Below are 118,259 nucleotides of genomic sequence, written 5' to 3' on the forward strand. Positions count from 1 at the left end.
CTTTGACAGTTGATTCAGTTCAGCCTCAGATAATCCCGAAAGACTTTGTTGTATACTCCGGCGAATTTTCGAGGAAGTTGTCCTGCCTGAATCTTTTTTACTTCTTCGACAGCGTCCAAAAATAAAGCCAAGGATAAAATTACATGATCTCATTGCTGGTGTTGCTCATTATTTACCTACTAATTTCAAAATCCATCCTTCGAACTTCATTCGACAATCGATCTACGTGAATAATCGAGCCGATTACCAGCTAGGCGCGCAAATAACTATTTCGATCGTGATTTTCAAACGGTAAGTTGCCTTTGAAGATGTTCACTTTGTGAGGTTATCAAATTTGTGATTGTGTGTGCATCGATAACTGCTTCATTATGTAATTTTGAATTATGTGATTAATTTTCCAGTGTTTATCATTTGATGATTCGTCAAAATGCTGACAACTATTTGCTGCGATTTCGTCGATTGCTTAAAATCGAGACGGAGCGCCTCACTTTCATTCGGTTGAACCAAGCCAAACTGCGATCGGAGGAGTATATTCATTTTCGCGATGCAATCAGCACCGTAGGAGATGCAGCTAATGTTGGTCGATTGACTATTCTATCGGCGATGTACATTGGCAGCCCACGTCATATGCATGAATATGCGCAAGATGCAATGACATATTATGTTCGTCATTACGGTCGTCCAGATCTATTCATCACCTTTACATGAAATCCGAAATGAATAGAAATTGTTCAACTGCTACTCCCCGGACAAACATCAAGTGATCGGCACGACATCACCGCACGTGTCTTCAAACGAAAAATCCTGTCGCTGATGAACTACATTGTTAAGCATCGCGTCTTTGGGAAACTCGATGCTGGATGTATTCGATTGAATGACAAAAACGAAGCTTGCCGCATGCACACATTCTATTTGGTTAGTCGAAAGAATTCGACCAGACCAAAAAGATGACATCATATGTGCCGAGATTCCTCCAGACCTGCATGATGTTGTAATTACTTACATGATTCATGGACAGTGTGGCGCCATCAACCCCCAATCACCGTGCATGGTCGACGGCAAGTGTTCCAAGCGTTATCCATGAAGTTTAACGGCGGAGACTATCACTGCCAATGATGGTTATCCACTGTATCGGCGTCGATCACCCAATGATAACGGTAGAAATATCACAACGAAAATGAAGTGAAACGATATCGTGGTCGACAACACTTGGATTGTTCCGTATTCGCCACTTTTTTCCAAAATATTCAAGGCGCATTGCAACGTGGAGTTTTGCAATTCAGTGAAGTTTATCAAATACATCTGCAAATATGTCACCAAAGGCAGCGATATTGTAGTTTTTGGCGTTCAAACTCCCAATACCAACGATGAAATCACGCAATATCAAGTTGGTCGATATGTGAGCTGCAATGAAGCTGCGTATTCTCTCATTCCCCATTCATGAACGTCATCCCACTGCTGTACATTTGGCGGTGCATCTGGAGAATGGTCAACAAGTTCATTTCAACGCATCGAATGTTGCTCAATGTGCTGAAATATCTCCAGCGCCAACATTGACCAGTTTCTTTTCGATTTGCCAAAGCGATCCGTTTGCACGAACGTTGTTCTACTCTAAGATGCCACGTTATTACACTTGGAACGCTTCATCGAAGAAATTTCAACGTCGGAAGCAAGACGATGCGGTTTCTGATCATCCGGATGTGCATTCTACTGATGCTCTTGGTCGCACTTACACAGTTCATCCGAAGAATGGCGAATGATTCTACTTGCGGTTGTTGCTGGTAAATGTTCGTGGGCCGACATCATTTGAATCACTTTGAACTGTCAATCGTGTAGTGTGCCCAACATTTCGTGCTGCATGTCAAAAGCTCAATTTGCTTGAAAATGATACTCATTGGGACATGAAAAACGCTAAATCATTTGTTTTTGCATCTCCAAATCAGATACGCACATTATTTGCTATCATTATTTCGACATGCTTCCCATCGAATCCACCTGAACTGTAGAAAAACTACAAGGATGACATGTCAGAAGACATTTTACATCGAATTCGTGTTATTTCAGGGAATCCTGATCTCGAGGTGAATAAGGAGATACATAAACAGGTTTTCCTTTTGATCGAAGACATGTGTTACCTCATGTGCGGCACTTTGTTAGTCAAGTTAGGAATGCCAATGCCACATCGTGGAGTGAATTACGCTTTCAATCTAGAATTGGAACGTGAACGTGAAAATGATCGAGATGCATTGAACTAATTAGTTCGAACGAATGTACCAATGTTGAACCCCCAACAGAAGGTAGTGTACGATACGTTAATGAAGGCAATTGATGATGGAAATGGTGGCTTATTTTTCCTCGATGCGCCCAGTGGAACTTTTGGAGGCTCAATGATTCTACTATCTGGCGATTTCCGCCAAACACTAACAGTCATTCCAAGATCGACCGCTGCCGATGAAATAAATGCTTGCCTCAAATCATTGACTCTGTGGCGCTATGTGAAGAACCTTCAGCTGACGACAAACATGCGAGTTACATTGCTAAACGATCCATCTGCCGAAGATTTCTCTAAGGCTGCGAGCACACGGCAAAGCGAAGTTTCGGATTCATCCGCCAAACGACGTTTGCGTTTTATTTGCGTTTTATTTGCGAGCCGATTGCGTTTTAAATGCGTGTCAAATGCGTCAAAATTTCGACAATGCTGTCCAAGAGAAAACACGGTTTTCAAGGGGATTCATAAACGCCTTTTTTTGAAACTGCACCCTGCTGCGAGAGTATTTATCTTTCATTACAGTGGCGTACAAGGGTAAATAAATCAATATAAAATCAGTACGTAATATTGCATTATACCTACATTTATTTTCCCACTATTGCTTCTTTTGGAGCTGGACTGTTTTATATCGAAAGCGTTTTGAAAATTACCTATTGTTGAGCCTATTATATACCATCATCATCAATACTATCGACCGAGGGTACTTGATGGAGTTTGAATTTAAATTCTAATTGATTTAAGTTTTGTACTATTATTATTTATTAATACAATAAAAAAAGATTATAAGTTAATACACGAAGAAAGGGTAAAAACCTTATTACCTAGATACCTACTAAGTAAAGGATTAAGTACAAAAACATAATATTTTGAATAATTTGAATATTTGCAGTATTCTAAAAACCTGTTGTAAATACTATTAATACATTCGGTAGGTAAGCAGTTTTACAAAATATAATAAAAAGTTGTGACACAGCACAGCTATGAGAAGAAGTATTTCACGAGAAGAAAGGCTCGCCATATCTATACGGTAAACTAAACTATTATTATTTATTTTGTAGTATGTACTTATTTAATTAATTTTTTTATTAGTTGACACTGTCATCTTCTATAGATACACTAAAATGGAAACGGGTACTAATAATAATATATTGAAGTGAGAATAATGAATACCCACCTACTACTATTGATAGGTATGTGCTTGTGTACTTGTATCGGTACAAGTATATTTATATTAATTATTGTTTTTTTGTTATAATATATTAGTTGCGATTAATTGACAATAAAATTTTGATAATTTATCTATTTAGCCGCTACAGTACCATATTATTCAATTACATATTCAAAAAAAGTTGGTAGTTATGAATTCAAAACACCTTTCATAAAAAATAGATTGAAATATTAGGAGGTACACTAACACGAAATTACCTGATATAGTCTCATTACAATAGCTATCTTTTTAATATGTAGCTATTGAATTCTAAGCAATAATATTCTATTGGAAATATGAACAGATTTTAAGGGGAGATATTTCAAATATTTATGAATAATATGTTTTAAATGTTTATTTAATAAAAGATACAATAGGTATAATAATATATTACATTGTTCTAACAAATTATATACAAAAACCCTATAAAATATTTTAATTAAATTATATCTGTTTTCCCCATTGCATTAACGCCACTGTGAAATTCTTGATGACACTAAAGGAAGATTTTTTAAATTTTTTCGGACTAAAGTAATAAATTATGTCATACAATATGTGCCTTATTGTGTTCGCCAACTTATAGCTATTATGGATATTAGTACTTTTTGTTTTCACCGTTAGTGTTATTATGTAAGAATTTATTTATTGCACTATCCGAAGAATTAAAAAAAACCTTTTTTTTGTCGCCAGTGGCGAACTAAGATAAATAAAATATAAAAATATAATATGTAAACATTACCTACATAATTATTAAGTACTTATTTCTTTTTTACCATTTTACCTATATTTATTTTTTCCACTATTGCTTGATTTGGAATAGAATTCTGTTATATTATATCGAAAGCGTTTTTTAATTTGATGATATTTTCATAGTGTAGAAATTATTTTTAATGACTTTCATGCGGATTTTTGTTAGCTATACGCAAATGCAGACATAGTCCAAATAAGCATTAATCATTCAAGTGAATCTTTCTGGTTGCAAACAATTCATCATGACTTCGACAACAATAACAATACAGAACATGATAAAACAGAACAGCCAGGTTTTCTCCAGGTGTTCTGTTTTGTCATGTTCTGTTTTGTCACTGTCCTGTTTTGTCATGGAACCGACTGAGATTTAACATTCTTCATATTATTATATATGACAATGTGCTAGGTGCAGATTGCGTAGGCTTAAACCTTTACATTATACCCAAGTTTTTAATGAAAAATACCCACTCATCTGGTCATGAGTTTGTCATTGGTAAATAAAATTTATTAGGCCTTTCTGAACATAATTATGTGGTTAATCAGTAATATTTCTTAATACGCGCCCCCATAAATTTCAGCTTTCAAAAGTTCGGTCCTGGCCTAAATGGGAAGATTTAAAAGAACATGTGGTAGGTAGTATATTCATGGCACGTATTGCATGACATAATTAATTACTCCATTGCTTCAGTGGCGTTCATGCAATGTAGAGCAACAGATATAATTTAATTAAAATATTTTATAGATTTTACTGTAGCGGGTGAATAGATAAATTATCTAAATTTTGTTATCAATTAATCGCAAATAATATATTATAACACGAAAACAATAATTAATATAAATATACATGTACCTACACAAGTACACAGGAACATACCTATCGATAGTAGTAGGAAGGTATTCATTATTCTCACTTCAATATGTTATTATTGGCACCCGTTTCCATTTTAGTGTATCTATAGAAGATAAAAGTGTCAACTAATAAAAAAAATAATTAAAGAAGTACATACTTACTACAAAATAAATAATAATGGTTTAGTTTACCTTATAGTTATGGCGAGCCTTCACGCTTAAAAACAGATTTAATTTAATAAAAATATTTTATAGATTCGATACCTACATAAAGATTCTACTACTAAAACGGAGGCATGATTCTATTAAAGATACATACTTATTTAATATCGAATATAACCAAATGCATACCTACTTGTATTCTTCCCAAAAGAATGGTGTTATTTTAAATATGTATTTCATATAATATGAATAGGTAGGTGGGTAATTCAATACGTATCTATAGGTACTTATATAAATATTTTCGGTATAGGTATATAGGTATTCATCAAAAATTATTTAAATTTGCATATTACGAACTATACCTTAACATTGTTTATTCGTTTTTTTTTTATTTAGTGAGTAGTTACAGTTGGTGACATCTCTCATTAGTTAATATTATTAAACTCCCAACATATTGCACAACGAGAAAACTATTGTTTACGAGAAATGACATTTTAATACGCTTACCTACCGAATGTATTAATCGTATTTACAACGGGTTTTTTTAGAAACACTGCAAATATTCAAATTATTCAAAATATTATGTTTTTATACTTCATCATTTACTTAGTAGGTATCTAGGTAATAAGGTTTTTACCCTTTCTTCGTGTATTAACTTATAATCTTTTTTTATTGTATTAATAAATAATAATAGTACAAAACTTAAATCAATTAGAATTTAAATTCAAATTCCATCAAGTACCCTCGGTTGATAGTATTGATGATGGTATACCTACTAATATTTCAATCTATTTTTTATGAAAGGTGTTTTGAATTCATAACCACCAACTTTTTTTGAATATGTAATTGAATAATATGGTACTGTAGCGGCTAAATAGATAAATTATCAAAATTTTATTGTCAATTAATCGCAACTAATATATTATAACAAAAAAACAATAATTAATATAAATATACTTGTACCGATACAAGTACACAAGCACATACCTATCAATAGTAGTAGGTGGGTATTCATTATTCTCACTTCAATATATTATTATTAGTACCCGTTTCCATTTTAGTGTATCTATAGAAGATGACAGTGTCAACTAATAAAAAAATTAATTAAAGAAGTACATACTACAAAATAAATAATAATAGTTTAGTTTACCGTATAGATATGGCGAGCCTTTCTTCTCGTGAAATACTTCTTCTCATAGCTGTGCTGTGTCACAACTTTTTATTATATTTTGTAAAACTGCTTACCTACCGAATGTATTAATAGTATTTACAACAGGTTTTTAGAATACTGCAAATATTCAAATTATTCAAAATATTATGTTTTTGTACTTAATCCTTTACTTAGTAGGTATCTAGGTAATAAGGTTTTTACCCTTTCTTCGTGTATTAACTTATAATCTTTTTTTATTGTATTAATAAATAATAATAGTACAAAACTTAAATCAATTAGAATTTAAATTCAAACTCCATCAAGTACCCTCGGTCGATAGTATTGATGATGATGGTATATAATAGGCTCAACAATAGGTAATTTTCAAAACGCTTTCGATATAAAACAGTCCAGCTCCAAAAGAAGCAATAGTGGGAAAATAAATGTAGGTATAATGCAATATTACGTACTGATTTTATATTGATTTATTTACCCTTGTACGCCACTGTAATGAAAGATAAATACTCTCGCAGCAGGGTGCAGTTTCAAAAAAAGGCGTTTATGAATCCCCTTGAAAACCGTGTTTTCTCTTGGACAGCATTGTCGAAATTTTGACGCATTTGACACGCATTTAAAACGCAATCGGCTCGCAAATAAAACGCAAATAAAACGCAAACGTCGTTTGGCGGATGAATCCGAAACTTCGCTTTGCCGTGTGCTCGCAGCCTAAGCAATTTCTGACTATCGGTAACGGCCGTGTTCCTGTCGACGAATCGAACGGATTGATTTCGTTTCCGCTGAATTTTTGCAATTTCGTGTCAACAATTGGTTGAGTGAACGAGCAATTCTTGCGGCAAAGATCAAAGATGTGGATCACTTAAACTTCACAATTCAAAATCAAATCCTTGGTCTACTGCATTCCTTCAAATCTATCGACTGTGTAAGTGCTCGGCCGTAGTAATTTGACGGGCGTGGTGCGGCGGCGTCTTGCGAAACTCAAACGTATAGCCATGTGTATTATTCCCGAAAAAAGACACTGTCTACGAACATTTTACTCACGGTTATACGTTTGAGTTTCGCACGATGCCGGCGCGCTACCCCCACGCGATCACTACGTTCTTGCACTAACAAACGAAGACGAAGCAACCAACTAGCCAACTGAATTTTTAAACTCATTGGATCTTCCTGGCTTGCCACCGCACAATTTACAACTGAAGGTTGGCTTGGTAGTCATCATGCTTCGAAATCTGAACCAACCAAAACTATGTAATCCATTTCATTTTGGTTTGATTTTTGCACATTTATTGAACTTAATTCATTTTGAATATTCATTTTTTTAACTTAATAAAAAAATGAATTTAATTCAGCTAATAAGTTAAAACAAGATTATTGATTCTGAGGCGGTACGAAGTTTGCCGGGTCAGCTATCTATATATATAAAAGAAAGTCGGGTTAGTTACACCATTTATAACTCAAGAACGGCTGGACCGATTTTTATGATCTTTGATTTGTTGGATTTGCTCCGCCCCGAATAGCAGAATAACTATTAAAAGATCGGATAAGTCACGGAAAAAATAAATTATGAAGAAAATTCATTTCCTCATATATTTTGTATGGAACAGCTTTTGACTGATATCGATGAAGCTCGCGCATTCGAAAATAAAAGAAAATCACAAAAAAAAAAATCCGTATACAACGCCATCTCTGATACATGACAGAAACAATAAACAAACAAACAAACAAAAGAAAGAATGATAGTCGAAATGTCTAACTGTCAATGGTGTAGTGTGCCCAACATTTCGTGCTTCATGTCAACAGCTCAATTTGCTTGAAAACGATACGAGTTACACAATTTATAACTCAAGAACGGCTGGACCGATTTTTATGATCATTGATTTGTTGGATTTGTCTCCGCCCCGAATAGCAGAATAACTATTAAAAAATCGAAAAAATCAAGGAAAAAAAATTGTGAAGAAAATTCATTTTCTCATACATTTCGTATGGACCGGCTTTTTTGATGATATCTCGAGAACGGATTGACTGATTTCGATGATTTTTTTTTCGTCATTTGTTGTTCGTTTTGTACGTCAAAATCGAGACGGAGCGCTTCACTTTCATTCGGTTGAGCCAAGCCAAACTGCGTTCGGAGGAGTATATTCATTTACGCGATGCAATCAGCACCAAAGGAGATGCAGCTAATGTTGGTCGATTGACTATTCTACTGGCGACGTACATTGGCAGCCCGCGTCATATGCATGAATATGCGCAATATGCAATGACATAATATTATGTTCGTCATTACTAAACACCGGCCAGCTCACGTTTTTAACCGTCAACCCATAAAAAAACACATTAAAATGGTGAACGAATCCAATATCCTAAGGAGACTTTTGCCCAAATGATTCTTAGTATGGATTTCTACAATTTGTCAGTTGTTTTTTCTGCCAGCTCAGGTGCGAAGGTACTTATCATAATTATCTTGCGAAAATAATTTTAGCTGAGCGGCTATTGCAAACAATTAATAATAATATGAACCAATTAAGATTCTCGAATTACCGCTTTTATTGTTCTTTTTATCGCAGCAAATTTATTGTAAGCAATAGTGAACCATTTTATACAATGCGTATAAAAATACATGTTTTAATAATTATATTTCTAAGAACTTTTTCGTAGGTACGTACAACTACTATGCATACAAATACCAATTAATTGATACCTACAAATATTGAAAGTTTTTGTGCGTGGACCTTGAAATATTCTAAAAGTATCATATTGATACCATTACCAAGTATGTGTATAGTATCAAAACAATAGGTTTTCTGGAAATATTCGTTTGAATAATTATTATATAAGTAATTATAATATATTATGTTATTATATATTGTGTATTGCGTCAGCCGTAATTGCATTCTTTTAAAGGTTTTGCACTTATGTTCATTATAAATATTACGTTAATACATTTAGATTTAGAATATTACAGAGCTACTAATCCGCAATGCCACACATTTTACTACTTACCGTGATTAAATTAGTTATAAAACCTTAAGTAGATAAAATGTAGGTTACCGTTAATTTAAAAAAAAGTCACCGCCCGTCCCATTTAAGGTTACATGTAAATTGTACGTAATGCATTTCACCGTGGCACAGTTTGCGCTGAGCTTTCTATCGGAAAGAGATGACCGTATACTATAAGATAAGGTATCCAATTTTATTAGATTCAATATGAATATTAATTCAATTATCATAGCCGATTGTGGCAAAATTCATAAATTCAATAATGAAAACCTAACCTAACAAAAAATTATCCAGTAATCGGCTATTTCCAAAATTTGTTTGCCACTGGCTTCCTGTAAACCGACAAGAACCGTGTTTTATTTGGACATGAATTTTATCTCAGTACTATACGACCTAAAGAGGTTGAACAGTCTTTAATATACGACCATATATTATTACCCATACAATATTTCGGATACGGCGAACTGTGTATGTACCTACAGATTTCCAGACACGCCCATTTATTCATGTATTTAGGTATTATTATTTGATTTAAATGCACATAAAGAGTAAAAAAAACTATTCATGATATAAAACGACAGGTACCTAGACACATATTACTTTAATAAACACTTAATATGAAAGTTTTAATTTTTTTCAACTTTTGTAATTTTGATATACTTACAACATATTTTATCGTAACAGACATTTTCAATTGAATAACACAATAATAACGAAATATATGTGCATATTGTTGCGTACATAAAAATTAACTTTAATAAAAAACTAACTGGTTGGTGATATTTGTACTTTTTTATTAAATGACTGATTTATATAGATAAGTACGTTATGAGATGGGTAACTTTATCACTGAAAAATTTGCTATGTTTAAAATTCATCAACTGTAGGTGTCAAAAAAGGTTCTCTATCGATGACAAATTTTGAATTGCTTGTGATCGCTTCATAAATGAAGGAAGTGAACAACTTTAAAATGAATTATTTTCAATACAATATTATTTATCAACATCAGCTGTGGTATACACCAATATAGTATATATTTTTTATCGAAATACAAGATTTTGTACACACGGCGGCTGATGTAGCGTAGCCATCTATGAAACTGTGGGTTGCGGTTCAATCCGGCAGATGGGAAAAATAATGCATATTGTTTTTTTAGCGTGTACCTACTCGATCTACTGAATGAAGTTAGTGGGTTGGGCGAATGACTAAATAATAATTATTCCTCGTAAAGAATGGTACGTTAATAGGTGGGTATAACTTGCACTTCGTAGAGATATATGTTTTCAAATTAGGACTGAAAATTGTATCCATCTAACTATCATTATTTTATGTATGCGTATTGTTCTTAAATCAGTTGTTTAAGACAATTCAGTGGCGTAACAGAATATAGAAAGCTCCATAAAGACAATGTTTTACTTAACTCCCTTTTTATTTAAAGGATATTGTGTACATATAGAATTATTAATCCACGACGTTCACAAATGATATGTTATTTAAATAAGGGTAAGTGAAGCAATTTATAAGAATACCTAATAAAAAGCAACATGTATACGTCTCTAGTCAGAGTATTGATAAGTCGCGCAGCCATTGTTATCGGTAGGTACTTGAAGTGATATAATATACCAGGGTGGGTCAATAATTCCTTAGAAAAAAGCATTAAAACAGTTTTTATTTTTGTATTTTTTTTTTATTTCTCAACATAATCTCCTTGGAGCTCAATACACTTGGTTAGACGTTTCTCAATTTTTTTAAACCGTCAGAAAAATAAGTTTTCGGAAGGTCCTCAAAATAAGCATTTGTCCGATCGATGACTTCTTCATTTGAAAAAAAACGTTGTCCACTTAGCCATTTTTTTAAGTTTGGGAAAAGGAAAAAGTCACTGGGGGCTAAATCTGGCGAATACGGTGGGTGGTCGACCAATTCGAACTTCAATTCTTCAATTTTAGCCATTGATCGTAAACATGTGTGAACACGGGCATTGTCCTGATGAAAGAGGATTTTTTTCCTGTTTAAATGAGGCCGTTTTTCTTCAATTTTGTTTTTTAGCTGGTCCAATAAAGATGCATAATAATCCCCTGTTATTGTTTTTCCTTTTTCCAAATAGTCAACGAAAATAATTTCACGTGCATCCCAAAATACAGTAGCCATAACCTTACCAGCTGATTTTACGGTTTTCGCCTTCTTTGGACATAGTTTGCCTTCGCAATCCACTGCTTTGACTGTTCTTTCGTCTCGGGAGTATAGTGGTGTATCCATGTTTCATCTACAGTCACAAAGCGACGAAAAAATTCATCCGGATTGCGTTGCATGAGCGACAACAGGGCTTTAGAGGCCACCACCCTATTGCGTTTATTGTCGACTGTGAGCAAACGCGGCACCCATCTTGCAGAAATATTTTTCATGCCCAATTTGTCATGTAAAATAAAAATGACGCTACCTTTTGAGATCCCTGTAACCTCAATTATCTCACTCAACTTTAATCTTCGGTCACTTAACACCATATCGTGGATTTTATTGATCATTTCTGGTGTAGTCACCTCTACAGGACGTCCTGAGCGTGGTTCATCCTTTGTTGATGTACGACCACGTTTAAATTCATTTAACCAGTTATAAATAGTTGCAAGTGAAGGAGCAGATATGCCGTGAACTAAATCCAACTCATTTTTTATTTCGTTTGCTGTTAACCCTTTTATATTAAAATGTTTAATAACAGCTCTAAGCTCAATTTTCTCCATTTTCCATTTTTCCATTTTCCACAAGCATTTTTTTTTTTAAATGTACGAGAAACACACAACAACCCGACCAATCTGATTGAAACTTCGCAGCATACTGAATCGGTAGTGCCGCTGCATGAAAACAAACCGCTTACAGTACTAGTCGCGCCACCTGTCGGCTTTTCTAAGGACTTATTGACCCACCCTCGTATATTATAAGTATGAGTATTTCATGCATTATTGTTATTTTTAAGTTAATAAGTAAGGAATTCAAAGATATAATATTACACACCTATGTATAAGTAAGTAGATATTTAATATACAACAAATAAATATACGAAATGTACAATAAGAGCTTTAGAAAATTATAAATCATCCAAATAACTATTTTTTTAGTCAACGAATAATTCACAAGATTTGACAATGTAACATTTTTAATTGAAGATAGCTACATAGTTTGAAAGCACATCAAAGAAAACTGAAAAGATCTTATTAAAAAATAATACGATGCCCAGCAGGATACAAACCTGCGCCCACTGGATTCGCGCCAATGTGCTCTGCCAACTAAGCTACCTGCGTTATATTCAATTGCGATGTAAATCATTCATCACAAATATATTCAGCTAAGCTGAAATTTAAGAGATACATCCCTCCACAGCTATTATATATTTTCATATGATACATTTATTTTAAATATGTTAACATATTATTATTAATATTATTAGCTACCGCAATGGGAAATTTTGTTGAATAAATTCATATGAATAGTCTGTAGGTAGATACAAGTTTGACATACTGTCCACGCATTATGATGACGAAGAGTTTTGATTCTTGGAGTAAAACATGCAGAGTTGTTCGAGGTAGATTGTAGATTTACCCAAGGGCCAAAACATCCTCCATGCAAATAACATCATATTAAATAATAGTAATTTGGTTTGCAAAATTACTTAGTGTTTTATCAAAATCTATTGTGATATTTCAGCCAAAATACATAGTACAGTGCACAAAATGTAGAATCGAGTGCGATGATGGCATCGCATGCACAAGTAAAATCACTGCCATTTGAATTCACACATTCAGTTCGGATGCGATGATCTCTGGAAGTTCTCACATACTTGTTATTTTTTTGTCCGCCATAGATCACATTAAATAGTTAATGAACTACTGCGACTGTATTCTTCAATAATTTGTCCAAATAAGTAGGTACTAAGCTATAATACTAATACCATCGCTTCTAGATAATGAAAATTCCTCGGTATTCATAAAGATACTATAACAATAATATTTATTTCATAATAATTCAATGTACCTACTACATCGTACACCTTATTTTTCTGAAAAACATAGGTTCCATAAATTATTAACGCATTTTTTAATTAAAAAATGTTGTAATATTAGAGTCCGTCCCCAAAAAAAAAGAATTCCGGCTGGCCGGAGTCTAGTCATTACGGTCGTCCAGATCTATTCATCACCTTTACGTGCAATCCGAAATGGATAGAAATTGTTCAATTACTGCCCCCGGACCCGGATCAAATGATCAGCACGACATCACCGCACGTGTCTTCAATCAAAATATCCTGTTGCTGATGAACTACATTGTTAATCATCGCGTCTTTGGGGATACTCGATGCTGGATGTATTCGATTGAATGGCAAAAACGATGCTTACCGCATGCACACATTCTTATTTGGTTAGTTGAAAGAATTCGACCAGACCAAATAGATGACATCATATGTGACGAGATTCCTGATCCCGAAACCGATCCAGACCTGCATGATGTTGTAATTACTGACATGATTCACGGACCGTGTGGCGCCATCAACCCCCAATCACCGTGCATGGTCGACGGCAAGTGTTACAAGCAAAGAGATTGCGGAGACTATCACTGCGAACGATGGTTATCCACTATATCGGCGTCGATCACCCGATGATAACGGTAGAACTATCACAACGAAAGTAAAAGGAAACGATATCGTGGTCGACAACACTTAGATTGTTCCGTATTTGCCACTTCTTTCCAAAACATTCAAGGCGCATTGCAACGTGGAGTATTGCAATCCAGTGAAGTCCATCAAATACATCTGCAAATATGTCACCAAAGGCAGCGATATGGCGGTTTTTGGTGTTCAAACTCCCAATACCAACGATAAAATCACGCACTATCAAGTTAGTCGATATGTGAGCTGCAATGAAGCCATTTGGCGTATCTTCTCATTCCCCATTCATGAACGTCATCACACCGTTGTACATTTGGCGGTGCATCTGGAGAATGGTCAACGAATTTATTTCAACGCATAGAATGTTGTTGAACGTGCTGAAACACCTCCAGCGACAACATTGACCAGTTTCTTTTTGATTTGCCAAAGCGATCCGTTTGCACAAACGTTGCTCTACTCTAAGATGCCACGTTATTACACTTGGAACGCTTCATCGAAGAAATTTCAATGTCGGAAGCAAGGCGATGCAGTTCCTGATCATACGGATGTGCGTTTTGCTGATGCTCTTGGTCGCATTTACACAGTTCATCCGAAGAATGACGAATGCTTCTACTAGCGGTTGTTGCCGGTGAATGTTCGTGGGCCGACATCATTTGAATCACTTCAAACTGTCAATGGTATAGTGTGCCCAATATTTCGTGCTGCATGTCAATGGCTCAATTTACTTGAAAACGATACTCATTGGGACATGACAATCGCTGAAGTAATTATTGTTTCTGCATCTCCAAGTCAGACACGCACATTATTTGCTATCATTATTTCGACATGCTTCCCATCGAATCCACCTGAACTGCGAAACAAGTACAAGGATGACATGTCAGAAGACATTTTACATTGAATTCGTTCGACCTCATGTGCGGCAGTTTTTTAGTCAAGTTAGGAATGCCAACGCCACATCGTGGAATAAACGACTCTTTCAATCTAGAATTGGAACGTGAACGTGAATATGATTGAGATGCATTGAACCAATCAGTTCGAACGAATGTACCACTGTTGAACCCCCAACAGAAGGAAGTGTACGATACATTAATGAAGGCAATTGATGATGAAAATGGTGGCTTATTTTTCCTCGATGCTCCCGGTAGAACTGGGAAGACATTCCTCATGTTCATGATTTCGCCACTGTTTGTGCGAGATCCGAAATTGATGTAGCAGTTGCTTCTTCCGGGATAGCGGCCACGTTGCTAGGAGGATGCTGAACGGCTCATTCAGCGTTGAAATTGCCGTTAAACTTTCAAACGACTCAAAAACCGACATGCAACATTGCGAAACACTCAGCAATGGCCAGAGGTTTGGAAGCAAGTAAAATCATCACCTGGTATGAATGTACAATGCCGCACAAACGCGAATTGGAAGCACTCAATTTAACTATGAAAGATCTGCGATCAAGATGTTTTAGAGGCGCAATGATTCTACTATCTGGCGATTTCCGCCAAACACTAACAGTAATTCCAAGATCGACCGCTGCCGATGAAATAAACCCTTGCCTCAAATCATTGACTCTGTGGCGCTATGTGAAGAAACTTCAGCTGATGACAAACATGCGTTGCATTGCTAAACGATCCATCTGCCGAAGATTTCTCCAAGCAATTGCTGACTATCGGTAACGGCCGTGTTCCTGTCGACGAATCGAATGGATTGATTTCGTTTCCGCTGAATTTTTGCAATTTCGTCTCAACGAAGGACGACCTCATGAACAAAGTGTTCCCGAACATCACTGCTAACCACGATCAACAAATCACAAGGCCAATCCTTGAGTGTTTGTGGCCTAAATTTAGAAAATTAATGTTTCTCTCACGGTCAATTGTACGTAGCATGATCACGTGTCGGCAAACCATCCACTTTGTTCGTTCTCGCACTTGACAACAAAACGAAAAATGTCGTATAGCACAAGTTACTTCAATGAAGGGAATCGACCCGAGTGCAACCCATCCACCAAATAGTTTAACAGAAAGTAGTGCAACAATGTTACGCGAATCATATCTATTCGCTTCAATAAAGCATATGCCTTGCTGCCACGTGAATTACATTCATTTCAATGTAATTAAAATACTTTTCATGTTGATTTGATTTTTGCACATTTATTGAACTTAATTAATTTTGAGTATTCATAAAAACTGAATTAAATTCAGCTAATAAGTTAACACAAGATTTCTTGATTCAGAGGCGGTATGAAGTTCGCCGGGTCAGCTAGTTATAGATAAAGGAAGAAAATTTGAAGACAAAACCATTTGTTTCAGGGATAATAAAAAAGTATATAGTAAGTAAAGCATTTTTGTGTTTAAATATTTTTTATAAATTGTGCTAATTTGATCATTTGAAAACGCTTCGCATTATAATATTTTATAAATTAAATAAGTACCAACATGTATTATAATATTTTCAGGTATCTGGAGAAAAAATGGAGTTCATGTTCGAGGTCAGTCTTTTGTTATTTTACTGATCGTATTCTCGAATTTAATATGATTGCATATCATATTAAGTCAACAATAGAGCAATAAGCAAAGACAACTAAACATTTTATTAAATTTTCAGGGGTTGTTGAACAGCTGATCAATGATATTAGTTTTATATCCAAAAATACATCGCCAAACGTAAGTATTAATAATATTTAACTATTTTTATTTGAATATTCTTTAGTTTCTCCCGTTAGCAGTTGCGGCCAGTGGTCTCTAAAACATATTTTGAGTTTGATTGGTAAACATCGCGGCAAAACATTATGTTGCTACTAATTTTTAATAAATTGTTGTACATACAGATATTTCTCTTATAATTTAACATAATTATGTGTTAACAAGAACGTTATTAGTTGAACATAATTATCGTGAAATAATATATTGTGCGATAATTTTATCTTCAGGAGAACGCTACACTGAAACCTATTAACCATGCGTTAATTCGGGACAGTATTCCTCGCCGGATAAGACGTGTTTTCCCCCAAAAGGAAGACGAGTATACGCCTGAATTCTCACCTTCAAATTTAATTTAAGTATGATTGTTTAACTCATTTTTGCCCAAATCTACCAAAAACAGTGGCGGGCCTGGTTTCAAAATTTTTTTTCGCTGTGAGTTCACCGAAAATATGTCAACTTTATAAATTTAATATAATAATATAATCAGCGCTCGAAATGAACAGTTTTACGAACCGGAGCGCACGATATTTTCTCGAAAATATTAACACGTTACTTAATTATTCTGTATATTGTATAAAAATAAGTGTGTTCGATTTTAGGTTAGGTAGGTATATGGCCTATCTGGCTCAAATGGTCAAAATATTTTTTACATGAAACAGAGTGATAGTTTTGGGGATTTCATGAACCGGAATGGCACTCCGGTCCATTTCGAGCCCTGAATATACCTATTCGGAATTATTTTTGATTGGCAAAAATATTAGGTTGTTGATACTTATATTGCAATAATTGTTGTATTTATAAATAACCAAACGCGTTGATATAACTTATCTTATTTTTTATGCAAAATAAGTGGTTCGTCTCTATTTTTCAGAAGCCATGCGTCGTGGGCATACCGCGACCTTCAAAAAGGATTCGCCTATCGCCATCCGAACGCCCGGATGACCAGATGGAGTTGCCTGCTGGTTTTGTAAGTATTTCACGTTGCATAAGATTGGTTTAATTTTCATAACCCCTACTGCTTAATACTTTGGACGCTGAAGACGCACCTGGCGCGTAATGACCAGGCGGCCGATCGATGAAATTAACGTGCATTTTAAAGGTGGTAATTAAAAAATCATTATCTAGTCATCAGCGACTGCATTAAAGTTATTGCCATTTAGACTTGACTACTCTTTGGAGTGAAATTTATTTTGATGGAAGTTGACACTGATGCAATATGCAAAAATGTCCTCATCTGGACTATTACTATTTATTGTAACATTAATTTCAGGCGACGCATGAGGCAGAATCGAAGGATGGCTCACCTGACGATGAGCCTCGAATTAACAGGAGGCTCTTTCGACGAAGAAGACGAATACGTCGTATTGCAAAAACCTTCAACCTCAACTGTAAGAATCATTATTTGGCTCAGTTTTGCAAATTTCACCACAAACTTCGGTGGGCCAGCTATCAAACATTTTATTTTGCCGTCAGTTCACTGAAAAAATTTCAACTAAAAGTATTATGCAAAAATATTATGTTGATCTTTATTTTGCAATTGCTGTGTATAAAATTTATTTATAATTAACCAAACGCGTTGGTTTTGTAAAAAATAATACTGATATAATCAATTTTAAGTTGTTGTCACTTATTATTGTCATACAGATAGTTGATTTATAATTAATCAAAAGCTATTAAAATAAACATTAAGTTCTTATTTTGTAAAAAAAAAATATTCCACCAGAGTATAAAGTTACTGACTACATCAAATTAATTCTATTAGAATAATTAATGAACATTATACAGGGAAAAAAATGAATATTTCTTTTGAAGAGGTAAGGGCGTGGAGTAGAACGAATTTCTACATTCACACCCCTAAAGACATAAGTAATAAATTATGTATAGTTATTATAGTATAGTTAAAGTGGCTCTAGGATGTAGAATATTTCCGAGCCACCGATCGTGGTATTAATGGCTCACTAATCTCTTTGGGTTTGACTATGTATACCTATATTGATTGTGCTATTAGTGATTTTTACAAACATGTCTTCAACTATTCATAATTTGTTGGTTATATATTTTATTTATTGTGATCCTTGACATAATATTAAAGTATTAATTTATTATATAAGTTAGAATTAATTTTAATGTTCATAGTTATTTTTACCACCATAATTTATTATAGTTTTTATAAAATAAAACTTATAAAGTCTATCTATAAACTGTTCTTTCGATTATAATATAATCCCAATAAAACTTCCAAAAAGTTTTACAATGTTCACACTTAATTCGAGGAATGTACACAATAGTTCGATATATATTTTATTTCTTAAAATATTTCCATACAAAAGTTATAATTGATTCGTATTCACATAATGTTAAGTTTCTAAAATTTATTTTGTATTATAAATTTAAGTTTCAAAATTTATTTCATATTACAAACTTTAAGTTTCAAAAGTTTCTTTTATATTCATAAATTTAATTTCTAAAATTTATTTTATTTTACAAACTTTAAGTTTCAAAAGTTTATTTTCTATTCATAAATTTAATTTCTAAAATTTATTTTATTTTACAAACTTAAAGTTTCAAAAGATTATTTTTTATTTACAAACTTAGTTTCTAAAATTTATTTTATATTACAAACTTTAGTTTTTAAAATTTATTTTATAAACGGATTTGTTTGTTTTAAAACAAATCTTCACATAAATCTATAGTGATTACGTCACCCCGGAAAAACTGAAAACCGAGCGCGTACTTTTGGATACGTATCGCGGAGTAATAATTCGAGTGACATCACGTATTTTGCGTCGACCGGAAAAATCTATCGTTTACTATCGGAGAAATACTTTTTCCGGTTCGAATTCGCCTCTAGGATGAGGTCCATGAAACGCAACTTTTTACGACCATGCTCTGAATTCGAGGACTTGCTGCGAGTTGTAGATGGGTAGAACTGATTTTCTATAGGAAAAGCGTCGCCTTTTATATCCTCCTGTCTGAGGATCTATGGAAAATAGTCCATAAGGGACAGCGAATCTATCTCTTTCGCACAAAAGACAAACTTGTATATTATATCTTCTACCTGAGTCACTTTTCCTATGAGGAATACTTCGGATATAATCGAAGTTATTTTCTATTAAACGATTTTCACAAAATTGTATATGTACCAATGTTATCTCGGGTAGCTCCCGGAACATAGTTCGTAACTACGCAGTTTACGTAATGAATTTGAATCGGCTGATTTTGTGCATTTTTAGGTTTATAAATGGAAGAGAAAGTTTTTACCTTTCCAATAAGTTATTGCAGTAGGTATTTGTGTGTGAATTAAGAAAGTGCTTACCACCTCCCTAGGGAATTTGAGCAACAATTTTACCACCACCCTGGATTATTTCAAACCAATGAAATGTACCTAGTTTTAACAAAGAAACGTCCCGTGACATCATTTCTATGTTTAATATTCATATTAAAGCGCTTTCGTTTTTTAGCGACCTACTAATTACCGTAGGTCTTAAAGATATTACATTCAAGGGCATCACATTCCGCCGAACCTATATTATATCATCTCTTGATAATGGCCTATGCAACGAGCCCGAAACGTCGAGGAAAGAAGGGAGAAGGACACATGGTGGAAGCCCCAAAATCTACTACTGCTACTATTTTCTTCGCCATTTTACAGTTTATGGGCTCTGGGATAAATTTTGAAGCAACTCAATACCTAAAAAATGATTCTTGGAATATAGGTACCTATTCTTCATACAAAATTTCATGCTTTTTTAGCTATGCCACCGGACTAGTAATTAATTGTTGTGACTGTTTTTTATTGGAAAGAATTTGAATATTTGCTTAATTTTATGATTAAAATAAAAATAATAAACATTAATAAAAATAAAAGGATTTCTTCCCCAAAATTTGGGTCAAGGATGCAGGTTCTCCACCCCCGGTTGTGTAAAATAAAATGTGAGGAAGTTATTTGTTTAATAAAAGAGTAATTTTTATTTTAAATGATTTATTTTGTACAATTGATTAGAATTTTTTCGTCTCTGGAATTTTTTATTCAAATTGTACATATTATTAAAATTTTGGTAATACATATCATATTTTTAAATGATTTTATTCCATACAAAAACACAAGATTTAAGAATGCTAGATTATAGGAAATACATTATTTTGAAAAACCTCAGATTTTCAAGAAATTAGTAATATCATTTAACTTAATTTATTGAAAAAGTCGATCGCCTTTCAATTGGCAGAACTTGAAGAACCTTCAATAAAAATAATGTAGTTATTAGAAATAATTCAAATGGATCGATAGCTTAAAAACTAGAGCACTCACCCAGAAAGTGAAAGATGTGAGTTCGAATGGCATTTGGTTCAACTTTTTGTTTAAGATATTTTCTAATAGGTATTTTACAGAGATTTTTCAAAATTATATCTTACCTATTTTCTATATTAGGTACATAATTATTATATTATTATGAAGTAACATCTAGGTTTTAAAGTTAAAAAATATTTTAATCAACACAAACATGATGGCTCAGTTATTTCATCGGGCGTGGTGATCTTGAAACTGCGGTGATCCAAATTTTGTAGATCAAATTTGGAAATATTCGATTGTAACAACTCGGCGGCTATATCAGTGAACATTTCTTCAATACCTGCACCGGATTTACAGGATGTCTTATACGTATGGCTGATGAGATTATGACATTGTTCGCTGAAACAACATTTAAAATTCGACGTTAATTTTTAATAACGCTGAGGTGAAGCGTCATAATAAAACAACATGCACCGCAATGAGCATCGATTTATCAAATAAAATTGGTCCCTTAAACCAGTACTTCTTAAATTGGGGGGCACGATCCGCAGTGCTCCGCAACCTTTTCTCACCCACGGCACACTAAAGGTCTTCCCAGAATTCTGCGGCATACCACACGTAAATCAATTTATACACCAAAACATGGACCCCACATCCTGAAGGAGGACCCCAGGCCAGGATCTTCGGCGCCCCCCTCCACCTATTGTTAAGATTAAAGACAGTGTGATAGAAGATAAAAGAGCGTTTATCAAATAGAGTTCGAGGTAAAATTAATGGTATTGATTGTACGTTTGTTATTTTTTGTATTTATTAATCAATGACATTAATATGGACGAAGCATCTGGAAAATAAAATGACACTCACTTTGTGTCAGGTCTGCCGAATGGCGAAATTCATATTTTAATATCGGTATCCTTCGCTCAAGTGAACACTCTGCTTGAAAGCGGTCTGGCTACACCGCTGGGTCTGCCCATACAAAATTTCGGACTGTCAGGTTTCGACTCCGCCGTTATTATTGTGTTACAAAATGCCAATGTGCCTAGTTAAAAATTGTAAAAAAATTCTACTTAACACTCCAAGAAAGATGGGATAACTTTTCATGTGTAAGTATTATTTATTATTGATAAAATGTCATTTTAAGATATTGATGCAATGCAATTCAATGACAGAAACCATTGGACAGAAATGGTCGAATCTTTTTTTACGCATGGCAGCGATGATTTCTCCGCTCCTATAAGGGCTCAACTCAAGAACGGTGATTTATAAATTTGGTCCCTATTGTAATGAAAGTAAGACATATATTCGTTCAGATTCTTCAAATATGGTAGCATTGTTTGCACCTTACTTAAGCTAATATGATTAGCAGGAACGAACTGGTAATATTATTTTAAATTTATTATATCGTCAGCGTTCAGGCAAAAGTCACCAACCCTAAAAACATAGTTTTGAGATATCGCAATTTGAAAGTTTGAAAATGCAGGAAAAATCAGATTTTAATGTTTTTAAGGTTTTATCTACATTAAATTATTTTCTCATGTCTTCTTAATAATTTCTTTAAGGTACTTTTACTTTTTGATGCTAATTAAAACATCTGGAAGGTTTTAAAGGAGGCAAGGTAGCTCAAATTATGGTTTGGTGACTTTTGCTTGTTAATAATCTGAACAATGTTAGCCAAAAGAAGCATCAGTAAAACTCACCATCCATGGTATAGTGACTTTTGCTTGTATATTTATAACGAAGGATTTTTTTTTTATAGAGTCAATAATGTCTATTCACCTATAATGACTTTTGCTTGTTAAGATTTTATCGAAAGTCATTTAGTGAAAAACAAATAATTCGGATTTAAGCAAAATTTTACTAACTAATGTACCGAGGTGAGTTTTGCATCTTAAAGAACATAATTTTACGCTTCGGGTGACATACTCAACTCAAAACTGCCATTTTCAGGGTTGGTGACTTTTGCCTGAATGGTGACGATATGTACTTAATTAAACATATTTTGTGACATCTTTGTTTAATTTAAATTACCTTTTGTCGCGAAATCGATAAATGTATTGGGAAGTATATATTTTATAATTGAATCTCTGCAAATTAAAAAAATGAAGAAGGGAGAATAGTAGTATTATCTCAATGGATTTAGCGTTTTTATTATCATTATTATCAAAATATTCGTATTAAACGCCGCTTCAAATACACCAAATTATTATATTGCAATTGAATAACTATCATATTTTATTGTTTAATCTCAGACACCTTAAGCAAAGCAATATGATCAAAACGTGAAAATTAAATTACACATTCGTTGATATTTATTTGTACACTGTATGGTTTGTTAGCGCCACAGCAAAGAATATTTTGTTTAGACAAACAACTTCTCTCAAAACTACGTAATATTCGTATTTCTTCCATAATTTTCCGCCCCTCATAATGTGACGCTCCTAAGCAATGTTTGGTCTGCTTATCTCCACGGGACGTCACTGCCTATAATGTCAATCGTGTATTTTTTATAACTTGTTTCTTCATATTTTTTGTTGTCATCGTTTTGTCATAATTAAATTAACAATACCATTGTTATCATTTCCATGATTTGATAATATACTGTTATAACATTTTCCACGGATCAACTTTCAGTTGAAAATCTCGTAATGATGAAACTGGTATCGCCTGTTTGAAAATAAATGTGGGAAGGTACATACGTCAAACATACAAAATAACATATTTTTATAACTTGTTTTTATCTCGAATAAATGGCGTTCAATGATAATTTAATAATTGTGTTTGAATTGTTTTTGTTATATTTATCGTTCTCTTAATCATAGGTACCTACTTACTTTTGTATTCATACTTCGAAACTGTGTTATTAATTGATAAAAGGCATGTATTTATTATACACTGCGCAACAAAAAGAATAATAATATAAATAACGAGTTAAAAATAAAAGAGACAAAAATATTTGAAGTTATTAGGCGAAATTTCCAGTCTGCGCCTGTGACGCGCTGGGCTCACTTGCGTCTAATCTCCGTGAAGTTGTAAGTAACCGAGAAACTGTTTCTAACGCAATGACATTAATACGCCATTACAATAAAGGTTATATTACTATAAATTCTCGATTTTTGATATCACATAATGGAAATGGATACATCATATGGTCACGTGACGTCTACCTATAGGTACATCTGTGAATGGCTTCATGCACTATTTCTCGTGTGCGCCGATATGAAATGAGTTGTCCATTTAATGTCATTGTTATTAATACATTTACTTGAATAATTATGGTTAGTTGTCAGGTTAAAAATAATTATTTGTCGAGTATGGGCACAATAATAATAAATTGTATCCCATGATTTAAAATATTAATGTCAGCGAAGTAAAATAGCAATGCAGGCAACTTTTTTTACTATTAGAGCAAATTTGTAATTTGTGTTTATCTCACTTATGACGCCGCCGCCCCCCTGAGCCTGGGCCCCCAGGCTAGAGCCCTGTCAGTCGCCCACCTTATGGGGGCCATACACCAGAATTACATTACTTTATATTTTTTATTTGATAAATAATTAAATATACATAACACACGACGATGAACCAAATGTATATATCGTCTATTCAATTCTAAACTATCCTAACCGCCATATCATAAAATGTGCAGGAAAGTGAAATTTAGAAATTATGAACCTATACTTAATTCAATTTAGTTCTGTAATATCGAAATATTAAAAAATCATTTGTGTTTCAAATTAAAATAAATTTTGGGGAATTTTTTCCAATTTCAAATTTATGAAAAATTCAATACATTGACAAATAATGTCACTTAGGATACTTAAGAAGTGGCATGAAAATAATTGTTTCCTAAATTCAATATAATCCTATGCATTTAGGTTTATACAGACATATTGGAAATTTCATAGAGAATTGATTGATGTAAAAAAACGTATTTCGAAAAATTGGTGTTTATGATAGTTTAGAATTGAATAGACGATATTTCCATTTATTTGTATTATCAATAAAATAACTAATTAAAGTGATACCTGAGCTTGTTTCAATGAACGTAAAGTTTTATATATTTTGACTTGATATTTGAAAGAGCAACCCGAAGTTCTTGGTCAAGACCCTTCAAGCAAGATTGTTTATTGTTTTTAATTATAACTTGAGTTGAAAAACTTTGCTCACTTAGATATGTCATAGAATATGGAAGCTGATTGCGATAGCCTTGTTGGAAATGTGAGGATATTCTTTATTAACCGAAATCCAGAAAATAGCCAATGGAACATCGGCAAAGTTCAGTTTTAGCGTCCCGTTGTTTCTCAATTCAACAAATTCCTCTCGAATTTATAGGGAAAGCGCTTCTATAGAATTTTCGGCATTGGTTGCAAAATGGTTTTGAATCCAGTCGTATTGATTGTATGAAAGTAATGATGAAATTTCTTTTGAAGCATAGTTAAATGTTTTTGAGACGAATCCAAAACTATTTGCTTGTTTTCAATGGTGGTCTGGTTGGTCCTTTGGTACATTAGTAGAGATACTTGTCTTAACTCCTTCTAATTTATAAGAGCACGTCAATATATTTTCATTCTGACCTTGCATTGTTTCATTAAAGGTGCTCAAATATAATATTACCAGCCATGTACGCAAATTTGGCTATTAAGTAAGTATTTTTTTGTAAGTTAGTATAATTTTGGGGAGGGGGACGTGGATTTTTTTTCTGATTTTGGGGGCCGTGGTGTAAAAAAGTTTGAGAAGCACTGCCTTAAACGACTGATAAGATTTGCATTTCTGAGACTGAATGGTAATAATGCAAATTTATTTAGTGCACCTTACAAAATACAAATTCAAGAGGTTTACAACATGACATGAAAAAACAAAGAAATAAGTAACAGTATTAGAAAAACATAATTGTGTTATAAAGAGAAAATATAAAAAGTACATGGAACTACACCAAATGAGCTAGTAGAAGTAGACCATACTTTAAGAATTTATAAAACAACATCCACCTAAACTAAACTAATCCTCACGCAGGTGGAATATCAGGTTAGTTCTGCACATCGGAAGAATAAATAACTGATGTCCCCGATTTTTAAGATATACGGGTCAACACTACCAAGAATATTATCATGTACATCACGTACAAGTCAGATAACACATTTAACCAAATATACTCGTAGATCTCAACTAACTTTTAGTCTACAGAATATAAACATGAACCGCCTAGTTTCAAAACACTCTAAATAGTTTTCATACAATTATATATTTAGAAATTTAGATCATTGATTGATCATTGTTCCACAAAGTAATGGGATCTCGCGAGCTGAGAATTCGTAAAAGCTTGCAAAAGAGGTAAATTTTACACCATTTTGTTTATAGAAAAAAGAAATCTTTAATGTTGCCTATTTTTAATCAATGTAGCATTTTGAAAGTATAGTTTGGTTAGATACTGTGTCATAAATATAATTGCAGTTTTTAGTAAGGGGAGTTTTACTTGTGAGAGGAACTTTTATAGCAGCAAAGAATGAAGGAATTCAGTTTTCAGTAATGCAAATGCCGCCGCCTACCACACACTGTCAACATCTACAGAATAGATTAATCTGGCACAGAATAGATTTTTTGACTATTTATTGATGTGTGCTATATTTCCTGCTCATTAATTTTGGACAAAAAATATGTTAAGTTAATTAGTGTTAAGTGCGTGATTGTGGATGTTCTTACTTATACATAACAATTTTATATTTTTATCTGTTATGGTTGGATTAGGCAGGGTGGTTTAATTAGATTTAAGAAACTATCCCAACACCAACTGCAATTTATTTTCTTAGTTCAATGAAAACAAAATATAAGTATGACTGACAAAATTTAGGTTGCACTATTTATATTGGATCTCCACAGCCTACCTCCACCATTCATCACTGGTAGAAAATAAAATTACTCGATTTCATGATTGTTGAATATTGACATTATATTTTTCTAGGTAGCTATGTAATATTTTATTAATGATCAAAATCTATTTCGCTATAATACTATCGACCGTGGAAATTGCTTTCATTCTTATGTGCCCATCAGTTTTTAATTCTTCCAGAAATGTACAAAAACATTGGGGTGGGATTTTTGAGCTATTCGGTGGAGAAGGACTTGTTAAAGAAAAAAAGGATGTATGTATCTTTCAACAACTTTTTCATGTATCTCTTGTCTTTGGTTTTCCACTTTCTGGTCAGAGACCAATTGACAGTGCATAAGAGGCCTAACGTGTAAAAACAGTATTCATTAATAATACCCACCAAAATGCTTCCATGTCAGAGTCGGTTACTTGAGGTGAAGACGTTTCTAAATCAGACTTATTTCCGCACAAGAAAATTTTTGCATTCTCTGCATAAGTGACAATTTCCAAGAGATGCTGAGACAAGACATGAAATGAGGCAGCATTATCAAGGGAAAAGACTAGAATTGCAGCCTCTGCAAACTTATAGTAGCTGGACGTTATGGATGCCACCCTTTCCATTCCTCCTGTGTCCCACAATTGGAGCTGAAAAAAATGGAGATCCACATTACATGAAATTATATTTGAAAGTATTTTGCAATTTAGAATAGTCTATCAAACACGAGAAATAAAGCATTCAAATGTCAACGTGAATTCCGTTTGTCTATTATTTTACACGACAGCGTGGAGCACCACACGCATATGAACAGATAAAACTCTACCGCCGAATGATAATAATTTTATTTATGGAAGTGGACAAAGTAAACAAATATATTTATGACTCTTATTGTTGACGGTTCAATTTGATTGGGAGGTGCATGGCGTGCGGACACTCAAATTTATTACTTTAAATTATTATTAGTTTAAATGTAAACTGTGACCTGTGGGTTGCCAATTTTCATTCAATATACCTACAGAGTTCCATAATAATTCTATAAACACTGGGTATCTATTTCATCTGCCTAACTACTCATCTAAATATCAAAATACTTGTAATGGTTACAGTAGGTAACCTTGAATGAGTTTGAATTTAGAAGTATCAAAGTGGCCACCGCCCACTTGAAACAGAAATAAATGTTTGACATTTAATTTTGTATTATTTACCTTTACATCCTTATTGCTCAACTTAAATATCCTATCAAAATGGTCAAGGCCTAATGTAGATTTTCTATCGGTGGCAGTCACGAAGGTATTGTTGGTAAACCTTCGAAAAAGTGATGTTTTACCAGCGCCGTACTCCCCGCATAATATCACTTTTTGTTCTGGTATTCTAATTGATGCCATTTTAAATTATGGAAAGTTTACACGCCGCAGAAAGAGGGATGTTCCATAGTCTACACTCTACAGCTACACGCACACCACTTCATGTCCAAGAGCAAGCGAAATAGTCATATTTATGAATTTTTAATTTCATGTTATCAATGCAACATCAATCGGATGACAATAATCATTATTACTTTGACAGTTGACATTTAATCCATAGATAATAAACGTCATGTTCCATAGACAATTAATCAGAAAATTTGCAATTGTTGCCACTTTTTAAACATAAATTTTAATTAAAGCGAAATTAAAGTGACTAATTAAGTAAAATTTAAAAAATATTTTACCTCCCTTCACAATGGGACAAGAAAAGCGAATGTTGGCACCCTTTGACGCATGCGCAAACATCGACACTGCCGACTGCGTCGAAATAAGGCAAACCTTTTTCCCCATAGACCACACAATTAACCTTTTCCTTACCATCGTAAAAGAAATTATGCGCGTTCCCACGGTGTCGACTCAGTGAACTGTTTAGATATTAGTCATTTTAAGCAGTGGCGGCCGGTGATAATAAAATTAGGAAGTGCAAATAAAGACATGCATTTTCCTTTTCGTGGTATTGAAAAAAAATCGGCAATAGCCTTCGTGGCGCAGGTAGGCTTTTACTTAAATATAGAATACATCTTGGGGATTGATAAATGAAACGACGCTTACTTTCACGGACAGCATTAATTTTTTGCCAAAGTTACAAAGTTCAAACCTCTGGTATGATAAGTATGATGCAAAAGGCATAGGTCCACACTCTTTTCGATTTTTATTGTACCTACCTAATTCTATTTTATATTATGTGCTGACATAGTTGCCACCTTTGAAACTCCTAACTTCCATAAATCGTAACTGATGTAAGTATTTTAGACATGTCGCGAGTGGAGAACTACAAGGTTCTAAGTGTTAGTCCTTGTAGTAGAACCTTGTAGTATTAGGCTCACGATGTGTCATTGAAAAAAATCCGCACACTCCTGATTTGTGTAACCCCGATAGGTGGTAGGTACGCGAGTCATGGCCATTACATTACCCTTTCGCTCTTTTCATTACACATTCTTTTAATATACGCTGATACCAGATGGTGGTATGACACAGGGTACCACCACAAAATAGTCGACATAACCATCGCCTGTCCCACCAAACCACAACCAGCCATGACCTACTTCCACTTAATTGCGTAAGTTGCACCACAGCCTACTTTTATGCCAAGCCAAAAATACCCACAGCCTACTTCCGCCCACCATGCCACGTAGCCGTTCTCAAACCATCGGAGCCTTTCTCCACCCATTCAGTAACAATTCCTTAGCTTCCTTTCAGCCTTGCTCTTAATAATTAATGACAGCCTTACATTTTTTACAATTGCCAGATAACTAAATGTATATTCATTGCCATGTTTAACGTAACGTCAGAAGCCACATTTCGTAGCCGTTTTTTTATTCTAATTTAACTTTTTCACGTCATAATAATTAAATATAGAATCATTGACCATAAATAAAATACATTTAATAATAATATTCACACCAAATAACAGCATAATTAATTTAGCACGCCTGCATGCAGTTGCATACAAATCTTCGTTTCACCGACCAAGCGCAGTTGAATATTCCACATAGCATTTTTTTTCATTATTTTTCAAGTAACTTTATTCCAGCAAAGGCCTGAGTTTGCGTGCGAGGGAGACAAATGCATATCCGAATCAGAAACGCCGCTCTCATAGAGGTACTGTTTTTTTTCCATAAGAAATCAAATCTTTCACTTTAACCCTTAAGATTATAAAAAATACAGCGGATAGGTAGCCTTGTCAGTTAAATCGCCTATTATTTTGTTTAATTAAATTCCGAAAATCTTTTCACTAATTTAATTAAAAACCCGCCGCCTAATACAAATTTGTTAAGTCTCATGTGAACAGTATATGGTTTGAGACGGCTTCGCGTCGGTATCCAGAGGGTATTAAAAGAGACACATCTTGCGATACAAGATCGGTAGCGCTACGCTCTTCATACGAACCACAACTCTGCCTGTTCACTACTACAAGTTTATAAGACAACTTCAAGCCAACAATTAATCAAGAAACTCTGCTGCCTATCCATCAATCATCAAGCCTGATCGCAGCTTCGTCTGGGTGGCAATTCTCCCGAATCCCCAGCAGAAGCCTTCAGTCCAGCCGATAGGCAACCAAGCTACCTTGCCGGTACCTACTTTGACCGTTAACCCAATGCCGCCGACGTACTGATTCTCGCCTATACCTGATCCAATCACCCAGATTTTATCGTTGGCTGTGTGGTTGGTGAAAGTATTTGGTTGGATACTGGAGAATCACACTGACACACCGATTCTGACGAATGTGCGATTCAGCCCCACAAATATCGTTAGCTGTGTGGTCGGAGACCGCATTTGGTGGATACCGGAGGTCGAACGGGTGTGCGCCCTTTGTCGTCTACCTGACCACTGCGACGACACCATACCTGCCATTCCTGCGTCCAGGGTTCTACACCCCGCGCACCAGCCAGACAACTTTAGAAAATAACTGTATAATTCGCAAAATAAAGAGTATACTGTATCAGACATCCGTGTTTCTGTACCACTTTCACTTCTTGGCTCCTGTCAATATCATGGCCCGCATAGTTCGCCTTGACAGCGAAAGGCCGATGACAACGCGCTGTATCATTTTGATAAATACTATGGATCATTTCTATTCCAACGGGAGATCGGGAGATCACTTGTTACAATCTGTTAAAAATTTGCTACTACTTTTGTACACCTCAACTTCAGAATTGCACTCCAAATGGGACTGATTTGAAAGACATTCAGCATCAAAAATAATAGTATAGGTAGGTACTTATGTAAAAAGTTGTAGTACCTACCTACATATTATTTTGCAAAAGTTAACAGTATAATATATTATGTTACTTAAATTCAAACGTTTACTTTGCTGTAGGTATATTAAAATTATTTAGTCTTCAATTTTGAAGTGTAAAATAATTATAAAATTGGTATTTGAAAATCAACGCGAAGAAAATCAACGTCTTGTGTAATAGCACCTGTCCTGATCCAGATTTCCCTCTGATTTGCGATGGACAAAACATCGAGAGCGTCGACAGCTTCAAGTACCTGGGGGTACACATCACGGGAGATGGCATTTTGCAGAAAGAGCTCGTTATCCGAATGGGAATGGCTGGAGCAACATTCAACTCGATGCGGAATGTCTGGGACTCACGATTGTACTCAGTCAAAAGCAAATGCCGCCTATTCGACGCTTGCATTCTGACGGTGCTGCTTTACGGTAGCAAATCATGGCACCTTACGAAGGCTCAGAGCAACCGTATACTGAGCTTCGAAAACAGATGTTCGCAACGAATACTGGGTGTGACTTTAGGAGCAACGAGGAGATAAGAGAACGCACCAAGCAGCCTCTCATCAAGCTAAAAGTGAAGAGGCGACTTTGGACCTGGCTCGGCCACGTGCTGTGGATACCAGAAGAGAACTTCAACCTGGCTTGCCTGTGCTTCAAGCCGATCGGATTCCGGCGTCCTGGAAGGCCACTAAATACTATCTACAGAGTGTATACGGCAGAACTACGGAATGATGGTTTGATCTGGAACGAAACAAGAAGACTGGCGAGCGACAGGGACTCTTGGAAGCGTCGCGTGGTGTCCATATGCTCCAATTAAGGGGCGGATATGGCCAAAGAAGAAGAAGAAGAAGAATAAGAAGATTTGTATGTCGAGATTGCTATACCTAACTTAATGATCACAATATTACTCTAATCGATATTTTGATAGATTCAATATTATATGGAATCATACAATGGAGCATTTACCTCATATAACGTATGAATAATATAATTGTATTTTGAAATACTGCGCGGGAAACTTATGCCTGCTTCATAGGCACGTGAACGTTATTATTATAATATGTGCCCAGTCAAACGCGTCATCTGTCGGTTAAGATGGGAAGCTCTCAGGGAACACTGCACCAACCGATGTAAAATTATTGTACATTCACTGAGCTCACATCTGCAGAGTGCAAAAAAACGTCTACGGGTAGGGGGAGACAGCACCTTCTACAAATACTATGAAAGATATACATGTATAGTGTAAGTCGTAGGATACACACAGCTTAGCGGCCAGTCAAAAATACGCCAGAAATTACTATATATATATAAAGTACATGCGCGTAGAGGACGGGCGACAAATTATAAATATTTTACAATAATTAATTAATACATAATGTAGGTATTATTACATATTATTATATTATATTATTAAAACACATACATATTATTACATAATAATTTGGGAGATCAGTGCACCCTTTGCTCCTATACAAGAGCCGTCCGTGATTTTAAAAGACTTCAAAAGGTTCAGTGTGTTTTTAAATACTTACTATTCATCGTTTTCCACTATATTTTGTGTATATAACATGCAATTAACATGTAATCATATAAAATAATCAACAGGGCGAAGTCGAATATCAAAGGGGCGCGGTGGTCGCCTAAAAACGAGCATATGGTTTTTGCGTACGTACGTTCACCGTATCAAATAATATCACATTCAATGTAATTATTGAATAAACAACCAAAGTAGTATTACTTACGTAGTTCAATATTGTTATAATTTTTTTATACACTCACAATAGCGGATCAATCGGAAAGTCAAAACTCAGATGCCGAGTCGGATGTGAATCGCGGTACAGAGTGTAACACAGGCGATGTACAGCGGTGAGTGCAGAAGGAAAGAAATTGTCGAAGGAAGCTACGGTGGCAGGGAACGGTCAAGACATAATCACGTCGAGTGGTTTATGTTTTATATTAAAATTTATTATTCATACACACATAACTTACATTAATTTTATTTGTTCAATAATTATTATAGTCATGATATAAAATGTCACTTTAAAAGATAAGAACACATCTTTTTCATAAAAATATCACATTCCTCTTAATATGAATCCTCAGTGATCACAATAATATTACTACGTCTTACTAGATATTACTAGGTCTTACTAGATATTGTAACTTTCGAATCTTCTCAGTCATAATGTACAAAAATTATTATTTAAAAAAAAATTAAATATGAAAATAAAAAAAAAGTTGTAGGTTTTCACAATAGATAATTAAAATTATATGATACTCGTAGAAAATAATTAGGGCAGTGTCATCTGCAGAACCTACTCAAAGATTCCTTTTTTAATTTAAAGTCACATTTTGAGAGTTAAAAATTTTTCTAAAATCATTGATATCTTCCTTGGAAAGTGACTTGACTCGCTCTCGGTTGGATGCGGGAGGAATTGTTGTCGTCGTCTCCGAGGGCCGCTTCGTATCCTCGGTTGAGTTGACCGCCGCCTGGATCCGAGAAGACATCTTTTGCAGATATTCCCGCATTCGACGTTCTCATACTTCGCACGGGGACTCCGATATTATTATTCAACTGGAAATTTTAAAAGAAAATTATGAACGACATTATTGACTGATAACCGTCGGTCCCCGTCAACGGTTTCACTGTAACATGACAACGACTTAAAACATTGATACTATTGATAATATTGAATACTCAAATCAGTCACAGTCAGACCTATTTTAGATTTACCTATTAGCTGGGGATAGAATTTTGACAGAGGCGCCGAAAGACATGAAATTTCTAATCGTCATAATGATTTCATACATTTAGCTAATTATTATGAAAACTCAATTTAAATACAGTTTGAATTTATCAAACGAAAGGATAAATATTACAATATTATTAGGTATTCTTTCTATTTAGGGACCACCAATACCTAAGCGGAGGAAGCCCTCCCTTCTTCCTCTCCTTTCACATACGATCCACTGTTTCACAAACAATGCTATTATAATAATATTATTGACCATCACAATTCAGTGATTCCCATTGGTGGGTCGCAGAAATAATAATTATTCTGGATCATAACTGATCATGTTTAATACATAATATATTTATCGTTTTAATATTATTAATAATCATGTTCTTGCTTTTTCGTACAAGGTGGTGTTACACCGCCGAATGGTCCCCATTTGGGGATGTCTCCTCTGTGGATCTAAAGAGGCCCGAACCATTATCAAGCCGACGCATAGTAATGGTTGATTGCGAGAATAAATGAATAATAAAACCGGCAATTCGGTACTTTGTCAAAAATAAAAGTTACTGGGAACATTTCATTTTGTAGACCGCTGGCAGCACTAAATTATTACAAAAAGCAGTGTCGACAGCGCAAATGCGCGCAACACGCAGAAGAGAGGAACGGTTGGTCAGCCATTTTGAAAAACACAAAGAGAATCGTTTTTATCATCGTAACAGTAAAGAGTGTAATTGACGCGCGCGTGTAATTGAATAAAAAATTATATAAAAATGTAATCGTAACACTGTAATATTTAAAATAAATATCGCCGTTTTCGACCATCATTCCGGTGTTTAATTTGTTCATCCCTGAAGTCCCTACACAGGCGATAATAACCATACTGAGCGAGGAGTAGAATGCACTCCTTGCTCGCGCTTTGGACGAGATGTCAGTGGTTGTTAGTAATTATGAACAATCAAAAACACCCAGGTTTTGAGAATTTCACATAAATATATTGTGTCCTGCCCGGGATCGAACCCAGAGCACCCGGATAGAAGGCCAGTGCCTTACGCACTGCACCACGAGAGCCGCCTAATACATGATATTATATGATATAAATAATAGTTTTATATACCGAAAAGCAATATTCAGTTCAATGAAAACAATATCATTTTTTCATATAATTAATTTCTATCAAGAATATCTCCATCAGGCCTTTAAACTGTGATGACTGATGTATTGTTGCATTGTTATTTCTGAGATACAAATAATAATTAATTCTGTTTTTAAAGATTCACCTTACTTATTGGATACCTATGAATACCTTAAAAATTTGTTGATTAGTAAAACGCCTAACTCGGATTAAAGCATAGCATATAATTAATTTGTATTAAAAAAAAAAACGTGTGAGGTTTTCCCACAAAGAATAATTTTCTGTTAAGTAAATACACTAAATTAATAGGAAAGAGTTAAAATAACTTCATTCCGGCTTGCGGAATGTTGGCCGTGGGTTTTTAGATCCTATTTGAAAAACTTGTTAGATTGGTTTGCGTCAACAATAAAACTAATGACTCAAATAGCATAATGGTTGCATGCGGACTTGTTAATCGGAAAGTCTCGAGTTCAAGATCGCCGGCTGCATGAAATTTTTATTTCATTTGTCAAGTAAACCGTGAATATATAAATATATATTATTTTTAAAATATCCAAAGATAGTATAGAATATAAAGATGCTCAACCGATATTTGAACCTGGAGTGCCGCAATGGTGTTAAAGTGCAAAGTCCAAAATTCTAACTATCACAGCATCACTTATGAGAGTTTTTTCATCACAGGATGTTGACAGGATTTAAAAAACGTTTCACTTAAAAAAAATATCTCAATGGCTCCGGAAGTATTCTGACAGTTATTTGCGGTAGGGTTTGAAGAACGATGATAACGATGATCGGTTCGGTAAGGTTAGGTTATGTCTTGTGTCTTGTAATTAAAGATTATCCAAAAAACCTTTGAATTTGAAATGCCTACTCGTGTGAACTGATTTATTTATAAATTTTCAACTAAGAATTTTGATTTTTGGACACATGTAAAGTAAAATCGATACATAATGTGGTAAATAAGTAGGTAAACAACCATCTGTAAAAATCATATGTTGAAAAATTTCTATAGGTAGGCTTACATACCGGTTGTGACTATGTTAAGTTTGGGAAACACGGCGTGCGAAAAGAAGAGTTCATGTAAGCGCGTAAAATAAATAATATCACTCATTCAATTGAATGTCAATATGTAATTATGAATAGTGGCAGTGGCAGTGGCAGTGGCAGGAGAGTAATAGTTTCACCTATTAAATACTATCTCTGGTTTACTTTTCCCTATTGAATAATATCAGCTATTGTGATACAGAAGAATCAAAATGTTATGTACCCCCGTCATTCCGTATTCGTTATTGGCGCCCAGCGTTTGCATTTGCGATTTCCTCTTCTCGGCCATGACGGAGTTCCGGCGAGTCTCGAGCGCCCTCATCGTCTCTCGCCTCATCGTCATCTTCCGATTCAAAACTGGAGTACCTTTAAATAACAAAATAATAAAATATTATCAGAGGTGCCACACTTTCTCTCAAAAAATATTAGCTTCAATAAGACAGCCGCATAGTGATTAATGGATGATTAATTTTATCAATACGATTGTAATAATTTTGGTAAACGTAAGATATTATTCACCTGGTTCATCGTTTGCGTTCATGCTGAAAAATCTCTTTTTGAAGGCCACGTCAAGAGTTCCAATGTGCCGTTTCTTCTGACGAGCTTTCTCCAAATTGTGGACGGTCCTTCGCCGCCCCACTCTGTCGGGACCCGAACCCGAGTCATTTTCGTAATCGTCGTCGATGCCGTTCAACTTTTGCAAATGCTTCACGATGGCCACTGCGTTTTTATCGATCAACGCGTCTTGAGATAAATCTTCGGCCTGAAAAGGTTTATCCAATTTTAGAGATGATGTTACCCATAATATTATAAAACATGCAAATTTCTAAGCTCTGAAGACCGAGGATTTCAATTCATCAAATTTCTACTGCAATTTATGATTAGAAGTTCAATTCAATTTATTATTATTTATTAGTGGAAATTCGAGAGTCACGGCTCGTATTCCGCTATACACGTGAAATTTACATGTCATTTGATCGACATGTGAATCTGAATCTAGAACAATGATTCTCATCTGCAGCCACCAGAGAATTTTGCTACGGGGCCATCAGCGCTATACAGAATAATATTTCATAATTTTTAAAAAAAATTATGAAATTGGTTGAATACACTTGACTTGAAAAATTTAGCTTTAATTTTTTCAATCACAACAAAAGTGAAATTTGGTGCAGCCACCAGACGTATCCATAGAACTGTCTATGTCAATTGTGTGGCCACATTTCACGTGAGAACCACTGATCTAGAATAATATTCTCTTTTCCCTCCTCTCGTCGATGTACGAGTCGAGCTATCTTCATATTAGAGTTATAAAGTTCTCCCGCATTCTGGCGTTCATGCAAATATGTTATTTCATCAGAAGCGGACACAATACTATCTAAATGAGGTGACGAGTAAATTTAATGAATTGTTTGTACCTTCTTTGAACAATACCAGTTTAGTTCCGTGGAGGCTAATATGTGCGAAAGGGTGCCGAATCGATGGAACAGCATGGCGGTGAATTGAATGACCAAAATCAAAGCGAAGAAGACGACGAACACCAACCCGATAGGTTCCAACTGCAGAAACTCTTTCGATACGTTCACCTGAAATCCACAAATCGTTTAATGCAAAGTCCTCCGGCCTCCCTCTTCTATTATATCATTTATTTTTATTTAAATGGTAAAATTAATTGAAAAATAATATAAAATATTGTGCTGTGTGTATGATACATAATACACATTGGTATCGGTATGTGACAAGTTTATCTCCACCACTGAAGAATATCCGTCACCATATTAATTATCAAAACGGTAGACGGTGGACTGTCTCCGTTCAATCATAAACATTTCGGAGGAAACTTTTAGAGGCAAGTAGACTTTTAACTGTGTCTCTTGAACACATCACTCTGCTAAAGAAGTATACCCCACCCCGTAAGGTATAATTACATTATAAATATTTTTAATTGTGTTTACTCCCATACAAATGATATACAAATATTTTAGGATTAAGCAGAGTTAAAATATTACTCTATATTTATTTGAATACGGCACGCGATTCACAAAATGATCTCTCTTTCAGATTTCAGATACATATTACGGTACAATAATGGGAAGTGAAATATGTCGAGTCCATCAAATAATATAAAAAAGTCTCCCATTAAAACACATTTATAGAAATGTGGTTTGTATAAAAAGTATTCTCCGAATTCCTGAAGGGTCAGAATGTTTTACAGTTGCAAAAGGAATCTTTAGTGTAATATTTGGTAGTGAAAAAGATATTAAACACAACCCAAAATTGATCCCTGAACCAATATTTTGATTATTCTAAAAAGACAGTAATGATAAATCATAAATTACATAATATAGGTATATAATAAATATATTGTGTATTATTTATAAAAATAATGCTTTTTCTGTGAAAGACTTGAAAGAAATGAAAACAAAAACATTTAATACCTAACTATAACTATAACTAATGCGCTGTAAGTACCTACATAGATCTAAATAAATATATTGCACAGACTGCGGCAGGCTTTAGAATACCACACATGTTTGGCTTTGACTTTGACTCCGGTCCATGAAGACTTTATTCCACAGTCGGCAGTCATCAGTGAATAATTGTGTGAAACGTTTATGTCGAACGAACCCAACCGGACACATCGGAGAGTGATTTTTTTTGTAATGTTGCAAGTAAAGTTGTCAATTCGTGTAATAAAAAGTCGTACATTAGTGGCTTTTGCGATCAACTGGTGGAGTGGGGAGGAGCAAAGTTGAAACTCTGGCTCATACGTATTGATCTCATATTAGAGTGATACGATATAATGCAGGATAACGATGTGAATGTTGGGAGGTTTGACAATAATCAATGCCAAAATAAGGATGACATAGTGCCATAAAAAAACATAAGGATATGAAATGATATGAAATGAGGTATTCGACAAGTCTCACTTCTAACATGTAATCCCACAGTTAAACAAGAATATCGAGACTGCTTATATAAAGGAATATGAATACCTAAGCTATTGCAATATCGCAAGCAATATACAATTAATGTATATTTATGAGTGACTGATGACTTTACATAGTGGGTATTACTATCTATCTATATGTATTATTATTTATTATAAAAGTCAAAGTACTGTGTTTGCTCGATTTACTTTTCTTGCTCAGCCCCGACCCGATATCGATATATTATGATTATGTATAAAAAACACAAAGTTTATTTGTTTGATTTACTTTTCCTGTCCGACCTCAACCTAAATAATACCTACTTAAACACTAAATCACAAAGTATCGCTTCGCATAAGTGTAAGGAAGTGCCAAATGCATTTATTTCTAATGTTCTATATTAGAATAATAATAGTAATAGTTTTTTATTTCTCGGGAAACAATTTACCTCCGGGATATTTTATATTTTAGCAGCGGATACATTCACACTAAATAAAAGAGTATCCGGCCAATATGATATGCGAGGAGATATTTGATTCGATTGAAATGCGGTGATATGATATCACTGTAGGCAATACTTATATGTATTTGTTTTTCATGTACCTACATTTAATTAACACCTTGATATTTTTGTCCACCTGACACATTGACTCTAAATCGAAGTGTATCAAAGCATCAAAGCATTATGATAATCGAGGAGATGTTAGATTCGAATTTGAATTTTGAATTATAGAGTAGATAGATAAATTATTATGTAGCAAGACAATGACTATCAATAATTATCATCTTATAAAATTGAATACATTAAAATAAATATCAAATTAGGTAATGAAAATATAATATTATGATTCTATAATTTTAGTTATTTTTATGTAGGATTAAATTATAACATTCTACAGCCATTTTCTTTTTTTTAAGAATATGTCGGGTAAAATTTTTTATTATTCTAAATTCGCATAGTGAAAACAAGTGACAGACCGCAGACAGAAAAAATGCCTGCAATTGTTTAACTTTCTTTCTAGATCCTGCTGATTAAATAAGTCATTTTGAGAATAATAATCACTATATTATTATAATATAATAATTAGTTTGGTACATTGCCAAAAAAATACATTTTTCAACACAGAAGAAAAAATCTCGACAACACCCTATTGCAGGGATTCCCAACCCTGTGCCCGCGAGCACTTTTTCATGTGACCACAGACTCATTTGTACAATTTATAATTTAAAAACACCAAAAAAATAATTCTTGTTTTAGAATTTTAAATCGATGAATAAAAATAATTTCAATTGATCTTTTGTGTTTGTCGATTGGATATTATATGAAATTTATCATCAATGTATGGTTGAACAAGCAACTTAATCTGTTTTATTATGTTCAATAATGCTTACAACATCATTAGATGGTAATTGAATAGGGATTATTAAAAAAATCTTACTAATATTTATTTTTATAATTAGAACCTATTCTCTATCTACGTTATGTAAGTTTCACTGCAAAAAAATTGTGCCAGCCATTACACTTTTGCCTATAAATGTGCTCCTGACATAAACAAGGTTGGGAACCTCTGCCCTATTGTATTGATATTGAACATTTCATTTAGGATACCTACTTATTATGCCTAATTCGAAAACACCTCAGAAATATATCTATTAGATAGAATCTTGAAAAAAATATGGTGCGGAAATATGGGGCTTAACCCCACATCCATTGGAATCCGGTCAATGTGCCTTACCAATTTAGTCACCTGCACCCTGCGTAATAACGACAGTATTAATTAATAGTCATACGACTGAAGTCTTTATCAAATTTCATTAATATTGCTGAATGGCTTGAATTAAACATCTCCCAATATATTCAATAAAGCCCTGATGATTACTGATCCATCAACAAAGACAGACTGGGTGATCGATTGAAGGAATTAAATTTTTTTTGTTTGCTATATTATTTTTATATTGGATAATGGCAATTTAGCCTTGAGCATATTTTATGTTATATCTAAGTATCTAAAAAACAATTGAGATGGATTAATCACAGTCGTGTAGGTATTATTAGTTGGTACAAAGCGAAAACGGTTTCACCTCATCTATCATGTTTGACGATTTGCCGAGGTGCCATTTAAATTTTCCCAACTGATCATTCATTTGGGCTTCATTTTTAGCGACCTTATAATTTTGAAGTATGTATGTAAATTAGCTATTCGATGGACTATTAAATTGGATTATTAAACAACATATAAAGTATTATATACCACACGGATGCATAAGAATAAGAATAAAAATAAAATTAATATAACAATAACCAAACGGGAAGAGCCTCCGCTATACCGTGAGGTAGATGGGGGTGAGTGATTTATTTATAAAACAGGACATGACATAGAGAGAAGGAAGAGGAAGAGGGGAGATGCGCGGGAAGTGGGACCGGGTCCCGTTAGTCCAGTCGAGTCAAGTCAGGATGCACAAATAATAAATATTATAGAAACCAGTCCCAGTTGTTATCGACAGTTGCATTGGCATGCGACCGTGCCGGAAGGATGCAGGTCTTGTCTTTAGAGACTCGTTAGAGTTAAATCGTTAGGTAAGAAGAGGATAAAACAGTGAGATATTTGAGTCAGCCGCGAACGACTGTACCTCGCCGGGTTCCTCCATGTAAGTAATATTGATCTTTATTCCCAGAGGCCAATCCACGTGGAGTTGGTCTTTATTCAGTTGCAGTAAAAATACGATCAAAACGAACAATGCATTGAACATGAAGAATGCGAAAACAGACTTATTCCGAAGTTCCTTCAAGTCTGCCGCAATACGAGCCTGGAAGACGGCACAAAAAAACACAAGTTATTAAAACACACGAAAAGTCAGGATTCAAGAACGACCAGGATTTGGGTGACAATGTGACTCGCAACTCGAGATCTTAGCTCTGTATCCGTCCAGGGTCTTTTTTGAATGCCGACCCCTCACGCTGTTATAAACTGACTTTACCTCTTGGGAGCTATCGTCGTACGTAATATTAGTTTTGACTCCGAAAGGCCACTTGATGTGAAGGAGGTCCTTGTTGAGCTGCAGTAGGAATACGATAAGCACGAAGAGCGCGTTCAGCATAAAGAAGCCGAATACGGATCTGTCACGCAAGTCTTTCAAATCTTTAGCAATACGTTTCTAAAATCAGGAGCAATATGCGGGTTAAATATTATAACACATAATACAACAGTATGAATAATATTATGAATATTAGCTGCCTTCTTAGCTGCGACAAATCCATCAGTCGTAACGATTGTTGCGCACCTCTGCCTGTCGTGGATATATAACTCAAACTAGTAGATTTCATAATGGCAAACATATTGTAATAGGTATCCAATCAGATCAAAGATGTTAAAGAAAACTTTTTTGTATAGAGATGGAGCCTAAACGTATCACGGTGATGGCAAAAAAGAGACAAGGACAACTAATTTTCATACAAAGTCTAAAAAAGACCTTTACTTTTGAATAGTTTTGCATATAAAAGTGGCTCATACGTCAAACTGAAATTGCCTTTAGCGATTTTTATCGAAAAATCACAGAAGGCTCCACCTGGAAGACGATTTAACATCTTTTGGATAGAGGTCACATTGCCAGTGAGTAAAGGAAACATTTTTTTGTTATAGACAATATAAACATGTACCTAATAGTATTTTACTGTTGAACAAGTGGGCAAATGCCAACAAGTACGTAAATAAATCACTAACATTCAATAGGTGGCTTCGACTAGTAACACTGACTGATAGCTCAGCTCACCCATTTTAATGTGTGCTCAGGCCCAGAGCATCGACATACTAGGTTGAGCAAGTGGCACTTAATATTTTACTTGTAGAATGTAAGCCCGTTAAATAGTCCAGGTAATCCCAAAAAGGTTGGATGTTACTTGAATCAATAGCCCTAGCCTTGTTTCTGAGTTAGGCCTTAAAATTGCACCCAATTATTCAGCAACTGTTTTTTGTTGCTAAAGATTTAAATATTACAATATATTAATATTAAAAACAAAATATAATATTTTCGACATGTAATTTGGTGTTATTTTATCAACCATATCGAACAGAATTCTGTCGAAATATGCACTCAATAATGAGAGCAATCGAATGTATATTATGAAATCCACATATTATTTTTACTTACTCAATAGGTACTAAATAGTCTTTCGAATCTCTATTTTAAAGGGACTGAAGTAATAATTAGCATAAGTAAATGCTCTCAACAAGTAAGTATTCCCATTTATCTATCGGTGTTACCACCATGGCCATGGCCCCCACATCCCAAAGCAGGCCCCCAGGCCATAATCTTTGGCAGGTCTCCCAACCTATCACTAAGGTTAAGGGGAGTGTAATGTTCTACGATAGTGTTCCTCAAATGGTGTTCCGCGAGGTAAACTTAAGGGTAGTCTGTGTATTTTTAGCGTTTCTTTTATATTTATAAACAAATCCACTTTAATTATTGAAGTGATTAGCACTCACATCATATTATGAGCCAGAGCCACTGATTGTGACTCCTTTGTGCGGTAGCCTCATACAACCCTCATCATATTGGATAAATAGTCATTTTGTTATTCTGGAAATAGGTATACTAAAAATAATTATAAAATAAAATTCTACATGTGAATTAACATTAAATTATATCAATAATTATGATACAACATCAAATTGCATTGCAGTGCCACATTTTTAAAATGGTAATATTCTTCAAGTGAAAGACTTTTTTTGCTACTTGAGCAAATTCATCAGAATGTGTATATCTCACTTAACTGGTCTACCCGTCACACCGGGCCCCCAGGCTAGAGCCCTGTCAGTCCCCCCCCTTGTGGGGGCCATGTTACCAATATCTATATATATAGTATAGTAGCTAACTTATTCTACATAGGTAACTTTGACCAATATTTTGATCAATTCAATTTCACAATCGACACAAATAAGCTATAATAATTATAATTTTACCTGCTCGTCTTCATTTTCGTCTATGGGGTGCAAATACTTTTGAAGTAAGTCTTTCCAAAATTGTAATTCCGCATCTGAAAGGAAATCCACTTCTCCCTTCCTCAGTTCAGGATCTTCGATCCAGTAAGGGTTGGCCAGAGGATCGCGCTCTTCCTGTAAAGTTAAATTATATTGTAATGATACATACATATTGGAAGTACTGCTGCTACTGCATTCTGTGACGTTGTAAAGCGGTGACATTCGGCGGAGACATCCAATCGCATAGCTTAAAAGTCGAGACCTTTCGCTGAAGTCGAAGAAGCTATCGAAGCTCTCAAAGATAATTCCTCTCGCCGGACAAAATAATTATATAGACTGCATGTATGCAAATATGTGGGAACGCATAAAAAGATTTTTCCTCCGACAAAAAAAGAAATATATAAAATTTAATTTCCGTATTCGCCTTTCCACTGAAGAATTAAGCTGCAATCTAAATTCTCTGATACTCTACTGTTGTGTGCTGTGTGACAAAGAAAATACATAGATACTAAAATTATTCTTGTTAATGTCATACTGCTCTCGGTACCTCCGGCCTCATCGATAACATTTTCTCCCCCCCGCCCTCTTCACCCCGATTAATCCTTAATTTCCGCCAATGCGTAAATTTTCTTTCACTCACACCATAGTATGCAAGTATGCAAATGTGCGGATGAGCAGATGAACCAGGCATGCCCAACCCGCGGCCCAAGACCCAATTGAAGTTTTCAGTTTCTATATTTTGAATTTTGGTATTCATACAATAAAAAAAAACTCATAAATTTACCACATTTATATTATATTTTGTGAAATTAGAACTATCGTGTTGTGCTGCGTGCTAGTACCTGTTTTTATGCTTCTGCCGGCTCCACACACTCCGTACTTAACAGTGATGGTAAAGCTTTTTTTTAAATATTCTAATGAAGTCACAAAATTAATTAAAGAATTCAATACCAGATTCGCATTTATGCAAAAGTATGAGGAAATTTTCAAAATATACTTAACTCCATTTAACGTGGAGATAGAATCAACGCCTCCAAATTTACAAATGGAGCTAATTGAACTGCAATCGAGCATAGAGTTAAAGTGCATGTTCGAAGGGAATAAGCTTGAATTTTATCAGAAATATATCCTCGAAGATAAATTTCCAAAATTAAAAGACTGGCAATGTGCATTACAGCAGCATTTGGGACTACATATCGCTGCGAATCGTTCTTTTCGAAATTAAATGTAGAAAAAACGAAGTGTCACAGCAAGTTGCTCGATGAAAACATGACCAATCAACTGCGATGCCCGTTGGCTGAATTGCCAGTCAATATGAAAAAGACATCAAAAAATATACAAAAACAAGTGTCACATTAATTATAAGGTAATAAAATATTTCTTTGTTTCATTTTTTTTATGTGTGGCCTAGTAATATGGGCTTATTGCCAATGGGCTGGGCACCCCTGGGATAAATGATAAAATTGGAAGTGCAAGGAAATGTTTCAAATTGACAGTGGATCAGAAATTATATGAAAATAAATTTGTGACCTTAGGATTGGTGGAGACGGTTTCATTTTCGGACAAATCGTCATTTTCCTGTTCCTCGGTCACCTGGGCCATTCCGTGATGATGCGCATTGTTCACTCCGCCCATAGTCGACCGACGTCGGTTCGTCACCGGCACCATCCCGTTTGAGTCCAGACATCTGAAATGTCACCGTTCTCAATAATTTCGCATTGCTAAATGAATCTTGCAGATGACCTCGCTGATTTCTATATATGAGACATCAAAATCGACACCGACACTACGCTAACTGAAATCTTAACAAAATTTTAATTCAAATCATTTTTCAACATGAGCTAACATGACAAATTATAAGTTTGAGAAGTTCACAACATGACATTAAAAATATAAAGAAACAATGAAAACAGCGACTTAATATTATTTAATATAAATATATTATACTTACCCACATAAAAAACAGGGTGATAAAAAAATATATTATAATTATAATATAGTGTAGAAATACACAGAAAGAGCTAAATAGACCCTATCTTAGGAATTTATAAAAGTCACTGACCTAAACTCAACTTCATGCAAGTGGAAGTCGAACGCTGCTATTAGATGTACTAATTATTGGCATGGCAGTAAAATGTGCATGCAACGATATAATATGAGAATAGAACGCTGACCTTTCGACGCTGTCCAATTTCTTGGTGAGCTGACTGAGCGAATCAGAGATGTGAAGGAGGTGGGCGCGGTCCTCCCCTCCCGAACTGTGCGTGCAGAACATGCACTTAAAGAGTCCGGCAAAGGAGAACTCGAGAGAGCCCTTATCGTCAGAGTTGTCGCTCTGGCCTGCCTGCAGGAAGCTCAGCAATGATTTGTTCTTGGCCTTTTTCTTGGCCTGCTCCACATCCACCTTTTCTTTTTCCATTTCCTGCCAAATTTCAATTGCCATTTTTATAGTTCTGTCTATTAGCATTATTATAAGGCTATATTTTAATTGTCGATTTTTGTAAAGACCATCACATCCGTCAGTTTATAAAGTTTTTACTGCATTGTTTAGATTAATGTGAATATTATAACTACTGTAACTGAACCAAAGAATTACCTATGGCTTGGTTAGTCGCAGGTCAATTTCAGAACTTTTCTAACAGGGTAGAATGCTCTGATGACCCCAATGGCCCCAATGATGCTTTTAATGATATCGTTTTACTCCTGAACTATTTAGTTTAAAAACTATTTTTTTCTTAATAATTTTGCATGTTAAAAAGAAAATTATTCATTATGAGAAATCCGAGGTTGGAAAAACATATTATACAGTACACTCCGAGTAATCCGCTGCTTGATTATCCGACAACTACTATAATCCGCTATTTTACTAGCTGAAACCACAAAATCAAGCTCTATAATTCAGTAATGTACCAGGGAAAAAAGTGCCCAAAGAAGCTTTTAGACATAGGGAAAGCCAGGAATCCTAACTGGTTGTGTCAACTGATTTGTTAACCTGATCTGTGCCGGGAGGTTTTGTATGGCGGTAGGTGAGAGGCCGCGAATTTTTTAGCAATAATAAAACTTTATTCATTTTTTTTTTAAATGAGTATACTGAAAGTTTATCTTTATACAGTTACCAATCATATGCATTCGTGTTCGTGTTTTTTGTATGGCCGGCCCTGTACGCCTCGCCATATCTGCGAACATATTTGCTTTGGCACAGAATCGGATTTATTAATAAACTTAGTTTATAAATATGTATAATTTAGTAAATACTTGTTTCTGATTATAAATAAAACCGTAATTTGCTAGTACAAATTTCTCAAAAAAACTATTTTTACGAAATACTTAATTTTGACCATAATTTAGTATGTAGGTATGCAGTATAATCGGCCGCTTTCACTAATCGGACACTCGTCTGGTTTTTGGGGTGGCGGATTACTGAGAAATTACTGTACCTATTAAAACAGTATGAAAAGTTTATTTCAACAGCAAAGATGCCGTTCACAGTGAATTAGATTGAAATTTAAAAAGAAAAGCAATTAATAACATATTTTTTAGAGATAATATTATTGTATTTGTATTTAAGTAAGTGTATTTAATAAACACAAATTAATTATAAACTCAGTTTTAATCTGAGTTAACTAACTACTTATGGAAACAATTTATAAACTGACATATTTTTCCGACCATGTCCGATCCTAATAGGATCATATGGGCCTCCACAGAGTAGAGGTTTGTATTAACAGATTTTTGTTTTTACGAGAAATGGATGTCAGCCACTTGCTCAGCCTATTAGGTCCATACCCTGACTCACACACAAATCTTTATAATTTGTCGGCTGGTACATCCTCGAAACGTCGAGTATAGAATTAGGAAGAACACACAGTGACAACCCAAACATCTATTACGATGTACCATATTTTATCATTAGGTATTAAATTATTGATATAATAGTATGTAGGTAAGTACTATTTCGTTTTAATATTAATTTGATTGTCATACTCATTCATTATCAATAAAAATAAATGCTCTTGAAAACATTTCTATCTAAAAACAAAACATGTTTTATATGCATGATGTTTTCATGCTGTATAATTTAATTGTTGTTTTCTAATATTGAAAAAATGCTCTTTCATCTTCACTGTACTTCATTCAAAATCATTTTTGGTCAAATTTGAAAACAGGACTGTTTGTCATCTATTATAAAAATGATGAGCTATAAATTTTAAATGTAATGTAAAAATACGCAAAAGAGTAGGTACCATTTACATATTTTTAAGTTCTATAGAAAATAAAGTGGTCAATAGATTTGTAATACTTGATGCCTGGAAGATACATGGTGTTGCTAAGACAGTGAAGAATGACCCTTTAAATTTAGTGTTGGTCATCAGTGGCGAAGGGTGGAGGTAAGCCGTCAAGATCTGACATAAATAGTGCACACTAAACTTTGTCAGTCAAACGTATTTGTTTTCATTGAAAAAATATTTGTTTATCTATAAAATGTCTAAAATTATGCCATTAAACCATACTATAATTTTAGATATTTTGTAGATGGAAGAAAATTGTTTATCGATTATGGTTTGATTAGGCAGAGCTTAATGAATTTAAAATAACCAACCGATACCATCTGTCATATTATTACATATTCTTAATTAAACAAAAATAAATAAGTATGTCTGAAAAAGGGTGTGCTATTTTTGTTGGATCGCCGATAGCATACCTAAACTATAATGGTTTGGATTAGGCATAGTTTGATTGAATTTTAAAAACTAACCACCACCATCTGCAAATTGTATTCTTAGTTCAATGCAAACAAATAAGTATAACTGTCAAAGTTTAGTGTGCACTATTTATGTAGAATCTTAACAGCCTACCTCCACCCCTCGGCACTGTTAGACATAAAGGTTAATATGGGTTAATCGGTTAATGTATATTAATTTTGGATATTAATCCATCCCTGCCAATAAGCGGTTAAATAATGTACAAAATTATCATGAATCGCCGGCGCTAACCGAACATCGATCGGACCTCGTACGCCTAACATGGGAAGGGAAGGGTGAGGCTCCCGAATTTAATATTTACACACTGCAGTTAGTAACAGTCGGACGATACGTACTTTGGGTTCCTCCACTTTCTTAGCTCTGACTTTTGCAATGGTCTCCCTCGTGCCCCACGTGACGTTGTTCATGTTAAAGAGCGAAAAGATGATCAAGAGGAGGTACATGCTGGGAATGGTTATGTAGTACACCAAGATGGCCGGGAGGCAGTACAGCTCCTGGGGGTGCATGAACGCCGCTATCACCATCTCCAGGATGACTATGAAAAGGAAAAGAGAGGAGGGGGCGAGCGGGCCGTCCGTCCAGATCTGGATGGTCAGGGCCACCAGCACGGCCACCATCACCAGTCCGTACATGGCCGATATCAGGCGGGCGAAGAACAGCTGCCGAACGAGAAAACAATTTTTCAAAATATCTAAAGACAGATTTGCCCTGAGAGTGCCTCACCGGGTTTGTCAATATTCTATTGACTCTCCACAGTACACTCGTCGAGCGGTCAATGTCAAATGTGGTCGACGGCCATTCCGCCTTCAGCAATTTCGGTAGAAAACTAATTAACATGACCCCGATCTCCGCAGCAGGCCAGTTTGACTTGAATTGACGTTGACCTGAATTCCGGTCGGCTATGATTCTTTGATAACTAATTGAGGTATGACTTTGCTTACATGATTTGTGCACTTAAAACATAATCCTATTGGATGCGTACATTCAAATGCGACCGTTTATGCTCGGGCACAATCGAAGCAGGTGGAAAATGTCCATTCGCAATTAGTATGTGATTTACGCATAAGCTATAAATCATACCTTTATTGTTTAACTTGTTTCACAGATATTATGATAATATTATTTAAACATGCACCCTCACCTGAAATATACTAAGCGATAAATTGATTATGAGACAGCAACGGGGAATAATGAATATAAAAATAATAAAAAATCATTCCACCACCGTAGGTAATATAAATAATCGTTGGAGGCACCACAGGAGAGTGACATTCACCTTTTTAGTCTTCTTGGCGGCCACTTCGCGCGTGCCCCACGACACAATATTCAGGTTGATGATGGAGTACAGGATAAGCAGCAAATACATGGAGGGGATGGAGAGGAGGTATATGATTCCGGGGACGATGCACCAGAACTCCTGAGGATGCAGGCAGGCTGCTATGAGGAAAGAGCCCGTCAGCGCGATAAGGAAGATGGCTGACGGGGAGCCGATACCGTCCTCGCCTAGCTGCAGAGCCGTACCCACGATCACGGCCATCATTATCATGGCATAACCGGTCGACAGGATCTGCGCGATCAAAAGCTGCGGACAGACAATGGATATGCACGCTCACAATATGGACACGGACAAAAACACAGACAAAACACTGACACAAAAGCAACAGATAGTTTCATTTTCATGATCATCCCGTCGGATCTGTCACCGCGTCCAAAACCGATTTTTCTCATTCTCAAGGTTTTGAGCACTGACTGAAGTAGTAAGAAGATTTTTCCAAGCGTAAGTTAAATATAAAGCCCTACAATATGCAATAAAACAAATGACAGTTTTGACAGACATCAATTTATAACACAGTAAAGTTATACATCAAAGACTTATATAAAGTAAAGCGATGACAGTCAATGTTTCCTTTAATTTAAAGCTCTGCAAAAATAAATTGTATGATAATATAGATAGTCATGAAAAGAGCCATTATCGTTAATAATAGTTGATAGAGTAGCTAGATCAGTGGTCTCCAAACTTTTCAAAAATATACCCCAAAGGCAGAAAAAATATATAGCGCATACCCCCCCAACATATTATATTATAATATAATATGTATAGTCGTTTAGATGTAAAGTCCACAGTCAATAATAAGTGTGATACTTGCAATTTCAAGTTTACAGGTCTTTTATAATATATTGTATATTATTTAGGCATAGAATACAATATTTTTTAATAATTAATGTGAGAAGTTAATATTTTTTATTGTTCAGTAAGTTAATTTCTTATATTTGACTTGTCAATATAAATGGGCCACTTTGAACTCTGCATAAATTTTCTAAACACAATCCTTCATAACTATACTTTTACAAATAGATCTTTATACTGGAAAAAATAACACGTGCCAATTTATTTTTCAATTCATAAATAATATTTAGGTTTTTAACTCCATTGATCCATGTGCAGCAATCAATTCATTGGGCGATCTCTTCAAATGCATCTCTAAGGAAACACTGAATACAAGAACAAAAGAGGCGTTCATTAAAAACAGTAGAGCTGTGAAAATAATGCTTTCCTAGTTGCAAAAGAGAATATTATACCTGTATGTTGGATTTGCATGTGAAACAAACCAACATGAAGAACAATATAGGGATAATGTTGTATTCGAAAGAAGTCCAGTTGTCGATTTTGAAGGCAGCTACGAACGCCCCCACCAACATAAGGAATATAGTTCCGGGACCCAGAATCGTACCACCCATCAACATCATCTGTGAAAATAACATTTTATTCATTATTTATTTTGTTCATAAATTCAAATGATCGCATTTCAATTATCTACCTACTCCTACACTGTACCAAAATAACCTAAGAAATGACCAAAGGATTAGTTGCTAAAGCATACAAGAGCATAGTCGATTTATGTTTACACAGAAATAACGTCAGCCAACTGATCGAATCAGGTGGAGGAGATATTTTTGATTATTATTGCCATAATTTTGAGGATTTTACTGCAATTTCTCAGGTACTTTTAAAGCTACTTTATTACTAGCATAATATCTGAAACATCTCGGTGAATAACACCGAATGACTTATATTGTATCTTATTCTTTAGCAAAAAGTGCCCGAATGACATTGGCTATGATAAAAAATTAACACTCACCAAGTAGGATATGTAAGGCATGGATATGTTGTCGTTGATCTGAACGGTCTTCTTGTAATCGGTGAGCAGGTCAAAGATGTTGGCCATGGTGGATGGCACCCACCGACGCCTCTGGTTGTAGAACTCGTTGAAGCCCTCGGGACAGTGCGTGTAGGCGTCCGACGCTGCCGAGTATTCTACTCGATAGCCTCTCTGCAGAATCAGGGTGCAAAGCCAACGGTCTTCTCCTGCCATCGCAACAAAACACGGGGAATATTAATTTAAAATGTGACAGAGCACCGATGAGCTTCTTCTTCTTTTTCGAATGACTTTGAAATGCGGTCGTCTGTCATGTTAATCTCGTATGTTTCTAATTCGTGTCAGCATCGAGCGATGATAAATTTTCAAAAAGAATAACTAGGATATTTTTCGGAGTTGTCCAATTTTTTACAATTTATTTGTACACATAAATATAAAACAATTAATTTTCAGTGGAATGCAGAGATGATTGACCTCAACCGAGACGTTCTAATAATAATAAATACAATACTTGTTTTTCTCACTCTCACTATCACATCATTATGATGGCGGCATAAGGTAAAGTGTTGCTTAAAGCTACTCAATCACTTAATCACTTAAGTTGAATTGAGAGCATTATGCAGAATCATACTTAGAAGCGTAGTCGAAATAGTGGTCATAGTGGAATAAATATATTATAATTATATTGGTACACCTTAGTGGAAGTGAGAAAGGATATATGAATTAGTGACATGTTTATTAGTAGGTATTATTTTATACATAATACCTCAAAAACATATCTAAGTATTAGAAAAATAATTTTGAAAAAATATTGGTATGGAGCGGGATTTAAACCAAATCTATTGGATTGTTGTTTTTATTTAATAAAATGCAATTTTTTGTTGTACTTATTCCACTTTTAATTAAGAGATTAGGACCGGTTTCGTCCGCCTCAGAGGGACATTTTCAACTGTTGAAAATGTCCCTCTGAGGCGGACGAAACCGGTCCTAATCTCTTAATTAAAAGTGGAATAAGTACAACAAAAAATTGCATTTTATTAAATAAAAACAACAATACAATGCAGTTCCACCATGAATTGACAGTTAACAAAATAAAAGAAATCAAATCTATTGGATTCCACGTAATAACAGTTCAGTCACACAGCTATTAGTTAGTTTCACCATAATTAAGTATGAGACGTCTGGCTTAATTGGTAAAGCACGTTGACCAGAATCCAATGGATGTTGGTTCGAGTTCCACTAAAAAAATTAAATTTGTGGTGATTATTTAACACGTCATATAGGTAGGTACCTCCATAGGTATAATAAAATTATCAAATTAATCAAAAAGATTTTCTAGTGATAATAATGATTCACAATATGATGGAGGCCGAACCTTGATCGTACTGCACGTAATGACGGGCTTCATCGGAGCGTGTGGTGTACTTCTTCATGACGTTGTCGTCCATGAGCGCCTTGCCTCGGAAGAGGGAGAAGCATCCCGGACTACACAGTACGCAGCCGATCATGTGCTCCGTGGCCTTCTGCAGCCAATGGCCGATGGCGTACTCGAACATCTGGTACCACACCATGGGACCTTTCAAAACAAACATCTCACATTAGCCGGCCTCACTATGGATATTTTCAATGACGGATGATGATTTTCGTATTAAACAGTATCAGATGAAAGAACGGGAGAGTAAAGGGAACTGGTACCTGAGCCGATGGGATGGATGCGGCCGCAGGCGGCGCCCAGGTTTTTATTCTTCTTCATGAGATCCACGAGTAGCTGCACGGCGTTGGGCTGGAAGTCAATGTCCCCGTCGAGAGTGAGCAAGAAAGTGTTTTCCGCCATCACCTCTTTGCGGTCCACTGAAATGGGCAGCTCCATCAACCGGTGTCCCAGCAGATAGTACATATACATCACCTGCCCCAAACACATTATTATTATTTTCAGTGATGCGTTCGATCTCAGTAATATTTAATCAAACTTTTTAGGGCAATTCACAGCTTATTTTTTTAACGGGTGTTTGGATCCGAGGTCTAATAATTTGAGCGTAAGGATAAAAATCATTTATTGCTTAATCTTTTAAGAAACCTCTTTTGGGAGGTGGCTAAGGTCAGCAACGGATTGCGTGACCAAGGCCAATGCCGCTCACATACCAAGCTATATAGATATTCTTCATAAATGCAATGACAGACAAAATAAGATATCGACCAAAATTAAAAATTTTCCCATAGTTATCATCTGGTTTGAATGATTTTCAGTTTAGACATGTATTTTATGATGCTGAAAACTAATTTGAAATTAAACTATTTATATATTTGGCAAATACCAAGATGGCGGCCAAAATTTTAAATTTCCATAATAATTATCATCTACTTTGATTGATATTCAGTTTAGGCGTAGGTATATTTTATGGCCCGATTGGAACCCCATAAAATACCAAGGTGGTGAACAATTTTATTATTATTGGATTATATCTAACTAATATTTCAGAATCATAATATATAACAATAAATTCAGATATGCCTAATGATTTGCCAAAATATTTAGTTGGTACGCCCACGACTTTGTTCACATGGAATATGGAAAGAACAAGAGAAACTTATAATACACAACGGACACAATATAATATAGACTGAGTTGTATTTATTAGGTACCTACTATTACTTTATCTGCGACTCATATCATATTATTGTTGCAATAATTGTATTATTAAGCATCGAGATAAAAGGCCACAAAAAGCCAACTAAATTGGTACCAATAATGTAGGCAGTCGAAAAGCTTCATCAACATCGGTTAAGTAGTTTTGAGTTATCACATAGCAAACAAACAGACACCCCAGTTTTATTATTGATATAATAATATATTGTTTTCGCACACCTTCAGATGGGATTTCCACCTAAGGACAGTCCGAATTTGTTATTACAAGCGAACGGAAGTCGAATGCGGCAAAAAATACTGAAGAACGGAAAAAGTCCGAGAACACACCTGTGACCACCGCTTCCTATGCCTGATCTTGTCCTTGTCCTTAAGGTGACAAATCATCTTGGTCTTTCCGGGCAAGATCCAATCGAGTCGACCGCCATAAGGCGTGGCGAACTTCTTGGGCGGACGGATGCGGATGTTGGTCTGGTGCACCTCAGAGGCGGCCTCGTCAATAGTATTGATCAGCTTCCTTACAAAATTGTTCACCTGCGAGTCGTCATCGCTGTGATCCGAGATCTCGAACGCGTCATCCAGAAATATGTGAGCTGTAACACGTACGGTATGCATTCGGTTCAATTTGATCAAATTATAGCAATATCACCATCAACCTTGATGCAGTCATACCACGGAAACATCTCGACTCTATTTTGTGTGGCCATCTAATTCTACTATTTTGCTTGAGCAATTTTATTCTGCCAATATATTTTTTTTTCTTGTTCACAAAATGCACTAAATACAGTAGAAAATGTAAATAATCGACAGTAACCTAAAATGTTATATAATGGTAAAAGATTGAGCAACGCCCACTGAATTTTTTGATTTTGAAAAAGCATTCTCATCTCGGCACTCACTTTCGAATTCGTAATAATCGGGGTCCACAACTCTGAGGTACTTCTGCGCAACGCGTCTAGCGCACTGGTCTTCATCCAGTCTGAAGATGGACTTTAAGAACTCGATCATCTCTTCTTTCGTCTCATGCCACATAGTACAGCATGCAAAGATTCTGAAAAAAAAAATTACTATCATCGTCATGCCAGGAGGAGGGGTGACAGAGCTCAAACCTGAGGGGGGGGCATGGCGGGTCGTCCAACTAATTGAGATAAATACACATCGCAAATTTGCTCCAATAGTCAAAATATGCATATTTTACTTCAAGAGCGTTACTTCTTTATACCTACTTACATGATAATTCATGCGTAGAATTTGGGAAACACTACTGTAGGACATCATTCATACTACCCTTAACTTTAGAGATTTTTAGGTGGGTTCGCACAAAGATCCTGGCCTGGGGGGGCCGTTTCATTGATGAGGGAGCCATGTTTACCGTGGGTACTTGTGCTTTGCCCACAGAAATGGCGTAGATAATTTAAGATAAGTAGGTAGGTATACTCCTCTAGTAATTATCAAATAATAAAGTATGCACATAGACGCCGGCAGATACCTGGTGATGTGGTCAGATGACTTGACAGTCCTGGGGGTAGAGTTGGAACCGTCAGTGTGAACGGAAATCGTTTCGTAATACTCGTCGACCCTTTCCTTTTCAATCTCAGCTAAATCCTGAAATAACATCATCAATCTTGTAAACTTTGCTAAAAGATACATAATATATTGATGGGAGTGACTTTCAACATGGCGATCGTCCAACGGCAGAGACTGAAACTCCATAAAATGTGTTTACGGATTGGATTTTAAAAGACCTGCAGAATTAAGACCGGGTGACTTGTAACCATCCTGCACAGCATTTCAGCGGTTCTAGCAGTAGGATACTATGCGGCAAAGTGTCAAACTAAATAAATAAATATATAAGTTGGAAAGGATATAGCGGTTTCATTTTATTCTCATCGCAGACTGTTTGAGATCGCACTGGCCTCATGGGAACGTCAGTATCATCCTCAAATTTTGCAGAGGATACGTCTGTGGCTTTTCAATTGCGACGCTTTAAATGTTTACCTCTGTTTTGACATCAGTCTGATCATCGCACCGTCTGTTCAATCCCATGGACTGATCTATCAACAGGGAGTTGTACATGGGAATGACGAATAGTTTCTCAGTTGAGGCGAGGCGCTCGCACTTTGGCGTCCAGATGTGTAGCGTGATCCACGTCTGCGACAGGAGCCAAAGCAGCCACACCCACGCCATCTGCCCCGAGATGAAGTCATTCAAGAAGTAAACTGAAACAGAAAATTGTCTCCTTTTTATTTTTTCGCACAGCGGCCTTTGCGACCGCATAAATAAATATTTCTTTTATTTTGTTAGCTGTCAATTCATGGTGGAATAGTTACATAGGATTTAAAATTTAAAAAAAATAAACGATCAGTCACCTGGAGGGCTCTCGTAGAACAGATAATCCGGAATAGTTCCGTGAAAAAAGCAGGGGTCTCCATTTCTGATCCCGCAGGCTGCGATCAGAAGCGATATGGACACGGGAATGGTGAGATTCACGGGAAAAGCGTAACTGAAGCCCTGGATCAATATTTTGCAAGCAAACTTTCCGAACACGTAGCAGAGATAGGCGGCACCGATCTGGATGAGCAGGACATACACGGCGGCATTGTGCCATGCCGGGATCTCCGTCGAGTCACCCGTCTTCGTCACGTCCGAGAGGTCCGGCAGCACCGTCCCCGACAGCACGGGTTTTATCTGCAACACGGACGATAATCGGTTCAGTCGCAGAACTTCACCCGTCAAAAACGAAAGATTAAAAATCAAGCGTCCGAACCTCATCGATGGTGATGATGTGGGGTCCGAACCCGGACTTGAAGAGTCCGAAGAAATCGCTGACGCTGTCGCCTTGAATCCACAGGATGAGAAGCAGCGACCCCAGGAACACCATCACTTTCCACACTGACACGAACATGTAAGTGAAATACCTCGTGTACCTCAATTCCTCCTTCACGCGGCCCAGGGCTTTCATGAAACCTGCAAGGTGAAAACGCACGTTGACGCTATTAATTTATTATTCTTAAGAATCGACGATGTACCAGTGCTTCTCAAACTGGGCACACTGAAGCTTTTTTCAGGGAGCCGCTAATTATTCCAGTATCTGTATGACAAATAATCCACTAATATTTTTCAATTTTAAACAATAATTTTATTATTGTCTCATATGTACCTAAATTTGTTCTATATATTGTAAAAAAGTGATCATTAATGGCGCAGTTAGTGCTAACTACCAATAAAAGAGGATGAGGAAGAATACCCACACCATGTTGAAGATCATTTTGTTGGCATTATTTAATTAAATCGTTGTGAAATCAGACTGCATTTTTCTCTGTCCTACCCAGTGACATTTCTGAGCAAAGTGCCGCCCTTCCTCTTTCATTTTACCACGTTTTTCTTAGCTCGTATTCTTGTTTGTCCGGTGGTTGTTTATCCAGTACAAATCTTGCGATCGATTTTTAACTAACTTCCCGACTAGCTAGACATTTGAAACTTTTATAATAAATCAGAACACGATGCCAATGCATTCTTTTAATACTTTTAGCCATCTTTAAGCAGAATTGAATTCATTTTCAGTTAATTCTGTTTTGTATGAAAAGTTATTTCGGAAGAAATCCGTAATCCAATCCACTATTATTGGTTGCTAAGGAGGTAGTTCCAGCAACTAAATTATTAATATATACGTGCTTTACTATCAGGGCTCGAAATGGATCGGAACGCACCGGAGCGCCGTTCCGGTTCATAAAATCCACAAAATTATCTCTCCGTCTCGTGGAAATATTAATTTGACCGTCTGAGCTAGATATTTCATATAATAAAAAAAATAACGCTTATTTTTATAAATCACATTTACAATTAATGTAGTATAGTACAATATAGTTGATATTTTCGTAAAATTATCGAGCGCTCCGGTTCGTAAAATTTTCCATTTCGAGCGCTGGTTACTATGGAAATCAAAATGACATTTCAGTATTCTATATTTGTTTGTTTGTTGCAAAATAGTAAAAAAAATGATTTATTTTATTTATATATTATTTGTCCTTATTTGTCCTAAATTATTAATACGTAGAATTGTCAAGTTTATATGATTCAACAGAAAATTTAAAAACGTGGTATATAAATGGTTCTTTTTATCTTGTAATTATTTATTATTTAGTATCAAGTTATCTGCAAAATCGTTTTAGGTTAGGTTAGGTTACACACTCACATATTTTATTATTTATTTTCGGCACTTACACAATCAAATACAACCAAAAATCATTAAATTGGCATAGGTACCTACACTCTATTAGGGCATTTCCATAAAATCTACTCTGCGCGGAGGTATGTGACGCTGACAGGTTTGGAGGCACTCTGTCGAAAAGTTTCCCCCGCAACCGCCATTACAATATGTATTACAATACGATAATAGTTAGGTACCTATTTTGTCAGGATTTTTTATGCTTCGACATTTTTTTAAACTAAGACGTCAATACTTTCTAATGAATTGACAGCATCGTCTACTTCGTGGATAACCGCAACTGCTCTGATAAGTTGTCATCTTTTTATACGTTCCTTCATTCGCCGTCCTTTATAGCATGCCGCCCCTGTGCAACGTATGACCTGCATACCTCTTCGGGACGTCACTGTAAGTAGGTACTTAAATAATGCCCGTGTCAATATCAAATGGAAAAAAACATGTTTGTCATTGATATTGAGAGGACATTTTGTAATAAAAAACCTATAATTAAGATTCTTTCCGGCTTAAAATAGTTAATATTCATAAATATATCTGAAAGAACGCGTGCTGCATTTGACTTGCAAGCGGTGATTTTCCAACTCTTGGCTTAATATGCGATACTACTACTATTTTCACTTTATAGTGCGAAAACATCTTCTTGGCTACGTGTTAAAACTGTGAACTAAAATGCTCCGCCCATTTTTAACCGCACTTCCATTCAAGCTCCTCCCATTTAGTAAACAACAGCGCCTAGAAGCGTAGCCAAAAAGACGTTTTCGCACAGTACACATATTACCTAGATTCATGGAATGAAGAGGCTTTAAATTTTGGATTCATGATTTTATTCAAATAACACACGATTTGAAAGGGCAATCTTCTTTTTTGAACATACATAATTTGAAACAATTTCAGGAACATACCTATTGGAAAAATCGTAGTTTTGTGTATCGAATAAGACTTGAACCCACATCCAATTCATTCCACAAGTGGTTACATAGTTTAGGTAAGTAGAAAATTCGGTAAGATTGGAAACGGTATTAGTAACTGACACGGTAAAACTCACCGCCCGGATTGCTATTGTGTGTGTTCTTGAAGTTATTCATAATATTACTTCTTTCCAGCAGTCGGCAATTAAATACCATGCCACTGTTCCAGTATAGGTATATTCATTGAAATCTGCATAGTGTAATAAGTAGTAAGTAATAGGAAAGTAAATATATATGTACCTAGGGGACTCTGCTTTGAGACGTAATTTTCCCACCATCCGAGTGAAACGCAGAACGACGCCACGGGAATGAGCCACAGCGAAGCTTTGCCTTCGAGCAGTGGCCACACCACGAAGCCCGTGACCTGCGCCGCGATGGCCACTAGATCCACGATCACTTTGGCGAATCTCTTCGACTCCTTGGAGTTCCTGGAGAGCAAACCCAGCAAGCCGGGGACGAAGCACATGCAGTTGGTCAGCATGGCCCCTTTCACCACGTCCAGCTCGGGGAGGATCACGTAGAACAGGATCGCCAGCCCCGCCGTGTGGAGGGTTTCCGTGAAAAACACCTGATAGGCATAGACCACATTTCATTAGGCGTCGTCTATTTTATTTCGATGACGTCGTTAAAATATAAATAAATTATTGTATTGGTACTGAGAAACTTACGATGATGCACTGATCGTAGGTGGGCTTTTTCCAACTTTTGAAGAAACATATTCTAATAGATCTTATCAATGTTCCGATTTCTGGCACCAGGAACGCAAAAAATATGCACCACATCCAAGCTATCCTCTCCACGTCCGGGAGAGACGTGATGAATTGTTTGTCCCGACCTGTCAAACATAACGTTCATTATTTTATTAGTATCGGTTCATTTGAGAATGAGAAGACGTTGTTACGACCACCGGCCGGTGACCGGATACAATTGGAGCAAAGGGGAGTTAAGATATACATGTGAAAGCCAGTCACCGCGGATAAAGGTTTTTAAACAGAATTCGTTTTTTTTTCGACTATGTCCGATCCTAATAGGATCATATGGGCCTCCACAGAGTAGAGGTTTGTATTAACAGATTTTGTTTTTACGAGAAATGGATGTCAGCCACTTGCTCAACCTATTAGGTCCATACCCTAACTCACACACAAATTGAAAAACAATATGTGTACTTGCCAGACCCAGGATTCGAACCTGAGACCCACGGCGTGATAGTCCAACGCTTAAGCCGCGCTGTCACCTTGGGTGTATTATTATTTATTACTTTGCGCTTTCTTACTTTAGGTTTATTGCAAAGGCCAGCGATGGAAAACCTATGGCGCGCGCGGTAATATTGCTGGCAAGCGAAAGTGTTTTTATGGCGGATTTAATTTTAACTAAATTTTATTTAAAAATAAATTTGCATTTTTATAAGAGAATTTAGAATATTCTTCATCACACTTGCAATATTGCGCTTGAGTCGGCATTGTAATAATATGAACAAGCATTTATTTTTCTAAAAATATCGTAACTATGCGACGCGCGTATTGTGCAAATGACGCGTGCCGAACGAAACCTAAGTTGTCATAAAAATTCAACATGCGTTCATTTAGTGTTATGTTTATTGTTATATTAGTAATAATAATAACATATTCATTGACATGTTTTCTTTTTCGAGTACATGCATAACGTTTTTTAATCATCTTTACACGATATAAGAATATATTCCTCCAACGCCATCACAAAACAAATTGACGTGACCTCGACTGCCGCTCGCCGATTGGCGACGAGTGCGAAATTTCGTCCCACCTATTGTTGAAAATTATTTGCCGTTTCACTTATGTATGCTCTTAACGGGTTGTCATCAGTAAATGTTTTTGGGTTCTAATTGTAAATGTATGACAGTCGCATTTAAACAGATTTTCACCGGAGCGTTTTTAAGTTGTTATAGGTATTTCTAATAAAACAATTAATTATCTGATGTAAACCGCTTGTTATCTGTTTTCTCACCAACGTGGACCGAGTTGTTTTGGGTGGTTATACCATCTACTTGTAAATTCAGATAGGTATATCGTATTTTTTTCGGTTTTTCCTCGGTTTTTTAATGAATAGTTTTTGTGTTATAAAAGTATTGTTGATATTCTAGATTTTTATGTAAGACTAAACTAATTATCCTAATTTCATCATTTGTGTTAATTGCCCCACGCCAATGGCCACATATTATAATAATATGGTGATTTTGTCCACGATAACCGAGCGGCTTAGGCGTCGGCTTATAACGTAGTGGGTCCCAGGTTCGAATCTTGGGTCTGGCAAATGCACATATTGTTTTTCAATTCGTGTTTGAGTCATATCATAGACCTAATAGGTCGAGCAAGTGGTGAAGGCCCATATTATGATTTTATTCGATGGGACATGGTAAAAAAATGAGTATGTAAGATAATATTAAATAATTATTCATAGCGTAGCTTCCAGTCTGTCCAGTTCATTATCCCTGTCACTGCATCAATGATAATGTACCTGCAATACAACTAACTACAGATAGATTATTAATTAATAACGTGTTACCCAAGTCTTGGTTGCAAAACGTTATCTGCCTATCTTTCCTGATCTGAGAGGTCATGAAGAGCAGAGTTCCTTTGGAGACGACGCCCGACCCCAGCACGATGATGAAGGTGAGCATGTAAGCTAGCACTTTGCACACCCTGACGGTGAACTCCAGGCACTGCTGGTCGGCCATGGAGCCGCTGTCCGCCTTGTTGGGCAGATCGCGGAACACGTCCCATCCTTTCGTCTCTTGCACCGTTCTTTGGCTGAAAAAATACATCAAAATTCGAAATTTAGTCCATTGTGATGCAGTGCTTATAAATGAAGACATCTAAAATCGACTTCGTTACTAAACTTTTTCCCGCACCAGTGTTATTACGCTTGTGACTCTATTCGAGTTCAACCGTACAAAAATGTAATTATATTACATGATAATCTAACTTCATATTAAATATTCATCAAATTCATTAAAATAAAGCAAGTATCTTAATTATCTATTGAGATCTGATTCTCCATATCCATTATCGTTTCCCTGACTGTCGCTGCCTCTGATCTCTGAGATTCTCGGGCCGCGACATTCATCTTCGACCGGGGCCTCGCTGAATGATAAGATATAGAAGTTGACATCTCTCAGGATACCGTATGGCGTGACTAGAGTATGCCAACTTTCTAGTTTTTACTTGTCCAATTATTTATTTGGTCACTATTGTCTTTTCAGCTGATACAGAACACGCGGCTGAAATACCACATTCAAAAGCTTGAATGAGTATTTGAAGATCTTTCCGACTGTCTGCAATGATTTGTGTGTCGTCCATATAACTATCGCAAGTCATTACAAGGACTCCGATTACTTCGATAGGTACCCTCGTATTATGATCCTGTCAGAGCAGTGACGTCCCTAGACAAAATGCCGCCCCTAGGCAGTGCCAAAATGCCGCCACATTTTTTTTATATACAATACTTTTTATCCTCCTTTCATGACTCCAATATCTAAGAAATTTGTTGTATGGATACATTACTAACAAGATATTATATACCACTAAATCTAATTTAAATGCCAACTCTGCTTTTAGACAATTTATTGCGAGTCTACGGTTTCAGATAGGTACCTACATTTAAAAATACACTTGACAACTTCCATAACTCGCGAGTGACTGGTAAACATATTTGGTTACATTTTAAATTAGGTATGCACGTGTCATTGCTGTTCACCAAGAACGTGACATCCAAGGACAACGGAAGTAAACTAGACATCGCGAACCCGACAAAAATCCTGTTAAAACTTTTATAGTACCTAATTAATAAAAATATTTTGTTTCCAACCAGTGAGCTTAATTTTTACTGGAAAGATATTTCCGTTATTACTGAGTTTAGGTAACTATTTCTACATATACCTAGTGATTCTTCTCGATTTGCCGCCCTTTGGGTAACTGTCGCCCCCAAGCGACGCTCAATCTACCTACCCCCACCGGACGTCACTGCGTCAGAGCTTCGTCAAAAATCATTTTCTAAATATACCTAATGACATTAATAACTATCTTTGGGCATTAAGAATGCAATGCAATGCAATGCACCGTCTATATGTATCTATAGTCTATGAATGCACCCCATTCTCACCTTTCTTTGTAACTCAATACATTCGGTCATTTTGTTGCTAACTTTAACAGTGGTGTTTTGTTGAGTGTATCGATTAATTGCAACTAGTCTATCGTCTTATCGTCATTTCCCGTTCATTTCAATACTTCAACCATTTTACCCTATCGAATGCTTTTTCAAAATATATTCAAGTTAACATTTCGGCAACGTTGTATTGCTAAAAAGTGCTATTCTGGTCCTTAGGCCAAATTGTATTGCACTTATAGGTATGTTGCCCTAGTTTTCTATACATTCGGTTGTGCAGTATGCGGAATGCGTAGTAATATTTTCAGTACCTACACGTACACCTCGTCATACTGATTATTTAACTGATATAAGTAAGAAAAAAAAACAATTATTTTGAAAAATCGCAGAAACATGCATAATAGAAAAAAATCTAAAAAAACGTTGGACTTAGGGCTCGAACTCACGTCTTTCACTTTCCGGGTGAGCGCTTTGGCCTCGTGTATGTATGCATGCATATATACATAAGATGTAGAGACCTATGTTTATGTGGTACTTATTTCAAAATCGTGTTATTTCTATAATAAAGGATCTAACATTCTGAAAACCTTAACCAAACTTAGTATTGAATAAAACAAAATAAGTTGGACATAATAGGAAAATAGGCTTTATCGTCGGTATTTATTTTCATGGGTAGGTACAGCGAAAAAGTGGGTTATGGGAAAATAGAACGTCCCTAAATGACATCATATTTATTTACTTAGAAAGTCCTGTAAATTCTGAATTTTATATAAATGCGGTTCGATGAAAAGGGTGAATTACGTAGCATTTTTTCTTGTTTCTTATTATTATTCAAAAACTATGTTTATTGGATCAAAAATAAAATAGGTAGGTGCATAATGTAGATATTATTGATCCATCTACATATTTTTTTGATCTTTCTATGCCTCCCCTCGATCTACTTCATACCTTTTGGATGTCATCAACTGGTACTTAAAAATGAACTGCGACTAAAATGTGCCAGACGTAAATTCTACACAATTCTACAACGACATCAGGCATCCAATAAATAAGTAAAATTACCTAAGGCATATTATGTGCGATACATGGGTTTGCAAAAACCGTACTAATCGTTATGAGTGGGTAGTTAAGCAAAACATCAAAAATGTCCACCACTATAATGTAGGTATATTGAAGGAATGCCGGTAAAGAGGGCTATGGGATACGGAGAGTATTGTACGACAACATCTTCTTGGTTACGTAAAGGAAGGCGCTGTTGTCGACTAAATGGGAGGAACTTGCCAGTTGATAATGGAAGTGCGGTTAAAAATGGGAGGAGCATGTTAGTTCACAGTTTTAACATGTAGCCAAGAATATGTTGTCATAGAGTAGGTACGTCGATAGAATAGAATTCAGCGTTCAGCGCACACATCAGTTGTTGTCAGTTTACGATGTGGATTCTCCGGGCTAAACACAATAACAATGAGGACTAAACCATCATAATTCGGGGGGGGGGAGAGGACAGCAGACCGATCGGCAAAATGACACTATCTTGGCTTTTTAAACTTTTGCAACTTTCATAACCCTCCTTTCACACTATAAGGTTTTGGCCGTATGGCAAAAAAACGAAAGGCGACATTCTTTTAGTGGCGTGAATAACTTGTCGCCGATTCGATTTTTGACCTTTCGGTTTTTTGCCGTACGGTGAAAACCGTATTAATGTGAAGCGAGCGCCCAGCTTTGGCGAGCGGATACGACTGGATAAGGAGTTGTCTTGCAATTTGGTCGCCAACCTTCGATAGAAGACATTACCAAGTAAAGAAGTAGGCTACTAAATTAGTGTGTCTCAGTGGTGATTCTGCCCAAGTGCTAGACGTGGTAAACACTACTGCGTATGTCTATACTATAGATAGGCAAGTTACTTTCAGCGGCGTGCGATGAAGGGAGTCCATGTACATAATCTATTATGAGCACCATTTTAGTCAAACCCTAAATTATATAATATATATATATTTTTTATATACTTAATTTGGAATTCGTGAGAACTGTGTACATGAGTGAAGAATGAAAGAATCGAAAAAATCTTTAAGGGCCGGTTATCTAGATGCTAGGCCAATTATATGGCAATAAACACTTCCAAAGGGACCACTTCGTCGCTTGCTTGTATTATGAGATGACAATTAATGACTGTGGGTAGGTATATAAAAATAAGCAGCTTTTTAATGCAAATTGAAAAAACGATATTGATAAAATTGATGTAACTTACTTATCCTCAATGTAATATATGGCTCAATGTCATTGCTGATTTCGTTCAGACCTATTTACCTAGTGTTGAATATCTAAGTAACTTCATAATTATTGTTCTTTTAATTTGAGAGCAGCTATGAGTGATTTAAACGGTTTGAGAGCTTAACTCATTACGTGCGTCCAACGCAACTATTGCGTTGACCATTACCTGGCCATTATATATAATTAGCATGTTATTTAAATGTGGTTTTAATGAGTAATTAACAGGTCCGCAGTGAATGCGTTAAGTTCAAAAACAGTACGTACAACATTTGCGGTACAGTACATAACAGCACAGTAGCAGTACATGTAACAAGCGCGGCGGTGACACATCACGCTGAGTATTTTGCGAACTATTAGTTTTCCGAACCGCCGCACCTCAGGTTATAGTTGCTGGTATCTAGTTCAATAAGCAATGTGTAATTTTGGAAAAAAAATCATTATGCGGAATGAACCTATTCATTGTGTCCTATTGAAAATTTTCACCCTGCCGATCGGAATTCACTAGCACGCCAATTCCTTTATATGGATTACAGAAAAATAAAATCAGGTACCTACCTACATAGTACATATAATATTATTATATTGAGTTGTTTGTTTTTTACTTATTTTATCAAATATCTATGCTATATTTCCATCGTTATCTTTTATAATTCTTAATCTAATAGATTGATAATTTACTTAATGCAGGTAAGCAGATACTATTAATTGACATATACGCAATTAAATTTAGTCTATTCAATGAAAAGTAATGACTACGTATTAAAATAAAACTAGGCTTATGTATGAAGGTAGGTACACTTATTAGGTAGGCAATACCTGTTAATTATTATAAAATATTTCATCGCAATAAATAGGTCTTATCAGGTTTATAGTTTAATACTTAGAACATATTTTTTTGAAATAAAGATATTGGATTTCAATTAATATGATGTACCTACATAAGTTTATCTTAACACAAAGGAGTTCGATGTGAATATCATGTAATAATTATTATTGTATTGTGGGAAACGTCGTTTATTAACTTTTAATGGACTAGGACTAGAACTGTGTCTAAGCAAATTTAATCGTTTTGGATATTGATGATAAAGATTTTTATTTCCTCATAGAAGAAAATATGAGATTCAAATATACCGAAAAAATTGCGTTTTGGTCGGTATTAGACTATAAAAGATCTTTGACAATTATATCAGAATTCTATACATACTTACTTAAAAATATTTTTTTAAATTACGCGGTATAATAGCTTGCCTGGAAAATGATCTTAACGCTAAGTGTTACCTTCGCAAATATCTTTCTTGATGATATTTTGAGTTGCAAACATAAAAAACATCCTAATAATGAAGTTAATGGACTAGTACCTACTGGTCATCCTGTCACTCCTAAAATTATGTAATAATATAAATTTATTTATTGGGAGATGCTGTTTATTTATTATTTTCCTGACGAGTTTTTGTTTTCAATTAGTAATGATTTTTTAGGAAACCTCAATATGGCAATAATAATATATGCAGTTGTGAATATTTTTGGGGTACTGAGGCTTCAGCGGAGCTACGGAATACCGGTACGACCTCAGGGCGTATAGTACAAAAACATCTTCTTGGCTACGCTTCCAGGCGCTGTTGTTTACTAAATGGGAGGAGCTTATAATGGAAGTGCGGTTAAAAATGGGCGGAGCATGTTAGTTCACAGTTTTAACACGTATCCAAGAAGATGTTTTCGTACAGTAGGAGCGGAGCTCGGAGCAGGAGCACGGAGCACTGGAGTAATGGGATTTTAACCGGAGCACCGAAAATTTGTAGTGCTCCACTGCTCCGGATGTTTTTTTTTATTATTAGATTTTCGTCCTAAAATCTAACGAAAATAGTATATTTGGACACTTTGCAACACTGGAATTATTTGAAATATGGCAAATATGGAAACACTGCCGAGTGATAAATAACCTCACCTTTTTTAAAGAAGAGGTAAATAATTAGAGACGATTTGCTGGCGACAAAATTTTGTTTACTAGAATTAATAATGAAAATGGCGATTATGTATTTTAAAACTACTCATTTTTTTATTTTTTTAACATTTGTATACATATAATACTGTACATATGCAGACCCCGGAATTTTACCCGGAGCGGAGCATACCCTGGAGTGGAGCCGGAGCAAGTATTAGGTCCCGGAGCGGAGCAACTCAATAAAGGGTCCGCTCCAACGCTATGGTTAAGATACAAGGCTAGTGAGCAATAGGGATTGTTGGAAGTGCTGCGTGGTCAATATGCTCTGACTGATATGATGACATGGAAGAAGAAGAAATCGGAAGAAATGAGGTTTATCTACCTTGAACACGACTCTACATTCCAGTGACCACTGACAGCAACATTAAATTTAATTATCTACCGCGATTCGCGAGAATAACTCAAATAAAGCTGTCCGATACGAAGAAGGTTTCACTTCGCCCATCACACTAACTATATTACATTGTATTTTTTCGCCAAAACCAGAATTAAAATTCACGGCATGCCTTCAGACATATTTCCATGGGAAAATACCATCACCGCGTCGCCGAGTCACTACATATCGCCACATTTGTATGTTCATCTCAGTGACGTTCCGTGAAGGTTGGTAGGTCAAGCGCTGCTTAAGTGCACCACCTTCTAGATTAGCTTTAAACGAGGAAGGAATTCGAATACCTACTACTACAACTTTTAATGTCATGTTTCACGGAGATAGAGCTTTTTTAGGCAGCGGCGTTAGAATAATGACCAAGCGCCAGACGTCAGCGGTACCTAGGTACGAGTATGTCATAATTTGAGAGATTTTCATTTTCATATGTCTGTTTAAAATGGCCGAGAATATTCCCATCTGGCTGCTGAACAAGAAATACTTTTGAGTTCGACCGTCGGTTGGAACAGTAAGTTGCCCGTCTCAGTTTGGTTTTTACGAGGGACAATCTATCAGCTTTCAGAAAGCTTTCGGCTTTTTGCATTGAGCGAGAATGAGTCTTCAATCAGAATAGGACTCAAGCACACTCTAGTGCGTGCCGGCAAAAGGGCGTTCCCTAAAAAACATAGAAGTACCTACCCACCTGTGTAATGTGTAATGGCTGAAAAGAACGGTTGTCTACGAATATATTTTCGTGTCTTTGCAAGACAGTAGAGATTACTTTAACTACATTCTACAATCTATAACAGTAATTCCGAAACAGTATCGCAAAACTTTTTCGAAAACTTTATTTAATCCAAAATGAGTTATTATTTCAAGCGAAACTTTTAAATTTAATAATTTTGGTGTGTCACGAAAAACGTCACTCACTCAAAAAGGTTGATAAACACCGTTCTATAGAAATAAATCAAGTAGGTAGGTACCAAGTTATTGTTATTGTACCACCACATTGTAATCGTTTATTGGCTCGAATTGAATGTAAACTGTAAAGATTGGTCAATAAATTAATGTCCGAGTCGTTTGTGGCGAAACAAAGGCAGTTCAGCGCGAATACCTCGAAGGCAAAATATAATATAGGTATCTAGTGGACAAATAAAAAATCTCGACGAAAGTACAAGTCGTTCGAGGCTGTCTCCACTCCGCTTCCTCGTTACTTATGATTTTATACATAAGCCAACAATGATAATATTATATGTATATATGTATAAGTACGTCAGTGTACTCGAGTCCATGCATAGTACATTGTGTGGACACAAGAAGTCAGGGACCCGACACGATGGAAATGCATTCCGTTTCATTCCGACGCGTTGTTCGCAGGCCTACTCACACTCGTTCGCTTTACGGCTAGATCCAAACCCAAATCGATCGAATACCGGTTTGAGTTTGTGACGCGAATATTATATAAAAATAATACATTGTAGTAGGATGTGACGAATAAGACGACTTCCATGATAACCTGATAATGTCCAATAATAGCTTTATAATAATAAAATAATTATTAATCAACCGATGGAAGAACATTATTAATTATTCTCCGCGAGTGTCGTTTCTCGATATCTACCTAACGAAAGATATTGATAAGCGCCGAATTGATAAATCGATAACAATGATAATAAATTGATAATACAATGAAATATCATTGAAGTATTGTGAATCATTAAGATTCCATAAATTATGACAACATCAAAATCACCTACACAATTCTGGTTTATCGCATGTACCTACCACCAAAATTAGATTAAACTATAGCGTGTAATGAGAGCTAGACAAAAGTCAATTAAGTTGTAAACATTCAAAAGTATGTTGGCTTCATCAAAAAAGTTAGCTACGTTTATAATTTTGAGCTCTTCCCGGTTAATATTGGAAAAGTTTATTTTTCGGACCGTATAGTTCATCGGTGGCCAAACCGTGGCGCATTGCATCTTTGCGCCAACTGAATCCATCTTCATATTTTCAACACCTGAGTACTGATTAAAAGTAAAAGAAGGTCTCGAATAACAGATTCAAATTTGAAGAATTCTCTGCTGCTCTCGGTAACAAATTCAATACCAAACATTGAAAGACTAGCGAAATCCAAAAGCTCTCAGTGCTCCATCCCGCCCAGAGCTCTCTCTCTCTCTCTCTCATCACATACATCAACTCTGTGGTCCAGAGTTATCTTCACCAAACGAGACTCTCCGGCAGCTGTAGCACCATCAGCGGGGTCCACGACAGCGATCACCCTCTCATTCAAGAAGTAATTTCTGACTATTGTAGATTGGTGCTAAAATAAACGTGTGTTTTTTGAACTGGCATAAATTAATTAATTTAATTGCGTGATTGAGTTATTCCTTTTCCTCCCCTAAGCGAAGCAGATCCTACCCCTATCACTATTTTCCAACCCCAACCGTGAACGTAAGAAGGTAGAAAAGGTGCTTGAGTTGTATGGCGCATCTGAAGTCGTCTGTGAAAAAAATTGGTGCATGGTATGCAAAAGGTCGAACCTTCTCCGCAAACTATCACCGCATTCTCGTGTGAGTTAAATCTTGTTAGAATGTCGTCCATCTCTAACGATTTCAATATACCTACTTAATCACTAATCAGATATTAGGTAGGTATGTAGTGTAGTGTAATACCATAAATTTGTCAAAGTCAACGATTTTCGGGGGTTTATGAAATTCCGAGAGATTATACTCAATGCAGTGACTTGGCAGTGACTATAATAATTATTACATACCTATTCAGTGAATGAATGAGAATATTATGGGATAGACTAGCACTCCTCTAATGCTGTGCTCCGCGACCTTTTCTCACCCATGGCACACCATAGGCATTCCCAGAATTCCGCGGCACACCACAGGTAAAACAATTTATACATCAAAATATGGACCCCATATGCTGAAGCGGGCCCCTACCTATCGCTAAGGTTAAAGACGGTGTGATACTCTAAAGTAGGTAGTGTTTTTCAAATGGTGTTCGAGGTAAAATTAATGGTATTCATTGTATGTTTAGCTATTTTTTGTATTTATTAATACAAACACTCCCCAATCGCATATTTAAAAATATTAGTATCAGCGTAGCAATATAGCGCCCCAAGCGACTTTTTTTTAACCATTAGAGAAAAATTGTAATTTTTGTTTATCTCACTTATCTGGTTGATCTGCCACGCCCCCCCCCCCTGAAAAAGAAACCCCAAGTTCTCATCACCCGTCAAGTATGACTGCTTATCATTTTTAATTATAGCTTGAGTTGAAAAAAGTTGCTCATATAGGTATATATATGTCGTATAAAATGGGAGCTGAACTGCGATAGCTTTGTCGGAAATCCGAGGATATTCTTTATTAACCGAAATCCAGAAAATACCCAATAGAACGAAATTCATTTTTAGCGTCATGTCGTTCCTCAATTCAACAAAATTCCTCACGAATATAATTATTATAGTGCTTTTATAGAATTTCGCCCATTGGTTGCGAAAGGGTTTCGAATCCAGTCGTATTGTTTGTATGAAAGTAATGATGAAATTTCTTTTGCAGCAAAGTTATAAGTTTTTGGGCCGGACCCAAAATTCATTGCTTGTTTTCAATGGTAGTGAATTTATTTAATATCCCTATGGTAGTGAAGCATATCAATATATTTTCATTCTGACCTAGAATTTTTTTTTAATAATTTTATTCAGGTGCTCAAATATATTACCAGCCATGCACGCAAATTTGGCCATTAAGTAAGTATTGTATAATATACAAAATTATTTTCATTTTTTGACACAATGCGCCGCGGCACACCTAGCATCGTCTCACGGCACACCGGTTGCGGAGCACTGCTCTAATGCAATGTTTCTTAATTTTCTTACATCCGCGGGCCACAAAAAAAAATTCCGGACCGTCAACATTGGAATAAAATAATAAATATTTATATTATTTACACTATTTTCGAAACAATTGTCGAAATATAATACAACCCCAGTTCAAATGTTGGGTTTCTAGGTACTTAACTATTTTTGAACTGCAGAAATTTTTTGCGGCCCACCCAAAAATACTGTAATAAAAAAACTGTGCTCTAATGAACGTTAATTTTATGAGTTTAATTATTATGATATTGTGATGATTTGAATAGAATAAATTGGCCAACGGTGAAATAACTTGTTCCGTGCAATAAAAGAGCGGCCGCCATACCAGCCGACTAAACTAATGAATACGAGAAGTTCATTTCGAAAGGGAAAGTTTTTATTGAAATCGACATTGTACTCGTAATACGAGTATTATTATCAAGTAGTTATACATAACTCGGCTCGTTATTTGATAATCCCTCATTACAGGCCAGTAATACTACGAGTAGCTTCTCGTAGATTTTCGACACCCGCGGTAGCAATAATAATTTGTTATGTATGTTCATTATCACACCGCGGAAAACTGCATCGGCCCGATATGTTTTCACATGAATTTACGCGTAATGTGTGTCCGCCTTTATGTCGCTATTTTTGTAAATGTTATAAGGTCGGGATTCGAGATCTAAAACATCACATAATAACCGACCATTTAAAAAAAAATCCATTGCTGATTACCGAATTTGCAATCCGAATGCAGTGGCATAGCAGGGCAGGGCAGGGCCATTCTAAAAATGTGAACAATGTCTAGCTGAGTGGAGTCGTTCGAAGGTGCCGGTGAAAGGCGGAATCGACGACGCGGCGCGACCGCCGGCAGGAACATGTCGCGGGCGACCTTCGACAACTTTTCGCCGCATACTTTTTGCCACCTCACTAGGTAGAATAGATAGGTATATGTATGTAAAACCTTAGTAGGTATGTTTTGCTTTTTAAAAAAAACGGTATCAATCAAATAATAACTATGTTATCAAATGACAAAGGTCATATCGAGCACTTTGTTAATACATAATTGTATGACCTCATCGAAATATAAAAGTTGCTCTTTGTGATAGGTAGGTATTAGGCATTTTATAATCACCGCAAGATTAAATATGGAGGAGGTATCAGCTGTATCCATAATTACGGTGATTATAAATTTCCTTGATGATAGTAGACTAAACGGGTTTAGCTTTTAGTATTTAACATCCCGAGAAAAATATCCATCCAGTAGCAGTATGTAGTGAAAACACTATTATTTATTATTGCAACAATATGGTCTTGGCCATTTTAGAGATATGTGCAAAAAAAAAAACATTTTTCCGGACCATTTTTCAAAGTAGGCAGGTACCTACTCTAGTAGGTATAATACTGCAGTAGTATCTATGTGGTGATATCGTCAAAACTCATGAAGACGTTGATTGGATACCTATGGAGACCTACATGATTTTACTTTCTTTGTCGATATGATTTATCACCTTAATACTTACTATAAGTACCTAAATATATAAAATATGGAATTGCAGGAGGAAACTCAGTTCATATAGGTGCATACAATGTAAGTATATGCGAATAATTTTATTATATTTTAGTAAAAACTACAGTTTGTTATGGGAAAGAGACATAAAATGATCATTCCCTCCAATTTCCGGCCTACTCTACTCACTTGTGGTGAATTGTATTATTGGTTTATTTCGAAATGAAATCATTTACCGAGTTTAAAGTCAACTGAAAGTTTCGCACATTTCAAACAAGAAGAGTAAATTTTAAACATCTTACTTTTCCATTCGACGTTCGCGTGAAAATGTACATTAACAGTCAAAGGCGGAATTAATTTAGATCGGGAATAACATAGACATCTATCGCAACAAGACATAATAATATATTATAATCGATCGGTACTCGAGTTTAATTAAAGTTTTACAAGGAAAATTTTATCTAGCATGTTTAATTTTTGGAAAAAAATGTCATCATCTAGAAACACGTAGTGACATAGGCACCAGAGCAAACAGCTATCTCATCGAGTAAAAAACAAAACAATCGCTCGTGTCATCTTGATTCAAGATTCAGAAAATAATGTCAGACTATTCAAATTTGTCAATACGAAACAAACACAAAATGTCAGATTCAAGAACATTTTCACAAATGAAGTTTGTGTAAATAAATACCTACCTATATTTAACAAATAAGTATAATTAAGGCAACAAACCATAAGACTCAAGTTTTATTTAATTTTTTCATACGTTAACCAATCAGAGGGTAGAATTAGAGGATCGGAAAATCTAAACTGCTACGGATGCAGCTGTTGGGCCCATCGGACCGTCCGACCTGGTCGCCAAAAAGGCCAATTTTATTGCATTTAAAAAATTTGTGGCGTCATACAGCCAAGCTAAAGATCTCTTCACGTAGAATGTCCGGCAGTTTTGTATTAGCTTTAATTTGTTATTTTTACTAAAATTATTTTTAATATTGCCTCTATATTAGATATAATTAACATGCTATTTAAATGTGGTAATTAAATATTAATTAACAGGTCAGCAGTGATTGTGTTAACTTAAAGTCATGTAAATTCAGTCAAAGCACATTTGAGAGCATGGCGACCTTAGTCTTTGGTGACTGCTCCGGAGACACTCCCAGTCATAAAAATGAAAATGATGCTTCACATCAAAATCAAAACGCAGGGTTCCGTGATACACCCGATTAAAACCGGGTGTGGTTTGGTGGGGCCATTAACCTCAATGTGTAGACTGTAGAGTGTAGACTATAGAACGACACACAGCATCTCTGGCGGCGAAAGGAGTTTGCAACAAAACAGACAGAGGGAAGTGGATACGTTTCCTGGAGACGCCTGTAGCGCACATTTGGTTTTAGTGCCGATAACATTAATTATTATCAATTAAATAATAATATGAACTTAGTAATTCTGATATTGTAAGATTAGTGAAAAGTGTGCGAGTGCGCGGACACACGTCAATCGTCAGTGTCACGTAGAATTGATTGTTAAATGGTTAGTTACCTGCCGCCGTAGATGTCGTGGCCATAAGGAGCGCCTTCGTCGTCGGTGTTGTCGTCGCTGCCCTCCTCCCGCTCCTTCGGGCGCAGCCCCGCCGCAGCCATCGCGTGCGCCTCACTGCAAACAAACAATTTAATAAAATACCTTTATTTATCTACTATCTAAAACCAACTCAAACCAAAAAAATGATATACTCAAATTGACATATGTCATTCAAAGTCAGTGAATACGAATCAAAATAATAATAAATGAATCAAAATATAAATAAGTAAGGCATATGACGTACATACCCTACTGATTATATTGCATGGGTTTCTTTTTTATTTACTTATCCATATAATTATGACAAATCTCACTACTGATCATGTATGAAAACATATTGTCGAATAATTATTATAAACTGTAGCTGACGCTACGCCGCCCCCTTGCCAACCCAATTTTGTACAAATATAAAATATATTATATATATAGGTATTAGGGAGTGGCGAAGGGTGAAGGGTGAAGGTAAGCTGTTAAGATCCGCCATAAATAATGCACACTGAAGTTTGTCAGTAATACGTATTTGTTTTCATTGAAATAAGCCTACAATTTACAGATGCTGTTGGTCAGTTTACAAAATTCAATTAAACCCTGCGAAAACCAAGCCATAATAGATAATAGTCAAAAAATACTCATCTATTAATTATAAAATACATAAAATTATGCAATTAAATCAAATATAACTTTGGATATTTTATATATAGAATAATATTTTTTATCTATTATAGTTTGGTTTAGGCAGGGTTTAATGAATTTAAATAAATAAACAACAATATGTGTAATATGTATTCTTAGTCCAACAAAAACAAATAAATATTAATGAAAAAATGTGCACAATTTTGTCGTATCGCCAATAGTAGGTATACCAAAACTATTATGATTTGGTTTAGGCAGGGTTTGATTGCTTTTTAAAAACTAACCAACACCATCTGTAAATTGTAGTCAGTTCAATAAAAACAAATACGTATGACTACAAGTTTAATGCGCACTAATTAGGTATGGCGGATCTTAACAGCCTACCTCCACCCTTCGCCACTGGTATTAGGTAATCTGGATCAAATCCTTTACATAGTAGGTAGGTAATACAATTTGTACCTCCTTTTATTATAATAATTTACTATTTAAGCGAGAATTAAGGCTATACTTCAGTTGAGGCATGGTCTAAAAAGATTGTGGCTTTGCGATGCGCGGATTGTGCAAACAAAAAAATAAAAAATCCAACATGCGTTCATTATGTTATGTTTATTGTTATATTACTAATAATAATAGTAAGTATATTCATTGACATGTTTTCTTTTTTAAGTAGGTACATACGTAAAGTTTTTTAGTCATCTTTACACGATTTAAGAATATTTTCATCCGACGCCATGAAAAACAAATCGACGTGCGAACACCTCGACTGTCTGTCTCCGATTGATGAGTAGTGAGAAATTTCGTCGCACCTACTGTTGAAATTTATTTGCCGTTTCACTGAAGTACGCTCTTAACTGTACTCGGACAGTCTTCATTTACCATTGGTGAGTGCGCATAGTGTCTGAAGATGCCAAAATACGAAACCCGGTTTCAAAAAACGTTAAGATGGAATAGGCAGTACAAAACGTAAATCAATTTTAACTAAAATTATCGTAATCATTATTCACTTTTGCCATAATAATGTGGCTGGAAGCTTAAAGTTTATCAGAAAGCTCAGTCATTGATATTGAATCGTGATTATATTGTGAGAATTACGGGACCGGAATAATATATCAAAGCTCGTTATTAAACGTCGACTATAGTTAGGTATTAGCAAGACTTTCAAGTTAATGTTAAAAATAGCGAAAAATTAGTTTTGGACCAAATGTCATGATGTCACCGACCCCGGGTCCGGGAAAGGAATTACTTAATAATTGTCTTAATTCCAAAATATCAAGACAGACAATAATTCGGTCTATAAAGTTGGTAGGCTGCTTTAAGAAATTTGATATACCTACGTGGAGTAGAACTAATTTATCGTCCCGCATCCAGTTTTGGGAGTGCTCAGCATCTCTGATCGGAAGGATACTGGGAGCGACAAAATACCCCAATAATATTTTTAATACATAATAATGTTTAAAATTTATAGGTATATAAGTAAATTACATAACCTCAATCTTATCTTGAAGTATTTGATGTAACTAGGTTGGATACCGTCAGGGTGGCATTTACCAACGATCGGAAAATCGATCAATGAACGTAAGCTACGTAGGTATATTTAATAAAATATGTCATCGTTTCTTTTTTTACCATGTCCGATGTGGGCCTCCACAGAGAGAGTGGAAGTTTGTATTAACAGATTTTTGTTTTTACGAGAAATTGATGCTAGCCACTTTCTCTACCTATTAGATCCATACTCCAGACGTACAGACGTTATAGGCCGATACTTAAGCCACTTGGCCACCGACAGAACTTGAGAGAAGAGAACTTGACGACAGAAAAATTTTGACAGGTCTATTTTTCGAAATCAACTTATCGCCAAATTTTGAGTTCGATGGTCGCAGTCGCAGCAGGGTGCGCAGTGGCATACTATTGAAACCACATCTCATCGGAATCAATGTTATCCATATTAAAAAAAAAAAAAACATTGAGCCGCCCTCAATTTTAAAGATATAAGGTCTGATGATGCCACCAGCGTGTAAACCACACCAAACGGTGCATTTTTATGGATCCAATGGGGCAGTATGAACTCTTCTGGATTGATCTCACTCCATATTATGCGTATTAATACAAACCCGTTAAGCCAAAAAATGAGCCTCATCGCTGAACAACATCAGCTATTAGTTGCGCGAATCGACAACTGATTTTCAAATTAAATTTGGATAATTTAGTGACATTGTTCAAGCGTCCCTCTATTCATGATGATTTGCCAGACTACTGACACGAACAAAAACGCCGACCTTCAGTTAGTGTTTATGACAGAGTATGGTTTAACGACATAACTATACAAATCTAGCCTTGTAGTCAATTCTACTTCTCAAATAGCCGTGCGACAACCTCACGACAAGGTACAAACAGAATATATAAGTCCCATGGTCCTAAACTATGGAAGAAGCAGGGAAGAAATGGTCGAAAAAGACCATGAACAGGTAACCAGTAGCGTAATCGTTTAGTATTAGGAAGTAAAATGTATGTTGTTAACCTTTTCTTTGTAAATGTAATAAAATTTTACGTAAAAAATTTCGCCTCCAAGAATCGAGACTGCTCAAGTGTAATTGGAACGCTGTGACCACAGGCCTCGAGATGACACGTCGCGTAGATTTGGGCGCGATCTAATTTGGAAATAATTTCCGGGAAATCTCCATTAAACTTAGAAAATAAGTTATGGGAGAGATTGTTTACGTAAAATTTAGCAAGTACATGCTTCAATAACTTTTATAGCAATAATGGAAGTGTATGAAAATTGAAAAAGAAAATTGAATATTTATAAATTTATATACTGTATAATTGTAAATAAAGAATTTTAATACTAATTTTATCAATACAAGATAGAAGTTAACTACCGTTATAAAAATATTTTAAACGCGTATCTATATCTATAGACGCGTAGTTATAATTATAGATTTTGTTAATGCTATAACTCGCTAACTATAATGAATATTGTAAAAGTAACAATTGGAAAAACTTAAGATTCTGGTATAGATGGGTTTCTACCCATAAACAATAATAAATCTTAATCGCGTCTTGGATAAATAAAAGAATCAAATACTGCGACTAAAAATACAAATTGACGCGTGACCTTGAACCTTAACTGAATTCTGTCCGACTAGAATTTACGGCCCAGCTGTGCTGGCTCGCGAGGTAAAAATAGATTCAAGGTTACGTTTAGATTACTATGGAAAAGCCACTATTAAAGACTAAATAAATTTGTAGTCGCTTGTAAATAACATCTTGTTAGGATTAAGCATTTATATATTTAAGTTGAAATGTTAAGTATAATATTATAGTATTTTCACGTAATAATGTTCGTCCGAAAGGTAAATATCGAATGAAACGTTTTCTGCGGCTCCAAATAGTTTTATTAAAACTTAGTAAAATTCTATTGGCCTAAAAAGGCCAAGAGTGGTGGAAAGGACTAGTACGTGGGTGTCAACCTTTCGTTTTGACATTTTAAATTTAAAGACTGCCATTCCCTTATTTAGTACCCGAATACTTATTCCGATACCTCGATGGAAAGCTAGAAACTTTCCCCTTCGTTTGGACACGAAAAATCATATAAAATCAACTACTTTGCTTACGTCATCGCCACCGCGTATTTAAGGGACTTGTTCTAGAGGGTGCTTGAAACACCCCTATTGAAACTTTATTTTGTGAAAATAAGGTAGAGTAATTTTAACCCGATTTAATTAGAAGATATCTCTATTAGAAAGTTGCCAGGAACGGGAGATATACGTAAATTTATCCCGTGAGAGAAAGATATACATCTGCTATCCCTTACGGACTGTTTCCTGTTAAACCTCTATCCGAAGGGTATAAAAGGCGACCACTTTTCCCGTAAAATCATTAGTTTCTACACTTCTCACCAGCGATCTCCTACTAAGCAGCAGTCCTTCCGCGGATACGAGATACGGTTCTCAGTAACATTCGTGAAATTTACCTACAATAAGTCCCCATCGACGGGCAAAAAGTAACGCGAATATCTCGTATCTGCCGGTCGTGACGTGTGCCGCAAAACGTAGCGCGAATAACACGTATCTGTCGGTAGTGACGTCGGCCGCTAAAACGTAGCTCGAATACCACGTATCTGTCGATAGTGACGCGCTCGCGGATTAATTATATTTTTCATTACTCATCATACGAGGTGACGTAATCGAGATAAATTACGCGATCGGATTTGTTTTATAAAAACAAATTAATAAACTCAGTCTGTAATAATAAATTTTACAAATCTTTTCGGGATTATAAAATAAATTTTTGAAACTTTATTAAGTAAACATAATTATAAAATAAATTTTAGTAAACAAATTCATAAACATAAAAACAAATTTTAGTAAATAAATTTGTAAACATTAAGCAAACCTTTTGTAAACAAGTCTGTAAACACAAATAAATATTTGTAACTACACTGTGAACATAAATAAACTTTATAAACAACAATAAAATAATTCTATTCTTTTATAAACCTAATACTGTGTGACCAAAGAATAATTTATATTTTCTTTCTTATGGGAAAATATTTCTCGAATTAAAAATATCCAAAGAATATCGGCGTATACATTCTCTGAATTAGGTGTGACTTTTTGGGAATTTGTGAAAGATTTCACAGAGATCCTATAGTGAACAAATAAATAGTTTACTGATACTTTAATGAGATTTAATTACGGGAACATTGACAGTTAACCTTATTGTGTGACCGTGAACTCTAGTACCTGAATAAATTCGGCACCACACCAGCTGAGAGTTTTATTCGGGAATTCAAAAGTTGTGATACTACAAAGGAGATCCACCTCTCCTAGTTCATCACTAGTCTCCTCAGTGACGGCCCGGTAGCATTATTGAGCTAGCCGTGAGCCGGGTCATGTCACTACACTGATCATAAATATCAAAAATTGCGCGCAGTATCACAGCTCGGTTTGACAGTGAGACCCTTAAGACTATATATTAGATACATCGTGAGACCCTTTCGTAAGTAGCCCATAAGCAAAAGAAAACTCACGTTACATCACCATTGCGCAAAAATATTATTATTTACGAATAAGAGGTAAAAGACGAGACTGACGCTTTTAAATGGCATTATTTCTCATATGAATTTGTTCTACGCATTTTTTATTCGAGTTCATAAACATTTTTAATTATTGTACTTGATTGTTTACGATTATACCTAATATCCAAATAAATGTTAATTGATGGTAGTGTAAATAAATTTATAGAAATTCAATATACCTACTTACAGCAATTCTGTGATTTGTGGGGTTAACCTAATTCTTATCTACTAACCTAACCCAGCTGTTTAGGCACGTTTTTCAGCACGTTTCGCTTGCTACTTTACTCAGTTAGCGCCATCTTCAGGTTAGCACGGGTAAGTTCAAATAAAATAGGTAACCACAATATACATAGGTATACGTATAAGTCGGTAGCTATAATTACACAAATCTGTTGATTTTATAAAGAACCGGAACCAAATCTACGCAACCAGCGTTCGGATTTAATTTTTTTGGAACTGAACGTCAATCAATTTTCCGACTAGAACCGAACACAGAAGACAGAACTGACCCTTTAAAAAAGTGAAGCTCTCACAGCATTGGTATCTATAATAATGACAGGTACGTACACAGTGACGTTCTGTGGGGATAGGCAGTTTATGCGTTGCTCAGAAGCGGCATATTAATATAAAAGAACGAATAAGTATAACAACATTTGCAACATCAGAGTTAAAAAAATAACGGAAGTATAAAAAAATCTTGCAACATAATATTCTATTTTATATTATATTACCCTATGGCGGTTTATCACATAGACAAAATTTTGATAGGGAGGATAGCAACCAATTTGAGTCTGCCTAAGGGCTGCACTTTGCCCAGGGACGTCACTGTAGATACATACAAAAATCACATAAAAATTAAATAACTTAATATCTTTAGTAAACGGTATGACATATATATTATATTTTTTTGTAAAATACTAGTTAGTGTCGCATCTGCATGCCGGACAATTTTTGGAATGCTGCCGTAATAATATGTAGATACAAACAGACAATTTATCAGAGAATTATTTAATATAGATGATAACGATGACAATAACTGAACAATGGGTCCAAAATTAGAAAAATTGCTATAAGCCATAAGCCTACCTCAAACTTGGCCTTAGGCTTAGACAAATCATCATAAACATTGTTGTTTTTTTTTAATTATTGAGAGGTGGACAGTTATTGTAGGAGTAACTTACAATTAAATTGAATATACTTAGTACCTACTTAATCCACATAATTTAATAACGACCAAACCGGTTTCATATGATTAGAGAGAACAATGTCCCTGAAACAAGCGCTCGAAATAAACAATGATTTTACGAACCGGAGCGCTCGATCATTTTAGGAAACTGTTAGTATTCGATTTTTTGTTGTATAGTATAGGTACCTACCTAAAATGGACGGACACCGGGAGTAACAGTCTTTAAAATTATGATATGCGTAATTAATAGTATCCATTGGTGATTTGAACAGGCAAAATTTCTCAGCGCCGAAAGAAAAAAATCTCATTTCTATATTCTATCGTTGGGGGCCTCGATCCGTAAGTGGCTTCTGTATTCGCAAGAAAAACACGAAAATAATGAAACAAGAGAAAGGTTAATTTTAAAATTGTATAAGAAGTATATGTACAATACAGTATAAGAAGTACCTAAGTAACTATACAGAAAACGAGAAACCTTCGGTGTGTTTAGACATATTAAAAATATTCAGGAAAACATAGTATCGTACATAATTTCCAAAAAATATACTTTCGTTTTATTTTGATACCTATTTGTATTACCAATGTATAGAAAGTAATAATTACTTTTAATACATATACCTTTTCATCAAAAATTGAGTGTTAAAGTGACGAGGAAAAGACAAGACAAGACAAGTGTCATTCATAGAAATTTATTAATCGGCTGAGAAAGAGGTCAGTTTGAATTTTTGGACAGAAGCAGTCTTTTTCTCAAAATATTTAGCTAATATTACTATCCTGGATTCATGATATGTTAGGTATGTATTTTGAAGAACAGGAGCTCCGAATACATCGTACACAGTGTACAGAGAGCAGAACTCTTCGTGAGCTCGGTGGTGGGGATGAGGTGGTAGCTCAGCGGCGCGGTGGTGGCATGCTGAGGTAACTGCAAGACGGCCTCGCTCAAGCGACCTCGCACACTTTCGCGTGTGACGTAGCACCTCACCTCACCTTGCCGCTCTTAGCCGTGTCTCAACACTGCGTCTTGCTCTCGTTCTTGTCGGCGACTGCTTTGCCCGTTGCCGAGCAAACGCAATCCGCTCGCGGCCGCGCATACCTTTCTAGTTACTCGGCCGAGACAAAGCCGCGCGATTCAAAGAATACGGCAATGCGTTGTTACTTTGGCATTTATAAACTCGATAAAACATAACTCTAAAATAGTATCGATAGATGACTTATATACCTATCTATTTACGACCAGCTGAATTACCCGGCATCGCTCGAGGTCGCTTCGTTGATGCTCTACTGTTGTTCGAGTACCTATAATGATAATATCATGTTTGAGTAAGCCACGCTTTTGACACGTCATGTCCGTAAGTATATCTTTCTACTTACCGTACTTTACCGTTTCTATCTACTATTCTACCGTACCTATATGAAGTTTGCCAAAATCGACTATGACGCGGTTGCCGCCTGGCTTCCCTATAACCGACTTACACCCCTTTATTCTTTGGCATAGGTAGAGTTGGGTTTCGGGAATTCTCGAAAAATTTTCGAGATTTTCCATCCCGAATCTCGAGAATCGAAATTTTTAACATTTCGGGAAATCCCGGATCTCGAGAATCTTTTCTCGGGATTCGGGATTTCTTTATTATCACATATTAATTGAAAAAACGATTATCTAATGAAAAAAGTGGACAGAAAACACAAAACGTTCAAGGACTGGTCGGGGCATTTAACACAATTATGCCAACGTTGACTCAAAATGAACATCAGGGAATTTTGTGTCTCAAAAGCGTACGCGATTGTCAGACGCAGCGATTGACAGTCTTGTGTTTTTTGAAATCCTATTTGAATTATTTTTGTTTTCCTACTTCTATTTTGTTTGTCTCCTTACAGAAATAAAAAAAAATCATATTTTTTTGGAATATGTCTGTTTTACAGGTTTATTTTAAATTTCCCGATTTCTCGAGAATTTTCTGGAAATCCCGAATCTCGAGAATTCAAAATTTCATCATTTCGGGAAATCCCGAATCTCGAGATTGAGATTTTCTCGGGAAATACCCAACTCTAAGCATAGGTACTACAGTAGATGGTTTTCAGATCTGTGAAAGAAATTGACACACGGACTGCGTGCAGTAATAATCTGAGGTAGGTACCTACACAATAGCATTCGTCGTTGTTTGGATGAACTGCATAGGCCAGGGATGGCGAACCTATGGCACGCGAGATGATTTTGCATGGCACGCGAATGTTTCATTTTGAAAAGAAAAGAAATTACTAATTTATATATTATATTTTTTTTTTTTCAAATATATAAAAAAGATTTACAAATAAATATATAGGCACTTACTTAAATATGTACTTACTTATATATAATATTAAAAAATATTGACGACATAGCCATGCGTATTTTCTTCGGTTTTTCATATTATGTTTACCAATCGATGCGCAAATTGAAACGACGAAATTCATGCATAAATTACAAATCGCATTGTATAAAAAATAGCAGGCAAATCCTTTTCAAGATAATCATTACGTTTAATTTAAATATACAATTGCAAAGGTCGGTCATTAGGATGGGGCTACTAAAAATAAAAATATTCAATCAACAAACCTTATGCAATTAATTATCGGCAGTCATTCAAATACAATAACTACTTGTTATTTTGACTCAAACATAACCCCTAAAAATGGAAAACCGTTCAGCGATGGAGAACATAATATGAAAGAAGAATGGTTCAAATGCTTCCACGATCTCTTTGAGAATTTTGAAAACAAGACAAAAATATTCAAAGAATAATGTCTATATATATATATATAGAAATACGATGAAAGATAGAATATCAAGTATTCAATTGTAATTTTTAAAATTTTTTGGTGGAATTCTTAAAAACTATTTCTTTAACTTTTTCATACGAAAAACTGCTTGGCACGTCAGACAGTCGAGAAATATTATTTGGGAAATTTTGGCACGCGTTCGTAAAAAGGTTCGCCATCCCTGGCATAAGTCATAGGTATATACCTCACCCGATAAAGCTCTTGTACAATAATTTTATATCCTGAAATTCGGGAACCATCTTTTCTCTTGCAGGCAGGTTTCTTGATATACCTATTACCTACATACATTGCGTCCCTAGGCAAAGTGCCGCACAAGCACACTTAGAATACCACCCCATTTCAATTTAATTTCAAATTATCTGAAAATTGGCAGGTGCCTACTTATCTATGTTATTATTTTTTTTATCTCTCTATATATTTATATATTTTAGCTATCTTAAACAGACACATACTTCCACCTAAAAACTTTAAATTGATATACACAGCATCTACTGAGAATTAGAGCATTAGGTACCATGAAATCTACTGTCAAGCCGTGATGGTTTAGTTACGTGGAGGTCAGTGGCACTGACAGGTCTGGAGACTCCCTTGTGACAAATTCTCCTTCAATTAACATTAAACACCTGTAATTATATTGTCAGTATTTGTATGCTTCGGTTATTCAACTAATATATCGCTACTGTCTAATGAAGCGACCAAATCGTCTACTTCATTGAAATCCATCGCTGCTCTCAAAATGTGTACATATGTTTACCGTTTATGTTACCTATTTTGTTCCTTCATTCGCCGCCCTTATGTAACGCATGACCTGTCTACCCCACGGAACCAGCACTCGTAATGGAAAATTTTACTAACCGGAGCGCTCGATAATTTTACGAAAATATATACTTCTCTATATATATAAAAATCTCGTGTCACGATGTTTGTGGTCGAACTCCTCCGAAATGGCTCGACCGATTTTTATGAAATTTTTTATGTATATTTGTTAGGTATGAGAATAAGTCAACAAGTATATTTCATACCGCTAGGTGATTAGGGTATCTCTATCCAGAAAATTTTTCTTTTATTTTTTTGACAATTTTTTTTTTGTATTTTTTTTATTATTTGGCATAAAAAAATACCTATAACCTCAAATTTTCACTTTCCTACCCCCATCCTCCCATTTTTTAATCGCGATTTTATTATTTTTGTATGAACAAATTTAACCGTCGTTCGTATTTCAAACAGAACGAAATTATTTATGTTGTTGAATGACAGATGGCACTACGTCCGAGAAGAATTCAAGAGAAGCGTCGCGTCATTTTGATATTTTATTCGGCAAATCACAACGCAGTGCGTGCAAAATTTTGTACGATTTATTTTAATTTATCTATTTTTATGTGCGTGTATTATAGTGCACAATGCCAGCAAGACGCAAGGGGGGCCATTTGGGCCGTCGAACGAATAAAGCAACAAACATGCAAAATAGTAGAGTAGAAAGAATAGACGAACAAATCCAACAAGATAACAAAAACGTGCGTGTAAGCATGTCGCAATTGCGTGCATCTCAATCACAAGAGGCACGAGCTGAACGAAATCAACAACGACAATTGGAACGGAGCCAAGCGCGCCGGTTCGTAGTTAACACACGCAGAGCAAATGACCGACAACGCCAACAAGTACATCGAACATTTACATCCGCTTCGTTTCTTCGTCTCGCATTCGAGTACGAGCCAGATATTGAATATTCCGCTCATCCAAAAGTGCTGATTGGTGCTATGGATAAAGAATGTCCCCATTGTCATGCGCTCAAATTCAAACATGAGTCAGCCGGGATGTGTTGCGCATCAGGAAAAGTGCAACTACCAGAAATTGAGATACCACCAGAACCATTGAACAGCTTGCTCATTGGCACGGTTCCAGATACAAACCTGTTCCTGAAGTCCATTCGCACATTCAATTTATGCTTCCAAATGACTTCGTCCGGAGCAACAGAAATAGTTCACAATACTGCGGCAAATGGTCAACAATTCCATTCTACGTTCAAAATCAAAGGTCAAGTATACCACAAAGTAGACTCATTGCTGCTAATGCCAAACGAACCACATTCATTTTTACAAATCTACTTCATGGGCGCGGCGGTGAGGACATCAATCATGTGGATGCACGTTGCGGCTACAATAGCCTCAATTCGCCTAATGCCAGGCGCATCGTCGGCGAACTGGACGCCCTGTTGAATGAGCACAATGAATTACTGAAATTATTCAAAGCACACATGCACGAATTGCAAAGTGACAATCACGCTATTGTCATCAATCCTGATAAAACACCAGCTGGAGAGCACGTACGTCGATTCAATGCGACTGTTGTTGACGACATTGCTGGAATCATGGTTGGCGACCGCACATCGACGCGAGAAATCGTGATTCGAAGAAGAAACAATAATCTGGAGTTCATCGCTGACACACACCGTTCATACGACGCTCTCCAATATCCGCTAATTTTCTGGAAGGGACAAGACGGATATTGCATAAACATTAAACAACGAGATCCTGTCACAGGTAATTCATTCATTATGAACATCATTACTCATTTTGAATTGAGAAAATTAATGGTTGATGTTTTTTTGTTTTTATCGGCGGTCATCGTCTACAGTGCTCTATTCCTCTTTCTGTCATAGATCCCATCCCCACACACTTACGATACATTCGTTACTTTTTATTTAACAACCAAAATATTCACTAGAAATAATTTATATGGCAGAACAACGTTTGCCTGGTCAGCTAGTAATTACATAGTTTTCTAATTTTATGTGTATTTAATTAAATAAGTTAGATTCTTTGTTACCTATATGGCTTGTCTACCTCAGTCGGTCAAATTAATTTTTCCATAAAACAGAACGATAATTTTTGGAATTTTATGAACCGAACGGCGCTCCGGTGCGTTCCGGTCCATTTCGAGCCCTACACGAGACATCACTGATTACATGCATAGATATTATTTAATGGGTCTAGGACGATTTGGCGCCGGGACAATTGGATGCCACGCAATTCGAAAATAAATAGACGTTAGATACTTATAGGTATTTAAAAAAAAAAAAAAAAAATATTATTATTAATTGTATTAACGTATTATATTATGATTTAATAGTTGGTGAGAATTTATATGTGCACACGTAAATAATGATTTAATCATGCATGTTTAAGTTCCAACGAAATAGAGTTTTTTATTTTATATAATGCATGGTAATTTTAATTAAAAAAACATTATGTTAAGAGTAAAATGAATTAAAACAACTGAATAGTAGATAGAAACTGATTAAAATTCCTCGTCTACGTTCTGTATACGTGTCTACGACAGTGCGGTGTCCAATTGTCCTGGCGTCCAGTTGTCCCATTCTCTTATTTAATAACTACTGCCATATTAATATATTTGCTATTATCACTATCATCGGTATAAGTTATAACAACTACTGTATAATTATTTAGTGACTGGCATCTGGAAATCGTCTCCGACGCAGTAGTCATCAAAAAATTCATGCCATTATCATCATCATTCATGGAGATATAATTGCCAACAACTCTTTATTTGATAATGCGTGCATTCTTAACATTGTTTAAAAAATACATTCACCGTCGATATAAAATTTAAAAAAAAATAACCTGAATAGGTATCCGAGTATCAACAACTAATTGGCCCTATAAGGCCTCGTGTCCTGGGTGACTTTGGCTATTGAACAATTCAAATAATAATGAAATTAAATAAAATGTTAATTTTTCATTTAATCAAATATTATTTATTTATATTTTTTAAACGCGACTTCCGCGGGGCCCTTGTCCAGTAGATTATTCTTGGGAAAATTTGATCAAATTATTCAAGTAGGTACATCTACGTTGTATTTTTAATAATGATCCAGGAAAACATATTATTCAAAAATAGCTCTTGGAATCATGGGAGATGCAGTACAAAACAATATTGTTAGGCTAATTAATAAAGCGGCCAATATTTTTTCTTGAAATTAATTATTGTTACCGAAGAACCTTGGTATATACTACCTAAAAAAAAGCTTTTGAATCAAACAATTCGCAATCCTCCCCCAACCTCTATATTAACCGTTTTTGGAAGCGAATATGACTGCGATATATTATAGCATACCTAATCGGGCCTCGCATATTTTAATAGAACCAACGCTAATATAATATAATTATCATTTAATACAATAAACCATGGATTTAGGGATTATGACGTTAAATCTTGATAAAATCTTGGATCAGCCAGTACTGAGTACCGCATTGTTAAGACATGGTATCACACACCAATCATGTATCCGTTGACATAAGTACCTAATGCTTATTCACGGCTATAATATAATGAAAATTATTTCGATACAATTTAATGAACACAAATTTTGAAACCAAAGGTCTGCACTTTACCTAGTGACGTCACTGATGAACAGCTCATAACATAAATGACGTGTAAATAATTGTTTAGAGTTATAGTGACGAAGAAAGCTTGTAGACATACTAGACTGTGCATAGTCCCCACCAGTGGCGAAGACTCCATACTAGGCGATTATTTAAAGCCTACCTTCTTAAGAAAAATATTTATAAATGTTATATTGACATATTAAATAATATAATCACATAATAATATTATATTCAATATGCCCAACGACATCTATCGTATAATTGTCATAATAATTTTACGATATTTTCCCCTATTTCAATAAGCACCATTTATTTATGGCATGTCTCGAACGTTTAAAAAAATAAGCGACATCTCGTTTCGCTTCACATATTCAATGGTTTATGTTCGCGTGAATCGAACGTTTTTTTTATATGAAGTTTGTTTCTCATAATTTCAAGACGTCTGGGGCGGCACATAGAAATCGGTAAGCTATTTAAGTAGCGCTTAAAAAATTCTATGGGATTCAATCACATATAAATATTGATTGTTGTTAAAAATATAAAAAAAATTATCTCGTGATTTTTATTTATCAGTTATAGTTAGTTCATTCATAGACTAAGATGATTTTTTCAGCCAATGTGGGTACCTAAGTCTGTGTTTTAAATATAGAAGTATTTTAAAACGTCTAGTTTTACGGGTTAAATTAAAAATTGTTATGGAACAGATACATAACAATGGATTTTTTTAAAGATGACAATATATTTTGAGCGTATCTTTTAGCGTTTTTAAATGTTTAGGAAAATACATACTTAATTCAAATTAATTGCTTATTTTTATACCATGTCATGTTATTTTATAACATAACACACTAAGTCGAGGAAGTCTTTACGAGGGCAACACTACGCAAAAGTACGACCGGATCGCGCCTGCGCACGGGATAGTTTGTACGGAGTTCGTGACACTATTTCCGGCGCTATCGGAGCTAGCGGGCTTTTTACACAAAGGCGAAGCAGGAGTCGCCCTCTCAGTCCTGATCGTTCGAAGGAAGCAGACGTCTTGGCCAGTTCCGCGCCTCGGACCCTGGGCACAGGGCTTTCGATTTCCTGACGTTTTGGAGACGTGGACGATGGCCATCTGAAGGACGTCCCCCCCACGCCAGGAGATCGGAGGAACTCCACGTTCCCCACACGTTTGAAGACGCACTCCTCGATTCCGTCCTGGAAGGAATCGAGGGCAGCGAAAAGGCTGGAGAGCCTTTTGTGTAATCGGTATTTATTGTCATTTTATGTTACGGTCCACCGACCGAATTAGCTTTTGGGTTTTTGTTCTAATTTATCTAAATATTGTATCGCTTTAGGTGCTCGTGATTCACTTAAGTAATTATACATTTTTATACACTGTAGCCCGCAAGTTATCTTATTTATTAATATACAATTGTTGCAATTTCTCTACTTGCTTTTCATTTAATTATCCTTCACTATTGTCTCTATGCATCATCATAGAGTGGCGCTCAAACCGAGATATTTATATTTATTCCATCATTATGTAATTTATTATTATACAGGAACATCCAACGAATGAGTGTAGTGACCGGACAGGTAACTGAGGTCTTAGAGGCAATAAGTCAAACCACCCACGACCCTGCATCCCATTTCCCCGAGTCTCATGCTTATTCCTATATCCCCAAACCTATCCCTATCCTATATCCCGTTCCTGATCCCATCCTTCCTTAACCCCCATGTCAAACCTTTTCCATGACATTGGCACCCAACAAGCATCGTGTTTCTTTTTGAATATTTCTTTTCCAAAACACGATGACTTACCTCTTAAAGACTCGCAGTTATTTGTTTCGGATTATGAACTCGTTCGTTATTTTGTCCTAATTTGCTAAATTTTATTTGTTCCGATTATAAAACTTTAAATTTTGCTAGTCACGATTTCATACAATAATTGTTACCGTAACGGTATTTTGTTTTCAGAGTCATTAGTTCTAATTATACCGATTTTTGCCGGCTCACTTTTAAATTTTTTGGTTTACCGTCGTGGAGTTGCAAGCGAATCCGCACGGCGTGATTTTAGACGCATTTTGATATTTTTTTTTATCAATAGTACTTATTAAACTTATAAATTAATTAATGACAAATTAAAACGTATTATTTGCGTAATATTTTTCTTAAAATTTTCTGGTTCGGTGGTCGTAACTATGTGTGTTATATTTTTCATATATTTATATAGTCTTTTATTGACTTACGCGGTACTTGCAAGAGACGTCGGACTAGTCTATGCGGTATGCGCAGGATGGCGATCTAAATGATAGAGATCAATACGTCAATTTTATCATTGTCCTTGTGGAATTTATTTAATTTTGTGTTGTAAGTTACAATTATTCCTTCGCAAATTAATATTAAGAGTGTTATATATGGTTTACACCTAATTTTGAAATACAATTTGCACATTTATCATCAATACATATTTCTTCTATAATTTATGTGATACCCACATTATTGGTATGGAAATGTCAATATTTGGGCATCGGAATTTGTGTTAACCATTGATTGTTTCAGCAAAAAGTTTGTTTAATGTTTAGTATGGTGCTATAAGTGATTTAATAAAGTTCCAAAGGAGAAGGAAGGATGTTAAACTAGGACGATATCGACATGAACATTTATATACCTACTGGATGACAAGAATTATTAACCTCAAATTTGACAGAACCATTGGATTGAAACATACTATGTGGATGTAACACCAAATCAATTGGACAGCTGGATGAACCTTATTATGGAATGGAGTTTACAAAAGGTCCTTTCGTTCCATTTCTATATTGTGAATAATTAATAATTTCTATATCTCGAATAAAATCATTATCGGGTCTTTCATTTTAGTCGGCAGTCGCGCTGTCATCGATTATTTGAGTGATATATTTTCATTCTTGTTAAAATTTGACACTAAATTATTCTGAATTCATTTCTTCTTAATTATTAACCTTCTATTCATTTTATTTTGCTATTACAATTAATTATTTGCGACGGTAGAATACATTTATTTCGGATAATATGTTTTTACATTGTTTTTTCTTACTTGTTTGACAGTTCGATATTAGTTTTTTCAAATCTGTTCTTTTTATAATGTAGACAATTGAAATTATTAATTTCGCGTCCATTATTGATAAAATTGAAATAACCTTTCGTTCATTGAAATAAATTTAGTCATTTTTAATTCCTATTCAATTATTCATATTCCAAATTGATTTCTGGGTAAAACTTTAAACGTCAAGCGCGCTTACATTTGCAGTCGATAGATGACACCTTCATAGAATTTATTTGAAATATTTAATTTCAAGATTCTGTTCTTTCGTAAGAATGATTATTTATTATACATAAATAATTATTTTTACAGGTGAATATTTTTAATAAAATTTTCCTTCTTAATTCCTATATAAAAACTTCCGTCTACATATTTTTTTTGAATCAATTTAATTTTTTCTCTCCTGTCAATCCTTTCTAATTTAAAGACATATTTTTTTTAAAGCTTTTTGATTTCATTCTAGATGCTTTCACTCAACTATATGCAACTTTCCGTCCTCTCCTAATTTTTTAAAAAAGCATATAAGCTAACATTAATTAATATCTTTAAATTCTTTTTTTCTCTTTTCAAATCCTAGCAATCAGCTATTTATTATTCATAAACATTCAATTTACTTTCACTTAAATTATTAATTACATTCTTTTTGATTTTGCAATTTTTTTTGGATAAATAAAAAAAAAAATTACTATTTAAAAATTTTCTATATACGTGTTGCATACATGTTAATTTTGAATTTGGTAAAATATTTCCATTCATGTATAGTTGTTAAATGATATAATTAAATTTTTCTTTGAGTATTAAAATATTTTTCTTTCAAATACAATCTTGAATGGATATTTAATTACATTTACATTTGAACTAACTAAATTATTTTTTCTTTCAATTTAACTTGAATTTAATAATTGATTATTTTTTTTTTGCTTGTTCACCATGCTTATTTCAATGGGCAAATTTTTCTTTAAAAATGCTGATATTTTAATTTATTATCAACTATGTTTGAAACCTTTAGGAGTTGTCAAACCTTCATTCATTATGACACACACTCTGTCAAATATCTTTTCTTTTATTATTATGGAAAGGTGTGTTTCCGTGCTAATGACACTCAACAAATTATTTTGAATTTTGTCAGGGCCGCATTTTAATAATGCCTATTTATTAATATTCAATTTTTTCGTGAAGGAATTTTGTACTGTTTGGTCTTTTGTCTATTACACACCTCAGATATTTATAAATTATAATTATTATTTTTGCTCTTTTACAAGCTTCTTTTTTGGATTGATTTTTTATCGAATTAATTATCGCAAATTTTATACATATATTATGTCATTGAGTAATATTTTCTATTATAAAATTCTATATTTCTTTATTTCAATTTCTTTGTGAATTTTTACTCACCTATGGTAAACTATTTCAGTTACTGACTTCTTTCCTGCACATGGCAATACACCCTTGTTCCGGTGAACGTCCATCGCAAAGGTGGTGGTTGCAGACCTTTCGGGAAGGAGGCCTACTCAACTAATACCACACATTCAGCATCTGGACCAACTTTTGGTAAACAAGCATAGTTCTAAATACTACCATAGTGCCAGGATGAGAGTTATGGTGTTCCCGGAAGACGCAACCGCTGTCTTAGCGTTTGGAAGGGCCTGTCAGTTTAGTTACCTAGTGATATAATATCTATATTTAAAATTACCTACAATTGTCTAATTAAGTACATCGCGCTGGTGATCGTGTGATCTTTATTTATACCAGTTGCCTTTGTACTTGTTTTTGCGTGACGGTTTTGTTTGCTATTTTTATAATATATTTTTTTTATTGATTGTAGTGATTGGTTATACTTGTTCTGTTCAATGTATCTTTGTCGGTACAGGTTGCGGGGAGATTTTATTATTATTTGTTGGCTGCTAGCTCCTTGGAAGTCGTGGGAACTGAAGGTGTCTCACTACTGTCCGGTTTGTTTTAGTGATCCGGGGTGCCGAAGATGTTCCTCGGACGCGTCTGATTTTTTTTTCTCTAGCAGTCAACCCTCTTGGTATTTGGGTTGAACTATCGGTGCTGAAGACGGTCCCGTTAGTCCCCTCTCTTTTTGGCGTTGGAATCTGCCGCTGATTGTGTGGATTCCACCGCACTCTGATGTTTATGGTGGTGAGTTGGCAGGCGTGATGCGAATAATAGAAGCGATCGTCTGTCGACACTGATGATGTTGTGCAGCGGCCTGGACTGTATGAAGGAAATCAACCTACTTATCAAAATTCCTTGAGGGAAGAAAGTGGACGTTATAATACGATCTCTTTAGCCTTTCATTTTTTATTTTTTGCAGCCCCAACTTGAATGTCGGACCAGTTGCGAACCATGTTGTTCTTTAATTACATTTAGTTTCCGATGTGTTCATGGTTTCCTCGTCGTTGCCTGGTTTTCGTGTGGTGCTTCCTTAACTTCGTTTTTTTTTGCTCATCCGGATCAGGTCTCTTCTTGCTGGATTGCTAACAGCAAGGAGGGAGTTGTCTCGAGATGGCGTCTCGGGTTTGGCGGGATTGAGTTGGTCCAGAATCTGCGGCGGAGTATTTTAAGTAGTTAGCCTTAAGTGTGTATGAAAGGGATATGGCTAGTTTTGCTATCGCGAGGTTTTAGAGTAGTTTGAAGCAGAGCCGTATATTCTGGAACGGACGATATCTTGCTACACCATTGTAGACTTTAACGTAGTATACTAAAATCGATGATTAATTTTAATTATATATTTTGTACTAGGAATTCTTTTCTAGCTTAGTTTCCTCCTTGTTCGCGTTATTTTATTTGTGGGAGCGCTGCTTGGGATCCGGACCATGGCTTGGAATTCCATCACACGTCAATTGTTCTTTCAGGCTTAACAGAGAATCCACATCACAGCTGTTGGTTGTTAGCCACACTGTTATTTTTATTCAGATTAGACATCTGAAAGTAGTATATTTTAGTAATGTTCTTTTTAAATGTTCGGACGGTGCTTGACGCACAGTATTTATTACTTTCCGATAGACTCGCCCTCACGCAAAAGCAAACTGGCACTCATTGTTTATTAATTATTATGTTATTTGTTCGAACCAAGTTGGTGAATTTATTGTATTTATTATTTTGTATTATGTATACTTGCCAAAAAACCACGGCATATACGATTGAGAATTTATATTTTTTGCTTTGTGCACTTTATAACTTTTGCCAACTATTAAAGGTTCATCTTTTTTTCAATAACTTAATATTATTCGAAATCAATCTATTAAATCATTCATTGATCTATTATTATTTTCAACTTAATTACTCAATGCTTATATTATTACTCAAATTATGGAAGCAATTTTAATTTCTATTAATTACTTTATTATATTATACTATCTCTGCAATTTTATCAATTTAATGAATTGAATTAAATTTCTTGAACTAAAATATTAATTCTTTATATACAATATATTAATTTATTATACCATTTTATATATTATTATCTGAGGTGCATTTATGTAAATTTTTTGGCTATTATTTCAATTTTTTATACTGATATCAAATCTTTTCAAACTAATAATTATTATAAAACTCTTCCTATCTTTTTGGAAGCTTTATCTAAATCAATTTTTATATATTCTAAATATTGCAGTTTTACACTGCTGGGTTGAATCCCCACTATTTGTTATGATGTGAATTATCTGTGATAAATTATAATATTTTATATATTTCTATATACACGAGCTTAGGTGTTTTTATATTTATTAGATCTTTTTTAAAATTTATAAATTATTGGTGGACCGGTTAGGTAGGGTAAATCTACGAGACCTCTCCCAGCTCTTCACTCTTCAGCAAATAATCTTCTTCGTTTTTTGGATTCTTCATAAGCCTCTCCCTCTGTCACCAAATAACAGAGTGGAAACTTCATCTATATGTCTCCTTCGCTTCGCCTGTAGCCGCGCTATCTCTAAGCATGCCGTCCATGATGCCCAACCCCTGGGAGGATTGATGCTATCAGAAGACCCCCCCGAGAAGTTGACAGTCGAAGTCCTCGCTATGGCTTGTCCTTCTCTTACCGAGGTTGGAGGTAATGTCATGTTATTTTATAACATAACACACTAAGTCGAGGAAGTCTTTACGAGGGCAACACTACGCAAAAGTACGACCGGATCGCGCCTGCGCACGGGATAGTTTGTACGGAGTTCGTGACACTATTTCCGGCGCTATCGGAGCTAGCGGGCTTTTTACACAAAGGCGAAGCAGGAGTCGCCCTCTCAGTCCTGATCGTTCGAAGGAAGCAGACGTCTTGGCCAGTTCCGCGCCTCGGACCCTGGGCACAGGGCTTTCGATTTCCTGACGTTTTGGAGACGTGGACGATGGCCATCTGAAGGACGTCCCCCCCACGCCAGGAGATCGGAGGAACTCCACGTTCCCCACACGTTTGAAGACGCACTCCTCGATTCCGTCCTGGAAGGAATCGAGGGCAGCGAAAAGGCTGGAGAGCCTTTTGTGTAATCGGTATTTATTGTCATTTTATGTTACGGTCCACCGACCGAATTAGCTTTTGGGTTTTTGTTCTAATTTATCTAAATATTGTATCGCTTTAGGTGCTCGTGATTCACTTAAGTAATTATACATTTTTATACACTGTAGCCCGCAAGTTATCTTATTTATTAATATACAATTGTTGCAATTTCTCTACTTGCTTTTCATTTAATTATCCTTCACTATTGTCTCTATGCATCATCATAGAGTGGCGCTCAAACCGAGATATTTATATTTATTCCATCATTATGTAATTTATTATTATACAGGAACATCCAACGAATGAGTGTAGTGACCGGACAGGTAACTGAGGTCTTAGAGGCAATAAGTCAAACCACCCACGACCCTGCATCCCATTTCCCCGAGTCTCATGCTTATTCCTATATCCCCAAACCTATCCCTATCCTATATCCCGTTCCTGATCCCATCCTTCCTTAACCCCCATGTCAAACCTTTTCCATGACAACCATCAGTGAACTTTTTAAATTTCATCAATTTTTATGTACCTATTCATCAGTAGTAATGTCGGATTATCTTCTTATTTCCCTTTAAATATATCTAACAAGTGTGCTTTCTCCACAGCCTACCTCTTTCCAAAAGTCACCCTTCGCCACTGGTCCCCACAAGGGCGGCGGAACGGTCTCGGGGAGGGCGTGGTGGATCGACCAGATAAATACACATCACAAATTTGTTCTAATTGTAAAAAAATCTCCTGCGGCGCTGTTTTACTTCAGGGATGTTAAGGTTTTTAAATACCTACCTATGTAGTTGTGCGATGCAATTTTTGATTATTATATGTCGATACACTGAATACCCTTAATTTTACCTCAAACACTCAGTGCTCGAAATGGAAAAGTTTACGAACCGGAGCGCTCGAAAATTTTCTGAGGATATTAACAAGGTTATCAAATTTTATGTGTATAAATATGCTAGATTTTTTGTTATATCTATGGCATATCTAGCTCAGACGGTCAGATTATTTTGTCCGTGAGGAGCGATAACTTTACAAATTTCACGAACCGGAACGGCGCTCCGGTGCGTTCCGGTCCATGTTCACACTGCCTTTAACCTTGGTGATAGGTAGGGGGGCTGATAAAGATCCTGGCCTGGGGGCCCGCTTCAGGATGTGGGGGCCAAAAGACTGTGCTGCAAGCAGTTCATGCACTGGTGACTACGTACTAAAGAGTGGCACATTACATGGGGCGCCTAATGAACGAAGGAAACGTGGATATCAGAGTACGTGGATATCAGAGTACGTAGGTACTCGTACTTCTTGTGGAAATGAGATTTTATTGGATTAGGCTGTGTAGCGTATCTACTAAGGATTCGCGCCTTGTATCTAGGCGCCTCGAGCAATCGAGCAAAGGTTCCAATCAGGTTTCGCACTCTCTAGAACCGGTCCTGGTGTGATAGGTAAATGGCTACGGCTACAAACATGCAAACATGCATCACCTAAGGTTTGCAGTTTTGATATAAGTACTTTCGTCACGCCAATTTCACAGAAATTCGTTTTTGATAGATTGAAATTAATCTCTTAAAGTCATCTAGGTACCTACTTGCTGCAAATATAGCGAGATCAATAATTTATTACGTCTAGTTCACATCGTACTATTGTAGGTACTGCTAGGTGGTACTGCTACCAACTTACTTATGACCGCGACTGAGCATACATCCTTTCAACGCAGATACAATACCTACAATTTAGAATTAAATAGAGGATCGTCGAACTTGATTGGGCAGGAGGGCGGGCTACCTTGCAGAATGCAGACGGTCGCGGTCCGGAGGCTAGCCAGAGGGAGGAGTGGTCGCAGGGTTTGAACCGGCTGCTGGAGAAAGAGGGCGAATGAGCAGTTATTAATTGCTATCGCCAATACTATAATAATTATTAATATTCTTTGGTCGTTTACAGTTACATGCCACTTCGCCGATACTACGGTCATGGCAGTAAAAAATTATTCGCGCTATTTATCTTCAATAATGTTATTATCGAAAATTAATTGTGTATCGATACTCGACAACTCCATAAGTAATTCAAATGGATGTATGAATATATACAAAAAAACACTAAATATACACATTACATTATACACCGTTTGGAAAACGCTACTGTAGAGCGTTACACTGCTTTTATCTTTTGCGATAGGTAGGGGGGGCCGTCAAAGATCCTAGCCTGGGGTCCAGGTCCAGCTTCAGGATGTGGGGACCATGACTATGATACTACCAATCTAGGTACTTACTAATGTAGAATTATTGAGGTAAGTACCAATTTACGTTTACACAACTACCAATAAATTAACAGACCAAATCGACAGTCTCTAAATTGAAGTGCGTGGCACGATTTATGAGGGTCCGCGAAATTTAAACATTAGTTATGTTATTAATAAAATAAATAAGTACGTAGTCAGTAGTAGATAATATTATACATATAGATATACATATTATTAGATAGGCTTTTATGAAACCTTTCACATAAATGAAGAAAATAATTTAAACAAAACGATAGTTAGTTAGATACCTAATACCTACGTGTTCCCATACAAGTTCAGTCATTTTAAGTTAAAATAATCCCTTAATTGAAAATGCTTCCCCTGCAGTAGTTGCCACACTAATTATGCCCATGGACCCATTCTTAAAGCAAACACCTGACCATGAACCCCCAAGTGAAATAACTACATCACTGCATAATAAAAAATATATAAATTTCCTTTTCATATCTCGAATGGTCATGAAAAATAATAAAATACAAATAAAACATTTTGATATTTAAAGTAGTTAGTATTTACTAAGATTATTATATAACCTTTGTTTTAAAACTTTTTTTTTTCATTGACATGGGTGAATCTTTTATTTTTATATATATATTTTTATTACGAATAATGATCTTTATAATAATTATTAGCCTAAGAATAAGGTAGTGTTTTTTTGAAATACGCCTATAACCGTTTAAAATAACATATTTTTTTTCGGGTTAGGTACATGTTCAATGTGGAACGGAATGTTGGAATGCCAAAAGAAATGGCGTATTTAAAAAAAACACTACCTTATTCTTAGGTCAATAATTATTATAAAGCAATCATTATTCGTAGAATGTTTATCACACTTGAATGGTCAAAGACATAGCTTATAATTAGTATCTTTAAAATTATCTTCAAATGTGTTAATCTTGCCCATTTTTTGAATAATAAAATGCCTAATTCTTGTCAAATTTGGGATCACAGAGATTATCAATATAATTTTGTATCGTAAATATATCACTATAATGATGTCGACATAAATTATACTGATGGTTTTATAAATGCGTTTAAAAATTAATAAATGTAAAAAATCTTAACACCACTGCACATTTATGTACTGAAATATGACTATATTCTAAAACAATAGAGCGAGAGGTATAAAAGAATACTATTTTATGTAATAAAAATACTTTATGCAGTCATCAAATGTTTAAAATAAATATAAAGGATAATAAGAAGGCTTCAAAATTATATAAATAGATTATCTACAACGTTTAAGGAATGTCCAGGATCATGCTTTGAAAATAGAACAAAAGCTTCATTTAGACCTACGCTGAGCATGTCCCCCCTTAAGGAAGGTTTAATTTTCCAGATGAATGTTAGAAACGATTTGTGTGCAATCGTTTAATAGAAATAGTCTACGTGAGACTCCACCGTTGTATAAGGATAACGAATTTTCCAGCATTTCCAGGGAACTGAAAATTCTATAAATCGTGTTTGTTGAAACTCCAATTAATAGATCTGAAACGTTTGAAAATATTTTTAGTACCTACCTACAATGGTAAACTAACAACATTTTTCTCGCCGAAATTGGTTGTTGGACAAAAAATTATGAAACGGGTTTAAAAAACGTGCGACACTGGGGACGGGTTCAAATCTGACCGGCCGTAGAGTTAATTTTTAGTATAGGTACATATACCTACTTATTTAAAATGTGTATGAACAGCCGTAAGTTTGTATGGGCGGGGTCTTTTATGAGAGCTATTTTATTGTCCACGTTCTGATGGTAACCGTTTCGAACCGCTTACCTACATGCGTATCCACAAAAGTGTTTAAATTAGAAATATTCTAGTAAATGGCCAGCGCAGTGCGCTCATTCAACGCGCTCCCTGCCCTCATCGGGTTCCTCCATCTTGACCACCACGTACCTACAAGTGCGCGGTGCCTCTACTATGCTCCTCAAAGGTGAGAAGGCCGTTTTTGGTGGCTTTACGTTGTTCCGCCTCCAAACCTTGATGCTGAAGCGGATAATACGTCAAATGATGCTGGATGCGGTGTCGAAGACCTGGCAGCGAAAGTGGGATGCCTCCACCAAGGGCAAGCTCAAATATTTGTGGTTTCAATTTAAGATAACCAGTTTATGTCCTGAAGATCACACCGGTCAAGTCTTGACTGGCCACGATGGATTCGCCGCCGAGGTCTTTGAGCTTGGACTTGTCACCCGACCAACATGTCCGTGTGGCAGAGAACTACAGTATGCAAACCACATTATTATTGTGGACACGAAGATCTATTTACATGATAGGTAGGTATGTCTGTATTGTTTTAACATTTATATTATATTATGTCAATTACTTATAGTCATGCGTGCCTCGGTCTTGAGCATCTGCTCCTGAGAAATTCCCAGACGTAAACAACTGCTGATTCTTCACACCCAAAGGACCCCGTGATACGTTCGATTAAGACCGAGTGTGGTGCGGGGCGGTTTAGGTTTAGTTAGAACGGAACCAGTAGACAGTCTAGGGATGACAAACCCATGACCGGCTGGTAAAGTACTGGCCTGCTAATCGATTTCTAGATTCCCGCTGCAAAGGGTCCTCCGGTGGTCATCACATTTTTTTCTCGCAAACTCCAAAACGAAACAAGATAGCGGACATCCTTTAATTGCACTTAATTGTCAACCACCAAGAGGTACCTACCTACTACTAACTGTTAAACATAATTTTCTAATGCGATGCCAGGTATAGCAAAAATGTTAATTTTATATCTGCATGAACGAGAATTTGTCCAATTTTAGACGAAATACTTAGGGTAGGTACCGACCAGTATTCATGGATTCTAATGAACGACAACGTCTGATGGCTTAACCGTGGTCAAGTTTTAAATCGGTTCATTAGCTTAAAATAAGGCTCTTTTTACACGAACGTGATAAAATATCCAGAATTGTCAAATTTGGAAAGGTTGAATCATATTACACAACATTTGATGTCATTTTACATTAAAAGGTCAGCAACTGCACTTTTATTTTATTATGCGCGTGAGCAGTTTTCTTCAATGAATTTGATTAAAAAATATGCATAAGGAAACCGACTAAGACTTAACAAAGACACGGCTATAGCATATTGTGTTAGATTAAATAATAATGAATTATGAACCGTGGATAGAAAATTCATCTTCAAATTAACAATAACAGATTTCCCACTAAGTAGTTGAAATATTTTTTCAATTATTATTATTTGACAAGCGATTTGGAGTTTCGAAATTTTGAATTCAATTTTGACCCACCTGTAAGATTAAGTTCACTATCCCGTTCTAGACCATTTTCGAGGGGTTTGAGTCCCATCTGTAAGCTTTGTAAAGCGACTGTTTTCCGTACATTATATATGGGAACAATCGTAACTGCTTCCGTAGGTAAACGTTTCAATAATCTCATGACATGAAATATGTTATAAGTGATTCAATATTACCTATAGCAGCGAATGACCAATAGTGAAAATGATAAAGTCGTTCAAACTATTCAGTTATGGTAAAGGTAGATAGATATCCATTTGGAGTAGGTACGGTTGGCGCTCGCCGAGAGGTGGAATGGAGAAGCAAACTTGCTTCAAAGTGGTCGGGGAAAGTAGGTCAACCGGCGGCTACAATTTACTAATGCTAATAATTTTTATACCGCCGACGAGTTTACTTCATTTTCATGAAATTTATAAATACGCAATATCTATAAAGACCTACTCCAAATTATAAACAATATCTTCCCCCCTCTTTTAAAACCGGCACGGGGATGCGTTAAAGAGGAAAAGTGTGTACCTACCTACAGTCTTTGCGTACATATGTGGCTCTTGAAATCCAATTTGAAAATAAGACTTTGGAGGACTTTTGATGATGATAAATGTTTCCAAGGTTCAGTGGAAAGGCTCTCCGTTTCTTCATTACATTTCCAACGTCATACTAATATGAATCTGGGTTCACTTCTCTTCTCAGAAAGACTTGCAGATTGCAATCGACTAGAGAGATCAACAAATGACAAGCGGGAACATAATATAGGGAACTAACTGATCATATTTTTTTTCTAGTCGCTCAATTTGCATTTCATGCCTAATTTCGGAAGAAATCCGTAATCCAATCCACTATTATTGGTTGCTAAGGGGGTGGTCCTAGCAACTATATTATTAATATATACGTGCGTTACTATGGAAATCAAAATGATATTTCAGTATTCTATATTTGTTTGTTGCAAAATAGCAAAAAAATGATTTGTTGACAATTGCCTTATTTGTCCTAAATTATTAATACATAGAATTGTCAAGTTTATATGATTCAACAGAAAATTTGTGATATATAAAAGAAAAGAAAAAGTGATATATAAAAAGTTCTTTTTATCTTGTAATTATTTTAGTTTAATTTGTTCACAATAGGTACATAATATTGTACGTAAATAATATCAATCTATCCCAAAGTACGTACCTATTATCAGTTTTGTTGTGTAATAAATATTTCCTAGAGGTACGGGGAATAGAAAAGATCGGTAACCCCGTATTTATACCATGGTGATTTTCTATATGTTTTATCATGTATATGACAATTAATTTTAACCAATAGAGTTTTTCAGTAGGCTTTCAGGCTAGATTGAAAATTATGGAAAAATTAAAAAGATTAGATTGTTTCTAAATAATCACTTAAATTATTAAATGAAGGTTTAATATCGACGCTGAAACGTTTGCCAGAGACCAATGATACCTATCATTTATCTTACCTACGTAGGTACCTACTTAATTAATATCAAAAAAAAAAAATGCGATTGTAAGATACTAAGTACTAAGATAATATGCATTATAACTTATAACGATAGATACCTACTGATAAGATTGATAAAAATAAATATGTTAGTATACCTACATAATTGATAACACCTAGGTAAGTAGGCACCTACATACTTAATTAATGTTATATTATGAAAATATAAATTTACGGTGACACAAAATATCCAAAGAATATTTTAACGACTCGATTTAAAATATTGTAAATTTTAGATAATATCGTCACTGTTCTGGCAGAACACACTAATTCGAAAAAATTTAATATTGAGTTAGTACCAAAATGTTCCTTATTTCAAACATTACCGTCTGGAAACCTTCTTAATAAATAAACAGTCTTTATTTTAAAGTCATCCTTTTTACGATTACTTAATAAACTCACATGATAGACCATTATTTCAAACATTTTAACAACTTCAAAGTCAAATTACTCAAAATTAGTATTCTCCAGTTAGTGTGTTTTTTCCTAGAACAATATCTTGCCAAAGTAATTGATACATACTTTTTGAAAAACTTCAGAAAACACACATATGAAAGCTGGCCTTTTTCTGGGATTTTCTTTGTGTGTTTTCTGAGGTTTTTAAAAAATGACGTATTTTTAATAATATGAATCTACTTAGTCCAATCTCTTTGGAATCGAACATGTTAAATATTATTCGTATACAGTGGCGCACCCAGGATTTAATATTGGGGGGGGCCCAAGGAGGATAATGTAAATTAGTCCCATAGGATCTTTTCTTCTTCACACCCTAATTTCTCGTTTATCGCCCTTTTGTCTATTGCACTCGGTGTACCTATACCATGGTCCCCACATCCTGAAACGGGCCCTCAGGATAGGATATTTGGCGGGCCCCCTACCTACCGCGAACATTAAAGGCAGTGTGAAACACTACATTAACGTTTTTCAAATTGTGTTTTAGTTCAAATTAATGGTACTCATACAGTGAAATATTGGCGATTTTTAATACATTTACTTTAATAATGGAGCTATCGAGTATCGACACATAATAATCAAAAAATATATTGCACAATTACATAATTGAACATGTTCATGGTTATGAAGTATAATAGCTCCGCAGGCGACTTTTTTATTATTAAAGCTAATGCATGATGTGTGTTTATCTCACTTATCTGGTCAACCCGACACGCCGGGCCCCCCACGGCCCGGCCCCCCAGGCTAGAGCCCTGTCAGCCTTTACCTACACCACTCCGGAATTCGGGTGGACACCGAGAATTTTTTGACAGTTCCATTAGGGATTGGGTGTCTAAAATCATTCTGATAATTTTGGGGGGTGCCAGGGCCCCTTGCCCCCCCCCCTGGGTGCGCCACTGTTCGTATACACCTACAGTATCTATCAACTAGAAAAATAATGTGTTGATAGGAATAAGTTTAATTACGCGGAAGACACTATTTTGGTGTAGGAGTACCTAGGGTAGGTACGAACCTAACTACTAGAGTAGCACTTGTACAGCTGTTGTACATCATAATATTATTATATTGATGCCCTTGCAGCCTTGCTGAGGAGCTGGTCTATCATAAAACATAAACAATATATTTTAAATAATAGAAAATGTGGAATCAGCTTGGAGAGGCCTTCATCCAGCAGTGGATAGATTCAGGCTGATGATGATGAATATAAATTAGTAATAAGAAACTAGTTAAGTACCTACGTGAATTTTTATTGGTGTTTATTTATGTTAAAACTTTTTTGATTATTGCTTCTCCAATAACTTAGTTGGGTACAAAGTCAGGTCCTTTTCAATAATTTAAAAATCATTACAACCATTGGAATGGTCCAAATCGTTCGTTTTAGCATCATACAAAACTTAAAACACATAAAAATAATTTTCATTTCGTTTACAATAAATATTTTTACGTCTTATTTATAATATCAGTAAATGCAGTAGATGTCCAGGTCAAGAAAAATTTGGTTTCTTGGTACGAATAACAAATTTAATGTACATACCTACTGACAAAATAAATAATGCATCCTTCTTTATTAATCATAAATTTGAATGCTAATGAAAAAATACTACAGTGGGGTCTTGCGCAATGTATTATAGTTCAAGAGTGGGGGTTCTATTTAGTTATGCCTATTTTAAAATTAATATACAAATTCCACAATATTATCTTTTTTGAAAAATGCGTAAATTCCAGATTCATTAACGTGCCTGTCATAGTTTATCGAAATATACACCGAGGATTACTAGAATGAACCATTTCATGGTTTTAGGTATCACAGGTGTTTCTTACACAATTGTTAAATGCATGGCCTCCACATCTCGAAGCGCGCTCTCAGATCAGGTTGTTTGATGCCCCCCCCCCCAACCTATTTTTAAGGTTAAGGGCAGTATGATGTTCTACGTTAGTTTCTGTGATAACTATGGTGGTTTCAAATGGTAAAATTAAGGGTATTCCGTGTATTTTTATTATTATCTTGAATTATTGAGTTGTCTGCACTCAGCATCATAATATTTTAAAGCAGTGACCGCAACCCCTTTGTGGTAACCAAGTAATATGCGAGCCTTCGACATACCTATTGGATTAGTAGCCATTTTTATTATTCAGGAAACACACTAAAAATAATTATAAAATAAATTTCTACGCGTGAATTATCATTTAATTAAATCAATCAAATCACACTTTGAAAGCCAGGCGACTTTTTTACTGTTAGAGTAAATTTGTTGTGTGTATTTATCTCACTTACCTGGTTCATCCACCACGCTGGGCCTCTCCTAACCCCGGGCCCCCAGGCTGATAAAAAGTTACATTTTCTTACACTTACAAGAAAGTCGCCTGCGGCGCAAGCTTATTTAATGAGACACACCTATGTCTATAGCTCCATTGAAAATACTGTACTTGTACTACATATTTTTAAGTTTCTAACCGGTCAATTTATAATATTTAGATTTTTCTCAGGATGGGTTTATCACGTCATGAAACGTCTGTTCTAATATATATCTATCATAATAGAGTTCGACAACGTTAAAGCCAGTTCATTTTAATTATATACCTACCTATTTCACATAATATGTTATTTTCGTAAAGTTTAAAATAATCATTTTTACATAAAACAAAACTATTCAGGAAATTCCTTTAGATTTTAGTGAAATAAGCAGGGGCGTAGCAAGATGTCATAGCAACAGGAGCAGTAACGAAAAATGCTCCCCTTGATAATACAAAACTTGTAACTATGCATACATGTATGTACCAATATTATATACCTATAAATATTAAGTGTATCATTACAATACCTTTAAATAACACGGATTAAATGACTGATAATATACTAACCTACGATTTTTTTAAATGTACAACCCTTCAAAACTGAAGACAACATTTAAGGATCCCCGATTTTTTATTAGTGTAAAAAGCATAGCACTCTTTGTATAAGTAGGCACTAAAATATAACAAACAGACAAAACTGCTAAATAATAAATAATAATCAAAAACTTTTTGACATGTAATAAAGACCAAGGTCATTAGCACCTTTTTTAAGAATAGTATTATATTAAATTATTGATATCGTAATCATAAGAAAATCGTTCTCCCCAGTGTTTGGTATTCCCATTCATTTCACTATTTCAGCTTTCTACGGCTGTTTTTTTTTTCATCGGGCAGAATTTGAAGTGCGCTGCTGGTTGAGATCAACATTATGTTATCCTTATCTACTGGTCCGCGGATTCACAGATTAATAATGGGAAACACAGATCTATAATATACTTATTATAATACAGTCGCATATGTAATGCGTTTAGATGTAAAAATAAATGGCGCACTGAAATGGCGCAGTGATATAATATACAAAAAAAAGTAAAAAGGCAGCCGTTCAGTGTTGGCCCCAAAAGAGATAACCGGTTGGAAAACAAATATTTTATGATAATACAAAAACCGAATATGTATCCATTCTAATAATGATTATCATTATGCCCGATGCATACAAGTTATGTAAATACTTTTGCATAATGTGTAAATTTAAAAGAAAACATATACGTACAATATATAATATTATTATAAAAGTATCTACTTATAATACATATGATTTAAATGTTTTAAATTTTAGTATACCTACCTATATATTATAATATATCTATTCAGATTTCAAATTGATGATAGTCTTCTCACGTAGGTATCTAAGTATAAACATACAAGCAAAAATTACCTAGTAATAGCAATATAGCATGGGAAAATGCATGTTAGGGATAACACGAAAAGACCATAAAAAGCCAATGGGCAAAGAAGCAGACAATTGCATGTGTTAACGCAGTGGCGTAACATCTCCAATAATTGGAGTAATTATTACTCCAGTGTAGAGATGAAGAGCGATGAAGTCAAATAATTGTTATAATGTAAACCTATAATATGTACACACACAGAGTCACAGACACACGCACATATCAGTGGCTAGGGGTGGAGGTGGGCTGTTAAGATCTGATATAAATAAAATAGTGCACACTACACTGTGTCTGTCATATTTATTTAATTTTGTTTTCATTGAACAATACAAATTGCAGATGGTGCTGGTTAGTTTTTAAAATTCAATTAAACCCTACCTAGACCATAATCGATAAAAATATTATTCTATCTATATAATATTTTTTGATTATTATCAATTATGGTTTAATTAAATTTTTATTTACGTATTACTTTTGTATTCGTTTTTTTATTAACATGTCACACCCCTTCCAAAAATCATAGATACGCCACTGCGCGATCTGGAAGATGTCGCAAACTGATGAAATGGCAATGGGGTATAATGTATAACCGCTGGACAAATGCAGCCATACAGTGGTACCCAAGGGCACTAAACAACCACAACGTGGAAGTGAAAAGCTAAGTACCGAGAGGACTCGAAGAAATTACAGAGAAGTTTTCATCCAGCAGTGGACCGACCCTGGCTGATGACTGTATTGCAGGTTGAGATTTACAACATTTCTGACTAATGGAGTGCATCGGTGACGTTCGGCCCATCGTATATTTTAAATTTAAATGAAAAGAACCCCCCCCCCCCAAGCTCGTTACCAGATTTAATTTGTATGTATGACGTGCCAATTCAATAGTGTGCTCTACTCCTACTTGTTATACCTAATATAATATTACGTATAATGGCACCACTGCCTCATAACCGGAACTAGAGACGAATAATGCAACAGTATTTGAATCAATATTTTTTTTCTATGTATTTTGTCAATTTTATTGAATGTGTCTTTACTTATTATAAGCGTATATAGCGCTATTTCTCTTCAATAACGTTATTATTTAAAATTATGTGATTGTTCAATACATATTTTTATTTTGTACCGATACTCGACAACTCTATAATTCAAATGGATGAAATATACAAATAAAAACTAAATATACACATTAATTTTACCGCATAACTACACCATTTGGAAAAGGCTACTGCAGAGCGTCACACTGGCTTTATCTTTAACGATAGGTAGGGGGCCCGCTTCAGGATGTGGGGCCATGCTACTTACCCATATATAGGTACCATAATTTTTTTGGAGGTTTCATATTATAAATATTTAGTAAGTACTTATTATCCACTTCGCTCATTCAAATTTATTAATCCTAGTTTATACTACTTATTATTAATCATATCAAATTATTCAGAATTCATACACACCCAAATTTTTATCAAGAGGACAGACTAAAATGTATATGTAGTCTATTTAAAGCTAAATATATAATAAGATTATTATAGGTATTCAGTGAAAACTTTTATTAAGGATTGCAAACTTTTAAAGTAAGAAGGCATCTACCTAGCTATATTCCAAATTGAAATAATCATCGCCAAACTTAGTTTTATTGTGAACGATTCAAAACATTCTTACACTGATTATATTTTGAAAGTAAATTTTCTTACCGTTATTGTGAAGGCTACCGATATGTCTCTCGATGAAAAGTTGCCAGGGCCGCAGGTATATTATTTCCTCCAAATATTCAATGAGTTTCTAATGCGATCCAATGTTAGACTTTCACCTGCATTTACGACACTCTTCACTTCGATTAATTGCAATACTCGTCTTTGACAAACTTCACTCAAACAATAATGCATTTATGATTTAGGACGAATATAAATTTCATTATTCTTATGACACATATTTGGCCGTCGATGTAGTCAACTGCGGACGCGATTTTCCTAACACAGAGACTTGACTTGACGCTTTCCGGTTAACATTACGTGTATTAATTTATTGAAGTATTACATTTAATTTAAGTCGAGGAAATGTGCCAGCTGTTGCTGCAGTCGCGTAAAGTGGGCGAAAAGAAAATCGCGGGACTCGACGCTCGCGCACTTCGACTAACCGAAGACAACTGCGAACCGGAGGCAATCTAGAGAGGGAGGAGGAGTAGGAGTAGATACCGAATAATTCGTGAAACAGACACGATCGGATCGGAGGTGCGAGAGAAGAAAGGCGAAGGCGGCGAACGACGAACCCTCAATGGTCAGACGAGTGCACTGCCACTGCACCGAATGCGGCGCACTCCTTCAATTCATGTACTTTGGCGAAATACCCAAAAAAAAAATTAAACTGAATATACATAACTCAGAAGCACTTCAGAAATTCATATAAAATCTTGAAAAAAATATTGCGACCGACGGGACTCGTCATGGCCTCCACATCTTAAAGCGGGCCCCCCTACCCATCGTTAGGGTTAAAGGCAGTGGGACTTTTTACAGAATCATTTCGAAATGTTGTTTCAGGTAAAATTAAGGGTATTCGGTGTATTTTAGTGATTTTTTTGTACTATATATAAATCCACTTGAATTATGGAGTTGTCGAATAGCGATACACAATAACCAAAAATTGCATCACACAACTAGACATTTTAAAATGTTAAAACACAACAAATAAAATAACGCCGCAGGCGACTTTTTCCCGATTATGGAAAATTTGTGATGTGTTTATCTCACTTATAAGGTCGACCCGCCACGCCGGGCCCCCAGGCTAGAGCCTTGTCAGCCCCCCCCTTGCGGGGGCCATGGGACTCGTACCGCATCCATTAAGTTTGGCCAATGTGGTTTACAGGGCTCGAAATGGACCGGAACGCACCGGAGCGCCGTTCCTGTTCGTGACATCAGTAAAATTATCGCTCCGTCTCGTGGAATAAATAATTTGACTGTCTGAGCTGGATAGGCCATATAATAGAAAATCTAACACACTTATTTTTATGAAAAAAACGCATAAACTTTGATAACTTTACTATGTAAAAATCTTCAGAAAACTGTCGAGCGCTCCGGTTCTTAAATTTTTCCAATTCAAGCGCTGGTGGTTTACCAATTTAGCCACGTGAACCCTACCTAATTATTACTACAAAATTAACCCCTCAGGCAACTGAAAAGCTTCTTAAATTGCATTAATATTGTCAACCGGCTTTTTTGGTTTGAATCGAGGTACCAATAACAGGTACTTATGTTAATTAATAACTGACGTCTGGGTCTCTCCAAATTATAGTCTTGACGTACTTGCACTTGCAAATATTTTTAAATACTTTAGCTACCCTCATTTCTCTCAAATCTTGAACCCATGTCAACTTCTTTGAATTAGCTTTCCAAAAGTATTTTTTAAACCAGTTGCACAATTCTAATACCATTGAAATAAAGCAGTGGTACGCAAGTCGAACCGTGGGCGTACTAAATTTTCAACCCTTATGAGAACACATAACTTGTACGCAATCAATGTTAACATTGTAACCAATCTCATTATTTTACAAATATCTATTAATGCATAGTGTTAATGATTAAACATCAATCATTAATGTACCTACCTACTGAAAAGGATTACAATTATCAATAAACAGCTTTTAAAAAACTTTTATTTACAAATAAATATTTGTTGAATACCAATAACAAGTTTCTTTTATTTTGTTAACTGTCAATTCATGGTGGAACTGCATTGTATTGTTTAATTTAATAAAACGCATTTTTTTTTGTAGTACTTATTCCACTTTTAATCAATAAATTAGGACCGGTTTCGTCCGCCTCAGGACATTTTCATCAATAAATTAGGACCAGTTTCGTCCGCCTCAGGGACATTTTCAACTGTAGTACTTATTCCACTTTTAATCAATAAATTAGGACCGGTTTCGTCCGCCTCAGGACATTTTCAACTGAAGTTGAAAGTTGAAAATGTCCCTGAGGCGGACGAAACTGGTCCTAATTTATTGATTAAAAGTGGAATAAGTACTACAAAAAAAAATGCGTTTTATTAAATTAAACAACAACCAATAACAAGAACTGGCATTTTATATTTTTTTCATCAGTTTTGAATTGAATCTTTGGATAATTCACCAAGAAAACATTGTCTGAAATTATTCATAATTAACTGTTCAGTCAATTTCCATCCACTGCTAGATGAAGGCATTCATAGATAGGTATCTTCTCGGCCTTTCGCTATTTTTGCCATGAAATTCCTACATGAGTCATTAAATGACTATGTTTAATCAATCATATTATGATAAGTGATAAGAAATTGTCTATCTAATCTAATTAATAGTATCCAAGTATGTAGGTACATAATATGTAGAAGTAGAGTGAATACACGGGTGAATTGATTATGTAATTATTTTGTGGCAAAAATGATTGTAGGTATATTTCTCTTCATTTTTATATGAATTTAAAAATCTAAGAAATTCCCACACCTTTTCCTAAGCCTCAGTTGCAGAATACTGTCTCATCGAAAGGCTTCGCCCTACCACAATCCCGATGACTGTCTGGATTCTGGTTTGAGGTATTACCAGGTGTCATGTAAAATCATTTATGTTAGCATGGGGCAGTGGATGCTGGATTGGATGCCAACCGGTAAATAAAACATTAGCACTTCACCAATAGATCTTTTGACAGTAATGGGTTGATTGCCATTTTCATTCCAGTTCCAAAGTGTATATTTGACTCCCCGTCGTCTGAGGATTGGTTTATCAAAGCTCCATTTTTGGCAGAATTGAGTTTTTAATGCAGTTCAATTTCTTTTATATAAATGCATCGAAATCATTGAAAAACATATTTTATTTTTCATTAGAAAGACATTTTTTTTAAATGTCGTAAGAAACCGCGGTACCCGGCTTCCTTATAACTGTTTTTTGCCACTCAGTAGTTCATGACTAGCATTACAGTTTTGTGTTGTCTAATCTCCACGATTCGGAGCGATCGCTACTTAACCCTTTTAGTACCTTTCGAATTTTTTTTATGTAGACTAGAAATACCTTAAAAATACCTGTTTTTTATGCATATGTTGTCACCGGATGCCGCCCAAACATACATGGCGCCACTAGTTAGTCACTTCGGGTTCGATACGAGAGCGCGCCGCGTGCTTAGGTGTCATTAAATATTTCCAGCGATGAGTGATTTTTCGCCAGCGAAAGACAGCAGTAAACGGGTACGTTTATTGTCAAGTAGCGTCACTGAATGAATATATTTCTCTTTGCTAAATTTAATTTATGTCGAAAACTATGTATTTTTATGTATAAATAATAAATAAATTCGATTTATTTGTGAGTTCGAGAATTTCGTATTTTGAGTTGATTTTCAGTAATGGAACCCATCTACCATTTTTGTATGGGCACCTTATCTTACACAGTTTTGTTTTGCACGGTAGTCCTTGGTAGGTATCCCCCGTGCAAAGAGGATCGGGTGTATATATGCTGTTAAATAAACGCAAACTCTTCTGAACCAAATAAGGAATATCGCTGAATTAGTTTTTTAATAATATATTCTGATATAATGTATCTCTCACTATGTATAATAAATAAATATGGAAGATCTTCCAGCATTGAAATATAAGTTAATGAACTCTGTTTGCGTCTCCTGAACATTTCACATATTGTCGCTTTTGACAATTTTATCGTAATGGTCTGCAATGTTTGCACAATTATTTTGAATCTGGATAACGCAGGGATTACAAAAAATCAATTCAAGACATCCACAACGTGATATTTAGTTATCAAAGTCGAAAATAGAAACAAATTATAAAAAAGGTAAATACAAAAACACGCTCGCTCACATAGGTGGAATATAATATCAGAAGCAATGGCATGTAGCCCAGGACCCAGGGCAATAGTGCTCCGGCATCATCACAGTGGTCGCTTAAGTAAGAGTATTGCTATGACAACTGAAAATGTGAATGAAGATCCATGTCAAACACTCACCGTTGGCGAGAAATAAAAGATCCTCACCAAGTGAATTACTCAATGATATACATAATTAAATCTCTGGTAAATGTGTAGGGTGTAGGATATAATTATAAATAATGTATCGGCTGCTGCCCCTTCATGTGCCATTCTAAAGTGGACCTTATACACTCATTACTGCACTTTATACTATCACATTCATTATTATTATCATTATTTTGCTTCACTACTACTATAGTACTAGTAAAGTCGCCTACGAGTAGAGCCTTAAATTCAATATAGTAAACCGAGCCATAATAGTCAAAAAATATGTGCAGCGGTGTTAAGATTTTTTGGTTTTATTAATTTTTTAACGCATTTATAAAACCATTAGTAAAATTAATGTTTACATTATATTATAGTGAAATATTTACGATAAAAAAATAATTTTATAATCTGTGATCCCAAATTTAACAAGAATTAGGCATTTTATTATTCAAAAAATGGGCACGATTGACACATTTGAAGATCTAAAGTTACTGATTATAAGCTTGTTTTCAATTATTTAAAATGACAGTTTACACACCAGTGGCGAAGGGTGGAGGTAGGCTGTTAAGATTTGCTATAAATAGTGCACACTAAACTTTTTTAGTCATATGTATTTTTTTTTAATGAACTAAGACTACAATTTACAGATGGTGTTAGTTAGTTTTTAAAAATCGATTAAGCCATGCCTAAACGAAACCATAATAGTTTTGGTCTAATTTGGGGAATACGACATAATTGTGCACACTTTTTCATTCATACTTATTTGTTTTCGTTGGATTAAAAATACATATTACACATATTGTTGGTTATTTTTTTTTAATTCATTAAGCCCTGACTAAACCAAACTATAATAAATAAAAAATATTATTTTATCTATAAAATATTCAAAGTTATGTATGATTTAATTGCATAACTTTAGATATTTCGTAGATAGACGAGTATTTTATGACTATTATCTATTATGGCTTGGTTTCTCAGGGTTTAATTGAATTTTGAAAACTAACCAACACTATCTGTAAATTGTAATCTTATTTCAATGAAAACAAATATGTATGTCTGAAAAAGTTTAATGTGCACTATTTATGGCGGATCTTAACAGCCTACCTCCACCCTTCGCCACTGTTACACACCTATGTAAATATGATGACAGTACTCAGGGGCGCTGTGCGCATGCGCGGAATCTTCCGCAGTGATCAAAAAATGATCCAAAGTAGAACAAGTTCAACTTTATTCACTTTTGATTCCGGATGATCACTTTCGATGATTTGTTGATGAATGTGCGTTTACACGGGTCACTGCGGATGATTCTTCCGCGATGATCGTCAAAAGTGAACCATGTAAACGAGACTTTAGTTAAAAATGTTTATTGCTGACTACCTTGTTGAATACCATTGAAATCTTTTGTTTTACTATAACAAAACTTATATTATATTAAATTATACTGTAATAATTATGTGATTGTTGAATATCTACATGTTATTTTGTCATATCCATCATAATTTTGCTTTCAATTGTTTGTCATAAATGTTATATTTATTGTTAATACATCTACATAATACTTATTACCATTTTCTAGTGACAACTACACTTCTACGAATTTATCACAAAAAAACAAGTTGAACGGTAATCGTAAAGATATTTTATAATAAGTACTTGTTTTTGTTGAATGTCATGTAAAATCTTTTATTCATCTTGTGAAATAAACATAAACTAATTATAATAAAAAAATCTGTTCTAGATGTATCCAACACCTCAATGGATTTGCCAATTAATGAAGATAGTTTGTTGGATGATTGTCAAATACAGGTTGTGGAAGAATTTGTAGACTTTAGTGACGATGACATTCCAAGCCCGTCTGATTCTTTGGTATACTTCAATGACATAAAAGACAATTCTGGAAATGCTAATATTCAACCTGACACGTGTGGGGGGCAAAACAGGAATATCCAAATGTCAGCTATTTTACTACCTTTGGTTCAAATTACCAATGTAAAAATTATTGACCAAAAGTTCCTAGAGAGTGGGCATAGTTATATCGTCGCCGAAATGCGCGGAACTTGTAACTCCATATTGACCAACTTTACAGGGGGAACAAAAAACTGTTTTAAAATAAAACGGACAGGTTTAGGAAAATTTTGAAAAAACACTATTAGTATTTTAACGTTATAAATGCGTAAATCTGGTCATTTTTACCAAATATTTATAAAAAAGATAGAGGAGTTACATGGTTTGCTTTTGTTTTTTTGAGATTTGAGCTGGGAGTTACAATGTTTGAATTAAAATAAACAGTACCAAGTTTATTTACATTATGTTGGAAAATTAAATAAAATTGTATAAATAGGGGAAATAAGCATTGCATAAATGAACGAAAATAGATTTACATAATTGAAGTGCATTTAAGTTAGCTTTCAAATGGCAGATTAGTATATTATATTAGTGATAATCGGCCTCCATACTTGCTTTCAACGGCTGAAGGTATTTGTACTTATTTAATTTTATTTTAAGCCTTTAAGCTTTCTTGATATAGTTGAGGGAGGCTGTCAAAGAATTTCGGTTGCATAATATTAGGTACTTTAATTTATTCATCACTAAAACGCAGTTTGAAATTAATATTTTCATTAATTCCATCCATTATATTGCAGTGCTCGAATGTTAGTTACGACTGTATCTTCTAGTTTTCCTCCTGGTTGTATGGATTTCTAAAATTGAACATAATTTTTTTTGAAAAAATGATGCTAAGTACTCGTATAAATAAATGTGACATGTATGGCTTAGGTTTTTTCCTGGCTTCATTAAACGCAGTTACATAATTAGCATGAACATATTTTTTTTTGATTTCTCAACCTCTTCAATTACTGAGCGCATCGATCAACCTCAATTTGAGTATGGTCGTTCTCCATTTTTTATTATACAGTGGTGATATTACGTGGCATTGCAATATTTTATAAAGCATTAGCGAGTACTACATATTTTTCTGGTTTGTAGCTCCATCACTATACAGAATAATGGCTTTATAGTCGTCAGAAAGAGGTAGAAAAGGAAGAATAAATTGACTTATTACACTAGAAAGCTAATTTGTAGTAAGCCCAAATTCGACTTCAATCCAAACACAGAAATGACCACCAATCGTTTTTGGTTGTAGAGGGTAAAATTATGAATGCCAAGTTTTGTTTTAAAATATGCGCTGGAAACATTAGATTTTGGATATAACAAAACACATTGTAAGTCCATTGTAAACACATATTTTTCAGTAATTTTGTCAGATTCCTTTTCACTTCTGCCATATTTTCTCTTTTCTTGCTGAACAAGGTGTACAAGTCAATCTAAATTATTTGTTTTGTATGCCGTGCATACATCGCATTTATATATTTCTTACACTGAAATAGTTTCAATTCAGGTATTCAAATTTCTGACTCAAACTCCCATACCTACTATGTTTAAAATGTTTATTTGTCCCTAAGGTCAAAATCAGTGTTTCTAAACTGTTTTACACTTGCGGACATTTTATGCACCGCTAACTCATAAAGAAAACATTATTTATAATATAATAGCGTACAATCACAGTTGATTTTGTCTACGTGACCATTAATATATTTTAAAAACAAAAACACAATGCTCAAACACTTGCAGGTGCACGGGTTTTGAAGGATTTTATTGAAATTTTTAGCATAGGCATTTGGACGCCAAAAATTCGCGGACCACCAGAAACTTTCTGAGGACCACTGGTTGAGAAACACTGGTCGAAATTATACATTGGCATGATTAAATATACAACCAAACTTACTACTTTCCACTTTCTTGGGCCATGGTTAATTAAATTTCATGTAAAGTAGAAATAATGGTTCAGCTTGACACCAGACAACACGCGTGGTCTTT

At 35.3% G+C, this 118,259-nt stretch overlaps 2 protein-coding genes across 6 annotated transcripts; both read right to left on the reverse strand.

Annotated features, from left to right (window-relative positions):
• Positions 1-20,698: 20,698 nt before the first annotated feature.
• On the reverse strand, positions 20,699-28,459 carry RabX6 (RAS oncogene family member RabX6). Its single transcript, XM_085955554.1, has 3 exons — positions 28,104-28,459; positions 27,301-27,545; positions 20,699-21,436 (listed from the first exon to the last, which is right to left on the reverse strand). Exons 1-3 carry the CDS (start codon positions 28,281-28,283, stop codon positions 21,238-21,240), a joined length of 624 nt encoding a protein of 207 aa, XP_085811680.1. The 5' UTR covers positions 28,284-28,459; the 3' UTR covers positions 20,699-21,237.
• A 4,640-nt stretch (positions 28,460-33,099) lies between these two features.
• kkv (hyaluronan synthase-like protein kkv) lies at positions 33,100-110,545 on the reverse strand. 5 transcript variants are annotated; one of them, XM_085955994.1, is made up of 24 exons: positions 110,092-110,545; positions 75,431-75,544; positions 62,281-62,525; positions 60,408-60,574; positions 59,980-60,307; positions 57,314-57,513; positions 56,916-57,234; positions 56,545-56,765; positions 56,036-56,151; positions 55,446-55,597; positions 54,877-55,139; positions 53,598-53,808; positions 53,278-53,478; positions 51,885-52,111; positions 51,325-51,492; positions 49,080-49,403; positions 46,156-46,403; positions 45,512-45,668; positions 43,964-44,116; positions 41,982-42,158; positions 37,491-37,658; positions 36,595-36,838; positions 36,299-36,441; positions 33,100-33,736 (listed from the first exon to the last, which is right to left on the reverse strand). In XM_085955994.1, exons 2-24 carry the CDS (start codon positions 75,529-75,531, stop codon positions 33,539-33,541), a joined length of 4,731 nt encoding a protein of 1,576 aa, XP_085812120.1. In that variant the 5' UTR covers positions 75,532-75,544; positions 110,092-110,545; the 3' UTR covers positions 33,100-33,538. The 5 variants fall into 5 exon arrangements, with proteins under 5 accessions (XP_085812120.1, XP_085812123.1, XP_085812122.1 ...); XM_085955997.1 differs by lacking the exons at positions 41,982-42,158; positions 49,080-49,403 and adding exons at positions 41,634-41,810; positions 50,021-50,326; XM_085955996.1 differs by lacking the exon at positions 49,080-49,403 and adding an exon at positions 50,021-50,326.
• Between the last annotated feature and the right edge of the window lie 7,714 nt (positions 110,546-118,259).

This window comes from Rhyacophila brunnea, unplaced genomic scaffold (genome assembly GCF_057557595.1).
Source record: "Rhyacophila brunnea isolate RB1 unplaced genomic scaffold, BYU_Rbru_1.0 scaffold_5, whole genome shotgun sequence".
Classification (NCBI taxonomy): Eukaryota; Metazoa; Arthropoda; class Insecta; order Trichoptera; family Rhyacophilidae; genus Rhyacophila; species Rhyacophila brunnea.

What these genes read in the sequence shown, in the direction of transcription:
- kkv (XM_085955994.1), bottom strand. Translation starts at nt 75,531, where the DNA reads ATGGCTGCGGCGGGGCTGCGCCCGAAGGAGCGGGAGGAGGGCAGCGAC. An exon ending in CATCCATCCCATCGGCTCAG is followed by an intron (nt 53,479 to 53,597) that starts GTACCAGTTCCC and finishes TTGTTTTGAAAG; the next exon opens with GTCCCATGGTGTGGTACCAG. An exon ending in CATGCAAATCCAACATACAG is followed by an intron (nt 49,404 to 51,324) that starts GTATAATATTCT and finishes CTCGTTCGGCAG; the next exon opens with CTGTTCTTCGCCCGCCTGAT.
- RabX6 (XM_085955554.1), bottom strand. Translation starts at nt 28,283, where the DNA reads ATGGCATCAATTAGAATACCAGAACAAAAAGTGATATTATGCGGGGAG. An exon ending in TGAGCAATAAGGATGTAAAG is followed by an intron (nt 27,546 to 28,103) that starts GTAAATAATACA and finishes CATTTTTTTCAG; the next exon opens with CTCCAATTGTGGGACACAGG. An exon ending in TCTGACATGGAAGCATTTTG is followed by an intron (nt 21,437 to 27,300) that starts GTGGGTATTATT and finishes ATGTTGTTTCAG; the next exon opens with CGAACAATGTCATAATCTCA.